General features: G+C 48.4%; 2 protein-coding genes across 4 annotated transcripts; both read left to right on the top strand.

Moving 5' to 3' along the window:
- Positions 1-39173: 39173 nt before the first annotated feature.
- GORAB (golgin, RAB6 interacting) lies at positions 39174-49398 on the top strand. 2 transcript variants are annotated; one of them, XM_062581250.1, is made up of 5 exons: positions 39174-39255; positions 40296-40644; positions 43121-43222; positions 44927-45067; positions 47670-49398. In XM_062581250.1, the coding sequence occupies exons 1-5, from the start codon at positions 39192-39194 to the stop codon at positions 48139-48141; spliced, it is 1128 nt and encodes a 375-aa protein (XP_062437234.1). In that variant the 5' UTR covers positions 39174-39191; the 3' UTR covers positions 48142-49398. The 2 variants fall into 2 exon arrangements, with proteins under 2 accessions (XP_062437234.1, XP_062437233.1); XM_062581249.1 differs by having other exon boundaries at positions 40296-40656.
- A 26466-nt stretch (positions 49399-75864) lies between these two features.
- On the top strand, positions 75865-118553 carry PRRX1 (paired related homeobox 1). 2 transcript variants are annotated; one of them, XM_062581286.1, is made up of 5 exons: positions 75865-76365; positions 109479-109654; positions 110275-110456; positions 112064-112132; positions 115659-115742. In XM_062581286.1, exons 1-4 carry the CDS (start codon positions 76125-76127, stop codon positions 112113-112115), a joined length of 651 nt encoding a protein of 216 aa, XP_062437270.1. In that variant the 5' UTR covers positions 75865-76124; the 3' UTR covers positions 112116-112132; positions 115659-115742. The 2 variants fall into 2 exon arrangements, with proteins under 2 accessions (XP_062437270.1, XP_062437269.1); XM_062581285.1 differs by lacking the exon at positions 112064-112132 and having other exon boundaries at positions 115659-118553.
- The last annotated feature ends 22961 nt before the right edge of the window (positions 118554-141514 follow it).

Raw genomic sequence — 141514 nt, 5'->3', positions numbered from 1 at the left:
CCCTTTTCTATTTGAGGTTAGTTTTGTAAGAGACCCAGCTGTTCCCCCACACTCTCCACCTCTGACAGGGCGCTGCAAGTACTTCTCATCCTTGCTGGGTGGTTTCCCAAAGGCCAGGCACCTAGGGAAACCAGGGATGAGGCAAAGCCCAAGTAGCCTCAGTACCACGACTGCACCACTTACCAGGGTGAAAACAAACCCTTCCAAAGGAGGCTTGGAGCAGGGATGCTGGCTGCAAGGGAGAAGTTTTCTCATGTGTTGCATACACCGTGCACATGAGAGGCCTGGCTCTGCAGAGCTGGGAAGCAGCAGGTAGTGCATGTTTCATGCCTCTCTGACAGCCCCATGAGCCTGTGACACTGCAAGGACCAATGAAGTTTTGCCAACACTAACGCCTCAGAGTGGAAAAGGCTAGAAGTTTCCAACCACCTGCAAACTGCCCTGGGGCTCACTGTTTTACAGCCCCTTCAGCACAAAATTTGCAGTGAGTGAGCCCGAGGAGGGGAGCAGGCTCTGAATGGAGCTGGTGGTAGCAGCCAAGAGAGCACACAGTAGCTCCTGGTCCCCATTCAAAGAAAGTAATTAAGACACAGAAAATAATCCCCTTTTCCTCTCAGGTGACGCTGCTGTATTTTTTCTACTTTTTCTACCACGAATGGGATCCAGGTGTGAGGTGGGCTAGCACGGGGAGAGAAGATGCTGCTGCAAGGGGGATCAAGTCTTTCACGGCTCAGCTGAGGCCTGGAAACCACGGACTGAGGCCAAGGCTCCACGTGGGGGAGTGTAACACTCTGCAGCAGACACACATGGAGGAGGGCATGCAGATCCGGGGCTGCTTGCAGGACCAGTGGGCTGGAGGGCTGAGACAGGGCTTCAGGGGACATTAGGCCATTTCTCTGGTTAAAAGTGGGTGCATTTTTCACTGCTTAGCTGAGGAAAGGTGCTAAAGGCATCCAAAGGGTATGGTCACTGGAGAGTGCAGCCATGACCCTGCAGTACCTCTGGGCTCTGCACGTCATCCTCAGCACTTCAGGAAGGGAGCTTGGGGCAGAATATTGAATAAGAGTGGTGGTGGAGTGGAGATACCTATTAAAGGCTGGAGAAAACGTATTTATATCCATACAGAGACCAAACTACTTTGCCTGCTGGGATCTTTGTCCAGACATGCAGCTTGAAATTCCCATGTCAAATGAGCGCAGAGGACTGTGAAATGTACTCTCCTCAGGCATGAAAGTGCACTGGCAGGAAAGTGCATGCGCCTGGAGCCAGCCTGGCAAGGTCCTGCTTTGTCCATATGGGAATCCACCAGGCCAGTGACTCAGATGGCCTCAGGAATGCATGTCTGAGTCGTTTCCCTTTGGCCATCTGGGGAACTTCCTCTCCCTGTAGTCATCCCTGCAAGCATCCAAAGCATGCCATTTCATCTGGTGAGCTGGGGGGAGCTAGAGACAGGGCCATGAAGCACAGTGGACCTGGACAGTTCTTCTTTAGGCATGCCTGTATGTGTCCTCCGCTTTTTGGGAAGTCTGTGTCTGGACCATGGCATTTCCCAGCTTGTCCTGCAGGATTGAAAGATCTAGTTGTGGCTGGGCAGATCCTTTGTCCTGCATGGCCTGATGGGGTCAGTTGTGCTGATCTGTCACTTGTGGGAAGAAGCCAGGCAAAAACTACAGGCTGCATTTGACCATGAGATACTGCAGACTTCAACGCTTACAGCGATGAAGCAACAGGACCCACAAACCTGTCAAGGCTTTGTTCTGTACCAGGCAAGATGGGGCAACAGAGCAGTAGTCACTTCTGTTGATGGATCCATAAATAGGTTAGAGGGGCAGCAGGGCATGTCCCAGGGATTTTACTGGGAAAACAGCTACCAGGTGTTGATAAGGAAGAGGCTGGGCTGAAAAGGGAGCAGCAATGACCATGTAGCTGCATGACTTCTGGGGAGGAAAATAGAAAAGTCTTCTCAGAGGACATCTTTTGCAATAGAAATACAGATTGGGTAATGCCAAGATCCACTGCAAATTTGTGTTACTTTTGTTGAAGAGCTGTGTTCGGCAAGGGAACGGATAGTCTGCTTTCTTGAATTCTGTTTTCTTTTCTGATTCAAGTAGATTCTCATATTGAAAGTTCATCCAAGTTTTTATGTGTACTTAAAAAATACAGAAAAGATCCTTAAAATTAGGGAAAAGATTTTCTTTCTTTATAGTGAAACAAAACATTTCAGCCTTTTTAACTTCTTGCTTCAAGTGCATCTACTTAAAAACATTATTTCAGCTTGAAAATAGTTCTGAATTTGGGGGAGAGAGTGTTTTGTTTTGTTTTGTTTTGTTTTCCCCTCTTTTAAGTACTAGGAAGCAAAAAATCAGATATTTACATCAATTTTGTAGAGTTCAGGCTTTATGTCCTACTGAATGGAGGAAGGCTGCAAGACTAAAAGATGGGAGCCTTGAACACCAAGGAGGAAAGAGGCTCTGAAAACTTCAGATAACCAACCAGCTGTTTACATCAAACTCCCATCTCTCAAATCCCCCCACCTTTCTTAAGGGGGATTATCAGATCTTGTCTTTCCAGAACGGTTTTCCTTGTGCCTATGTCCCAGAGAACATTTATTCCTCCCCTGATCAGCAAGGATGTGTGGGAAGTCCTCTGGAATATCTGTATGCAATCTTTGAATTATTGATGGAGCCTTTGGAGGTACACAAGAGATGGATGTACCTGAGGCCTTGTGGAAACCTTGAAGAAGACCTCTCTGTGGCCAAGGCCGGAAGACCTGTGCAAGTGGAGGGAAGGCTGCATTTCTGGCCCTCTGTTCCTGGAGTGGCTGAGGAGCAGAGGCAATGGCTTCAACAGATGTGTGTCTGTCAAGAGAACGTTTCCAAGGAAAAGCAGGTATCAAGAAAAACTCAACCACACGTTTTCTTGTTTACTTGCTTACTTGCTTGCTTTCTCTTTGTAGATGATGTCAGGTCTGGGACACCCACAGCCTCATGCCAACATAACTGCCATTGAAGTGTCATCAAAGGAGGGAAAAGCCAAAAAAAATTACTTCTCATTCCCTGAGCTTCACACTGCATCCTTTTAACCACCTCTGTGCATCCTTTTAACCACCTCTGTGGAGTTTGCTGTCTGTTGGAAGTGAATCTAATGCCAATGGTAGATGTCAAAATTGATAGCCCTGGAGAATGAATCCTTGATCTGCCTTGCTGTCAGTCCTGACCCAGAGGCTGAGAGCTGGGTGGGCTATGGAGACCAAATTCCTCCCCATTCCTGAGCAGCATCCATTTGGGCAGCAGGGAATCACACTGATGAGACAAACTGATTACACACACTGGCAGCAGGACAGGAGGTTTCTAAGCATGCTTCACTTCTGTCTTATAGGGTGGAAGGAGGAATGCCTGCCTTCCCAAAAGTGCAAAATTTACCACAGCGCTTCAGTGTTGTTTCCCCACCTGCTCTTGCAACAGCCTTTGGCAAGGTGGGACACTATCACCCCAATCAGATGGCTTAAAGCAGCCCTGCTCCTCATGTGGACCACAGAAAGGGAGAGGTGTTTTCCCAGGGCATTTGGTCCCTACCGTCCTGGCCCCTACACCAGGATGGAATGGAAAGTCCTCAAGAGCCTTTTGGAGGCTGTAGAGGGAGCAGGTGAGATGAATAGTTCAGCAAAGGTGCTTAACTTTCAGATGATCAAAGTTATCATGAGACAGTCTCACCCCAAAAGATTTAAATGCAAGAGAGATGTGAACATCTGCAGACTAAAGACATGTCCTGCTTCTGTAGGGTGCCAAAATGAACCCACCTGGGGTCTGTATAAAATATGGCCATTCCATATACCATTTGAGTTCATATAGCAAATGTAGCTTGCACTTGAATAAATATGTTTTGGAACCAGCACACTGTCATTTGAGCTACTGCAAATGCTGGGGCATGTGTACATGAAAATGAACTACCAGTCTCCTGCCTGTTCAGGCCCCGGGAAAATCAATCTTCTGACAAAAAAACAACCTCGCCTTTATTTAGATATGAAGGCCCAGGTTCACAAAGATATGTTAGAAGTCCGTCCTCCATGGGAGTTTTTATAGACTCTCTTGATCCAGGGAATGAACTCCTGGATCTGGTCATTTATTTAGGGCCCAACCACATCAAAGCATTTCAAAGAAAGCACTGGGGTCATGTTCTGGGAACTTTGTGTATACTGAAAGCCTACACAAAGACTCCTGAAAAATGTGTTTGGGAATCCTTCTCCAAGTCTGAATTACAGAGAACATGAATTTATCATAATACCCCGAAGGAGCACTTGGCCAACTTTCTCTCTTCCTCTCTTGAGAGTCCATTTCAGCCTCTGGATTTAGATGAAATGTGGGCAAGTATGAAAGCATGAACAGAAGATCTGGATGGGGAAGGGATTTTGTAGCCATCCCACATTGTAAAAGTACTATATGTCACACCAGTCACTGCTAACAGTTCCTCAGGAGACCTGTCCCAGCATCAGAGTTTTGGTGAAGAAGGTGTATTTTTAATCTATGGGCCTGAGAATGATTGTAGGAGTCTGAGACAAGCATCGATCTATAGGACCCCTAGTTCCTGCCTCTATGCTGTATGGAGTGTCTCCTAGCAAAAAAAAGCCCATCAAAAAGCAGAGACACTGGGAACACCGAGCTAGGAGAACTGAGTCCTTTCTTAGTCTTCTCTTTACAAAAATGTAATTTAATCTCAGGTGCTACCTGGATGCTGCTAACTGGCACTGAGACAGTGCAGTTTAACCACAGACAAACCACTAAACCTTCTCTTGTACCTAGCTTGAATGGAAAGAGAACAGACTGCCAGTTAGAGCGCCTGGAAGGACACGCTGCACTGCATGTGGTTGGAGTAGCCTTGATTTTTTGATGGCAATGGTATTAAATGTGTATAAAGCAGACAGACTGGTGCTAAAGTACTTACTGGGAACATTAATAAACCATGGACCACCCTTCCTCATCATATGATGTGGTTCTGTCTATAGGCAAGATATGTAAAAACAATTTAAAATTAATTTAACTTTTAAACCTTTTAAAAACATATAAAAAACCCAGCCTTTTGATATAGGATTAGGCTGTTTTTCCAAGTGGGAGAATGTTCACATCAGGATTGATTTAATTTTTTTTTCCCCTTTTAAATCATAAACAGTCCCAGTACAAGAAACAGTAGCTGTTATTGATTAAAAGTTCATTTGCCTTGTCTTTGCTGATGATTAATATTTGGGAAGGAGGGATGGAAGAGGGGAAGGGTGTTGTACATTGGAGAGAAAAAGAAAATGTGTCACCTGCATCTTAGAATAATGTTAGTGTTGGAAAGAATACAGGTTGTGAAAAATAATAATTGTTTTAAGGTTCAGTAGATTTTTTTTTTTGGGGGTGTGTGTGTGTGTTTTAATGTGTTAGATGACCCTCTTTAAATAGCAGCGTGATGCAGGAGGGGAGCAAGGCAATTGCATTTCCAAATGGGATTTTCATGGCCCGTTGAAGGAAAGCAGCTACCCACTGAATAATACCACGCAGTTTCCAGTGGCAGGCTTTAAACGCTTCCTTTCGCGAGCACGCGTGTGGCACAGCTTCACAGAGAGCGAGTAGCCCAAGGTGGAACAACACCAAAACTGGCCAGTAGCTTTCAGGTTGGCATGTCCAGGCCCCAGTACCTAGGTCCAACCCATGCACAAGGCAGCTGGTACCGCTGCTGGCCTCCGCGTGCCCGAAAGGGCTCTCTGCACCCATGTGCTTGGAGGGAGCAAATTACAAGGTCAAGACGTTGGGAGCTCAGGGGATATCTAGAGGGCTGTTCTGGCCTGACCTAGGCCAGAGGGGATGCGAACAGGAGACCAACCAAGGGGCTTTGGGGGGAGCAGTGTGACACTGGTGTGGTTTGTGAGACTGGAAGATTCTCTCCATTCGTTTAGGTGACAGTGGGTGCCATCACGTTTACCTTCTGAAAGGCTCCAGTTTCAGCTGACTTGCATGCAGACCACTCCAGGATGCTGGAGGTGGAGGTCCCATTTGTTTTAAGGCATTCACAAGAGTTAAACTCAATGTGGCATGAAAGATATTTCTCAGCGAAAGCATTTTCCAATGAAAAAGAACAGATTCAGAGACGGTGAAATTCTGTGAATTCATCTCCATTCCCAAATTGTTGAATCAGGGCACAGGGTGGGAAGGGGAAAATTTTGTTTAGATGTTTTTGAAGCAGAATGTTTCTGAGTTTTACTTGCATAGTCTTCAGTTTCAAGACCTCCTTCAGTTTCAAGAAAAAATAAAATTCTTAAAAAAAAATATTTAAAACATCTGTCAAAACAGAATCTTCTCAGCAGAACTGAAATCTGCATTTTCCAAGACTTCATAATTTGCTGAAAATATTTGTGGCAAAATTTCTTCCCAGCTCGTTCCTACTGCAAAATATTTGTGAACCGGCACTGAATGAGCATGCTGTGATTTGCAAAGCTCTCCTGTGCTTTTTCATGACACTTCTACGAAGATCCATCAATGTGTGAGGAAATTATGGTAAAAAATGAACCTATTTCCCAGGAAAAGGAGTGCAGAGGGTTGTGTCACATGTACTGTCAGACTGCTTTAATAAGAATTCATTGATTATAAAGGAACTCATGGTTTAATTTTCAGGTATGGCTCATCTCCATTAGCTTGATCTGCTTAAAAATTAAACACTTCCTACATTCCTAAACACTTCCTAACACAGCTAACACATCCTTTCAAAGATACCTTCTTTAGCACAGATTTACACTTACGTACAAGGAAAGTTGGCCTTCTCCTAATTACAAATAGCAAGGAGCCCAGAGAGACGCATGATGTTTTCACCTAAAAGGGCAGAGTTAAGGGTAGCTTAGCCTGCCGCCAGTAACTTCGACTTAAGCTCATTCATTATATGTTCTCTAAAAATGATTTTGTCCATAAGGCAGAGGCATCTGGCATTTTATTGCATTTTCCTATGTTTTGAATTGGTTTGAAAGAAGAAGAGAGGAAGGGAAAGGCATTCCTCTGTCTGACGTGTGGATGTTTTTCTGGCCTGCTACCTGTGCAAGGGTAGGCTTCTTTATAGCCTCCTGATTTTATTGCTGGCTTTCCCGTAAACAATGCTTTTCTGAAGCAGTTTACAGGCAGGAGAAGGAGAAATGTAATCTGAGTTACAGACCCAAAGCCCGAGTCCCCTCGGCGGTGCTGGGGGATATTTGGGTCACCAGCCACAGGCACAGGTCAGGGCTATCCCTGATCAAAACGATACCAGATAAGGGGTGAAATTTGGTTATTGACAGCAGTGCATCCATGCTCATTTGCAGAAACAGGAGCTTTGGCCCCATCTGTTCCTTCTTCCCTCCCTTTTTTTGGAATTCACAAACCTAAACTGCTTCAGTTAATGCAAGCGCCACCAGGGTCCTGTGGCTGGGATTTTTTGAAGTAGGACAAGAAGTTGTCCAGCTCTTCCTCATTTCCAGTGAAAATTTGCTGGTGAATTTTCTCTACGTTTGCTCCCATGAAATCCCAGCCCAAGCTTTCAAATCTGGGGAGTCTCAGCACTCTCCTCGTGGAGTCTGCTGAGGAGACAGGGGAGGGGACAGCAAGAAGAAGAAGTAACGGTCGCTTCCCAGCAGCGCATGCGCTGGGGAGTCAGAGAGGGCAGCAGCCCTCTCCCCCGCATTCGCCCTGCCGGTGCCAGTGCTGCTCATCCCTCTGTTCACAGGAGGGGAGAAGCCACATGGCAGTTCCCTGCTCCTGCAGGATCCCCTCACCTCACCTTTTCCTAGTAACCCAGGGCAGGGGAGTCTTTCATTGGATCAAAAGAGCTTAGAAAGACCATTCCCATCCACCTCATTAACGACTTGTGCTAATTACCATTAACACTTTGCTTGGCCTGGCATCGTCCTCTGTGACTTTCATGCCAAAATGTCTTGATATTTGCATCCATCCCCCTGTCACGGCCAAGGATGGAGCAAAGGAAGGATGAGACGTCCCCTTCAGCAGCTCAATCTTAGTCCTGCAGGCAGGCACAGGACCTCGGCAAAGAGTGACAGGAGACAAGTGACACAGACAGGCCACCCCAAGGCTTAAGCCGTGCCCTGCACCCAAAAGGCTTGCTCCAACCCCGGCCCCATGGGACTTTGCCCCCAAGCTCCCTCCTTCTCCCTTTCCGGCAGAGCTGGAGTTTCAGAGCTTTGCAGCACATGCGCCTGTGCCAAATCCCCTCTCCAAAGCAGGCGTTCCTAATCAGGCATAAATACGGCGGTGGATATAGCCGTCTGTGTTGCTCCAGAGAAAGCCTTTGATCCTGGATTGAGAGCTCATGTTTCAGGTGTTTGGGCAAATCAAAAGTACAAAATAGAAACTCCAAATTGCCTTGTAATTTTTAAGAGGCAGATCAGGAAGACACTGCTTGCTGGATGGGGAACAGATGTCTCTCCATCAACTTTACCGCTGTCCAGAGCTGAGAGGCAGTGTGGCTCTCCTTCCCATGGGGGCTCAGTGCCAGAGATGGCGATGGTTTGGGGAACGTGGCTCTGAGGTTTATGGATCCTGTTGCAGGGGGGAGGGCACAAGCCTGTCTGTCTGTCTGCTCAAACTCTAGATTTAGTTGAAAGCTGGCCCTGTCCCTCCTGCTCCTTTTCACCTTGGGGTTTTCAGGACTCATAAGCAGTCCTGGCCTGGACTCACACTAAAGGCCCTTGACCTAAGGGCTTTACTGGAGAATTAGTTTCCCCTCCAGGGGATAAATTAATTCCCTCCATGCAGGTGGGCGTAGTTGCTTGGTGGGAAGTCAGTTAGGGGCTGATGGACTCACCTGTGAGAGTATGAGAGCTACAAAAGTGGAGAGCAGAGGTGCTGCTTCTCCTTAAGGGAGAGGGAGACTCTGGCTAACCTGTCTGCACCCTGGCAGGGTGAGCTGGAGAGAGGAGTGCTGCCTTTAGAGGGTGTGTGGGTTATTTCCTATAATATATTTCCAAAAGGTGACAGTTTTGTGCTTTGCCCTTCTAGGAGAAGCTATGTGTTTAGAGACTCCCCACATGCTGGCTCATGTGTGTGCCCTCTCTGTGAGCCTGGACGATGGTAAACAAGGATAGAGGTAGGTGAGACGGGATGTGCCCTGGAGACATGCCCAGAACTTAAGGTCCTGGTTAAGGTCAGGTTAGAGATGGAAAGCACATGGGCTGGAGTGCCTCGATCGCTGTTACTGCTTGGCAGCTGTCAAGGAACTGGAGTGGGCCCTGGAGCTAAGCCTGCCTCCCGGGGTGAGCTGGAGGCTTGAGGCCAGAAGGGTGCTCTGGGGGCACAGTGCCCAGCTCCCTCTGGCTTAGTGCAAGGACCCAGACCCCATCTCCAAACAACCTGAAAGCAGCTGGTGCCCCAGTGGCAGTGGGGCTGATGCTCCTTGCTGCTGCAGTGACTCAGCTGCTGGAGGCAAGCAGGGAGCCTTGAGGTTAAGGCAAAGCCTCTGAGTCATGGCTGCTGGAGCCATTGGTGCAGCAGCCTGGTGCCAAGCTGTTTTTTGATGGAAAATAACAAAAACTGCACTTGGCATTGAGAGCAAATCTGAGCAATGCTAGGCCAAGAGCTTGCATAGAGGATGTGAGAGGGACAGTTGCATTCCCCTGCCTGGATGCCTATGGGAGGTCTCAGCATTTGGCCTGAGGTAGTGGTGGGGCTGGCAGGGCTTTCTCCTTGTCCTCTGTGCTTGAGGCACCTGCCCAGCTGTCTGGGGCAGGTGAATGGAGCAGGCATTTTCTTGCTGGCCTTGCCCCAGGCCTATGCACATTTCCACCAGGCCAGGACAAGGCCCTTGTGCTTCGCTTGTTCTGGGAGTTGCTGCAGAGGGGACACTGGATAGTTCCCCTGAACCAAACCAGCTGCCTCTGGGCAGTGCACTGAAGTCCATGGCCAGCTTATAGTGTAAGAACCTCATCAAAACCAGCTGAGGAGCAGCATCATTTCAGGCTGAACTGAAGCTTGCAGGGTGCAGGCAGCTCTTAGCAGAGCAGGTGTTGAGAGGGACAGCAATGCAGATTAATCTAACTTTTTGGAAAGAGATGGGGGGGGAAGAGGGCTTTTCTGAAAGTAGTGGTTGTCTTCTCTCCTTTGTCTGAAGTTCTTGAATCTGCAGAGGGAAGCCTGGATAAGACATGGATGTGGCACTGAGAGGAGGGTGAATGTGCCTGAAAGCAGGGACTAGCCTTGCTGGTGCCCATGCTAGTGCTGTGGAGGGACCCCAGAGGATCTCTGCAGAGGTGACTTGAAAAGCAGCATGTGCTGGCTGTGAGCCTGTAGGAGAAGGTGTTTTGCACTGAGGTTGAATGGCTGTTGTGCTGTGACTTGGGCAAGAGGCTCTCCTTGCTTAGGAGAGAAGCTAGCCCAGAGCATGGAGAGTCAGCCTTGTCCACCTAACATGGTACCTGCCATTTGACAGCGTGTGTCCAGCGCTGCACAGCTTTCTCCAGGGCACTGAGGAGCTCAGGCTGGTCCTACTGGACCACAGCATGGTCTCTCCTCTTCATCACCCTAGGAGACCCTCTCTGCCCACTGCTTTGCACCCCTCTGCCTGGGTGATATGTCATCTCATCTGCTGCCCCTGGGGCATGGGATGGATCTGCTCGTGCTTTGGCCTTTGGCTGTGATTTATACTCTGGGCAGGATGCCTGTCATGTAGAGCAGTTTGGCTGCAATCCCTTGGCTGGGAGCAGATTGAGCATCTCAGCTATGTTGAGCCTGACCTCAAGCTGACGAATGCCAACGTTGGTGCTGTGTTTGTGAGGCTACAGTGTTGTGTTCCCCAAAACTTCTCTGGCTGTGGAAAGGGGGTGTGGGATCTGATGGGACAGCTGCTGTGAATTAGAGCCCTCTCTGCTAAATTGCCTCTGCACCCTCCCCTTTTCCCCCCCAAAAGGCAAACTGCAAACCCCTCGGAGTTTATGATCTGTGAGTTCATGCAGCCTCCATTAATTTTATGACTAGATTTTCCTATATCTACTCTCATATATCAGCCATGGGAGCAGGAGGAGGTGGCGGTGGGTGAGGATGACGTAAGGCTGATCCAAAACTCACTGCCGCTGGCAGGGAGCGCCTGGCCTCGTCAGTAAGCATCCCTCCTTCCTCTACCTGTCCTCCTACCACCATGAAAATCCCTATGCAGAATGGGACATGTCTGAAGTTCCACAGGGACATGGCCTACAGGGCGGGAGACCACGCTTGGGACCTTGCTGCAGAACAGCCTCTGGTCTGCTCACAGAGTAAAAAGGTGGCTAAAAAGCTCCCCAGGGCTGGTGAGCTCCTTGGCTCCAGCTGGATGTCTCTGCTAGTGCCTGTGCTTGCTGGGAAGGAAGAGTTGAGCAGGCTGGTGCTGTGTGGGATGTCTTGGCCTGTGGCTGGGGACAATCTCGAGCATGCTGTCACTATTGTAACCAGCAAGGTGGAAGGAAATGAGGTTGCAGTTGAGAAAATGCATTTGATATGTTAAGGTTAAAGCTCCAAAGGGCAGAATAATATGAGAATGGGCACAAGGGGCTGATAAAAATGATCCTTTTCCACTTTAATTTGCCCAGCCTAGACAGCATAGGTGGCTCTTGCATGCAGGGAGCTCTAAGCATCCCCAGGGCCCATGGGGGCAATGGGCTGTATAGACAGAATGAAAGAGGGATGTAAACCCCGAGACTTTGCTATAAACCTGTGGGGTAATTGGCAGCACTGCACTTCCTATGAAACCCAAGAAGGAGCTAAGTCCCTGAATAGGGAGGGCTTTTTTGAGGAAGGTGCAAGGGAGCCTGTTAGAAACTCTGGGTTTACTTCAAGCTCTGGTTCCCTTTCCTGTTCCCCTTGGGACCAGCTGCTTGTGCAGCTCCAGGTTCAGGTGTGGCTGTTCCCCCTGCCAGGATGTCTGCCTGAGGGGCAGCAGCCAGGAGCACAGGTGTGGGGGAGCATTGCTGGGCCTCTTCCCTGGTGGGGATCATGTTCCCTGGCAGCCAGAAACTCTTTAAAAAGCCTTTTGTGGAGCCTTGACTCCTCAAACATGCTGCAAGGGGTGGCAGGGCTCTGCAAGGACTATGCCAAACCAGCCCATCCAGCTCATCTCTTCTTCTCCAACTTGGGTCTGGGGATGGAGAAATGCTGTCCCAGGGTGGTGTGCAGGGCAAGTTGCACCCAGCCAAGGCATGATGTGGGGAGCCGTGGGGCACATCCGTCCTCTGGCGCGCTGTCAGCAGCACGTGGGACCGTGTTGCGGGAGGGATTGCTGGGGGCCGAGCCGCTAAGCCGAGAGGCCAGGTTATGGGGCTGCCAGGACCCAGAGCCAGGCAGGCTGGGGCCTGAACACAGGCTGTTCTGGCAACATGTTATTTCCCCTGATCACCAGGGTCATTTTCAGCAATGTTTTTTGATGATCTGGTCATTCTTTTTGACTAAAACCTGACAGCTTTTGTTCTTTTTGCCAGTGCTTTGTATCCATTTCCCAACTGGCGATGCTTGGGAATTTTTTAGCAACTTTATGTTGAAAGACTTGGGGGATTTTTTTTTTCCAGGATCAATTTTGCTGTGGAAAAATCCCATTTTTCAGCTACCTCTGTGCATTGATTCTGACAGAAGAACATCCTCTCCCAAACCAACAGTAACCAAACCACAAAAATTGTTCTCAAAAAGAGAAAAAGAAACCAACCAGAATTTCTTTTTCTTGCTATATTCTGAGAAAGCATGTGAATTATCCTGCTTTCAATTCTGCCAGCCTTCCCAGAACTTCATAGTAATGTTACAAATTTAGTCATAAAACTGTGGTTGAATTATAGTTATCATTGTAAAACAATAATAACTATGCAGATCCTTATTATGGTGCATTAAGTTACAATGATAGTAAATCTGTCATAATAACCATGGCAACTCTCTTAGCTGCGCAGTAGGAATCCTGCTATGTTATTGATAAAATCTGCTGAACTCTGCTGTCTTACCCTCCACAGAGCCGCTGTACCGTTTTATTGTAAATGGTAATTAAATGATGCAAACCATATCTCCCCTGGCAGTCATTTGTGCTCTTAGTTTGCATGAAGCCCTGAATGCAACGTACTACATGGTCTGATTTAACGCACGAGGCCGGGGTCGCTGAGGACCCTTGCAGGGCTCAGGTCTAAATGAGGAGGCTGGTAGGTTTGGCCGATTGCTTCTTGGGACCCACTGGTGTCTGGCTGGATCTCCCCCCATGTTGGGCTCCTCTCCTTTTGCAGCATTGGGTGCTGCGTGAGCAGGTCGTGGGGCTGCTCTGTGTGGCTCTGCTCATGGTCTAGTAGCTGCCCCTGGAAACTAAGAACACCTTGAAAAAGGTACAGCTCCAAACAGCTGGTCAGGAAGATGCTGGAGATCTCCTTTATCAGGAGATGGTTAAGTGGTGCCGGACTGTGGGAGCCAGGAGTGGATACTTTGGAGGGCTGGCTCTCAGAGCCTCTCTCGGAGGCTGCCAACCCTTAGGAGCCTGCTGGAGGCAGATCGATGGTGATTTAGGCTGACTCAGGCTGTGGTTGGACTTGAGCACCCAGTGCAAAGATTTGCATCATGTGGCTAAAGCTCTGACATGTTTTATGACCCTGTGTTGTCTCACTCCTAGTTCTGTCCAGCCTTGCAAGTGCCAGAGTAACCCACAAGAAAGGTTCTTGTGAAGTTCCCTGACTTGTTTTGGGGCAAGAGAAGATCACACTTCTCTGGATGCCTCTGGGAGCCAAACCACAGCAGCTCCTTCCTAGTTTCCATCAGTCTCATGTATGTGCTGCCCTATGTACACGTGAGGAGCAACATCCACACAGGTACTGGTTTGTCCAGCGTGGGATGCCTACAGAGGCACAGCTTCTGGTGCATCCAAATTCCCCCTATACCGGCCAAGATGGCTTGTATAGACCCAGCTGCAGTGACTTTGCCCTCAGCACCATTATAAAATGGGGCCACTTTCTAGCACAGAACTGGCCTCAACTTTTATTTGCCTGTGCGATTGCTCTGCCTGCTTTGTCTTATTTCTGGTGACTGTGGCAGAGAGGTAGAGCTCTCAAAGGTGGGGAGAACCAGCAGATTTCCAGGCCAGCGGGGTGGGGTGGATTGGCAAGAAGGTGCCCTCAGTGCAGGGCAGGGGGATGCAGAGCCTGAAGCAGCTATATTAGATGGCAGAGAATTGACATGGCTGTGCTGAGCGCTGAGTTATGAGATACCCAGGGGATACAGGTGATGGGATAGTCCAGCTGCAAGGAAAGCCAGGTGCTGGTGTCTCTATGTTAGTAGAGACATCCTAACTGCAGCGTGGGGAAGAAGGCTTTGAAGGCTCTGCTGATCACAGAAAGATTTAACTTTTAAGCTGTGTTTTCACTGCGCTGCACTAGAAGACACAAGCATGGCTGAGATGTGGTTTGAGTTCCCATGCCCTGTAAGAAGTGGCTCCATCTTAGTCATCCGCTTGAGGAAAACCACATAGAAGCGATTGCTCCTCCAGGCTGGCATGACAGACGGGCCAGCTCCAAGCACATGCTGAGTGTGCCCACGTCACCGCGGGCCGCCCAAGCTGCGGAGCCGGGTAGCGAAGGTGCCCCAGGGCTGGGGGAGGGAAGGCAGGACGGGATGGGCTCCGTCCTGTCGTTCTGGGCTCGCTCCTGCTCCATCGTCCTCCCCGCAAGCGTTGCCAAAAATGGGTATGTTTCTCCTTTTGTCATTTTTCTATTGTAATGTTTCATGCTGGTTTAGGAGAAAAAGGCTAATCATTTATCACCATAATAAGGATTTTTTGGCTGAAGAAAAGGCCATTAACGTCTTGCTGAGTATAGGAACCGAAGTTCTGTTGTGAGTGTTTATATTTTCTAATTACTCACAGATGACTCCAGTCGTGTTAGGGTGCAGCTGCATATTAGATTTTAAGTTGCTTTATTCCCCATTTGTTTACTGGGCTACTCCGGTTGAGTCTGCCAAGACAGGGAAGACATTCAAAGAGTTGATTTCTGAAAGGGGAAAGGATGTCGCAGCATCAGTCTGCTCAGGATCAGCCCTAAAAAACTGTGCTGATCCTGCAGGATGTTTGGCATGTTTGTTCTTATTTCTATCGGGCCCCTTCTCCCCGGGAAGGGGCTGTCCAGGGGAAGCTGCAGTCTGAGTGTAACTGCAGTGGAAGTCAGAAGTTGCAATGAGTCAGTGAGGCAACCTCAGCTCCCAGCTCTGAGTAACGCTTACCCTTTAAAATACGTAAATTTGTTTTAATTTCAAAAATTTATGCATGTCTTTGAGGAAGATGACTATGCATTTTACTCATTTATGAGCAAAATACAGATATATGTTAAAGCATCCCATTAAACTCATGCCAAGCTTGCAAATGGTTCAGGTTGGGCTTTTTCAATGCCTACTTATTTAATAATGTTATTACTTATTTAAATAATAAATTGGGGAAAATGTGCCTGTGCCTACAGGTAAGGAAACCTTCTCTGCCGTTAGACTGGGGGAGTTTCCTAGCCCTAAGAGTTTCCTGGGTTTGACCCCTCTACACGTGACCGGAGCACAGGTTGGGCACTGCACGGAGGCTGGTTGGACCTGGGGCAGCCTCACCTGGTGCCGAGCCCCAAACAGCTGTGCTCCGAGAGGGCTCTGCTCTGTGTTAAGCATGGATTTTTTTTCCTTTTTCCTCTCTTCCACTGACCCAGTTTGACATTGCTCCGGCTGAGGGAGCCGGAGTCTTCAAAGTCGCTTTTGCTTCTTGGGAATTTTGTGAGCGCGTTGGCTGTGTCTCCAGCGTGCAGGAGGCAACGGCAAATTCAGTGCGCGGCGGCGAGCGGGAACGGCGGGGCGGGGGGAAGAGCCCGCTGGACGCCTCTGGGATGCTCTCCTCTATCCGAGCAGGCGCCCTTTTGGGCTCGTGAGCGCCGGGTGGAGAGGCTGCATAGCAGCTCTCCTGCAAAAGGCCTTCCCCAGGTTTCCTTGCATGGCTCTGCAGATGGAGCCCTCCCGGAGAGGAACGTGCGGCGGAGGCAAAGCACCGCGCGAATCCTCCTCGCGGCCGGCGACAGCGCTCCCTTCCGCGCCGTGCTGCTCTCCGTGCTCCCAAAGATGCTCTGCAAATTCTGCAGGCTTCAGCTGTGTATTGCTCGTGGTTTTAGTTCATGTAAAGATTTGCAGACTGATTTTATCTCTCTCCATTGCTGATTGGAAACTTATCAGTGTAATTACACAAATCTGTTTTACAGGTTACATATTAACACTATTAAATGGCAATCTGGTATTTACTGTAAGTTATATTAACTGTTACTGATTGCTATTATAACGAATGCTGACGTAATTATTGAATGAGTTCCATTTTAAATTACAAACTCCCTATATGTGCCACTGTGCAACACTTTCCTCTGTTCCTGAGCGGAGCAAAGGGGCTCCAACCATCCAGACGCCTTGCTACATTTACGTGGCTAGCATGATGGATTTCACATGCTGCAAAATCTGAGCTTTCTGCTAAAAATAATAACAACTTGGCTCTGCAGGTCACCAGCTCTGCTCAGTGCCTCCTTTCCTCCTACCTCCACCACCACCAGAAGCCCTGTAGCGAGCACCTTCCACAGGGCTTGAATTTGGCCAGTACTGTGGTTTCCCATGGTGGCACCTCCGCGCAGACCGCGGGCGCTGCCAAGGCCCCGAGGTGCCACTTGGCAGCAGGCCTGATGCAGGAGGGCAGCTCCTGCGTGCGGAAGGAGCCTGGGGAAGCTGCAAAGGTTTGGTAACGTCACGAGAGCAGATGTTTGGGAGCTTGTTAAGTCGGGGAAGGGGGGAAGAATATTGGTTTTGTGAAAAAATGAACCCTAAATGACTTAGGGATGCAGTAAAAGCTCTGTTTGCAGCTGCGTAGCCTCTCAGGAGCTTGGGAAAGCCACTTTGCCCTCTCCTGGCCCCTTTTTGTGGCCAAGGAAGAGCAGATGACCCTGGTGTAGCAGTCTCAAGGGTGACAATGAGGAAAGCATGGGCTATATGTATATTTGTACATGTAAAAATACATATGGTAGTGTTGGCCCTTGGAGGACCTGCTGTGTGCATCCTGTCCCGAGAAGTCCTGCAGCTTCTGCAGGCAACTTTCTGCCTGTTTTTGCCTTATTTCCGCCCCTTGGTTTGTCTCCAATTTTGACTGACTTGATAGCGAGGCGGAGACTTAAAGTTTCAACAAGCTTTGTGGGCAAATGGGTGACACAGTTAACAGACCTACAGATAGAGATAGCCGAGCTGTCTGGTGTGTGCGCTTGCCATGGAGGGGTGGTCCTGGCCCTCCTGCACTTTGCTCGGGCAGGAGGGATGCAAACGATGACTTGTTGAATTGAGGTGATTTTTACTACCTTTAAATAAATAAAAAGAAAAGAAAGTCCCACTGCTTCTCTGTCCGCCTCCCGGAGAAGCGGGAAGGTGCAGCGGTGGGAGCTGCTGGCCGGGCACGGCACGAGCTCCGTGCGGCGTTGCCCCCCTGGGCTCGCTACACGAACGTTTGCCCCTCTAAGGGGAGGAAAGGCTGGCAAACAGTTTGCAAGGAAGAGTCCCGCAGCATATACTATTGGAATAACAGATGGAAATATCGTATTTTTGAAACATTCTTGCCGTGGCGCAGCCTCTTTGAAGTGCGCTTGAGCAGACCGCGCCGCGCCAAGAACGGGGGGAAAAATTATTAGTGTCAGCAGAGCTCGGTGCTCGCTCTCTGCAGATGCTGCAGAGCCCCGCGGTGCTGCTGCCCCTCGCCAGGGAGAGGTGGAGGACACGAGGGTGCCTGCAGGACCCGCTCCTCCGCGGGCACGTCTGCCAGCCGTGCCAGGGAGAGCCGCGGAGCGGGGCCTTTCCACAGGTGTCTGCCCTGCAACTCTCTGCTAATGGCCAGGGCTGGCTAGCAGGGCCGGTTGATTGTATTTAGGCTGATCACAAACAGCTTTTGGGGCAGAAGGGGTTTTTGGGTTTTTTGGGTATTTGGGTTTTTTCTTTTTTTCTTTTTTTTTTCCCCCAAACAAAGGAAAACGTTGCTTTTCCTTCCTCCTGAGGCTCTTGCCCACAGAATTAAATATGCTCATTTAGTCAGTTCTGGGGAAAGGCGAGTGGGGCTGGAGCCCGCGGAGAGCCTTGCGTTTGGCTCCGGGGGTGATTCTGCCCTTCGGGGCTGAGCTTCGCCCAGCAATCCCACCCGTCACGCTTCTGCCCTGTTTTAAATCGGAAGCCGCTAGGTAAAAGCAAATGGGAAGGGAAGCAATGAGGGAGGCAGGTTGCAAACAGCAAACACCCCTGAGGAAAGAAGAGAGCCACCGGCAGACCTCGAGGGCTCAGCTCGGCATCCCCAGTTAGTGGGGAAAGGTCAGGGTTGGATGAAAATTCCCCCAAAACACGCAAAAGAAGGAATAAAAGGAGGTCAGGCGGAGCAGTGAGGCCCTCAGCCCTGTTTACGGGGTCCCTCTGGGGGAATAAATGCTGCTTTGCTCTGCAGACGCCGTTTCTGAGCCTCGCGGCCGTCGGAGGAGGACGGCGTGCAGCGCCGAGCCCCGCGGTTCAGGATTGCAGCCTGCCAGCAGACAGCACTGTCGCCCTGCTTGCGCTGGAGCACGTGGCCGGTGCCCGCTGGCGGGGCCAGGCAGGGCCGTTTGAACAGCAGCCATGCCCTGGCTTGGGCTGAGGGTCCAGAGTGACACGAGGTCCCTGCGTGGCAGACGGTGGCAGCAGGAAGATGAAAAGTTCCTCTTGGGCACTTGGTGGAGCTGACAAGCAGTCTCCAGCGCTGCTGGACATGAGTAACGCTGGAGCCCTGTGTGGGCTGTAAAAGCCCTGCCCTGTACTTGGCGCAATCCTGGTACACAGCTAATCCATGCTGAAACCAGAGGCATCTCCACTCCTGCTGGTTGGTACGAGAGTAGCTGGAATAAAGAGCGTGCTTCAGCTTGGCCACACTGATTCAGGGACAAGGAGATATTTGCACTCACAGGAATGCTTCTTTCCCTCTGGACAGCAAGATGGTGTAGGTAGGTGGAAGCCTGAAGGTCCTGAAGGATGTTGCACATTGGGAATGAGCAGCTTGCTCTGCAGGGTCCTGTAAGTTGAGCTGCCTATGCAACACCACCAGGAGCACGCTCGGGTCCTCTCCGCTGCACAGCCTGCAGCATGTTTTCTCTTCCCAGCGTGGAGCTGCAAGAGCTGCTGGGGGCCATCCTGTGACAGGAAGCTGTGATGCCATCCCATACCTGTTTGATCTCGTGGTGCAAAGACGTGTGTTACGAGCTTGTGATAAAGTTCCTGCGATAAAGCGGTGAAGATGTGACAGCTCCAGATAGGCCCCCAGCCCATCCTGTTCTCTGGGTTACAGATGTTAGCCGTGCCATTTAGCATGCCGTCGAAGGATGTTCCTGTCAGAGCTGCATGGAGAAGAGCATTTATGACTTGCAGAAGTTTGGGGTATTCTGAAATTTGGTTCTTGTCTGATGGGAAGTGAAATTTGTGACATTTCAAAGCTCTCTAGGAAGGAGATGGGGGCCAGAGAGCTGCTTGCTGAATTGCCCTGGCAGGGAGGACCATGTGGCTTGGTAGCCACGAGTTCTGGGTCCTCCTCGTCCCTCCAGCAGGTGGGTGGAGGAACTGGGAGGAGAGCAGGCAGGTGTCCTGCGGGGTCCATCCGGCAGGCAGGACTTGATTTCTGGCACGGGCTGTGGCGCCCACGTGCTGAGATGGCAGAGCCTTCGCTAAAGGCTCCGACTGGGATGAGCAGACAGAGCGTGCGTTCGCTCAGGGCTTTCCCTTACTCCTTGCAGGTTCTCCTTGAGAGACGGAGAAACTGAGGCACAGGGAGGTGGCCCAGTCCTGGCCTGCGTCCTGCCCCTCGGAGGAGCAGCCGGCCGTGGCCGTGCCCCGGCGGAGCCGGCCAGGCTCTGCGAGCGCCCTGACGGGCTCCCGCCGAGCCGCGGCGGTCCTCGCCTCCCCCCGGGCCCGGGGCAGTTCCGCTCCTAATAAGTTAATCTGATGGGTTTTGTCATGAGCAAAACAAGAAATCACGTTTTTAATAATAAAAAAGAGCCCTGCATCTTGTTAACATCTGGAGTTCAACCATTTCTGTGCTCAAAACTGTGGAATGCTTCAGCACAGCATAAATCTTGCCACTTGCTGTACGTGGGCTCCAGATGGGGCGGGCGAGCTCGCGCGCGCGTGCAGCCCGTCCGGGCGCCGGCGGCTCCGAGCGCGGCCGAGGGCCGAGCCCGCCGGATTTACAGACCGGCCGTAACCCCCCACCCCGGGCGCTCGGCGTCCTGCGCGGAAGCCTCGTAGCGCGGCGCGTCCTCCTGCCCGGCGAGGCCCCGGCGCCGCTTTGCCTGGCGCCGCCGCCGAAGGTTTCCCGGCTCCCCGTGCCACGCGGGGAAGCGGTGGCAGCGAAACGCTTCGGCCGGAGCGAAGTAGGAGTCCGATCGGACGGCTCCGCCGGGTGACTCTCCGTGGCTGCTCCGAGGTCGTCTCCCGAGGGCAAGCGGCGGGGTGGAGCCGGCCGAGCGTCGCCCCGCGGGCAAGGTGGAGGACGCCGCGCGCCCGTGAAGCTGATGCCTCTCCGGGGGCAGCAGGGCTCGCTCGCCGGCTCGGCCGCCCGGGACGCGCGTGGGTGCGGGAAGGAGGCGGCGGCGGCGGCGGCGGCAGGGACTGCGCGGCTGCTTCCCGGCGCCTCCAGCCCTGGTGGCACCCGCAGTCCCCGCGCGGGGTGCACGTGGCACCTCGAGGGGACTCGGGTCGGTGGGAACCCTGAGCCCAGCGGCTCGCGCCGCCACACGTGATCCAGCCCACGCTCCTTGCAAACCCCGAGGGGTCCGCGTTGTCCGCGAGCTTTACCACCTCGTTTTTCATCCTCCTCTCCAGATCCCTGATAAATATATTAAAGCCCAGAGCGGCACTGGGGGATGCCGAGCTGTTAACCTAACGTCACGCTGCAGATGAATCATTTATCTTTGCGCTGCTTCTTAGCCAGTTTTTAATCCACACCAGTTCTTTCCCTTTCGCGCAGTGACTATTTAATTTCCTTAATGGTCTCCTGAGGTGGACCCTTTCTGAAAATCTGAATGTAGCCATTGCCCCACGAACATTTTTAATGAAAGCAGGAGAATTTATTCTCTCAGAAAGTTTCCTTTAATAACTTCCACTAGGAAAAAAAAAAGAAGAAAATCATGTTTTTTGGTTAAAACCAAGATCTTTCAGCTTGAAGCCAAAACTCCATGGTTTCCAGGGTTTTGACATTCCAGACAAGCCAAGCAATTTTCCATGAAAACGGAGAGGGCTTTTTTCCTCCTTGTCTTAAAAAAAAAAAAAAAAAAAAAAAAAAAAAAAAGCCTTCAACTGAAAAACGAACTACTAAAAAACATCATTTAGACGGAAATTTTTCAACCGGTTGCAGTCAGGGCATTGAGGCGAGAAACCCGGTAGTAGATTCGCACGCAGGAATCGGAAACGTGTGTTAGGGGCTTGGGGAAGCTCCGTGTCGCTGGCGGTTTTGCTAGCGCTGGAGGTTTAGCGCGGTTGCTTTGCTATGCGGCGTTTTAGGTGCGTCTGCTCAAATATCTCCGGACAGATTTAAGACGAAGGGAAAGAGAGAGCAGAGAAGCAAACTTCTGCCCTCAGCACCCCAAGCCCTGAGCATCGTCCGAGGATCTGGGGCGTAACAGCCGGTGTCCAGGGCTTATCTGCACCTTGAGGCATTTAGCTACCTTCCAGCTGCCAGGCGGCTAAGCAGAGGCTCCGTTCCCGGTGCTTTCAGCGGGATCCAAGGCCGTGCCTGTGCGTCTTCCCAAACGGAGACGCCTTCCCGAGCAACGTTGCTGCGTGGCTTGGCCGGGCGACTTGCCGTTCCGACACCGCCCTCTCCCCCAGCCCGAGCGCTGAGAGAGGAGCACCGGGTTTTCCTTCCCGAGGGCTTTGCGAGGCAAGGGCTGCGGAGGAGCTTCGGGGGTCCCTCGCGTGGGACTAGCGCCGATTGCTGCTGGGAGGCCCCAGCGCAGGGAGGGCAAGGCAGGCGCCGCGGGCTGCGGGGAAGGGGCCGCGGGAGGCCAAAAAGAAAAGAACCAAACTGGAAATTAAAAGATTTGGTCCCATAAATAAAATTAAAAAAAAAATCAGCAAAAATTGTTTTATTTTCAGTTCCTGGGTTTTTTTTCCATGGGAAACAAACTGCCCCTCGTTCTGCAGAGGAAGAAGGCGACAGACAAAATAAATCCGCGGCGCTCTCTGCCAAACGGATCTGGGGGGAATATTCCTCCCCGACCCGAAGATCTGCAGATCCGTTTAACTCTGCATGTTAACAGGACGCTTCGCAGGACCCCCGGAGTCCAGTGGAGCCCTTTAACCTCCCAGCTAGGAGCCCTGGAAGGGAGGAGGGGGGAGACGGGCTGGAAATACTCTCTTCCCTACCGAAGCGCTCCGGCGCCCGCCCAGCGCACCCGTTTGAAGCGGTAGGTGCTGAGGTCCGTGCGCGGCTCTTGGTGCGCCCGTCGCTCGGTGAGGAGGAAGGCTCCCGGGCTCTTCCTCGGGCCTCGTAACCGAGAGGCGGCAGGTGACTCGGCTTGCTTTTCCTCCTGCCTACCGTTGAATATCTGTTGATATTGTTCACTAAACAAGAACGCCAGTGGCAGAGGAATTAGAAGAAATCCTTTCTTAATTGGAAACAGTGAGTTTGTGTATTTTTTCAGTTGTCTATTTTGGGCCTTGTAAAATTAAAGTTATTAACTGTAATGCAGTGGTTTCCAGATTCCCACAGCCCTTTACAATAGTGAGGAAATACATCCCAGGTCACTGGGAGCCTTTAATGAATACATTAAGGCTTATTATTAAAATAAAGTACTTGCAGCTTTATGGGAGACATCTGGCAAGGATGCTTGTCTCTCTGAAGGCAGCAAGGCTCCCAAAGTGTCCTCTCCCGGCAGGCACCGCTTCTCGGGGCAGCCCCGGCAGCGCCTTTCCGGAGCTGCGTTTGGATTCCCGCGTTTGGCTCTAAAACGCAGGAAGGATCTTCAGCGGACGCGGCAGAGCGCGCCGGCGCCGGGCCTGCCCTCGGCATCGCGGCGCTGCCGTTCCCAGAGCTGAGCAGGCCCCCAAGGCTGCGGCCCCCGCGCTGAGCCCGGCCCGGGGCCAGGGCCAGGGCGGCCTCGGGAGCGCGTGCCGGCACACGCGGGCACGCTTCGTCCTCGCGAAGCCACAGAGCCGTCGCACCGGGATATGGCTTCTTCGTTAACCGGCATTCTTCCCCAAAGCTTTTTATGCTTTGCAGGTCATTTCTGGTAGCAGCTACCCCTCACCAGTTGTTGCGTGTGCTTGTGAGCCAAAATTACCTGCTGTGGACCTCAGGCAAGCTCTGCTGACCGCAGAGGTGCTGCTGCTGCTGTTAGCATCCCAGTACGGGCTTAAGATGAGCAAACTCCCCCTGCATGTGCAGAGGAGAAGGAAAAAAAGCACATTTTCCTTGCTGAGCTAGTCGGTTAACCCCCAGACTAGCAGGAAAGGAGAGCGCGCAGAGGCAGCTGGCCTGGATGCAGGCAGGTCAGCTCCGACCCAGATGCCGACCAGCTGTGCCGGCCCGAAGTGCTCGAGCCAGCCGGGGTGGCACAGCCGATAAAGCCTGACCGGCTCCGTATCGCAGGCTGGCTGCCGGGGAGACACCGCAGCAGCGTGGCCGCGCTGCAGTCCATGTTGCACCGATGCACCCTGAAATGATTCCTCAGCGTCGCACAGAAAGAACTGAATCCCCAGGTTTTAGCACGATTAAAACTACGGGGCCGGCGCCCAAGGGCGCGGGTGACCTGCAGCCGGGGTGCCGCGCGCCCTCCGGGAAGAAGCCGGGCCGCCGGGCCCTCCCGCGGGCTGCAGCGCGCGAGATCTTATCGCTTCTTTATCTCTATCCAGGCTTGATCCCCGCAGAAAGCAGGGCCACGTGGCAGTAATTGGGTTAGCAAAACAAACTAATCTCCGGAGGGACAGCGCGCAGCTGTCGGGCTAGCGGCGGCGGCGGCGGCGTTATCGGCGGAAGCGCACGCAGGCCGCCGGCGCGCCGAGCGCAGCCGCTGCGGGGGCCGGGGAGGGGGCGGAGGATGCGCGGCGCGAATTAAAGATAAGTTTGGGCTGTCGAGCGGGACCGAACCGCGGCGGCGTGGCCTGCCCAGTGCTACCTGAGCCGCTCGCTTGCCAGAAGGTCCACGTGAGCCACGGCCCCAGCGCGGAGGAGGCGCAGGAGCAACGGAGAAACGCGGGGTTGCGGGGGCCGGGGCTGGCGGCGCGTGCCGGGGCGAGGAGAGGCGCCCGGGGCCGGTGCGGAGGCCGCGCCGCTGCAGCCGGAGCTCTCCCGAACCCATCCTGGGCGAAGCCACGGGCCTCGAGTCGGGAGAGAAACGCTCGGGCTGCCCAGCCGATACCGGCCACGAAGCCAATCGGTCGCGAAAAAGCCGATTCCGACAATCCCGCGACGCTCGCTCGGTGCCGCCGAGCCCGGCCCCGGGGCGGCGCGGGGCTGGATCGGGGGCGAGCGGCATCCGCCGCGCGGGAAAACGCCGCGGCGCGGTGGGCAGGCGCCCGAACGCGGCGTGCTGGAGCGGGCAGCGAAGCGGGGCGAACCGCGGCGCGAGGCCGGCTCGGCGGCCTGCAGCCCTCCCTCCGCAGCGAGGCGAACGGAGCCCCCGGCGCAGAACAACCCCGGCCCGCGCGGAGGTTAAAAATCCAGATCCGAAGCGTCTGGCTCGGCCCCAACGCAAACATTATTGTTGTTTCTGGATTATGTAGTTTAACAGAAAAGAAAATCCTATCATTAAGTAACGCCAGCAAGATACACACTCGTGTCTTGTATTTAGTCTGTCCTATGAACTTTATGAAGGCTCCCATAGAGACAGACTTAAGGAAAAAAAAAATAGAAAGAAATTATGCAGTTCCCAAAAGTTTTCATGAAAATAAATTTTTGCCATGTTTCTCCAGAGCAGTTAATTAAGAGTTCTATTAAACGCTGACAGGCGCTTGATAATGTTATGTATTGCAGCAGGCTCTGTTCGTGGTGTTATAATTATGGCAGTAAAACAGTTCCCATTATAACCCTTCTTTTCATAAGCTAATAATTTTGCAAACATTCACTTCTCAGGCTGAAATTTTTGCCTGCCTGGCCCTTACCCAGTGGTGATTTTTTTTTCTTTTTTTTTTTTTTGGGGGGGGGGGGGGGAATTTGGGTAGAATCCATCCAGTCCTCTTCATGACATGGAACAGCACAGGGAGAAAACCAAACACCCCTTTTAAAGCAGTGTATATATATGTATATGTATATATACACACACATTTCTTCCTAAATAGATGGATAACAAAAGCACCTGATATTGGACGCATGCTTCAGAAATTGATAGGACTGTTTTCAGGTAAGGGCTGAAAGCAGAAATGTTAGCAGAGTGCCTGGGGCATGTTCTGCCCAAGAAAATCGTATCTCTAGCTTAAAAGCAGTGATGGACCCAATAGCAGACTGTTCCGAGAATTCACGTGTCACTCATCAGAAGTGATGCTCAGTTATAGGTTTAAAAATAGAGGCTGGTAACTAATAGCTTTTTCGTTTTTGCCAGATTTTTTGAGGCACTGACAGTATTTCTCATCTCTCCTGAGGATGAACAGTCAGTCCTGAAAAATTTTGTGAACCAAAAAATTGAGGATAAGATCTCTCTAGGTCAATGAAAATATTTTTCTTTGATTATTTCAAACTTCCTGTTTTGATAGGTTTTTTTTCCTACGGGCAGCCTAATTCTGAAGAGAAAAGACCTTTTAAACTGCAACCCTGGGATGTGTCATGGAAGGAAATGTAAAAACCAAACATTTGGACAATTTGGAAATGCGTGTCAATTTTTTTCAGGTTGAAACAACTGCTGAAACTACCCTCACCTGTGAAAAGCCAAATGGGCATTTTCCCACCGGACTCCCCCTGCCCCAGCCCTTTGCACTGGGACTTTTTCAGCTGGCTCCCGTTAGCCAGCGGTTCGGAAACCGAGATGGGCCGATGCAAAGTAACCGCGTTGGCAGGAACAGTTCGAGCCACCCCCAAATCTCCCCAGATTCTTGATTAACGTTAACAGTCCCAGGAGGAGGCTTTGGGCAAACGCATGCCGTACAGGGAAGCGGGCAAGGAGCCGGAGTTCCCGTGCCAAGGCGACTGGTGCAGAGCCCAGTCTTGGCTTCCTTTGCAGACGCTGTAATCGGGGTCCTCACGGAGCGACTTCAAAGGCAGCCAGGTCACCCCAGGGTGTTGAAGACATCGATGAAGCTCTACAGCGGCTTTCACAAGCGGCAGCCGCGAGGACCAGTCTCACTCCTGATGGGGCCTTCAGCCGCGCTGGAGAACGGGACTTGGGCTCTGAGATGGTTTCTGGGCTTTGGAAACGGAAAACGGCTCCTTGTCATCCACAGAGCTGGTTCTTCTCCGTCAGCAGCGTTGGCCGAGAGAGGAAATAGGAGAGAGTCGGTGTGGAGCTCTGCAGCATCTCCGCGCTCGGTGGGCAGATCTGACAGAAGAGAGGGCATCCAGAGAAGGCTGGGGGAGATGACTGGAGGCATGGACAGACCGCCACAGACGGAGCAGAGGTTTGGCTCTTGCTCAGAGAGGTGGGAATAAGCTTTGGCAATGCTAACGAATGATAAAATCGGAGCAAAACAGCAGCTCTTAATTACCTTGTTCTTGCAAGCGGAACAAGGGGACATCGAGCACCGTTAACACACAGCAGCTACTCACACATCATTCCTTGCCTCTCTGTAAAACAGGGCATTGAGTGTTAAAGTAGGTGTTGCGTGCTTGTATGTGGCTTTACGTTCCCCAGTGATGGCTGCAAGGAGTTTCCAAACACTGCCTTGGTTTTGTTTAGTTCCTCACAGCTCGTCCCAGGAGAGGCGACCCCGCAGGACCATCTGCACGTGAACCGGGGGTTCACGCAGCCCGTACCGGCCTCCCCGAGCTGGCCTTCCTCCCTCCGCTTGCGCCCTCGTGCTAGGGAAGGCGCGGAGGGGCCAAGCGTTCGGTGCCCTTCCCGACGCTCTGGATTTCGGTGCACAAAAGCTGGCCAGGCTGGGTGCTTTCTTTGGCTGACCAGGGGCCTGCTTGGCACTGTCAAAAACCCATGTCCTGACACTGATGTAATCAAAATTAAAATATCCCTGAAGGAAGCTTATCTGCAAACATGCCCAATTCTGGAGTCCTGGAAAGAGGGAAACAGAAAAACGCTCGGCTAAGAGAAGAAATTTTGGAAATGCCCAAGTCTGTCACTTATGAATAAGTATTCAGGTGGGCAAAAATGGAATAAAGAAAAAGGATGGATCAGCACATAGCAAAGGACATCAGTACTTATGTCTCTGGGGGCCTTGGTTGAAATATTGAGATTTGGAGAAGACTTGTTAAGATGGGAAACACTGGATTAAGAAGTCCTGCAGGCATGAGAGTAGAAAGGAGGAGTTGGCAAAAGGAAGAACATCAGAAACGTCACAGGACGTTAGATCAAAGATGTCCTGTGCCCATCAGCAGGCAGCAGCAATTCCGCAGGGAAAAAGCACAAGGGATGGAGTATGTACGTAGCAATCTCTCTCCCGCATGCGCTCCCGCGACTCCCAGAGCCCGTGCTTGTATCTGGCCTGTAACCTTTAAATAGCCCCTGATGGACCAGCCTTCCTCGAGCTTGAATCCGCTTCTCCTTCACCCTTCCACGCCACCCCCCGGCTTTCAAACAGGCTTTGCGCCCCGTTTGCCGAGGCGCGCGCTCCCCGCGCGTTCCTGCACAGGCCCCTTTGGTTCGCTGCCCGCAGCCAACGCGCAGGCGGCAGCAGCAGCCCAGATGTTCCCTATCAAACGCGGAGCCATGCCAACAGACTTTGGCACGCATGAAAGTGGGCCGAGCAACGGGCCTCTGCAAAACACCGTTTTTTTTTTTTTTTTTTTTTTTCTTTTCTCTCCCATCCCCGCCGCTCCGATTCCCGCACGGATTTTTCAATGTTAACGGTTCCACGCCGCGACAGCCGGCACCGGCGGGGTCGCTCCGACACCCTGGGAACGTGTCACTGGCGCCGCTCGAGCGGCCCCTTGCCGCGAGCCCAGCCTTCGGTAGGTGCGTGGAAGAGCGACGTGGTTTCTGGCCCGTGCGTGACGCAGTTTTTCATCAGCTCTTTCACGACGTCTTCCCTCATGGGACCTCCTGGCCACCACCATGCAGCTGACGCACCTCGGGTCAGGCCGTCCTCCGGCATGGTGACCGCTGCTGCCGTCTCGCTCTGCCCTGGCTGCACGTGTCCCTCCTCTCCAACGGCCGAGTCACGTCCCACCTCTCCAGCTTTGCTGCCCAATCTCACGTGGGCCACAACCGGCCACCGGTGGAGCGACGGGTGCAGGCAAGCAATGCCAACCACCACCTCACAGCCAAAGTCACCTGCGCTGAAGCAGTCAGAGACACTTTGTGCTGGGAGAGCTCGTCTCCTCTAGTTTAAACAGCAGAATCCCATTTGTTTCGGCTCTTCAAAGGGAGCCTGAGCGGCTTTTTTTTCTTTTCTTTTTTTTTTTTATCCTCTTCACCGTAATGGCAGAAATGTATTTTTTCACTCCTCTCTCATGTTGTAAAGACTGAAGCACCTTTGTTCAAATTTTAAAAAAATAAAATCACATCCGGATGAAGACCAGACCTGGCAAGTCCCCACAGAGGGTGGTGAACCTCTCTCCCCAACAGCAGGCTTAGCTGAGATAATCTCCTGAAGGAACTGGCCAAGATTTCCATGCTGAAAAAAGACCCTTCTCACAGGGTTTCGCACAAGAAGGGGTGGCACGGATCATCCTGGGACAGGCAATGTCCCAGGGGAGACAGAACAGCTACGTTTCCAGCCCAGGGTTGAACTGAGATGAAGCAACAAACACGGAGAGGTTTGGAGAAATCCCCAGATGTGCCGGCGACTGCCAGGGCTGCAGCAGGAAAGGAGAAATTTGTTTTGACCAAGCCAAGCGCTGGAGTTGTCTCTGGCTGCAAACGCATGGTCCCAGGCTGGTGGCAATGACAGCAGCTGCTGAAAGGCCCTGTCGAGCATCCTGGGCAGCACACGGAGGGCAGGGAGTGCTGGTCAGAGACACCTCGCTGCAGAGAGGACAACCTTAAAAGGACAATATGTTAGCTGTACCCCCTATATCCTTGTCCTGACCACGCACCTCGAGAATAAATGCAACCTTGGAGGAAAGCTTGACGTGAAGAGATAGTGAAAGGAGAACGGTCTGAATTGCTGAGAGCCTGGTTTCTCTCTCTGGGCAAAGGGGACAGTGGGGTTATGGTTCAGTTTCACAAAAGGTTTTTAAGGGCTAGTAACTTGTTCTGAAAAGCAGAAGAAGTTGAGCACCAGTCCCTGGGTTTCTTCATTAAGGAGGGAAGGTAGTATATTGAATTTGCCATTAAAATTGTAATAACAACAATAATAATAAAACATAGCCCCCTAAAAATCAAGAAGTAGCTGCCATTTCACATGTGGTCTAGTTTAAATCCTGGGAGCAATGTGGTCCCTGAGATGTAACCTGCCAGAGCAGCACCCTGCTGGGTTCAAAGGCAATGGCAGACCCTTGATTTTGCTTTCGAACGCCGGCTGGGGCTGCAAAGCTTTTTGAAGCCTTGAGCAAGTTTTGGAAGATCTCTTTTCATGACTAAGCAATCTGTGGGGAAAATATATTGGTAGATTTGCATGAAGAGAATAGTTTGAGATATGATGCGAATCTCTCCAGAGGTCTGCTGGGTTGTCCTGTGGCTTATGCAAAAAATCGCAATCCTCAGGGCTCTGTATAAAAGTGGGAGGACAAAGATCCCCTCTGCAAGCTCAGGCACTGTCAGATTCCTCCAAATGAGGCTGACTCCAACAGTCAATCTTCATTTAACACTGCCAAACCAGATGAAAAATTGCAGACTGAATCTCACCATGTGTCCTTAAGAGGGTTTTCTAGTTGCTGGTGCACAGGTGTCGCTACACGGACGATACAGACATATCCTGCTGGCTAAATAATCCTGCTTTTCCAAACTGGTTCAGTCCATATTGGACTAAAAGGTAATGCCAGCTCGTTCTCAGCTGCAGAGTTCAGGATATCTGCTTGTCCTCTTTGGCTCATCTTCAGCTTCTCTGCTTGCGAGTGCATTACTACACGGAGCACGCGGACAGGAATTGCGGAGCCTTTTCTCCTGCTACGAGAGGAATCTGGAAACAATTACAGGCTGCTCACGCTTAGTCGCTCGGCTGAATCTTAAATGCCTGTCTTAATATTTTGCAGGACTGAAGATGGCATCTGAATTTTTGTAGTGCACGGGTTAAATGGCAGTGTATATGGACTTTGACAGTTTTACTCTATGCACGTTTCGGGGTGGAGGGGGGCACTGGTCCTAAGGACCCCACAGGTTCCCTGAAATTCAGGTAGAATTCCAAAGAAAACCTGAAATGTAAAGCAAAATGCAGCAAAAAAAAATCTGCCTGACATTTGTGCAACCTCTCAGCTCACCCATCCTCTTATGAACGTCACTGGGCTTGAACATTCGAGCCTCAGACTGAACTGAGATTATTTTCTTGTGACAGTATTGAATATGTTAAAAAAAAAAACAAAACAAGACAAAACAGGTCTTCTGCAAAAATGAAGGCAACCAATATGATTCAAAATCTGAGTTGAAGTAATTCAATGACAAGAAAAAACAAGTCCTTCTTTCCTCTCTCAAATATCAAAATGTTTCACTTAAGCATTTTCAGGTTGATGCAGTTTGCTTTAATGATGGTCATTTAGTTTGAAGCAGGATTTTTTTCATTTTCAAATGGACCTAAATTTAGAAGAAGAAAAAGAGCTGTGTTTTTTAGTGTGACTTTCAAGATTAAATAATCTCAAAGCAAACCAAAACATTTTGTCACTGCTCAAGCACTAAAATGAAATGTATTTTTCTTTTAATAACTGTATTAAAAATCCTTCCTCTTCAGCTCAGGACTAAAACCAGGGTTTTCCACCAACGCTTTTACTTTGGCCGCCAGAACAACCACCTCACTCTTGCTTTCACTTTTCACCTTGCTGTTGTAGCAGTAAAGAGTCTAACTTCAGTTGCCTCTATTTTAGTCAGAGCTTTCTTTATTAAGCCATTAATTTATTGCTAGCTGTTGAGATCTGTGTGATACCAGTGTTCCCATCAAGGGCTTGGTACAGTACAGACAGCTCTCCAAACTATCTCAGATACCTGATCACAGAAGCTGGCAGCTGCTAAACATCTTTGGCCATCAGGTAGCTTATTTAGAGGTTTAAGTGCAGATTTTGAGCCTAGGCTGTAGACACTCACATTTGGGAATCTGCACTAGATTGTGTGGCCCTGGTAAGCCTTGTATGTGCCAGCTAGGTATGCAGTCATTACAATAGTTAAAAACTAAATAAAACACTCCCAGAGAGTCTACTGAACAACAGCTTTAAAAAGAACATTTTAAAGGGAGCTACCGATTTACAAGGGTGATTTTCTAAGGTCACAAGAAGTTGCCTCTAAAGTCTCAGTAAGAGCCAAGCACTCTGCAACTCAGCAATCCTTGGAAAACCTTTTCCAAACCCAGTCTCAACGAATAAAAGGACACCCATAAACACATTGGGTTTAAATCTTCTTCATGCTTGCTGCAGAGAGAAAGCATCAACGTTTTGTGAACTTTATTGCAGGAAAGAAGCAACATTTTACCTTAATGACTTCCAAACCATAGCACACATTATCTGTGCCATGGCTAGTGGCCAAAGCCTCTGAGTGGAGGTGGAAGCACATCCTGCCAGGCTCAGGGCTTGCTTAGGAGCTGACCAGAGCCAGACACTCCTAATGTGGCGAGTGCAGGTAGCATCGTTCAAGGCAGATGTCCTCCCCACAGCTGATGCTGGGATGCTGCACACAAACTCAGCCACGCTTCCCCCGAGCACTAGCTAGGCTGCCGAGGATAACCCGGCTGCCCGAGTCTGCCCTAGGGCTCTCACCGTGGCTGCAAGGCAGTACCAAACAGCAGAAGAGATGGCAAGGCCGTAACTCTGCACGTGTTTGCAGCATCTATCTGTAGCTTAAATGTTTGCAGGATGACATGAAGTATGCTAGTGTATGCCTCAAAGAGTTTGCAATCTGCTGGTCTCCAAATGGGTTTCTCTGTCATAGAACTTTTGGTTGTTTTTCCCTAACATTTGTATTACAGGTACCTCCAGGGACCCTGAATGAGATACAAGCTGTGTTATGCCCTGGACTAGACTCCAGGGAAAAAATGCCCCATGTCACAAGGACTCAGGAAAGGTGAGGGAACCCTCACATTTCACAAACACATAGGGGTTGTCACTCGTTCTCCTTTGGCTTTGGACATACCAGCCAAGCTAGCATCCTCCATCCCTGTCTGCTGAGATATGAGGAGCCCACCCAAACCTACCAGCAGAGTTGCTCATGTGAGCCACCTGGGCCAAAAATGAGCCAAAACTGGAAAAAGATTCAGCATTAGGTCTTTGTCACACCAACTGCTGAGCCACGATTTCCCAGGGGGCAGCCACATCATCCCCTGCAGGTGGGAGAACTGCTGGTCAGGGAGGGTGGTGTGGGCAGGATGGGAGTGAGGTCCTAGGCCACCCGTTGAGGACCAACAGTATTTCACTTGCAGATGGGAGTTGTCCAATACCAACTTGCTGAATTGCTGCGGTGCAAAGCTGAGAGAGGTGAGGGGACAGCATCCTCCAGCATGTGGCTTGTGTAGCTGGAAGGAAATATGTGAACTGGCCTTATCACATGTTGGACTGGGCTGTCACAAGTGCACCCAGACAGCGCATTCAGAAGTTAAAGGCTACAGGAAGTCAATGTACAGTTGGGGATATTTGGCCCTTTATGATAATAAAGTGATTTTCACACCATATAATACTTTACCGCAAATACATATCATAAATGCTGCTGCTTCTTAGTGTTTGGCAACCATCTGTCCTTCTGTCATGCCACCGAAAGACGATTTCCTGTGATGACTTGCAGAGGTGGCAGGAGCTACGCAGCTGGCTGGCACCAAGAAGAGCACAGCAAGCAGGGTAGACAGGGCCATGACAGTGGCACATATGACAGCCGTGGGAAGTGTCACAGCCATGGACAGCAGGGCTGGGAGAGGTGTTGGAAGATCAGTCAGTGGCAGCCAGCACACCCAGAGAGGGACATGGGCTACCCCAGACAGGCCAACAAAAATGATGCAGCAGAGCAAGGTCATAAATGGTGTACAGCAACCTGCGCCTGTGGAGTGTCCCTGGAGTCTCCATCTCCCTAGGACCTCTGTGGGATCCACACAACCAAAACTGCAGAAAACTGTGTCCTGCTGTCCCAGGGCTGCACTAACCTTACCTCTATCTTGCCTGACAGATGTTTGCTCTTAAAAACATCTGGTGATGGAGACTCCATGCTCCTCCTAGGCCAATTCGCTCACTGTTTTGCTGCCTTAACTGCGAGGAAGCCCCTCCTAGCGTCTAGTCCAGGTCTCACTTGCTTTACCTATCCACTATGGACACTGAAAACAGATTATCTGTGTCTCTTTACTGCTGCATTTTATATATTTAAAACTATTATGTCTTCCCCCCCCCCCCCCCCGCAATTCTATCCTGTCCAGACTAAACAACCTCAGTTCATTCACTTGAGCATTTAACAACAATAAGTTTGTTTGATCAAATTCAATTTGTTTAGAGCAGTGGTTCTAATAATCCACTCCATGCCAAAAATAACAAGCATTTAGTAAATTTCTCTTCAAATCTCTAGTTTTATCAACTGTTTTGACAGTTAGATTGTAATTTTTAACCAAATGGTTACAATTAAAGCAATTGCTTTCTAATTTTTCTATATAAATGTTTGAATTACACCTTTTACATTGGCTGAGGAATACAATTAAAAGTATTAAACAATTGTCATGAGATACTTGTTTTTTAGGAAGTGCTCTTTTCAAGAAATTTTAAAAATATTTATAAAGTATCTTTTTAAAGTTGTTAGCTGCAAAAATATTTCTTTAGCTATTGAAAAATATATATCAGTATCTGATCAGCTCTAGTTTTGCCATTTAAAGCAGTAAATTTATAATCTTCAGGATATTTGTGCTTAGGATAAATTTTATTTCATTTTATCAGCTTCTTTTTTTCTGAAGATTTTTTTTAACAGTTTTTTTTTCCTGAAGATGATTTTATTTTACCAGCTTTTTATCCTATTTAGATAGAAATGGACAACCTTTTTCATACAAACATCTTAAGACAAGGAATTACCAGGGAATATATTTGTTCAGCAAATTTATCTTAAATACCCTCAGTGAGGAAAGAAAGAAAGATGCCAAAAATGTCTGCAAATTTTTTTCATTTTTTAAAAAATGAAAACGTTCATTTTGCATGCTGAGATTTTATCAGTTCAAATCTTATTTTTCGAAAGCTGAATTTTCCTTAAGGGGAAAGAAAAACAAAAAACAAAAAACAAGATTTAGGAAACTTGGGGGCTTTCAAATCTGAGATGTTGTAGGACTCGGTTTCAAAGCAAACAAATCAACGTAATGAGGAGTGTCCTGTGAAAACAAGCAGCGCTCCCACCCAGCGCTCACTGCCTGCCCGGCGCGGTGCGGCCCCGCGGAGCAGCGCGCTCAGCGCCAGCGCGGCGCAGAGCCCCAGGCCACCCAGCACCCTGTCTCTGGAAGCTACGACCCGGCTCCCCGGCTTCGGCTGCTGACAGCCTCGGGCACCCTCGCGAAGGAGTCGCAGCGAGCCTGGGGAATTTGCAGCTCGCAGCGTCCGTGGCAAAAACGCGTTCTGACTTCTACAGCCCGGCGCTGTGTTCTCCTATCCCACCCCACAGGCTGTACTCTGACTTTTTTTCCCTTGGTCCAGACCTCATCTCCCCGCAGCGCAATCCTGCCTCCGCAGACAGCCCCGAGGCACCCGGGAAGGAGGGGAGAGAGCTCTGCCGGCAGCTCTGCTAGGACGTACCCTTTCTTCGTGGGCATTTATGAAGCAAAACTGCCCCTTTAAAGAGAAGAGGCAAACCGCAGCCTCAGCCCAGGGATCAGATTATCCCCAAGACCTCCGTGAAAGGTAACGCAGAGAAGGAAAGTCTCAGCCTTAAACTCGCTGCATAGGAGCGTTTGCGTCTTTCTTTGCTAGAAAATGCATAAAGATCCACAAATCAAAACATGCTGAAAACTGTTGGTTTACATGGTTTAAGCAGCAGTTTTTCAATGTAGGTTTTTTCACCTGGTAGCTCTCTAGATAAGTGGATTTTTGTTTGCCTCTAACAAATTCTTACAAACCAAAAAAACCACCCTGCTTTGGGCCCAGAAATGACATCGCTGACTTGATCCCTCTGAGAACTTAGAAGAACAGAAACTGAAGAGGTAGAATAACGCTGTGTTTTGTAATTCAGCTTTCTCATCTTACTCTAGAACGAGAAGAATTCATTTTACACTGAAAACACTATTTCCATTAGATTTGCCTGAACACATAACATTTCAAGGCAGGGAGCAACAGTGAGCTTATTTGCCATGCAGATTGTAAAAATATATTTATTTTACTTGATAGAATCCCAAGTGAAAACCAGAAGAAATCATCTACTTTCAAGTGAGAAGGAATCTTCTCTAACGGTGATTTTTTCCTATGGTGAGCAATGGAAGACAGAGCCAGGTCTGGAGTCTTACTGATGTCAGTAAACAAGGGTCATATTTTGGTATCGGAAGGTGTTTTTTGCACAAATACTCAAGCCAGCCCACTGCAATATGGAAGGCCACTGTGAGATGATGTTAGGGCTGTGTTCTCATGCTGTTACAGAGTTTTGATTCACTGGCTATGATTTTATATCCAGAATAAAGCAGCCAAGAGGCAGAGTAAAACCCACAGCACCCACAATTAACCTACTCCAGAGCCGAGAGGTGTAACTCAGTTGTATTATCTTGCTGCACTCAGGTTTTCATCATGCCACAGGCTGAGCTCCGGCTTCCCAATGCAGTTACAGCCCCAAGACCTGATTACGAGCACACTGGTGCCCAAACCAGGCATCTTGGCACGTCCTTGGATTTGCCCAGTAAGGCCCAATTAAAGAACAGGGTGCTAGCACATGCCTAAGGTTAAACACATACTTGTGCACTGTTTTGGATCAGGGCTGGGGGCCCAGGCTCAGCTAGGCTAATTTCCACCTTGGTTTCTGTGTCTGGAGTTTCCTAATGGATAGCTCTCAGCCTGCAGGCATATTTAGCCAGTAAAGAAACACTCAACACAGAAAGCGGTATTGAAATTAGCCCCTAGGCAGAATCTAATCCACAGCCCACTGAACAACGGAAAAAGTCTGATTGCCTTAATGGGCTGTAGAAGAGTTGAAGTTCAGTACAGGAGTGTTTGCAGCCTCCAGGCCTGACACGCCATCTCACTTTCAGTGCCACGCTAAGGAACTGCATTACTCATCTCAGGTTTGGAAGTTTCCTGGACTGCTAAACAAGGAATCAGCAAAAGAAACTTTCACAATATGGATGTCAAAAGTATTCTTTAATGGACAAACTAAATCCACAAGCAATGTCATTTTTAAAAGGTAGGAGCAAGTCTCCTTGTTCACACAGCAACATGGCTTAGCTGGATACGATAGTTCTTCCTAAGCCACCCTGCATTATGCTCTGGTAAAAGGTGGGATAGTACTTACAAGGATAGTTTGAAATGTTTTTCAGTAGAAAAAATAATGTATTTAAGATGTTTTTGGTTTTCTTTCTTTCAGGATGGTTTTTCCAAGATCTCTTAAATTATATGTCACAGTCCTCAGGAACTCACAACAGGGCCTAAAATACAAGGAAAAAGGAAATTTTCTTTCCATGCATAAGTCTTTCCCTGTCTCACATTATGGTTTGGTCATTTATTGTGACCGTGCTGCTTTGAGTGTTACAGTGTGCAAAGTGGTAAGGAGAGTGGGGTTAAATATATATGTCTAGGTCAGGGAGCCCCTTGCAGGAAGAGCTTATTTGGCTCTTTGAAAAAGAAAAGTGTTCAGGAGTGATAAACTGACAGAAATTAAAGTTATGTCCTGATACAAATTGCTTTTGTCCTGGGTTGAAATGCTACCTGAGGTCTGACTTAGAGAGTCTGAATTTGCCAGTCTATAATGGCATTTCCACACTGATTTGAGACTTGCACAAAAAAAGTGCTGTTTTTGTGATCTAATGGCACTTGTTGCTTGTAAAATCCACACAGTTCAGGTCAAAAGAAAAAAATCAACAAAAAAATGGGTGCACCAGTCATGGAGGTCTCTGGGTACCCCACAAGATAGCAGCTCTTGAATTGTAACAAGATGTAGGAGTCAAATCCAGGCCCAGACTTAAAAGAAAGTTTTGAGTTGTTGCTTCCTCATCTTGATCTGTGTTACTCATCATCTCCCTTCTGAAGAGAAGATGGAAAAGAAGGTTTCTATTTTCTCTTCTTCTTGTCCTTGTCCAAAGCCTTGTTGTAGGCTAGGCTGCTGGGAGGATACTTCTTTCCTAGGTGGCAAATGTGCAGCACCTTGTTACGTGACAGGCCTTTAATCAGCCAGAGAGCACCAAGAGCCTCCATTCTCCAAATCTGCTGTTTGCCCCATGAAATGACTTCACTACATTACAATTGTTCCTGCAGAAAGCTGGCTGAACGGCTGGTAATTAAACCTTCGGCTCATGGAAACTGTTAAAACCGGAGAGCTGCTTTGCCTATAGCGTTATAGTTAACAACTCAAAAGTCTTTATACTTTTTCTATAAAACACATGGGAGTTTTATGCCTGGAATATCGGCTGTAATAAAGAGAATATGGTGCTTCACTTTTGTTTGTAGCATTAAAGCTTAGAAAAGAAGAAAGAACTAAAGTTCAAGAATGAGATCTGGAGTTTGTACTTCATGAAGTACAGTTGGTACCTGTGGGTTTGACATAGCGCATTAGCGATTCAGATAGCTGATTTCCATATAGGCATGTAAATGGGAATTGGGTATTTGCATCCTGTTGCAGATCTGGCCAAAACTGACTCGTTGTAAAACTCAAGTTGACACCTAGCTTTGCCTCCTGCACTTCCTGGAGTTGGAGGGCACTTGAGTCAAGGTTTGGTTGTGGTTCTAACTCAGATCCCTTCCGTGCTTGGGAAAGTTTCCCAGGGGAGGCTGCAACGCAGCTCCTGGGGCACTCGGCCCCCCTTAGGCCTAGGCTTGCCCCAGGAAGACCTCCCAGGCCCCGCTGATAGACTCGGGGTAACCACGCACTGCTACTCTGCTGCTGGACATCAGCAAAGTCTCCGTTTCGTATCAAGGCCTAGAACTGAGCCGATGGTGAAAAAAGGTGACACTTCTATTCCCCAAAGGCGCTCTGCCAACCCTCATCAGCAACACCGAACGCCTGCCAGAAGGCGGCAATTCCAGGCCCTCTCTCCTCTGACCGGTATTTATGGGATGTGTTAGTCACGCAGAAGCTGTTAGAAGTGCCTCGGTGATAAATTGCAAAGTCTTACATGGTCATCTAGTTATGAGTTTGCTCTGCGAGACAGCAACAGTTCAGAGCTTGACTAATCCCTTACAGATTGGAAACGGATGGGAAATGGGAGGGATATAGTTAGGCGCTGGAAACGTGTCCCCTTTTTATCGCCAGTGAGGTATTATTTAAGCCTCCAGCCAGCGGGACTAGCAGGAGGGCTCGTGCCTCTGCCTGCCACCTGACTTCCCCACCACCCCGGGGTGGGGGGCAAGCTTCTCTGCCCAGCTGATCCACACTTGGAGCAGCCACGAGAGCTCGGGCCGGACGGACGAAGCGCTTCCACGGCTGCTGCCAGCCGGTGAGGAAACGCTGCTGCTTGCTGCAGTTTTTTCAGTTTATTCGTAAGGAAGGCAGCGCTGCGTGTGCACCCCCGTGCTCAGAGCAGACTTCCCCCACCATCGCCACGGGAAAGCTGGGGCGGTGCCCGGACTTCAGCGACACCACCGACACCCACCGACGCACTCCACCTCCCACCCGCCACGCGCGCCCGCCATCTTCTCCCCGCCCCGCCCCGCCCCGCCGGCGTTGCCATGGTGACTCCAGGCCCCCTCCCTCCCCCCCCCCCCCCCCGCCCGCGGCGCTGCCGGCCGGGCTGGCCGCGGCGTTCGCCTGCGGCGAGCGGGCGGCGGTGGCGGGGCAGCCGCGGGCCCTGCGCGCCGCGGCCGCCCCGTCAGCGGAAGGGGGAAGCGCCATGGCCGGCGCCGGGGCCTGGGCCGGCTTCTCGCAGGAGGAGCTGCGGCGCCTGCGGCGCCCAGGTACGGACGCGGCCAGGCTCCTGCGGGGGCGCCGGCGCCGCGCTGCCTGCACCGCCCGCCCTGGGAGCGGCGGCGGCGGCGGCGGCGGCCGGGCGCGGCGCTGCGCTGCGCGGAGCCTCCGGGCCCGCTGCGCCCCCCGCGCGCCCCCCGGCTCCCCCCTCCGCCTCTCGGCCCCTGCCCTCACCCCGCAGATCCGGCCCTCCCCATCCATCCGCCTTGATCCCCTCAGCACCCCCTAGCCTTCCCTGCCCCCGCATTCTCCCCCCCAGCCTTCTCCTCCCCTCAGCCCCCTCCCCACCCCCCCAGCCTTCCCATCCCCTTGCCCCCCATCCATCCTCTTATTTCTCCCATCTCCTTGGACTCCCACCCCATCCGTCCCCCAGCCTTCCCATCTCTTTGCCCCCCCATCCATCCTTGCAGCTTTCTCATTCCCTCTGCTCCCCACATCCATCCTTTCAGGCTCCCTGGCCCCTCAGTCCTCTCCATTTCCTCCCCTTATCCATCCACCCTGGCTTTTTCATACAGCCCTTTGGCCCCCACAGTTGGCCAAAGGTCTCCATATCTCTCCCTTCTTCCCCAACAACCTTCCATCTCTAGCTCTGCTCTGCTAACCTCTCTCTGTAATCTTTCCATCCCCTCCAGCTCCCTGTCCTACCCCCACACCTGTCTATCCACCAGCTCACTTTATAAACTCCCAGTTTATAAAGGGCCCTTCTTTAGCCCTGTGTCTCCAGGATCCCCCCAGGGATTACCTCTGTTCCTCCTGAGGCTCCCCTTTTGGTCCCCTGCTCCAAGCCCCTCATCTCTCCCTTGCCTGGTTCTGATGCTCAGGTTGTCTAAACTTCCTTATTCTTAGACTAACAAAATGTTTCCAGGTACCTGGGTTTTCCACTACCTTACCTTTCCCCAGAACCTGGCATGTCTTTTCCTTAGGCTAGTTTTGCCCCAGTTTGTTTGATTTCCTGGAAAAGTTAATTTACAGAGTTTATCTTTGATCTTATGATTTTAGTTTAATTCTGTTTATTCGCATCTGCTGATAGAGTTGTCTGAATCCTCGGAGCAGCAGCGTCGCCCCCACACCGTGAGTAAGAGCCGGAAGCAGCTGCAACGAGAAAAAGCCCTCCAGCAGCAATGTCAGAAGCTGGGAGTGCAGGATGGAACAGCCTCTGTGCTTCCTGAGCAGTTGCTTTCTGTACCAGAACACAAGCCTTGTCATCCTCAGCAGCCTGTGGCACCACCTCATCCTCCTTCGAAGGAAGACCAGAGGCAACATGACAGCCAAGATCAACGGAAGGAACTGAGGCTGAAAGAGCCTTGTAATGGTAGTGAAAATGTCCAGAATTTCCCTGCAAAGCCAAACTTGAAAGTGGAGAAGAAGAAAGTGGAATTGTTAGTAAGTCGGTAAAATCAAGGGATTTATTTTATTCTGTATTGATTCGTTCTTTTGCTGTGCGGTAAAATGAATCTGAATATTGAATTCTCTTGTATCTCTTAGGAAGTTGGAGAGATCATGGTTGCTTGCTCTCTGTTGAACCTCTGTTTTTTCCTCTCTACTTGGATTAAACCTGATTGAGATAGTCTAATCCATGCAGATAAACACAATGCTATCTTCAAGTAATTTTCTGTGGCAGTGGGGCTGTAAATCATAAAGCATCCAAGATATGGGACTGTCTTAATGGTTTATGAAGACCTAATCTCACCGTTGTCATGCTATATAAATAAGCCACAATCTATAACAAAAGCCCTTTTGGATGTAGATCTACTGTGATCTCTGTAACTCTGTTTCCCTTCACAATATTGCAGGAAATTTGTTAATGCCAAAAGTGTTGTTAAGGAATTAAAATTTCAGGTTTAAGTAGTTCTCTAGCTTTTAAGATTCAAGACAAGACTGTCTCAAAGCTCACACCCCGTGCATCAGACCACAGTGGGTTGTCTATCTCCCTCAGAAGCATCAAAATGGTCCATGTGAGAGGAAGAGAGAAAATGCTGAATGTGTCAGTCTAGGAATTGACTGATCGAATATGGCAATTACTTTGTTCTTCATGCAGAATACAGATAGTAGCACATAAAAGGAAGCTGCTGTCTCTGCTAGGCAGGATTGTGTATCCCACATGAAATGGCTTGTTTTTACCTCTTGAAGTTTTTCTTTCTGTCTGTATCAGAGTGCTAATTTTATTTTTTTCCTCAGTAGACACACAGTTTTGTACAGTATTCTCATTATTCTTCTGTCTGCAAAACAAAGCGTGATGGGCTAAAGGGTGAATTCTCATTCTAAGGTGTATAATTATCAACACCGCTACTCCAGCCTTGATTTCGTCTGCAGATCCAAACTTTCCTGCCCAGTATAATCTGTTACAAGCAGCTGTTTGGCTAGTTGGCTGCCAAACTATCTTCCATGCATTGGTGATACTTCTCCAAAATATGGCTCAGCAGCTTTCCAAGTGTGATGTGCCAGGCTGTGTTTTTGTTACCTGGTTAACTCTGTAGGATCTCAGAAGGGGCTAGCGGTGCTGCCCACCAGAGAAGCAGAACTGTGGCAGCTGGCAGCGCACACCAGGTGAGGCGGCGCGTGATTCCTCCTGAATTCAGAATCCAAAGGGCTTCGGGAGCTCCTGTTTTGCACAGATATGTCTTCAGAGAATGCAGCTGCTGGCCATGCTGCCCGGGTGCTAGGTGAGATCACCCACATGCCGATAGCTGTCCCTTCACCAGAGTAGCAGCACTTCAAAGAACAGTGCCATATGCCTCATGGAGGCACAGCTCACCAGTAGTACTAGCTGTTCAGTTCCTTCCTCATGGTGAAAAATACAGGCATTACATGGCTGGGGAGAGGATACTTCAGAACTTTACAGAGATAAGTTTGGGAAGAAAATGACATTTGGTTGCCACAGCTGTCACCCAAAACTGCTGGATTCATCTCAGCCTATGCACTTGAATTTAAATCTTATCTAAAATATTTTTCTATGTAAGGTTTTAAAAATTAGGGTAATAAGGAAAAGTCTGAAGAGATATCTTATGTGGAAGTGATTGTTAAAATAAATGTAGGTGAGTTATTTTGTTGTTTTTAAGCTAAGCAAGACCTTGGAACAGAGATTGCTCAGGAGGGAGGATGAAGAAAACTACCAAGATGGAAAAGCAGCAAAACTTTAATCCTGCACAATTGTGTTCACTTAATACACAGGTTGTCCCCTCTCACCTAAAACCTTGCTTTGCATTACTTGGGACTGGTTGTATCTCTTAGTAGGTGTAGCCTAGGAAATAGAATCCATATTACACTTTCCCTGGTAGCACAAGTGAATTTTTGTTCTTCCTCCTTGCTATTTTCATTGTGTCTTACCTTAAGCTTTGTCAGTGTAATTATTTGGGGGCTGCCATTGTAAAGCAGACACATAAAGTAATCAGTCTTATAGAAAAATCCTTTTCAAAAAGGGGGGGGGGGGAGAAAAAGCTACATTGACAAACTGAGCAGATAGGTTATAGCACATAGTAAGAAACTTGGAACTGCTTATACCTAATGGGGAAACATCCTTTTAAGAAAAAGTCCCATATGTTCCCCCTTCTCATGAAGCTGAATTAACCACTTTTTTTTTTTTTTTTTTTTTTTTTTTTTTTTTTTTTTTTGCTTAGGAAGATCTTCATTCTGATCAGCAGATTTCTTCTAGAAATATTTTATTGGTCTAAATGACTTTTTTTCTTACAGATGATTCTTTTTTACCTCAGAACTGAAACATTGACCTGCTTGTTTCTTTGGCATTTTTAGAGGGTGGTCCAGGAATTGTGATGGTGGATATTTGTGTCATCTAGGGTTAAAAGACAAAGAGAGGAATGAACTATTAATTTTGATCATCTTGTTGTCAATGAACAGGCAGGAAAAATCACGATGGGAAATCCTCCAGCAGGAACAGCGGCTGATAGAAGAGAAGAATAAACGCAAGAAGGCACTCCTGGCCAAAGCTATAGCTGAAAGGTGAGGAGCTATGCTGCAACATAGGCTGAGGAAGGAGTTGCTTTTCATCTGCAATCAATTGCATTTTTTTTTGTCAAATCTCACTTTTTCCTCCTGTCCATGTGCTACATGTACTGCTTCACAAGTGAGTAGCTGTGATGAATATTCCTCTTTGATTACACATGCTCTCCAAGGAGTTCTGATTAGGCACTTCACACTTCCAAAGCCACAGCTTCACGTACAGATGGAAAAGGTGTTACAATATTAGAGCATCAGCTGAAGTCCTTTGCTTTTGCTGGATTTTAGGAAAGTTTATTTGATTCCTAGCTATGGAGAGAGATAATAGGTAGTTGCCTTTGGGCTTTTGAGTCTTACTAAAAGACTCAAAGGTGTTGAAGGAGAAGGCAATCAACTTCAAGGTGGTATTGTGTTACAACTGTCTGACTAAAATAAATACAGATTTACCCATTCTCATACTTGTTAGCTCTGGCTCTTCAGGAGACCATGCTTTAAGATAAATCAGTGTTGTCCACCAAGATAGTTTGAGACTTGTAAGTAAGGCAAGGCTTGTAGGGAAGGACATCAGAGCAGCTGATAACACTAGATCAAAGATTGAGATGTTAAGTGTTCAGGCTCACAGTTTTTTCCCAGACAAGTACTGTGTTCTGTCCATCAGAGCTCTTGGAGTAGCAAAAGTGAATTCAGCCAGCCAGTACTATCCAGAAGATTCTCTGTGAGGTTCTGAAGATTTTTGTTCCTCTGCCAGGTAGAGATAAAATGCAAGCATATTTGTCCAGGGTCACAGTAGGAAAGCAAATGTGAGTGTGACCACCAGCCTGGCTTTTTCTACCCGGAAGCGCAGAGCATAAGAACAGAAAGGAGATTTCGGAAGGTGACGGCTAGGAAGCTACATTTGTGCTTCAAGGCCTTCAGGCTCGGAGCAATACTACAGGATGTCTGTTTCTCTCCATCTGCATCACTTGGTCCACTGAGAAGTGATGTCACTTTCTACACATCTAGGTCTTGCTTTTCTAGTACATATTTTGGGGTATAACACAGTTGCTGAAGGCCAAGGCTTTGCTGGTGGTGATAAATGATAGCCAAGTGACCTGGTGTAAAAGCTTGTTGAATGTTCCTTAGCCTGCTTGGGAGTGAAATCCATCAAAGCTTGCTGCCCTTAGCAACATTTCGTTTTCAAAACTTGGAATGAATAGTCTGAGTTGAAAAAGGTTACACAGGGCCTGATTGAAATCCTTTGTGTTTGATGTAAAACTTTCCATTGACTTCATTGGGATTTAGCTAGGCCTATTGGGAATAATTTTACAAAATGGAAATCAAGTTTAGGTTAGGCGACTCTTTGGCCCTTACTAACTGGGCTCCTTTGAAAGGGGATATTTGCAGGACTAAATACTCCAAACCATTTCCTGTTTCCTTATACAGAGAACTATTTAGATACAGCAGTTTCTTGTGTGTTTCCACAGTGAAGAAACACAATCCAGTTGAGGCACTTTGATTATAGTCATTACATAATTTTGCCTTAGTCCTTTAATAACAGACATTTTAGATCCCTGTGGAAGTTAAAAAAGATCAAAAGTCTTAAACCATAGAGGAGAAACCTTTTGAGTAGCTCTTAAAGAAGGTTGCTGCTCTGCAAGTGAAGTGAGATAAATTATCTCAGGAAAAGATATTTGCAAAGAAAAATAAAAAAGCATCTTCCTTTTGCAGATCCAAAAGAACTCAAGCCGAAACAGTAAAACTAAAGAGGATTCAGAAGGAGTTACAAGCTCTGGATGACATGGTATCTGCTGACATTGGAATTCTGCGGAACCGAATTGATCAGGCCAGCTTAGACTACTCCTATGCCCGGTAAGCGACAAGCAGGGGAGGGAATAGCCCTGCATGAGTGGAGGGATAAAATGTAGTTTCCTGCCACTGAAGCAATAGTAGCATTGTGTCATTGTAATTATGTGTGGTTAAAGTGGACACAATCTGGGGGGCTCTCAACTCTTGAGGTTGAAGTATTCTTTTTATTTCCTTATTTTTCCCTTGGAATCAAGAAACTGAAGTAGGTTTCCTGACTACAGTCTGTGCTTTCCAGCTTTGTGCTGTCAGTAGATCTTTGCTGCTTTAACTGTGCAGTTGTTCAAAAGCCCTAATTTATTGTTTCAAGGTTGGTTATTTCTTCTCAAAGGGAAAGAGGGTTTTTTTTTGTTTGATTTTTAAGTCCTAAAATGAAAGTCAGTTTTAGGGAAACTTGCCTGTTGATGACAGCTCTGGTCCTGTTGGAATCAATGGGACCAATTAAGCTTGAAACATATATAATAGTGTTGAATTACCTTGGGAACTAGGGCCAAAAATTAAAGGAAAAAGTGAGCTTCTACTCTTCACAATGTGCCTTTAGTCACTCTGGTTCTGATGGTTCCTTAAATACAAGAAATTAATCGAAACACCCTGTTAGCTACGGGTAAACCACAACATCAGTAGATAAACATCAGCATGTTTATGTAGCCATTTAATAAAATGTTCGGTTGAGGTTTTTGGTTCATGATTCAATGTGTTAAACGTGTATTTATCCTTATAACTTCTGCTGTATGTTGACCACAGGCCAATAAAGAGGGTAATTAGTCTTTAGAGAAATACCAGCGGTAGCTAAAAGATAAGAATTTCTTTTGCCTAATTATCATTTGAGATATCTAATCTTAACTGGAGTTTCACTAGTTCAATACATTCACATACTGAACTTCATACCCTCAAGAGGAAAAGCATTTCAGTGTTTTTGTAGATTTAACTCTGGTTTCTAAAACCATTAAACGCTCCTGGAAATTTCTTTAGCAAAATTTTGTAACAGCATGTCTGGTTGAAATTCTTAACAGCAGAAGAGCATATAGCAAAAGCAGCTCTGGCTTTGAGCAAGCAGTTTTTTAATGAAAATTAAGAATTAAGACAAAAAGGGTTGCTGGAAGGGAGAATATACTAAACTTTTCAATATGCTTAATGACTTTGATGAATTCATTAAGTCCTTTTTTCTGAGAGGGGGATTTGGAAATGAGTTATATTCAGTGTTGTATTTTTTGAGTCAAGGTGATGTGCTTCCACACAGTGTCTTTTTAAGCATTTGTTGAGTCTTCGACATATGTTTGGGGGCTAAAGCTAAATTATTTCAACAGGTCAAGATGCAATATTAATAGCCCTGATCACACTGTTAGGGGCCTCTGACAATTGCTGTGAAATGGAGTTTTCATAAATAAGATGTGGAGAATATATGTGAGTTCAGCCCAAATGTTTAATTGTGCAGAAGTTTCCAACATAGTGTTGACTCTTCCCTTTCACATACACTGCTCAGGAAATCTTGTCTTTCTTTTTAGGGAAATGTAAGTGGGCATTTTCTGCCCACCGTAGACATAGCCTTGACAGTTGGGTAAAAGTTTTGTGATTGTTACATAGTGGAACATATTTGGGAAAGCTTTTCTGTGTCTTGCTTCTTTTTGTTTCCCTAAACAAAAGGCCTGTTATATCTTTCTGTTGCTTTGTTTAACCAGATATTTCAATAGTGATTTTATAGAACAGCTGTCCTGTTTATTCAAGTACCTTACTGACATTAGATTGTGAATGCTCCACTACATACAGCACATGCATATTCCCTTTCCTAGACAGCAAGATTGCATCCATCTTTTTTTTTTTTTACTTGAATCAGAATTAATATACAGATTCACTGAATGTAGCTGAAGCCGCATCAGTGATGTGGACACCAACTATTAAAGAGCTAGATAACCCAGATATTTTGACCTCAATAAATATTGGAATATTTCCCTTTTGCTGTATTTGTCATGACTGGAAGTACATATTGGCAGGAGGTGTGTGTTGGGGGGATGATGCTTACAATAAAATTCTACATCTGTTGCCACACAAAAGTTGTGATCACTGTTGATGGCATATGCTTTGTCAGTCTGTGCTGCTCATGACTCCATGTATTTTTGGGTGGCAGGAAAAGTACACTTCCAGATTACATTGAAGAGTAAATGTGTATAGCACTGTTGTAGCATCTCTATCTCTTGGGTGGATGTTGGATTAGAAAAATACAAAACTAATTTGTGATATTTTAGTTTTCAGTAGATAGGTGTTCATTGGAATATATGAAGCCGCTATAATTTTTGATAGTTTCTTTTGACTGCTAGAGGTGCATCCCCTAAAACAGGCAGTAAAACTGCTTGTATGTGATTCAGTTTGTAGACTTCAGAGAAGAGATTTAACTCTAGAAATGCAGCAGAAGTGGAGGCTGATGTACCAAGAGGAAGTTTGATCTATTCACGCTTTCTTCCCTTTGAATAATGTAGCAGGATGTCATGAAATAGCTGGCATAATGCATTGCAGAGGAGACTGCATTTCAGGAATGCTTAAAGTATCTGTCTGTATGCGAGACTGAAGTGCTTTGAGAACTAATTCACTAGAAACAATGACGGTTTTGCAGGAAACGGTATGATAAGGCCGAGTCAGAATATGTGGCAGCTAAGCTGGACCTCCAACACAAGACAGAGATTAAGGAGCACCTCACAGAGCACCTGTGCACAATCATACAGCAGAATGAACTCCGCAAGGCCAAGAAGCTGGAGGAGTTAATGCAGCAGCTGGAAGTGGAAGCAGACGAGGAAAGTCTGGAACTCGAGATAGAGGTGGAACAGATGCTGCAGCAGCAGGAGGCAGAAGCAGGGAGACAAGCTAGCCAGTCACAAAATCATGCTGGGACAGCAAAGAAAACCCCTGTTTCCAGTGCTATGGCAAGAGGAGGCGAGAGTGCTGACCGTGCTGTCACTTTTCCTGCTATTTCTGAACAGTTGGTGCCGTCGGAAAACTCACATTCCGAGTCCCTCTCCAATATGGACAGTCAAACTCAAGCAGTAACAGTGACTCCAGGCGACCGCCCAGCTTGCTCTGATACATGATTACTGTATTCAGATAAGTCAGCCTGTTATGGAAGATATACTTGCTATGGGCTTGTGTTCTGTATGTTATTTCTGGGCTCCTGCAGTGCCAGTAATGTGTGCTTCATTTCTCTCTCTTTAATTTTGCTGTTAATTTTTTTTTTAACAGGACACTTATTTGGGGTTCACCATTTGTCCTTATCTTCTGGTTTTAGGTTCACATTTTAATGCCAGTTTCTTCATGGTGCCTTGTACCTTGCTGAAAGGGGATATCCAGAAGCAAGCAGCACTTTTTTTTTCTGAAGGCTTTATGTGTACAGATATCACCTGTTCCAAGCGGTGTGCAAGAAGGGGTGGTACCTTTCTACAGGAGAAAAAGTGCAGCTAATTCTGGTTTTAGGCACTTTCTTTCCCCTACCAACTATGATAGGATGTTTATCTTCCTTTATATCCATTAGGGATTAGTTTTCAATGTTTTATTTTAATTCTGGGAAATCCAAGTAGGGCTTTTAATTATGTTTGTAGCTGCTGCTCTTTCCTGTACCTGATGTATAACAAATTCACATACAGAGAAAATTTGCAAAGTCAATTGAAATATTTCCTGTTTATCACTTTGCCTACTTTTTCAGATAATGCTAGATCCCACAAAGTTATATATTGATAACATTATTATCTATGAAATCATAGCAGCTATGGTTGAACAGAAATGGTGGGTAACGCTGTTTAAGACATAGCAGAATGTATGACAGAAGTAGAAACACACAATAGAGCATTTTACTGTTGTTCCATTGTGAATATTTTTCTCAAGCAGTCATAGTTGCCTCAGTTCCACTAATCAGCCAAGGATCTTGTAATGAATCATCCCCATCGTATGCTGGAATTAGGAATGTTCAATGCATTTTCTTGCCTGAAGATTGGGTTCATATCTCCAAAGAAGTTCAACTGTTTTGCTCTGTTGCTGCTGAAAAGCTTTATAAGGCTGTTCCAGGTGGAGGAAGTTTCAGGAAGTAAGCTGGAGGACGTAGGACGACCTCCCTTAGACTGATGCAGCTGTAGACCTTGGGGACTATATTCATGGCTATCCAGTTCGTAATGGAGGAGGACTTCTTTCATCATGGAAACGGTTTCTGTAATACCTGACCTTAACCTGTCAGTCATGGTTTGTGAATAGGTCACTGAGTGATGCCATCAGGTGTATAAATGGGCATCTCAATGGCTTTAATAATGAAAAAAACATGTCACTACATTTTTATTTTATTAATAAATTGGTGCATCTTTTATGCAGTGTGTTTATTTTCAGTTATGATATCTGATACTAATACATGTATCCAAGACTTATTTTTTCCACAGCAGGTGATAAAAGACCAAATCATATACTTCCTTTGGGAACTTTGCAGGAAATATGAAAATGAATGAAGCAAAGACATGGCAAGATACATCTGGGCGGGAATCCTTTCAACTAACTGTGGCCCAGGCAGCAGCGGAAAATCTCTCCTATTGTCTCCCATGCACCGGAGAAAGAGGGCTAAATCTGTTTCTTAGAGAAGCTACTTGTGGTCAGGGCTGATTGAAGTTAGAAAAGTCAGAAGCAGCCTTTGAGTTACTGCTGTGTTGTTGCTGATACATTCTGCATTCTCTCTTATTTTGATGGAAGACTTGAACTAAGAAACAAAGCTGCATTCTGAAAAAAATGGGACTGACTTTCTTTGCTCTGTCTGCAGTTGCAGAACAGCTTGTAAAACTTGATTATGGTTTTCAAAACTGGATACCAGTAAGTGCAGTACTAATTTAATTGTACCATTCTTGTTTCCATCCTCTGAAACTGTCCCCAGTTGCTCCTAGAGAGAATCTAAGTCCTAGTGAGTAGATCTGGTCCTCATTAGAGTTGTATTCATCTCATCAGGAAACATAAAGCATCTGACAGAAGAGTTGAATTGCAGTCCTATTTACAAGGAGCAAATGCATACAATTTGTGGGCCTTTCACTGGCTAAAATATGGTTGGAACAGCCCTACTGATCATACCTCTTTGGTGCTGATAAGGCTATTGTTTGAACTCTTCAAACCATAAAGGCGAGAAATCACAAGTTCAAAGATCTTTTTGACAACTACTTAGGAACATAAGTTCGTTGGAAGGAAATAATTATGTAGCCAACAAAATAGCTTAAAAAAAAATCTTTGCATGCCATCCTGATACAGGCGGTGCTGTTCCTGGCTTATAAGAGAGATGCTATTGTTAGAATCAGCAGTTTCTGTCCTCTTACTGGTCCATCACTGAAGTTCTGGCCACGTCTGGCCACATTTAACTTGCGAACTTGCAAAATAAAGTGAACTGGCTGGAAGCCATATGAAACAGCCATATGAAATAACTATAGGCAGGCTAGCATTTGGTTGCTCTCTCTAGATGGGAAGCTCAAGAGTTAAATTGTTTGATCTAAGAAGCCTTTCTCTGACGTGTGATATAAACCACTACCATGGTGTCAGTTCCACTTTGGAAGTTCTCAAATGTTTTGAAGGGTGCCAGTGTGCTGGTTTAACGTTCTCCCTATGCCGGAGCCGAGCAGTCCCATTGTAATTGTAACAACATGTGCTGGTCAGAAATGCCAGGAGATGATTTTGGTGTAACACAAGGGTTGGGAGTTTTGTTTTTCTGCGAAGGAAATAGAACGGTGGGAATTGAGGGCTCTTCAGGCAAATGCCATTTCTACCTCTGTAATATTTAGTGCATTTTGTAGCATTTGGCTCTACAGTCCCTGAATTGCATTGAAGGCAGATGTGCTGTTAGTATCCCTTCAGAAACATAGAAAGCCAAAAAGTCTGTAAGTCAGCAACAGATGGGCTGGTTTTTCGGAGAAGGCCTCTTGTAGGTACAGGTAGGAGTCTGAATTTGGATTGTGCTGGGGCTGAACACTCATGGCAGGCAGAGTGGAGCAGTGCATGGTGTTGGATAGTAGTGCAGCAGGGCTTATCCCAGAGGATTTGCATTCTCCTGTGGCAGTGTAATCATTTCTATGTTGAACCACAGCTTTACCATTGTGGGAAGAATTGGAAAACACCAGTCTAAACCAGTGTGAGAATATTGCGAAGCACAATATAATTGCCCATGTTGCAGTTTGGCCAGGATATTGGGATTAATGCTCCCTCCTCTGTCAAAAAATGTTTAAATGAGCACAGGTGGTCAAGGCTCAGACAAAAGAGCATAACTTCTGCGACCTGGGGTTCCCATGGATGTCTAGTGCATGGTTTAAAACACTTGGACAATCCCCAGTCTGATTGAATATCCAGCCCAGCTGAAGCTGGGCTCTCAAGAGGTTTCAGCTTAGGGGAGCTGTCTGGGGAGAGACTTAAGTTCTCCCTCAAAGAGAGAAATTCTTTCAAATTCTGGAATCACTAGTGGCCTAGTGATTGGGATACTGTGTTCCCTGACCAGCTGTATTAAGAGCATGCTAGAAAGGAGTGCTCCTAGGAAACTTACCCTGTTCTGCAGAGGTTTTGGAGATAAAGAAAGGAGTAAAGCAGTATCTATTTACCACCCGTGCTGGGATTCACTCTCTTCTGCACCTTCTGCTTTGGACAATAAGATCTAGAGTCTTTCTGTTTTCTACGTTTTTTTGTGAAGATTTAAACTTTAGTCAAAACCCCTGTGACCTCCTGATGGATGGTCCCCACCTGGGTCCTTGTACTTTACCAGGCTGCCATCATGTGAGGTGTTTAAGTAGCTAGTCAGTGGTGGACTGAATTTGGTACTTTTGTATAATATTGTATAGACATAAAGGCTTGGGTCAATGCTAGCTAAGGGATCTCTGTTTTGCTCTAGTGCATGCTATAGCTATGTATAAAGGTTCATACTGCTGCTGGGAGCTAGACAAAAATATTTCTGCAGACCTGTCTAGCCCAGAGGTCATATGGTCGTCACTTTGACATTGTATTGTGGTCCCTTTTTTAACTCTGTGCGCGTATGCAGGTTTAGTGAGCAAGGGACAAAGGGTTTTGCCCATGGCAATGCAAGTAGGGTGTAGGGATATGGGCTGGTATAACAGAAAACACATGCTTGTTAAGTGCCCTATTTAGGCTTGTCTGCATGGTCCTATTAAGGTGAATGTTGGCTCCTTTAATGGAGCACGAGACTGGTTTCCTTCATCATTTTCCTTGATTTATGTCCCAACAGCAAACTTGTACATCAGTGGGGAAAGACCAAGTAATGAGAGAAGTTAGCCAAGTCTCTCACCCCCTCGGCATGATAGGACATCAGATCCTTCAAATCTTTGCCTTTGGCAGCCTGTTAGTTACAGGGTTTAAATTATGCCTTTTAAGATGCAGGTAGAGACACTAGAAAGCTCTAGCCTTTCTGAATTAGTGCTTGGACTGTGTAGTTAAGAGTCGTTTTCTCAATTAACTAAATATAAATCAGTATAACAAGGCGCCTGGGAGTACTGGGCAGGTTTAGTACTTTGTCTCTCCTGCCTCTATCCATACCACTCCCACCTGCTTGTTTGGCAGATCTGCCAGTGATTTTATATTTCCACCCTGCTAGAGCTGAGCAGTGAGTTTTAACATCCAAACTGATTCTCACACCTGGCATGTGTGTACAAGAGGTAGGAACTAGAAGAAATTGCTCTTAGGCAGTAAGGAAAGTGGCTCTCATGCATGGCAGAGAGCTGGTAGTCTCAGCACCCCATGTCACACTGTTCTTCAGAGGATGTCCTGTGTCCTATTGAATGGGAAATGATGGTTGGTGGCATGAGTGCAGAAAGGATCTACTGGTAGCAGGGAGGCCATCTGATGTGATATCTGCGACTGAAAATGTGTATGTGGGCCAGGTGCTGAATTTGTACTCTAGGGCTAGGTAGCCAAGCTGTGATTCCCTTTTCAGGGCGACACCACATATGGGCTGTGCTGTTTTCCAGAAGCTGCTGGGTAATTGAAATGGGCCAGGTTGCCCTGCAAGTCAAGCTCAGGTTTGTCTTCTGGACAGGGAAAGGGAAAAAAAAGAAAAAAAAAAAAAAGTGCATCCTCAAGAGCTGGGAGACTCCATTTTGCGCCCTATGATCCCACTGGAGTAGATATAATTCAGGGTGAAAGCTGGAATGCTAGGGACACCTCTTCAACCTCTTGCATCTTACAGAATGGGGGAGGGTGTGGAAAGATGGCTGAATGAGAAGGAACAGAAAGAAACACTGTCCATCCAGACCATGGGCTCAGGCAGTGGCCTTCCCTTGAGGCTGGCTCTGAGACTTGAAGCTGAGTGAGACAAAAAGGCCTTAACCAACCTCAGTTGCTCTGTAGTAAAAATAAAGGTGAAACCTGGCTTGTAAATAAATCTGTAAATTATGGACCTCTTTAGCTTTCCCTATGCAGGGCTTCTTGCTTTCTTCTGAAGCGGTTGAGTGCTGGTGATGCATCTGAACAGACAATCATCTGCTGTGATCCTCTCATGTTATCAGTGCTGAATCTGACCCTTCAGATTTGGATGTCTCATTTCTTTTCTCTCTGTTAAGCAGTAATGGGGCTAACTCAAGCCTAGGATCTTAGTCTGTTCATTCTTTGGGAAGACATTGCTTCGAACCACTGTGGCTTGTGAACTTTCTAACAAGTATTTTGATGGGTTTATAATGGAACAGCAGCAGTCGAGGTCTCACTGACATGTGTCAGGAGCGACTCCAAGTAGTGTAATTCCTGACTTTGTATTGCTTCTGCATAGTACCCTGAACATCTCGAAGGAGATCCTGTCGAGTTGCTTCACATACCAAGCTTCCCCCTTCAGAGAGCCAGTAAATGAGACAGTGGAATAGAAGGCAAAGTCACTCCATGAACTTCATCAAACTTAGCAATGTTGTAAGGCATCTAGCCAGCAATTGGTATCAAGCAAGGTGGTGGCTGCACTACAGTTATAAGGTCCATCAGCAATAGAAGTAAACGTCCTTCAGCTACCTGCACTGTAGCTGATGGGCAGTTGACTTTCTTGACTATTATCTCCATGTGGCTGTGGACCATCATATCCCCAGGAGAGCTGAAGGGATGAGAGCCCTAGGAGTCGTTCCTAGCTAGCAGACAAGACCAGCTCACTGTTGGTGTGACTCCTTCATCGTGGGATGGAACTGGCTATCCTACAGATGCCACCTCAGCAAACCCTGCTGTCTTTGTTTCCTTCCTTTCACTGTGGGGAGGGGTAGATCCTTGCACTGGTACAGCCCTACAAGGTCCTAAACCATCAGCTCAGCCCAATACCACACTGCAAGTGTTTATTGGCTGTGTATGGTATGGCTGAGGAGTCACGAATTGGCTGTCCCTCAGATTGCTAGTTTGGGTAGCAAGCTCTATAAACTCACTGAGGACCCTTACTGTGAGACTGTGCTGAAATCTGTACTGAGCATTCTCACAGTCTTTGCAACATGAGATAACTAGAGTAAAACAGCTGTGTCTTTGCATGCTTAAGTCACTTTTCCCATTCATGTGTAGACAATCATCCCAAAGATGGGTTTTGCCAGTCTGCATCTGGATTATGTTTCTGAATATCACCAAAAACCCTGCATAATGTTTTGGGGAGTTTTGTTGCTGTTTAGGTGAAGACTGTAGTTGCTGATTATGCATATTCCATTGCCTGTTGTGCTGGTGGTGTCCTGGAGGTTATGTTTCTGGCTTCATTATTGAGTGAGCTGCAGCTGGTCCCATATTTTGGTGGTTAGCTTCATGGCCGAGAAGATGATACAATTTGGCATTGGGTTGTGCTCATAAAGAACTAGGTTTGTTCCAGCTTCTTTCTAACACGTTTTCTCTTATCCTTCAAGAAGAAAATCTTACAGCTGTTCAAAAAGACGGGCCTGGTTCTATGCAGGATTTTCTTCTTGCTTCCAGATTTTTTTTTCTTCTAAAATACCAGTTGTTTTCTTTTCTGCTTTCCTCAAAACAAAATATTTAGCCACAGACTTTTCTCCATGACATCCCACTGCCTCCCCTAATTACTGTGAAGTGTCCGTCACTAACACTAACCAGTCCTGAAGGAAACCAGCACTGCCAAGCAGGCAGGCTCCTGCTGTTGGACTTGTTCAGTATATCTGGTCTTGTTGGTGACAGTCACTCTGAGAGGGAGTCTCTGGGGGGTGATGTTGCAGCTGGCAGAACCTAGGAAGCTAACGAGGGGATAGTTCCCTTGGTCTGGCATTTGCAGGATGTCACTCTGGGCATTCATGATGCTACCTTCTGGCCTTGAAATCCACAAAGTTAAATCTGTTCCTTACAGAGAGAAACTGTGATTTGCTCTTCAAGACCTAGTCTCTCCTTTCTGCTGCCCCCACAATAGGAGTTTTCCATTACTCAAACCCTCCCAAGCCACCCAAAACAATTTTCTCCTGTCCTTCAACCAGTTCCCTTTCCTTCTTCCAGCAGCTGCCCAGAGACTTCCTGGATCAATCTGTCTTCTAGGCTAGACATTTAACCAGATCTTCTCTGTGCCATCAGGCTGAGCTGGAGATTGGTGAGCATGTGGTGGTACTGGAAGTGCTTTGATTTGTAGAATTAAAACTCAGTAGAATTAAAATCTCACCTAGTTTTGGAAGCTCAGGTCCCTGCTGTTCTTCCCATCTCTCGCAGGCTTTGTGCTATCCATATTCGGTGTGACAGGTAATGACACTCTGAAGGCTTGCGTTCAGAAATCCCTGTTCTCACCTGCCATAGCCCCTACCCCTGACCCAGTTGTTTTGAGTTGGTCACCTCTGGAGAGGTGACAGATGATAACCCATCTGGGCGTTCCTGGAGAGAGCCAGAGGGAGACTTCCTGATGGGGGCGAGGCCTGGAGAAGGCATTTGGGATGGCTGCTATCCACAAACACATCAAAGGTGCGAATGGCTTTTATCAAGAGGCAATAAAACTTTAATCCAAAGCCCACTTTAATGTATTTGCCACATATTTAAAGGGGAACTGATTTCAGAAATGCTTTTGAGAGTTTTAAAAATTCTCCTGGTCCTACGTCTTGCAACTCTCTCGGCTTTGGAAATCTGATGCTTTTGTTTCTGGGATCCCAGATGTTCAGAACTCACAACTGAGGGGGAGAAAGAACTGTTTCAATACCTCTTTTGAAACATGGGCACAAAAAGCTTTTTCTAGCTCTAAACCTCTGTTAAACTCTGGGTTTTTTTTTCATCACATCCCAAGATTACAGCAAATGCCACCTTCCCGGTCAGAAAGTGAGGCATCTTCCCATTCAGTTTTCAAAAATCCTCCAGTTTCCACTCAATAGGACTGCAAGATGCCAGCCTTTTGACCTGTTGGGGTGCTTGTCTCTACTTTGGGCCTTTAGGCCAATTCTATTTTGTGGGAGAAATCTACCTTTGGTAGGAAAAGCAGGAATAATACTCTTGACAAGAATGAGGAAACTGGAACTTTTCTTATTTTCTTTTTTTTTCCTCTCTTTTTCTGTGAGAGAGTTTAAACATCACTGCTTTCATTTGGAAAGGCCAAGTGACTTTCCCATGCCGTAATACCCAGAAAGTGTTGAGAGAATGTGGTTACCTAAAACCATATTTTTAATACAACTGACAGACTGTCTTGAGAGCTAAGTGTTTTTTGACAGTTTTTATGCACCTGTTAATTCAAAGCTCTTAACATGTGCCAGTTAAAAAGAGCCAGGCACTAAAACATTCACCCTACGGATTGGAGAGGTTCAGCTGCACACCAGAGCACAGGGAATCCACACAAGGTAGAAACTTGGCCTCTCTTACAGGACCAACTGGTATATGCCTAATTCAACTCAGACCTCGTTTCCCAACTCCTACTTGGCCTTGAAGATTCTTGCTTCTACTTTGGGCCTGAATAACAGCTGATGATCCATAAGGGCTGTTTACTTTTCCTAGCTATAGTAGTTATCAGAAAGAAAAAATACTGGTTCCATCCACACATCTTGCCTGGGCTGCATCCTTAAAAGAGGTGCGCTGACAATATCTCCAAGCTCCTTGTCTAAATTTGTGCCCCTTCATTTTGGGGAAAATGGGGTTGCTTCTTAAAATCACGCTTAAGGCAGATATTGGCAAAGTTCAGATGGAAACCTGCCAATCATTCCTCCAGCATGTCTGCTCAGATACCACCTCTGTGGTCTCTCAGTGTGCAGAGGAAGCAGGTGGTCTGTCTAGGGATAGTCCTGCTATAAGTAACATAAAGCAAGGTTGAGAAGTCCTCCTCCTCTTTAAAATCCTCCCCTCCTACCTCCAAGTAATACCAAAGCCTTGGTTTAGAGATTTTCTTTGGGGCCATTTCAAACCTCTCACACTCAGGTCTTCCCTCTTCCATGTATGGCTTTTTCCTTCCACACTATCTGTTTGCACCCCATCTCTGCAGAGTTCTGGCTGACAGTCCACACTGTGAGAGATTTGTTCCTCTGGAGAAAAACTTAGAAAACAGCACAAATGTAGCATGAAGGTTCAAAAAGCCAGAAGGCAGATACAACAAATACAAGAAACCTTGAGAATTTTAAATACTTGCAGGTGCTGGTAAAGGAGTTTCTGTGGCAGAAACGACCAGCTAGCCCTGAAATGAGAGGCTGCTCATTTTCATACAAGCCCGAGTCATTTAAGACTGTGCATTTGGGATGCATTGGTGAGTAAGATGGGATTAGCATGTTATTGTCACTTGCCCGCTATAGAGGCTTAGTCAAGTCCTCACCTAATTCTTGCACTGTCATCTGGAGGTGGGATGTGGCATCTCCACACCTTGCCTGGATCTCATCATCAGAAAAGATAGCAGTAGGTGCAAGGGTTTCAGATTGGGCTGTTCAAACCCATAGTGGATGCTGGGAGCTTGTCAAGAACCTGTCCCTATCCCACATCCGTGTCACACTTCACCATGTGGTTAAGGCAAGGTAAGCCAAATTAAAGCTAGTTAATCGGGGTAATGTAGTCGCATCTCTTGGTTGCAATGCCACTTCATCTCTCCATGCACCAGAGTCCTTTCCCACTCTTGTATCTTCAGACTGATAGTTCTCAGGGAACAACTCCTACTATCAAGATCTCTAGTCTCACTTAAAAGTCCTAGAAATTCCAGCAGGGCCAGGAGGTGTGGTGACAGCCTGTGGTGTTAAGCCTAAGGGTTGGGCCCTGAAGAATCAGAGCACAGCCCAGAGTTGCAGGAAGGCTACAGATGCCATCCTGTATCGTTGGAGACAGGGGCTGGAGAGGGAGGAGAATTGAGCCTGGCCTCATTTGCATGCCAGCCTTGTTTAGGTGTTTGAGGTAAGGTATTACAGCCATTCTAAAGCTGAAGTGATACCAATGCCGTTATCCTAACTGGGTTACAAATGGGCAATAGCTCGTGGCAACCATGAGATGGCCCTCACTTCAACTGAACTTTGTTTGCGAAGAGAAGGGAAGTTGCATTCAGGAGACACAAGAGCATATGTTTGAACAGGAAGGGTGTCCTGGTGTACCTTGCACGTTGTTGAGTCCTAGCTGAGAGCCACTGCGAAGTGGTCAGTGGGACTGACAGGACATGGAGGCTACATGTGACAGCTACAGCAGAAGGCGGGAAAATGCCCTGCTAGGGCCTAGTCTTGAATACAGGAGGTGTGCTAGATCTGTGTGCTATGAGATAAAACCTCAGGTTAGCAAGGACCTGCTTAAAATTAGAGCTCCACTAGCCCAGACAGCTGGCTGAGAGTGGGATCTATTACTGGGAGCAGAGCAAGGGCTGTTTGTGTCATCCACTGCTCAGAGCTGATGTCTGGGACTCTCGTGCTGGGTTGATTTTTGTAACTGCTGCCAAGCATCCACGGTGTTTCTTGCACCTCTACTAAACTTCATAAACCCCTTTCTGTAAAGGCTCCATTTGGTTTGAACATATGAACTCATTGATTGAGAGGTGGAAAAACTCCTGTGAACAAAACCTGTCGAGACTGTATTAGTCCTGACAATGCATGTGAATTGACATGCATCTGAATGCTGCATGTGAGCCTGTTTTTAAACAGGCGTGAGGAGTTTTTAAAGCAGGAAAGACTAGATGGGGGCTTGTCAGCCAAGCATCTGAAGGGGCAATAGATGGGGCTGTGATTCTGCATCATTAACATTCAGTCTGTGTATTGTGAAATCACCTGGCAGGACAAATATGATCCAGATCAGGTGTGTGCACACTGTTGCTTTGTGTTGAATTAGCTAGAACATGCTATATCGTGTTTATATTGGCTTCATGTTCGTATGCTGGCTGCAGGAGGACATATGATACCCCATCTGGCATGAGTTCTTCTGGACTAAAGTTACCCCTTAACAGCTCAGAGGATAATTTTGACTAGCCAGAGTGATATATACTGGATCAGAGTTTTGCTGTGTGGGGTCATAGCAGTTTTGATCCAGTTTTGGGGTACCCTCAAACTAGACTTTCTGTTTCCATACTGTGTAACTGTGCAGGTATGTGTGACGTTCATGGGGATGTTTCCCTGGAGAAATGTGAACTCCTGCTGAAAGGTTGCATTAGTGGTAAGGCTGTTTCTTAGATCACTTCAGTAGCTTCTGTATGTGGACTTGACCTGTAGATTGTGTCTTCTTGGGATGCATTTTCAATGCCATACAAGATAAAGGGACTGGTAGGGTGATTGCCTGCTTTGGAATCACAGTGTTGGAAAGGACTTTGAGATGTCCTCTGACTCGTATCTCTGCCCTACAATCAAGTCCACCATGTCTGTCCTGACAGATGTTTGTCTGATTGTTTTCACACTCTGTGGTAATGGAGAATCTGTCACTCAGCAGCAGAAATTTAGCCCAAGGCCTGATTTGAAACTCCACTGCTGCAGTTTAAAGCTGGATCTTCTTGTCCCATTCACTGCCTTTAAGGAGAACGGTTCTTTCTCTTCCTTTTGGCACATCCCTTTCTCTGAGTTATCCTTTAAAGCATTTCCACAGCCATCTCATTTCTATCTATGTCAGATAGAAAGTGCAGTATGTGTGGTGGGATGCATCCAAAACTTGCTAAGATTTGCACTAAACTTCTAACGCTAATCAAGCCATCTGTGGCTCATCTTCATGCCTATGCAGCAGCTCACATACACATCCTCAGAGCAAATAGAGCCCTGAATCGCTATGCTTGCATGTGCAACAGCACCAGATCTCCTGATAGTCGTCCACATGAGGACAGAGAGCTATGATGCAAAATAAGTCCATAACAAAAGTATGTTGATTTTAGTGCTTTACTTGAACTCTTAAACATGCACAGTTTGCAGCTGCATGAAAATGAAAAGATTCCTCATCCTTACTGAGAGCCTAACTACTTCTGAAAACAAGTTGTCTCTCTTTCCATCTGATTTAAATTTGAGAGAACCACTCCATGTCCCAAAGCTGAGTGATTTTATCACCTCTTCACCAGCCAGAGGATGTGATGACAGATTTCTTGATCAAGCTGAATAGCTTTGCTGAGAGAACTCCCGGTTTCCATCCATCCAAGAAGCCCTGATGTTTGCTTAGAATCCACTTGCTTGTTCACTGCAAAGGTGCTTGCTCTGAGCATAAAACTGCTCTCTAAGGGCTGGAGACCAAAGAGGGGCTGCAATATAGTCTCCAAATACAGCTGATGTGATAGAGGCTGACTTCAATAAACTCAGAAGATGATGTGATTTCAAGAGTTTGTATTGATACCATGTTAACTGTAACTGTTACAAGGATTCATTTTATAAGTGGTGTTCATGAGGTAAAATGTGTAAACTTCATTCAGGATACTAAAATATTGTATTAATGATATTGCTTAAAAATGTGCAGAGAGGAATAACATATTCCTTTTTTCCTGGCCTGCTCTCCTTTGGAGAGCTTCCTGAGAAGCCATTCCCTGGATCAGTGATCTTAGTCCATCTTACAAACAAAAAGTGTTTGGCAGAAAGGTAATGTGAACGTGACCTTGAACGTCAGAATGCAGCAGAGCACATGAGCGTTGAGGCACTTTTCCCAGCTACTGCTGGCAAGTAACTTCCAGGGCAGATGCAATAGCTGATCAATCTATCATGGACAAAGGTTTCCCTTTCCACAGTTATGTGTAATAAGGAAAACAGCAATTTGCAGTGAGTCTTTCTGGCCAGGAGGTGTTTTTGCTGGAGGTCACATCCTCTCTTTTAAAGTATCTCTGACTCCAAACCGATCAGCTGGGTTCCCTCAAAAATCAGATGTCATGTTCAGAGTATGTGTTGTCCTAAAGATTTTGGGCTGGAATTTCTCACCATCAGCTATATAGGGAGCCTTGATGATTAACTCAGATCTGGAACAAACTTCTCCACCGTAGGAATTCCCCAACTTGGAAGGAAATTGAATAGCCAGAGCTGCAGGAAAAGCTGTATTGATCTATTCCTTAGGGTCTCTGACCAGTTGTGTCCTGGGGTGAATGATTATGACTGGCATGAAAAAGGGATGTTTTGTACTGTGGTCAGATTCAGATACCTGGGGGAGAGGACCAGGGAATGAAGCAGTTCAGTTTGTTTTGAACCAAGAAAATCCTAAAAATGAAAAAAAAAAATAAAGATAAAATAATCCAGAAATCTTGAGTCAACCTAGGACATGGTATTTGATCTGAAACACAATGTTCCATTTTACAGTTCAATTTCTTTTTTTTTTTAAGTCAGGTTTTTCAATAAAGCCTCCAAAAGGTTCATTTCAGAAACACCTACATGAAGTCAACCTCTTTGCTTTGAAAACACTTTGGAATGAAATGTTTTGAAGTTTAAAAAAGAGCCTCCTTATTAGGGTTGTTGGTTTTGTTTGTTTTTTTGGCAAAATGTGCTTGTCAAATTCAACCCAACTTTGTGAATGGTTTATGTCCCTCCAAAATTAAACTCTAGTCAAAGTTACTGTTCATTGCACAAATTTACCCGCTGTCTCTCTGAATCTGCTGAAGGCAAAACGGAGTCAGTGATTCAAGCCGGAGCCGTTCCACCTCCTTGGAACCACGGATGGACGGGAACCCAGGGCAGTTTCACAAAGGAAGCAATTCAGCTCTCAGTAATCAAAAGCCAAGTCCAGCTTCCTTCCCAGGGATCTGGAGTCCCCTTGCTGCAAGTGGCCCAAATTCCCATTGTCTCCCATGGAGACCACGAGGAGTTAAAGCCCATCCCACCACCGAATCAAAGAAATAGAAGAGCAAGGGAAGAAATGCCCCAAACCACTTTTATTTATCTGCTTCCAGGAAAAAAAAAATGAGCACGAGACATGAGGTTTCCTTTCAGGCACTTTCTAATGACTCAGGATGAGCCAACGAAACAAATAAGAGCAGCCAGGAGAGCTCTCCACTCCGAAACGGCAGAGAAATATTTGCCAGTGCAGCAGCTCTGCAAATGTGTGAGGCTGTTAAGCTCCTAATCCCATGTCTTATTTTTATGAATTTTCACACTAGTGGGTTATAATGAACGCTGAGCCCAAAGACATTAATTACTTGGGCCCTTTTTTTGAGAGGAATTTCGATGGAGTGTAACGTTTTAAATTACAAGGTGTGAAATAAACTCTACAAAACTTACAGCTTTAGTGGAGGAACTCCAAAATCAAATAAAAATGCAAAACCGCTGATGAAGTCCAATTTACTGTAAAATGCCTTGGATCATGGTGTTCCAGTAATTTTTTTTTTCCTACATACTTTGGTTAAAATAATTTATATCCGCTGCAGTGTTTATGTACCTTAAGCTTTATTTATTAAAGGATATGTATATTTCAAGCCCGGTTTTAATGAGACATGCTGAAATCTGTAAGGTACAGTGCGACTTTTGTTCTAATCCGCACTAAATCTCTTCTCTTTACTTTTTCTGTGTTGAAAACATTCATGTTGGAAGGAAAGAGCCGTGTGTGTGCGCGCGCGCATGTATATAAATTTCAGAATACGTATAAATATACATGTAAAGTAATGAGGAAAATTTATTTCTCACTTTCTGTCATCAAGGCAAATACTCCGTCATTATTCAGTCTGAGCACTTAAAAATCACGGATGGATTTTATCTTCCTTCTTAGAATGGGGCAATTATTTCTTTTTTTAGGCAAATTATTTATTTCCCGACGACTGGCTTTAGGTCAGCTAAAATGTCTGTGATTTCACATCAGCTTGACGAACTGTTTTGGCAAAGGAAGAAAAAGAAATCCAAGCATTTTGGCTTTGTTTTGCAGTAAAATGTTTTGAGATTTCATTTTGAAACAACACTCAAGCTAACATTAACATCAACTAAAAGATACTCTGCAAGCTAAGAAACTTCTTACAACTGTGAATAAAATAAGGTTGTTTCTTGGGTCTTTTTCTTTTTTTTCTTTCTTTTCTTTTCTTTCTTTCTTTTTTTTTTTTGCTTTGAAACTTTCTTTGTGAGTTTTCATTCTTGCAAGCAAATCAAAAATGTTTTTGCTCAGATAGATGAGTTTAAAAACTGCAATGTTTATGGCCATTTCAGTTTAGTATTAGAAGTAAATTCTAAAATTCTGTTAGGATTTAGGAGTTTAATCTAATTTAAGCCCTATTTTCAAAGACCTTGTAGAAAGCCCGGCTTTCATTGACACCTAAGGACAAGATGAAAGGTATTTAACTGCTCAACTTTTACTGATATTGCTGGAACATAGACACTGAGCTGGCTCCACCAATGTCCTTTGTAGTGCCTAAAGTGCTTTTGAAAGTGGTACATAGGTTCCTAAATCCCTTTAGAAGTAATATGTAGCACCAGCGAGGTGGGCAGGAAATTGACTGTCTTTTTTTAGAAAACAGGTTTTGGTGAAAATGAAAGAAGTCTACTTCTGATTATTTTTATTTAGATTTTATGAACAAAGGAAATAATAGAAAGATCTTTAGTTTAAAGATGCTGGTCAGAAAGACAGCAGAATAAAATCTCTTTTCAGAGAAGTGAAAATGGAAAATTTCTGGTAAAAATCACCTTTGCTAGGCTTTTCCTCAGATATCTGCATTTCAAAGACTATCTGAAAGCAGAGAAGGTTTCAGGTCTGGTGAACTTGATTTCCTCCCCTCTCTCTGCACATAGAGCCACTTATTTTTCCCGTGAAGTTAAAGACACGAGTTCTCAGCAGAGTTTAATGAAGTCTGGCCATAGAAGGGGAAGACTTTCCTCTGTTTCAGTGAAAACGTTTGCTTTAGAAGTGAATACATTTCTAGGAAGGGAACCCCAAAGCCCAGAAATGGCTGACCAAGAAATTGAAAGGGAGAAGCTATAGGACTTGGGGAGCAGAGTAATAAACCACAGGTTTGTTCTGTAACAAATTCCAGCGCTTGCGAGACTTTTTTAGACATATGGAAGTCCATTTAGGAGGAAAATTGGTTGCAGCCGCTGATTCAGAACCTATTGGAATCAGTGGAAACATTTGCATTGTCTTCTGTCCTGAAGAAACGCTGTTTCTGTCCTTCCTTCCATCCCTAGCCTGTGCTCTCTCTCCAGGCCATATGGAATTCATCTCCTTCAAAGACATGTAAGAGAAGAGGGTTTGGCTTTTTAACGGCATGATGTAGCTATGTGGACAGGAATGGTTGATTTCTACTCGACTGGCTACAAATCAGGTAACCAACACCTCAGTCCTGAGCGGCTGGCTTCGGTGGAGCACTTTCAGTGGATCTGGGTGCAGCTGGCCCTCCTATTGCGGGGACGAACGTGGCTTTAATCACATCAGCACGCTAATTGTGCCCCTCAAGAAGAGCTTGGAGGAACAAGGGTCTGCATTTTGACAACCGTCAGATTTCTTTATTGCTGACCGTAATTGCTGGGCCGTCCCTGGGAAAGCGTGCTGGGTAACTGCTTGTCTGGCTAGTCCCCTACAAAAGGTATTTCAGCTCAGAGGCTTTTCTAGCATTAAACCCAGAGCCAGACCGCCTGGGGAGGGTGAGCAAATCAACCCCCCAAGAGCTGATTTGAAAGGGTTCCTCTTTCTGCGAGCCAGGCCCCCAAAAATGGGCATGGAAAGGGGCTGATACTGACAACTACTCCTCGGTCTCATAGGATATTCACCTCCACATACACCTTTGATCCCCACCACTGTCTGCCTCCTACTGTTAAAGCCAGGACAGATCCCAACGGAAGAGGTGACAGCCTGCAGAGCAAGAAATGTTGCAGCATTTCCGCCTCTAGACTGAAACATTGATATTTTCGGACTGAAACTAGGTTGGAAGGAGTGCAAGAGATCAGATGTGAGATGTAGGACAGAGGTGTTTTTCTGCCTTCAAACAACATCCATTTTACTGGAATTGGTCCGAAAGAGGCCCCTACCAGGCAAGCAGGACGTGTCAGCAAGCAGCTATGCTGCGTTCCTGGAGCGGGGCTGACATGCAGACACAACCGGCTCCGGGCTGGCAGCGGGGGGAGAAAGCTGAGGTTTGCATTTTCTAGGGGAAATAATCACAAATATGTGAGTACACACACCAGGCTGCGAACAGAGGGCTTGAGCTCCGTTGCCTTCACCATCTGTGACCTGCGGTGTGACCCAGACAAGTCGCTTCTTGTCACTGTGCCTCTTTTCTTTTTATTCACATCTGCCTGGTTCCTCCAAAGCCCTCAATACTTTGAGGTAAGAACTGTCTTACACAGATGTACAGCTCCTTGCGTGGTGTGGCTCACATGTCTCTACCTCTTGTTGGTAAACCCCAGTGCTACCATCATCTCCAGATGAAGCATATGCACCAACAAGAAAATCTTCCCTGAAAATGATTCTGGGTATCAGATGGCTCTGCTCCTCCCTTCTCTCTGATGAACTACAAGTTTCATGGCAATCTTCTCCGGGTATTCTGGACAATGAATATGTTTCTTGCCATGTAATTAAATTATCCACTTTAGAAAGAAAAAGTTGTGGTTTTGTTCCCATTACAAAAACAAACAAACAAGGACTGATATTTATTATAGGCCAAGGCTACTCAACAAGTGTTTTCTGGAACTCTAATAAATTGCTGAAGAAAGTTTACAGCTGAGCCCTAAAGATGGTTTAGTTTTCCAAGTGGCTGGGATGTATTTATTTCCCATTTTGTTAACCCGCAGCCTGGTGAACAGCTTAACATGCTCTTTCCAGGGTTCAGGTGGTGTCAATCCAAACCCATGCTCTTCGCCCCGAAACAGTTAACTGCTTTATAATGAAAACCATGCCAATTATTCATTTTCTAGTTTTGCATTTATTTCCCCTATTTGTACAGCCTGCTATTTACTTTTGCTTCCATTTCATTAAAACGGCTTCCAAAAAACAAACAAAAAAAAAATCCCAGTCCAAAAACCCTGGCCACAACACACTCAAAGCAAACAACACAACAAGTATCCACCAAGGAGTCTTTCAACTAAATTGTGTTTTGGGACCACATGTCAAGGGCATGTCTGTGAAGCGAAGGATAGGGCAGATTAATGACAATCTCTATTTTTTGGCATCTGGAGAAAGTCTTGTCCCTTGAGCAGTGGCCAAGAAGAAGAAGTGGGCCTGACTGTGTTATGAAGAAAGCAGTAACACAGGAGACCCTGAGGACATCAGTCTCAAGGCTCTCAAGACTGTAGAAGAAGAGGAAAGACCAGGGACCAGCAGTGAGCCTGTCAGGGCGCCTGTGTATAGCGGTTGTGGGGTCTGTGCCACGTTCTGGCCATGTAGTGCCCAAAATACATGGTTTAGCAGCTCAGGAATCGGGACCAGAGTGTCATCCTGCAACAGTTTAAACACACACTTAATTTTAAGCATAGCATTTGTGCGTGAAGATGAGTGTGGACAGATGTCCCCATGGGAGCAAGGCACTTAAGTACAAGTTGGTTGTTAAGCGCACGTTTAAATATTTGGCTGGATTAGCAGACTAGTATTGAAATATTTGCTTTTTGCAAGAACCCCGAAAACATTAGAAAGTTGACTTTTTTTCAGTTCATTACTGGGCCTGCCAATGACATCATTCGTTTGCAAGGTGAGAAAAAGTGTTTAAATGAGATTAAAAAAAAAATTAAACAAGACTCAATTTTAATGACCACTTACAAAGGAGATTTATGGACATGCATAAAGCTGCTTTCCATGGGAGAGGGGCTAAGCTTTTAACAGTTACCTTGCTTTGGATTTTTTTTTCCATCTTGCAATATAATACCCACAAATATTTGTAAGTTGTGACTGTGCTCCGAAGGGTTAGTCCTCTTCCAGAAAGGAGGGGGATGGAGAGAGAAAAGACAAAAACAGTGGTGCCAATTTGTCTGCCCAGACTCTGATTATGGGAGGTTTTTTTCTTTTTTTTTTTTTTTGTTTTTTTGTTTTCTTTTTTTTTTCCGGTAGGGGAGAGAACTTGGTGGGACGCTTTCTTTCTCCAGGGTTAGGGATATCTGATATCCAGCCCAAGAGCAGCCCAGCAGACTAAACTTTCATCTCTAGCAGTGAGAAATTTTAGGGGGGAAAAAAAAAGTTTGTGGATAAACATCTTAGCTAAATTTGCAGGAGAACCTGAAGTTTCTGCTGGGGCAATTAAGGCTGCTTGATTGTAAAGAGCACAGATCTCCATAATGTGCATGGAGGGGGAGAGAGAGAGATTATTTGGAGAAGCAGAGGTGGTTTCAATACATCTATTTATTTATTTGCGTGCCCTGGGCCTTGCCCTCATCTCCCGTCTAGGCCTGCTATCCAGTGACCCTTGGTGCTGATTAAAGTTCCCGGATGACCTCTGAGTGCTTTTGTTACCCTGCCTGGTAATAAAACTCTGGTTAAACGGCTGGTTTATCCAAACCTGCGGCTCCTTATGCAGCGAGCTCTGGAGCCAGCTCAGGTCTGAGCCCCTGGGAACACACAGCTTAGCCCTGATTTAGCTCAGCTAGCTCTATTTAACTGGCCCGGGGGGTACCTGGTGGATGGAAGGAGCAGTGGTGGATGAGTAGGCAGCATAAAAGAGCCAATCTATTTGTTTTATTACCAGGTAGAGTCATGGCTCCTGAGATAAGTAGTCCACTGAAATCCATGAGAGGCACCAGAGTGGGTTCAGTGTGGTGAAGGTGGGCTCCATCCACCTGCAGAACTGTGCTCCACCACCTCTCACTCACAAAGTCCCACACAGCTCACGCCACCACCATCAGCCCAGCTGCTCATAATCCAGCTGCTGGAATGAAGCGGCAGATGGAAAAGGTTTGTGTGATACTACTGCAGTTTCCTCTTGCACCAGGCATGGGTGGCACCCATGAAGCCTCATCTTATGTTGGCTTGAGAGGCTGTGATGCGTGCTGTCTGCTCCTCCACCTCTTCTGTGGCACTGATCCCTGGGTCCATCGTCTCAGAGTGGTGTTGACACACAGCTTCTCCAGAGCCAGCCTCCGGGGCCAGTGGCAGAGCAGGCAGCCACATGAGAAGGAAGTATGATTTGGTCACCCAAGCTTTTAGAAAAATAAAAGAGGAAACTAGCTCCTGCCATTCCCCGCTGGTGAATGTGCTTCCCATCTCTTTTGAAGGCTAAAGTGGCAGCTGCTGGAAATGCAGTTATCTTGGAATCTAAAAACTGGGACTTGTACAGACAAACTAGTGAACAACTTCTCTCTCTCTCAGCCCCCTCCTCCACTTGTGTTTTTTAAAAGGGGAAGGAAAGGAAAAGAGGAAGGGAAAAGAAGGGAAAAGGAAAAGGGAGGGGGAAGTGCTCTAGCCTTAATGGAGTGTGTTTGGGGGTGGTCTGAGCAGGGCAGATTTTAAAAAGTAAGGGCCCCGCTGATGAAAACTGCAGCCCAGATGCCTCACAGACAGCCCAGCTGCCCCTACCCTCTGAGGTAGGGGGGCACTCTGAAGGGCCAGCCGGATGGGGCTGTGCAGATGAAATCATTCAGGGGAGATTTCCCTGGTTGCGGGGGAAGATTGGCCCTGGATTCCCTCCTCAACCCTTAGCTGAGCGTGCCACCATCCCCACTGCGTGGTGGTTGTTGCCATGATGGCTCTGTTGCTGTGAAGCGAGTTTATCTTCCCTTGACTAGCACACACCTTCCTGACCCCCACCCACACAGCTGAGGTAGGGGGCAAATAGAGAACCCTCTGGCTGGTGTCCTGGGGCCACCTCCCTTACTACAACTAGTACCTAGGAAAAAATATAAGTGCATGGCCTTGTCCCCCAAGCCATGTGGTGCTCCAGCCCTATGCTTTACGCATGTGTGTAAGTGGTCTTCTGGCTCAAATTCTAGATTTTGTGCAGTGTTGATGTTGCAATTCTTAAATAACCATTCCCAAAGCCTAGTATTTATCACCCCCAGGAACCAGTAACAAGCTACCTCACTCTGACTGGAGATGTGATAGCACTTCCAGGAATGATTGTGTGTGATGTGAACTCAGCCCTTGGTTCAAAATATTATGCAGAGGAATAATAAATCTTGGTTTTAAATTGCTGCCCCATATAAGCTTTGATTAGACTGTGATGGTCTGTTCACCCTGGAGCTGCTGGTATTAATCTGTATGCTAACCCTAATTATAAACCGCTCATGGCATTTCCAGATGATATCAAGATGTTTGAGATTAAAAGAAACCCTGATGTTGAGTTTACAGGTTAAAATGACTGTAGACTACCTGATCCCCCCAGATCTAATAATGCACTTCTATGTGGGGGAGAGAAGAAGGAAAAAAGAGGGAGATCTGGCCCAAGGGTGTAGCAGGAGCTTGTGGCAGGGAGGGCTGGCTGGAAGTGTATGCATACATTCCCAAACGCTTGCACACATGTGTAAGGCGATACAGCTATAGCACACACATGTTCCTGCAGGTGCTCTTTGCCTTCAGCTCCATGTAGTTCTAATTCAGTCCTGAGTGAAGCAAGTGCAAAGTGGCTGGAGACCAGACATTTCAACGAATGCAGTGCAGCAGGGAGAAGGGAGGAAAACTTTTGAGGGCTAGTATGGGGAAGTGACAGGATGGGAAGAGATGAAATGGGATGGATGCAGCCTGAGAAGTTGTCAAAGGTGGAGAGATGCTCCAATTTGATGCCTCAGTAGCCTCTTCCTAAGGAGCCCATCTCAACTGTAGGCACCCGGCCAAGGTCCTCAGGAGAGCAGCACCGGAAGGCACGTCTCAGAATAGTGCTGAGTGCCTTGCGCGGTTAAGGCCAAGGAGTGCAGAGCGGTTTCCGAGGGATGCCGGCTTGTGCCATTGTATTGTCTGCTAGCTCTTCCCTCTCCCAGCTGCCCTCCTGCAGTACTGTTTTTGAATGGCTAGGTTGAACCAAACTTGATAGATTTAAAAAGGACTGTAAAACAATAAATGCTGACAAGTTTCACAAAAATAAGGTAGGGCAAAGAGATCCAAACTAGTTTCTGTTACTAAGCAAAGCACTTCATCTGAGCTCAATGATCTCTGAAAGCTGAAAATCCACACCTGTGTGTCACAGCCTTCACAAGTTCTCCCTGGTTTCTTACTCAGGTAGAAAAGAAGTTATTTAAGGCACCTGAAAACCTGAAACAAGTGGATAGTATGAAGAGGTGAAGTGGTGCATGGCTGGAAAGGGCATGTGATGTAGTGGTGAGTGCTGAAGAGCCAAGCACAAGGAACAGAGTGGGTTAAGCCTTGGCTTAGTCAGTGGCTTGGGTCTTTCTTGTGTTCTGGTAATGCTGACTACAAGAAACATGAGTTGCTATGGGAATATTACTGCTGCCCTGGTGGTTCATCTGCTGTGAGTGTTTCCTGTTGACTGCAAGGCCCTTGGGAAGACTCTCAGCTCCTGTTTGTTGTACCTGAAAATTGGCACATGATTATGGTTGTAGGTCCTAGGAAGCCCCTATTTGGATGTGACACAGAGGTGAGCAGGACATTTCTGAGGGCTTATAACATACTCAGGTAGACTGTATCAGTGCAGATGGGAACCACAAGAGCTGCTGAGTTTCACAGGAAATTGCAAGAATCAGAGCAAATACTCAAGATAGAGACTTTCTCACTGCAACTAAAGATGAGCTTTTAATTCACTATGGGAAAAGAAAGCGGAAGCAAATGCTTCAGAGCTGCTGATGATCATCATCTGCAGAAGCTAAGATTTTTTTTTCCCTCATCTTCTTGAAATATAACTGGAGAAGGGTGGGGGGTAGAGGAATGATAGAGTTTGTGTTTCTGTATATCTCACCTTCTCTGAGCATCAGAGGCGATCACAGGTAGGAGACAAGATTTGAGGCATGGCTCTAGCTGGTGCTTGGTTGGTGAGTCTTACTGATAAGCTGAAAATGATCACCATGTTTGGGACAGGAAGGGTCAAACTGAGGCTCTGGCTGCTCTCTGCAATGTGACTTTTAGTTGGTGGGCATTTCACGTAGTCAGTTCCTGGATATTTTAGGACCTTTTGTCTCAGAGGTCCCCTGCCTTGCCTATGGTGTGAGCTGAAGGCAGTCATTCTCCAGGCAGCCTGAGAAGCTGGAGGAATGGGGTGGTGAGCAGCTGCCAGGCACAAGCTGGGGAGGAAGGGCAGGAGGAGCTACCTGTTCAGGATACCAGTCTAGTAAGAAGGTGGGAAACATCAAACTAACTGCTTCATGGCCCTGTGGGGTGTTGATATGTGCATCCAGCATTTGCTGTCTTGAGCCCTTTGTAGCATGAGAGTACTTCCCAGCCCAAAGGTCGTAAAACTGGTGCATTTTGCCACCTTTGCTCTGTGCTTACTGCTGAGGACAACTTGCCTCCCTATCACTTTTTCCCTCTGAAACAGAGGGAAACCTGCTGAGATCTTTGTTACAGAGGACCATGCTTTAGCTCTTGCCAATCCTGTGGCTATTTATTCTGCAGAAATTCCTTGAAACCCTAAAGTGAGTGCTTGGGCTAGCCATTTGAACACTTCATGAGAAGAAAATGAAGCATCTGAGATGGGTGGCAAATATCCCCTTCTGCTTTACCTTCTTTGCTGGTGACTGGCAGAAAGGACAAGATGAACACCAGAAGGTAATGTCCTTGAGCATTCAGCAAACTTGATAAGGTTAGAATACAGACAAAGGTTAAGGTTTTCTAAAACTCCGAATTAGGCTAAAAAGAAATAGCTAAAGAATGGATGTTTCGTGCTTGTCCTGTAAAGATGGACTCACTCCTATTTTAACTGCAGTCTGAAATCTCCAACTATATAGGGCCCTTGGACCCCTTGACTTGCTCAGCTGGGAGCTCACAGTCTGTCCTTCACTCCTCTTTCTGATTCTTTCTTTCCCCTGTTGTTTGTCTTTTGTTCTTGATCTTTTTTGTTCTGCTTTGGTCCCTCACAGGATGAGGTTGCTTGAGAGCCAATTCCTGCCTACCTAGTCTTGTCTGGGTTGCAGGCTGTGCCAAACTCTGAGCATGCACAGAGAAAACTTACCTGGCCAAAGCTATAAAAGTTTAAATGCCTACTCTAATAATGCACATACAATAGGATACCCTGATTAAAAAAAAAAAAAAAAAAAGAAAAAAAAAGCACACAACAACAACAAAACCCACTTTCCACTGCCCCTCTTGGTGTTATTTCTTCTCCTTCCATCCCCGGCACAACCTCTGTCTCTGTCTTCCTCAAGCTCCCCATGGGCAAGACATGCTCTCTGAGAAGCAGAGCGTCATGGATGCTGCACTACATTTGGCCTGAACTAGCATATGCGGATTAGGACAGTATCACTCTTAAAACAACAGTTTGCTCTTGAAGGCACTACAGATAAGCTGGTGAGAGAGATAGTATTAATTAGCCCAGGTGGTAGCATGGGTAGCATCACTCTCAGAGCCTGCAGGACTCCTTGCCACACTCCTTTCCACGCTACAGACCAATCTCTGTCTAGAGCCTGTCTGGTCTTAGCAGGTTTGAAGAACAGCCACAAGTCCATGGTGCTTTATCTGTCTTGGAGGCCTCCTACTGCTCCCAGACCTCTGTCTTTTCAGACAAACAGGACTGGAAGAGTTTTCTGTGGGTTTATCTGCCCCTTTTGTCCTGGGGGGGGGGGGGCTGGTATGTGTGCAGGACCACCAAGATTAGTGACTCAGTAGCACTAAATGCCTGACTGACACACACCAAGGCCTGTAATGACACCCCACTGGCAGCATGACAGCAGCCAGAATGCATGAATATGTTCCTCCAAACCAGCACCAGCCTTTGGCTAGGTGGGGTGGGGTGTGAAGTCTTGTCCCTCGCAGAATTCCCCCACCCATCCACAGAACTTCAGTTGTGTTGCAGGAGATGTTTAGGAAGTGAGGTGTTAAATGCACATGCTTGAAATGGTCTATCATGTGTTGAAGGCCATATTACTGTTCTGCCATTGGATACCGTATTTATGGGGAGTGCTTGTGGGTTCATCTTAGGGTAATGCCAAGGTAGCCTGCTTCAGAGCTGGGCCCCTCTGCTGATCAGCAGGAGAAACTCTGCCTTTGTAGCAGATGCACGTGTGTTGATGTGGTGACCCATGGCACCAACATGCTAAATATGGCCCTCTGCTCTGTTCAACTCCTCATCTTTTTTTTAGAGCAGCTGCTGGTCTTGGGCTGATTTTGCAACCCCTGAGGCTAGGAGGGAGGGTTGTCTAATGGATGTCCTTAGATCTGTGGACATTTGGAGATTTAAGGGGAAATACTTCCTACCAGGAAGATTGATGAGGAAATTGGACAGTGAAAGTAGCAACGAGCTCTGCTGTGAATAAGGTTGGATTGGAGCGAGGGAGAAAGCGACACAAGTTTCCTCTGCCTGCTGCTGTTATAAATCCCCAGGCAAATACTTCAGCGATTTGGGAAGATGCCTGTGGGGCCTATTCAGGCTGGATGGAAGAGGAGAGATTTTTACCCTACAGGGGTTGGAAGAGGCTCTTCTCTCCCTTTTCAGTGACTCCGTTTGCGATCTCTCAGCCTTGGGGGGCAGGCTGCCTGCTGCTGGTTGTCTGGAAAGGGTTCACTGCAAGCCCTCTAGCTGGTCCTCTGAGGCCTGGACCTTGACCAAAATTCAGGGGAATGACTGCCCCGACATACTTTGAACTCATGGGGAGCTGGTGTTGGGAAAAGAAGCAGAGGTTTCTTCTTGGCATCCTTGTTCTGTATCCTGGGGTTTCTGCTGTCACTCCCGATGGCAGAGGCTTGTCTGGGACTATAAGAGGAGACTCCTCTCTTCTCTTCCCTGGTGGAAAGGAGATGTGTATGCCTGGTACTCCCTAGCTCCCAGTCATGAAAGCCGGGTCAGTTGTGGCATCCATTTGAAGGAGAGTAGAGAAGAGAAAGACTGGGTAAAACTAGGTTCATCAAGAAGGAAGGCAGCCAAATCCCAGGGAAAGGCAGAGCCTAAGGAAAAGGGCTGAGCAGCTCCCAGGAACGTGTGCAGATAACTATTCTTCAAAGCAAGGGAACATGTGCGTGCACACACCCTGCTGCACCTGAATCTGGAGACCCTTGCTCTCCTGGGCGTGCTGGGACCTGAGCAGAGGCACACCACAGCCAGCCAGATGCGGCCCAGCGTGCCCGCATGGAGAGACAGCTCCTTCACTATCCCCCACGCGGGCGCGTGCCGGAAGACATCACGCACGTGTGTTCCCTCAGACACAGGCGTACGGAGAAAGGGGCATACCAGTGTGCAGCGAGGCACGCGCGTGCTCTTGCACGCATAGATGCACACAGTGTTTTAGGTGTACATACACCCACACACTTCTGTACGCACACAGCCTCACCCTACAGCCTGCCCCTGCTGTTCCCACCTCAGCCCCAGACGGACTGGCTCGGTGTTGTTCCCCCCCCTCCCACACACACACACAGGGCAGCAGAGCCCCACAGCCCTGGCAAGCTCGTTTGGGTCTTTGAGACTGCAAAGGGTAAACCAGGACTGGGGCAGGGGGCTGAAAGCAAACTAATGATGAAAATGTCTCCTCCATGCCTGTGCCTTAATTAAATGCATGGAGAGGCTTGGGGAAGCACATCTGTTTTCAATCTGGAGCCCTTTGATGGCATCAAATGTTCTTTCCCCAGATCAGGGGGGATGGAAATTCTGGGCTGGCTGTGGCAGCTCGGAGCCCAGGCTCCAGCCACCGGGACGCACGGGCCTTTCCTGACCTGGCGGGACCGCACGCGGCGGGGCTGTGTCCAGGGTGCCCCATGCAGCCAGCGCGGGCCCTGGGGTGTCTCTGTGCACCCCTGCCTGTCCCTGGCCACATGTGCCAGCCAAGCCAGGCCAAGCTGCTGGGCCCTGGGATTGCCTTGCGTGCTGGCCTGGGGAGCTGAGTGTGTCCTCTGCCCCCTCCTCCGGCCTGTTTCTGTTCTCTGCTGTTTCTCTTTTTAGTCTTTCTTCTCTTTCCCTTCTGCTATTTTGCTTTTGCTCACACTCCTTTCACTGTCTTTTCTGTTGTAGTTCTCTGTTGCACTTCTTTTCTCCTTTCGTTATTTTTCCCCTCTTCACTTTCTCTCCCCTGTTCGCTTTTCCCTTCTGTTTCTCTTTGTCGCGTTTTCTTTTGTATTTCTCCTTTTTGCTATTTCCCCCTCTCTGGGGCCGTGTGAAGCCTGCTCCGGGCACGTGTACGGCCCGGGGGACGCAGCTTTCCTCGGCGCTGGGGAGCCGCCGCGCACCCCCGCTCCCTCCCCGGGGAGCTAACGAGCCCGGCGGGGCCGGGCGCTGCGGGCCGCCGGCCCGGGGCGGCCGGGGGACGGGGGGCGGGGGGGGGATCGCCGCGGCGCGCCGGTGCCACGTCCCGGCGGGGCCCCGCGGGCTCCCCCCCTCCCCCGGCCCGGCCCGGCCCGGCCCGCCCCGGGTGCCCGGCGCGGAGCCGCCCCCGCCGTTTGAAGTGCGGGGCGGAGGGGAGGGGAGGGCAGTGCAGGGGGGCGGAGGGAGGGGAGCCGCCGGCAGGGGAGGCGGAGGGACGGGGCGCACCCGCCCCGGCGGCCCCACAGCCACCGTGCGCCTCCCGGCCGGCGGCAGCTCCCCGTGCGCCCCGCGCCGCCGCCGCCGCCCCGAGCCGGCCGCGCCGCCTCTCCCCTCCGGCATGCTTTAAGCCCGGCCCTGCCCGCTCTCCTTTGGGTTTTCCTTCCTGCCGCCCCGCCGCCGTCGGGTCCCGTTCCCCCCCCACCCCCTCGGGCCTCACGCTTCCCCCTCGAAGGGCCGGCGGCTGGGGGGGGGAGCGGGGGGCGGTGGGCGCCGGGGGGGGGGGGCGAGGGCAGAAAAGCCCCGCTCGGCACCATGGCGTCCAGCTATGCCCACGCCATGGAGAGGCAGGCCCTGCTGCCCGCCCGCCTCGACGGCCCCGCCGGCCTGGACAATTTACAAGCCAAGAAGAACTTCTCCGTGAGTCACCTGCTGGACCTGGAGGAGGCGGGCGACATGGTGGCCGCGCAGGCGGACGAGGGCGGCGGCGAGCCCGGCCGGAGCTTGTTGGAGTCCCCCGGGCTGACCAGCGGCAGCGACACCCCGCAGCAAGACAGTAAGTGCGGGGACTTCCCCCCCACACACACAAAAAACAAAAGAAAAAAAGAAAAAAAAAAAAACACGCATCGCCGGGGGCGAGGGGCGGCTCCACGCGCGCCGCCGGGCACGGACGGGGCAGCGGGAGCCGGTGCCGGTGCCGGGGCCCGGGTCGCCCGCGCCGTCGGCAGTGCCGGCACCCGGCCCGGGCACGCGAAAACACCCGTTTGCCCGTAGCCGAGTGCCCGGGAAAGGTGGGGGAAGCGCCCCCGTCCCGTGCCCCGCGGGCGGCGGTTCCCGCACGGGGATGCTCCGCCGAAGGAGCCGGGATCGGGGGCGCCCGGAGGAGAGAAGCCGGGCAGGATCGGGCCCGCAGCCGGAGCGCCCTTTCCCCACCGCCTGCCGCGGGGGGCTGAGCAAGGCGGGCCGAGCCGCCGGCCCGTCGGAGCCGCGACCGGCGCGGGGAGCCGGGGAGCCGCTCGGGGGGCCCGGCTGGTGCCGAGGACCCCCCCCCGTCCGCCTCTAGCCCCCCAGCCTGGCGGGCCGAGGAGCCGCCCGGAGCGCCGCGGCTCGGCGCCCGCAGGCAGCCCGAGGGGGCGAGCGCGGCTGCAGGCCGGGGGGCGGGCAGGGCGCAGACCTGCCTCTGAACAGCTTGTGCTACGGGGCCGTGGACTGGGAGCCCGAGTACCTGTAGAAAGGCAGCCTGAGTCGATTAGCGCCGGGGCTGGAAGGCAGCGAGGAACAGCGCAGGCTTGCGCGGGATTTTGCAAGCGCCGCTTGTCCTTTCCCAAGCGCAGCGCTGTGGAAAGGGACGAGCCGCGAGGAGGAGGGTGAGGAGCCTCCCTCCCCCGTCTCGCACGCCGATTCCCCTCATCCCCCGTCTTCTTTCGGTAGAAACATCTTCGGCCGTAAGGACTGGGTGCGATTTCGTTGCGGGTGAGGGCTGGCTGCAGGCGCTACACAAACGCGCTCCCGCGGCAGCCGCAGGCCGCGGCTGAGAGCGCGGGTTTGCTTTGGAGGGGCTTCAGCGAGCCGCCTCCGGGCTGGGGGGCTGTCACGGGAGCGGCGTGGCTGCCAGCGGAAGGTGGAAAAACGAAAAGCAAACGAAAATCGCGATTTTTCGTTTGCTTTTTGTTTTCCGCCCTTCGCTGGCAGCCACGCCGCCGCTTCTGGGAGAGTCGCTGCAAATGTCAAGCGGGCCCGAAGGAGCCGGTGAATAAAAATTGGGAGCCCGGCGGAGGGGAGATTTCGCCCGATAGGGTCGGGTTTCCCTCCGGGCCGGCGGCGGCGGCGGCGAGAGCTCGCTCGCTTCTGGGCGGCGGCGGCAGCGGGTGCCCCGGGGTCGGGGGGCGCCGGCCGGGCCCCCCTCGGCGCCTCCTTCTCCGCGGTGGCTCCTCGCCGTTTCGGGCTCCCACACCTGGAAAGCGAAGCCCGGCTGGAAAGGGAGAGTCGCTCCAAAGAGGAGCTTCTCCTGCTCCGTCGGGGAAGGCGCAGCCCCGCGGCGCGGCTCCCGTGGGTGCCCGGCGCCGAGCGGGCCCCGGGCATCGGCCGCTCTTTGGAAACATTGGAAACAGCTTTTTATATATATATGTGTGTGCGTGTGTATAAATATATATAAATATATTTTAATATATAATATATATATATATTTAAAAAATTTCCCAGCACCCTGAGAAACTGCGATTTCTGCCCTTAAAACTGTATATTTTAGGCAAGAAGGCTGCGATCGCCGCGTGCCCGGGTTTTGCCTCTTGGCACTGTGGCAGAAGAGCCCCCGAGGTGCTACCAACAAGATATTTGAATGACTTTATTTTTCCCCCCCTTCCTTTCCAATTTCATTTATCATATATATACACCCACACACATATATGTATCTATATGTGTGTATATATATGTATATTTTATTTGGACCTGCTTTATTCCTGATACTGCCCCTTGCCAGTCGCTGAGCGTTCCAGTACTGGCCAAATCCACCTTGGTCAGCCTGGAAAAGAGGGAATGTATTTTCCTGATGCCCACCTTACTCTTTGAGCATGGAACGGACTGAAATCTTGGTTCACGAGTGTGTTTCTCAGCCGGTATCACTGAGCAGGGACCACACGACAGCTTAAAATGAATCAGATGTTCTCTGATTGCTGTAAAAGTTTTAATGCTGCTGCAGTGAATTAGAAAGTTTTAAAAGTATTCTAAAGTAAGCAAAAAATAAATGCTGGGGATAAATTCTCCCTGGTTTAATGGTATAGCTGTCATCTGGGCTTTCGGACTCTTTCAGTGATGTGTTTAGCAGATCTCGTTTGTCCTCAAGCCTCAGTTTCCCCACCTATTGCCTGTGTTTTGTAAGGTGTTTCGCGATCCATGCAGGAAAAGGCTGTGCTGGAGCTAAGCAGTGCTACATAAGTATGAGCTTTTTTCAGTGAGAAATGAGAGCTGATTCAGTGGAAAAAGCTAACACAGGGCTTGGTTATTCTCCATGTTACTGAGGGAGGGAAGGTAGGAGCCGTCTGGAGAAATTGTGGAATGCCTCAAGAATACTGAAAATGTTCCTCCAACCTGGAGGAAAGTCAGCTAGCCTGTCACCGATTTCTGCCCCCAAATTGAAGCAAAAAGCCAGAGTATTGGGAGCTATTTGTATAATGCAAAATTGCAGGAAAACTTTGACACAGAAATGACAAAACATTTTATAGGGGCATTTCACATTGAAAGAAATGTGTTACCATTAATTCATTTGAAAGAGGTTCAAGGGAAAATGTTCCTTCTATTAAAAAGAAAAACCAACAGCCCTGGGAGTAGCTACGATTGTAATATTTTCTGAGAGAACTGTCAGGGTGTTAAGGGACTGATTTTTCAGTGGTGCTGAGAACCTGTCACTCTCACTGAATTCAACTCAAATTGTAGCTCTGAAACCGTATTCTAAAAGCGGATACAATTTACAGCAGGCTTCCCAGCCTCTGCCACTTAGTCAGAAGGACTTTGCAAGCTGAGTTCCTCTTCAATGCAAAACCATCTGATAACATACAGCAAACATTTGCTTTGGTAGCAGGGTTTTCACTGGCTCGTGCTAAAGCCAGGGTGAAAATGCAGGTCTCCGCACAGCCGCAGGGACCCCCCGACCTTCCCACCAGAGGCAATCCTCTCCCGTTGCTCAAGTGCCTTTGGTGGTAGCAGAAACCTATCGGTGGCGTATCTGTTCCCAGAGCTCATGGTTCTGAGTGGGATTAATTCTCCAAATCTAGAGATGGAAAATTATTAGTCCTTTTTTTTTAAGTTGACATTTTTGACCTCTGTTTTTGTTGTTTCGTTTTTTTGAGGGTTACTGTGATGGCTCATAAAATGTTGCAGAGAAAGTGTGAGCGGCCAAAGAAAAATTACTATGGTTGGACTTCTGTTGTGAGGAATGAATAAACCCATTTGGATTTAGTATGCATATGAGTCGTGCTTATTGGAATTATTACCATCCTTTGGTACCTTTTCTGTATAAAAGAGGCAGCAGTTTGCAGGCTGCATTTCTCTCCTGGACAGGCAGGTTAGGTTGGGCTGTCAGGGCTGGTTCGTGGTTAAAGCTGGGGCCCAGGTGCTCTGGAGCTCCCTGGGACTTGTTCCATGTTGGTGGACACATCGTGACCTCTCGTCATTGCTGCTTATTCCCGGGGAAGCAGGGATTTGGGTCAGCCAGGAAAAAGAGAGTTTTTTTTCCCTCTGTTCAAGCTGGTTCAGGCAAAGCATCTGTTCTGGCTTCAACCCGCTCCTCTCGGGCAGCAAGCGAGAGCACGAGGAAGGGCTTTTCCTTATCCAGCGCATCATTTGGTGACGATCTTGTTGCCGCAGGACACTGCGGAGGCCAGAAATAGAAATGGTTTCAAAAGGGACAAGATAAATTCAGGAAGGACAGTGACCTGGAGATGGTTTTTTGCCACTGCTGCGTGGAGGCAACTTTCAGCTCAGGGAGCCACGAGTCTCACTGTGGGTTGTTCCTCCTGTTTTGCTGAGCACCTGAGGCTGCCTGCAGTGGTGCGATACCCCCCAGAAAAAAACCCAAACGTTTGGCTTCTTGAAAAGAGGTGAGGAAGCCTGGTGGGCTGCTCTGCCACCGCTCTGAAATAGCGAGAGCAGTTTAGAGACAGTCGCGTGGATGGTGAGCGCAAGAGGAAAACCTGAAAGGTTTCTCCAAGGTTTCTCTGATGTTGGGGACTGCTGGCGTCTCCTTTGCAAATGTTCACTTTATCTTGAATTACTAAATGGCTCTTTTGGTAGATTTGGAACGGCCAAAGAATGAAAGCAGGGGGGAAAAGCACTTTGGGAGTGTGGCTTAATTAAATCTAGAAGCATCTCGTATTTTATTCCCTTCTTGCGTGTGTAGCTGATGGGCAAGCAGAGAGTCTGCAGGAAGGTCTTGGCTGTTTATGCCCGTGGGTTACACACCGGGTAAGCAAGGCAAACCGACCGGTGCCTCGCGCCTGCAGGCAGCCGGGAGCATCCTTCCGAGGTGCTGCCAGGGCAGGCGTTTCGGAACCAAGTCCTTCTCCTCTCGCAACTGATGTGGAAAACCTGAGGGTCAGAGTAATGTATTTTTAAGGCACTTATTTCAGCTAGCTGGTTGATAAACACAGCAGCTTTCTTTTTCTTGCATGAGTAATCTTTACTCATCCTAGTACTACAACATATTCCTAGAGAATACCTGCAGGAATGGTGGGGTTTTTTTGTGAGAACAAATGTTGAATAAAAGGGACTAGATAACTAACAAGAAAAAGAAGTTGAAACTTCTTTCTGTTTATGTTGGTTAGGTATATCTTTTTAATCTGACTCCTAGGCTAGCTGCTACATGATTATTCTATCAAGTATCTTATCAAGTATCTTATGCCGTTTGTTTTTTTTTTCTCTCTGTTATGTCCCTGAATCCTATGTTTTGAAGTAGAAAATATTTGGGCTTTTCACATAAACTTCTGGATCTTCTGGATAAAGACAGATGATGGGAATGCGACTCGGGCACAAACTTTGAGTCTCAAGATGGCAAAACGCAGAAAGAAGGGCAACTTCCTATTATTGAAAAAGGAAAAAAAAAGTTGTGAATTTGAAGACGGGAGCTGACTCAATTTCTGAGTGCTGGCCATGCAGCCCTCCTTTCGACGGGCGAAACTAGACTTCTATTTGTTTGCGAGTTTCACTTTTTTGATCATAATCAGTTTTGCTTCCTGGTTCTCATGGTCTCATAATTTGCTGATGGTATTTGTGTTTTCAGTCTATCCGCACAGAACTTCCAACTTTTTAATTTGAAAAAGATTCTGCTGAAGACTTTTACTTTTTTTTTTTTGCCCTCCTCCTTAATATAATGAAAACATTTCTATGAAAATTAGATTTTGAAATCTCTCATAAAGCTTAAAGGTTTGGTCTAAACTGCTAGAACACTTTTAATGAACATCAGCTTTCTGTCATCTGCACCAGGTTTCCACTACTAGGAGTCTATTTTCCGTCTTTTTGATGATGGATAAAACAGTGATCGCATGGGAAAATATTATCTCAGGGCTAATTTGTGCAACCTTTGCTCACAAGAATCATTGCATGCAATTCAAGAGGCTGCCTATGTGTATGCCAATTGATGAGTATTAGCATTTAAAGACTTGACCAGCAGCCTTGAGTCATGCAAATACTTTTTTTTTTTTTTTTTTTTTTTTTTTTTTCTTCAAGCAGTGGAATATTTCTGTTAGAGGCGTGAAACAGTTTTGCTGCCTGTATTCAGGGCCATGATACTTTCACCTTTCGGCAAAGAAATATATGATGCCTGGAAAGAAAGAGCAGGGACAGAATATAACCAGGAGGGGCTAAAAGGAGGAGCTGAACTCTAAATTTGAATGCACTGACAAGACAGATGCAGAATTAGAGTCATAATTCCTTCAAGGATTTTCCCCGCTTTCCTGCCCCCACCAGCAACTTTGAGTTTGCTCCCGTAGCTCTTCGCATCGCCAGAATGGCTTGATCAGACTATAGGTGTTTACTCCTGATTGCAAGTTTTCTGATACGTTTAATCATTTTTGAAACCCATATTAAGTAGCCCTGAGGGAGCTGTGCTCCTGCTGGGCCCCTGTTGCATAATGAAGTACATCACGAGTATTTACCGAGTGTCACAATATTCCAGACTTGGGCCTCTCTTTCTGGGGAGGATGAATCACTGCGTTTCTGGTTCCCCACCCTTCTTGCCTTTCCTAAATGAGGCTTGGATCCTGGGATGGATTATGGAGATGCGAAATGAAGATCGTCACAGCTTGGCTAGAAGAACTGGTGTTGCCAGTGAAAACCATGACAACTGCAGCAAAAGGAGGTGATTGATTCACCGCTGCTCTCTGCCAGCACTCGAGGACAAACTGGGTGTTGAAAAGGATGGGAGCAGGGGAGGGGGAGGCTGAGCCTTCTTCCACGAACCAGCCTATGCTGCAGAGACGCTGCCTGCGGCAGCACATCTCTCTATCGTACGTGACCACAAAGGTACACGTGTAACTGTAGTTACCCAAGGCTCTGACCTGACTTTCTGTTTGGACTGTCATTGCAGCTCATGACACAAGAGGTTGCAAGCTGTGCTTGGGCAGTAGAGCACAGAGCGCAGGTTTTCAGTCTGGTTCCCCCAGGAAAAGCCTGTTGCATGGTTGCCATACATGGGAAGTAGTTTCTAAACCCACTGGCTGGGTCCAGCCTACTCTGGTGGGGAAGCAGATGTCTCAGCGATGTGAAATCCCGGCAGATTTTGTGGCAGGACTGTGGAGTGTGGAGATAGACGCTAGCAGTGTCTGCACCTGAGGGGAAGATGCAGCATAAATTCAGCCTCTTAGTAACCAATGGAGAGTCACCAAGGAGAAAAGCCCCTTTGAATATGTACATCTATAATGGGAATTGTGTCAGTAAAAAGTCACACATGCTTAGACACCAGTGCCAACCAGCTACATGGCTCAGTTCTGCAGGGATTTGTGCTTTGTCAGCCTATGGTGTAATTTGAGCGCTTTTACAGCCAGGGGTTTGAAGGTTCTCCAGTGCTGTCCTGTAGCTTTTAGACCTCTGTTTGCTGGTCCTGCTCACATTTGTCATTCATACGTCAATTTGCAAATGTATGCTATGTACGTAACCTACTGTTTCCTTGCCTGCGTTATTCCTGGAAGATGCTGTGAGCTGAGGAGAGGAGCTTGGCAGAGATGCACTATGGGTCTGCTGGGAGTACAACAGAGTCTTTTTCTAGAGAAAATTTTCTTGAAATTGATGTCCAAAGGATGCTAGCTGAGAAGAGAACTGAGCAGCAGTGCTGAAGTTTAGGGCTGAAGGCCACCTCTGGCAATGAAAAGCCTGGGATCTGCATCCTACCAAAGCTGGTGGGAGAGGCCTAATGAGCATGACAGTGAGCATCCATTTCAGCCTAGATGGCTTTCTGGGCTCCTCTGTCACCTCCAGAGGCCAAGGAAAGGTTAAACCAGTGATTAAAACACTGTTCCAGACAGTCTGGATTTGTCGTGCCCATATTAAGTGAACATTTACATTGGAGTGGCAGCCTGGGACCTCTTGGTGCCTTATGTTCCTGGAAGCCTGTCCAGGAAGGCTAGAAGAGAGATGAGGGGAGCCAGCTGTGCTGTTAAAAAGTCACTACGTCCTACTGCAACATCCAATTCCTATTTTCCCCATTTCTGGCTTGAGAAATTTTCCTACAGGAGAAACTCCAGCCAGTCAGTGAGACTGCTGGGCAGGGCAAACATCCAAAGAGTCGCTCGGTATCTGGCTAGGACCCTCCTTGGGTCTTGATGAGCTGTTTAGGCAGCAAAGCTGCCTTTGCACCAAGAGCTGGAATTCACTAGGAGCCTGGAGGCATTGCTTCCTGCTCTGAGTCCTCCAGCACATGAAGTTGTCCTTGACCAAAGTAACACCAAACTTCTCCCTGGCCAGGTGCATCTGGAGGCAGACAAAATTGCCAGCAGCAGATGCTGAATGTACAGATTTGGAGAGAAAAAATAGCATGAACATCTCAGGGGGAACAGCACTCCCTGGGAGCAACATGGGGAGATTAAAAAAAAAAATGCTTAGGTGCCTGGGAGCAGGGTGGGAGGATGAAGAAGGCTGTGTCCAAGTTGCTTCTAACCCTGTTTTGTAGCCAGTGTGAATGCTGGGCCTGTCTAGGTTGGGCACCCATGGTACCTAGGTTGGGTACTCTTGTTTTCATTGTGTTGGTGGTTGCTGCATTAATGGCTGGTGAGTTGAGCTGAGCCATAGCTGGTGTGCCAGCTAAGGCACGAAGACCTGCCCAACGCTCCTGGGAGTTTTCTGCTTTTTTGGAAGTATGGCTAATATGATCCCCGCTCGGAAAATCATGCTTGTAGTGATCAAAGAGCCATTCTAAGTGTCAGCTTAATGGAGTTGGGGCTATATAGGAACAGACTGGACTTAAATAGGGAAAGATGCCTAAGCCATAATGGTGAAAAGAAAATGTTAATGCTTGGGGGTGAGTATTACAGAAAGGGTTGCCCTTGCTTGGTGGTACTTCAGGGGATTCCTGTCACCATGAAATCTGGCATGGTTTCCCTCAGAGTTTTATAGCACTCTTACTCCTTGTGGCTGGAAACGCTGGTAACACTTTATACCTGTTATCATTCTGCATCCACACAGCCCATGGGGGAGTCTCATTTCTTTCTGAATGAAAGGCATAGACTGGGGGTTTATAAATCCGGTGCCAAGTTCCTGCTTGGGACAAACGATTCCCATGATGATGATGATAGGGAAAGTTGGTGAAAACTTTGTCTCTGTCCTGCTTGTATTTGCTCTGATTTGGCTTTGGGAAGGCTGTTTCCAAACATGAGCTGGAGGCACAGCCGTGTCCAGTCCATAGGCATTCTGAGTCTATAGCAACACAAATGTGTTGCTGATTTTGCAGCGAGCAAGAAAAAGCATTCAAAACAGAGCCAGAGCCAAAGTCCGTGTCCTGCTTCCTTCACCCCCAAAGCTGGCAGAAGTTGGCACCTCTCTGCGGATCAGGAGCGAGGAGCCAGAGCAGGGAGTGGAAACACAGATCCAGATTTCGTGTGCACGCAGAAGAGCTGCACGCTGGGGAGCGGATTTCTCTGCTCCATGTGTTTGCCAGGCTGTGTAGGGGGTATCACAGAGCTGAGGTTGTAGCATGTGGCCTCTGCCAGTGCGGGGAGCAGCCTGCTCAGGAAAGGCTGAACCTGAATTGAGAAAGTGGGCTTTTTCGTTGTTGTTTTCTTCTTCCTCTGAAAGTCAGCAGAGTTGGCCCAGCAGGATGACCCACCCGTCTTCTGTTGCCCTAAAAAGCCTCAGTGCCTTGGCCACAGAGCCCTGCGGTCTTTTCTGCTATACCACTGCCTTGCTGCGATTACCTGGCCAAGTCACGTCACTTCTCTGTGCCTCTGTTTCCCTACCCATATAATTGCGGTAATAATCCCGACTCATTAGTAAGAGGCTTAGGAATCTACTGGTGATATGGTGTGTAAGAGTTTGGCATTAATAACGATTCGGGAAGGTACTCTGCTGTCTCTGTTGCCCCCAGCTAATTGTTATTTCATCTGCCTCCATCTCTGGAATCGCCCACCTTCTGCGTTAATTAACTGATTAGCATTAAGGAGATCCCCTTCCATTAAGAAAAAGCAGAAGTAAATGAAGCAGTTCACAGCGAGTTTTTTCCTGTAGGGTACCTGCTGCTCAGGTATATCTAAGCTTGTCCCGTGCCCTGTGGGGGAATTGTGTTTGTTCCAACCCAAGGGTGATTCACACTGCGATTTTCAGTGGCAGCTTTCTGAATGCAGACTTGGGTCTTCTGAACATCTTGAGATGTTTGAGTTCTCTACAAATCCAAAGGATGCAAGAAGTAGCTTGTTCTGATCAGCTGGAAGTTCCCTGGGGTGTTCAGTGGCAGACTTGGTCTGATCATAGTCGTCGTCTTGGCTATTTTCCGGTCCTACAGGTTTGGCCAAAAAGATCTCTGCTTACAGTTTTTTTTCATTTGGACAACTGCTGATGTGTCTTGTGGAACCTAGGAAAATTGCTCAGGAATATGTGCTCACTACGCATTGCTCGTTTGTGATTTGGTTTTCATTGTTTCTCTTAAAAAAAAAAAAAATCAGTTAATCAGTGAAAAGAAACAATCACCTGTGATTTAGGAGAGGGATCTCTCATTGTAAATAATAAATTAGCGTCGGGAGACTGGGCAGACAGAATGGTTGATGAATATCCTGCAGGCTGAAAGTTGTTTATCAAGCCTGTTTGAAGACTTATGACTAACAAGCTCATTTACAGAATTTGGAGTCTGTTCATGAACCGTTCTCCAGCTGGGAGGATGTGGGAATCATCAGAAAATGTATTCACAAGTTACTTGATCATTTAAAAAAATGATCAAACAAACAAAGACTGTTTTTTGGAAGAGAACTGTAATTTTCTTTCCCTCCCCCCCACTGTGTTTTCTGCGGCATGCCCCTTAGGAAAATGAGGGGACTGGAGAAGAATGAAGAACCCCATGTGGCTTGCTAATGACCTGTTTTGGTGGTAACCCTTCCTCTGAATGGTGCTGTTCTGCTGTGTGTGTGACCGGTTATTGGCCAAGTAGTCCTGCCATTGGGGAGCCCGTCCTCCGTGGGATGTGCTGCATGAGGTCCAGCCACAGACGTCTGACGAGGCGGATCCATCTTGTTGACACCAGTGGTTCCCAGCCAGGGATCTGGACTCGCCATGGGAAGCGGTTGTTCTCGCTCCTCTGGCCCAACAGAGAAAACGTGTCTTTCCCCAACTCACAGCTCAAGCACCTCTGTGTTTCTACGTGATGCCCTGTAGGGAGGGAATTGCGGGAACCGCTGATGTCAACCTGCTGTCTGTATGAAGGGGGATGAACTTGGCATAAGGAGCCTACTCTGGAGCTCTGTGGCTCAGTGCCCTTTGCAAATCTGCTTCCCTGGCCTTGAACCAACTCTCCTGCTCCATGCAAAAAGCTGCAGCTTTATGAGTAGCGGCAGATGTTTTTCACCCCCTAGCATCTCCTGTAGTTTTGTGTCGTTTGTGAAGTGTCCTTCCACTGTACTCAGCTGCAGAGGGGGGCTCCAGGTGGGCTCCATTTGTGCACACTGCATGTCAGGAAAGAAATGAACCAAGTGGAAAAGAGTCCAGAGCAGAAAAAGAGCAGTAAGAGGAGCTTCAGGAGCCACAGTATAGGAAGAAAGAAGAATTGCTTAAGCTCAAGAAAAGATGATGGGAGAACAGTCTTAAAATATGTAGAAGGCTACTAAAAAGAGGAAAGTATGAACTGATCTCCAGGCCCATGTATTTCTGTTGCAGGAAGGGAGATTTTGATGAAACTGTGGGGGAATCCTCCCAGTTCTAGTGAGGACGGGGAAGGCCTGGAAGAGAGGTGGGAGGATGCTGTGGAGACCCCTAGCACGGATCTGATGGAGACAAACATCTGCAGGAGTAACAGCATAGAGCTGATCCTGCCTTGGGTCAGGTAGTTGGAGGGGCTCCCTGGATGTCCTTCCACCAAGTTACTGTGGCTGCATGACCAGCAGGAAACCACCTGTTTCCATGTGTCCTTAGCCCTGTGTTTTGTCTGCCCTGGCCAGCATCATGGTGCTGCCTCCTTTTTCCTTGCTTCCCAAGACGACTGTTGTGCCATGTTCAGCGGAGGTGCTTATGGGGCAAGCGGGATGCAACAGGATGAGGGAAGTGCATGGAAGTGGAAGGGACAAATTCACTGGGGGAGACCTGCTGCTGGGCAATGAGATAGCAAACAGATTCCCTAAATGTGTGTTTCTGGGTTGGGCGTTGTGGGCTGGAAATGACCGGTGTGTTTCAAAAGACAAAATTGTTGGCGATTAGCAAGAAAACGGCCCCTCGTCAGTCCGGGCAGGTTCCCTGTGGGGTTCGTGTCTGCCTTTGAGTGTTGCCCAGGGAGCTGGTCGTGGGTCAGAGCGTGTTGTGCAGAGCTGGGCACGCCAGCCGCGATGCCAGGCTCTTCTCTCCCCTTGTCCATTTGGAAGCTTCTTCCTAAAGGTTTTGCTCTCAGCTCCCTGCTCCGAGCGGGAGCGATTTTGTTCGTGTGACGTATTGCCATCCCGTTTGGGCTATGCAGCACTGGGGATCATTCCAGGCACTTGCAATGATGAATTTGAATCTCAGTTTCCATGACTCTCTAGGAAGAGTCCTTTCTCCCCCCCCCCCCCCCCCCCCCCCGCCCCTTTAATCCATCAGAGAAAGGTAGAACAAGAGCCAGTGGCTGGAAGCAAAAGCCAAACGTTCATTCAAAGGAGGTAGAAAACACGCATTTTTTAACTGTGAGATGCAGTGTAGTCACTAGAAATAACTGAGAGAGGAAAGCACTGGCGTCTCCATCCGTGAACGTCTGGAAGGTCTTCTGGAAGAGCTGCTTTTGTCAAACATGAGTTATTGGTCTTACCAGTGGGGTAACTGGGTGAAATGCTGTGGCTCGGTCTCGCGCAGCAACCAGCAAAGTGAGAAGCTGAGCTCTGGCCGCAGGACGGATGGATGTGCTGCCGCATTCCTGTGCAATTCGATGTCGGGGATTATTCCTGCCAGGAAATTGGATCACAAGACCAGATGTAGAAGGCAGATCCACTTGGTGCAAATGTGTTTACAGGTTTCAACCAAAACATAGCAAGAAGCAAAAAAGAAAAGCAATGTCCTCATCTCCGATCATAACTCAGGCCCTTACGTGAACCAGCTGCCACGGTCGTTTATAGGACGATCCCCTTTCCCCTTTCCAAAATCCCACTGTTAAGAGTAGCGGAGGTAGGAAGACCTCTACAGAGCTAGGGAGGGCGAACATCAGGCCCAGAAATGTCCTGACTTGGTCTGATATTTCAGGGCTCCTTTTGAGTTTACCGAGGCTCTGAAGGAAACGGGCCGTTTGCGTGAGATTTCTGCTGTTTCTGGCCCGGTTGGAGAGTCTGCGTGAACGGCGGGTCTCATACTCGCGCCGCTGTCGGTTTTGGGTAAAACGAGGGAAACAGGGAGAGCTGCAAATCTAATCAATGCCGGGGAGGGGAATAAGCACACGGGGCATCGCTCGGGACGGGGGGGGGGTCTCCGAACCGGTGGGGTGAAGTCCCCGCGGAGGTCAGAGGCAGTCCCTTCGCCTCGCTGCCGAGCCTTCGCTCCGCCAGGCTAGTAATTTGGGGTCACTGAAGCTCGGCGCTCGGAGCCGTGTGCTCGTGGACGGTGTAGGCCACGGGGGATGAAGGCACAGAGGTTTCCAAATGCGCTCCGTTTCCAGAAGAGGCTTTAAAAAAAAAAAAAGAGAGAGAGAGGAAAAAAAATCTGCTCAGAAAAGGTTTGGCGAATGATGATTTGTGTCTGGAGAAATTACGCTTTGTTTGTGTGTGATTATTTTGATCCTTTTTTTCCCCCCATCCCCGTTATTAATCAAACTCCTCTTCCCGCCTTGCTGAACTGAACCATGTTCAAAACTCAGTCCAGGTATCTCAGTCCAGGTATGCAAAGCCTGAAGGTCTCCAAATTTGTCCCCAGTTGACTCCACGCAAGATTGAAGCATCTGAAACAATCCTGGCGCCTCCGTGAGCACGTTAAGCCTCCGCCAGGCTCTGACACGGGCTGGGCAGAGCCGTGGTGGCTCCTAGCTGTTAGGTGCCGTTGTGCGGTGCGCGGGTGCTCCTTTTTGTGCTTCCCGGCCGTGCTGGGAATGGGGGAATCCTGCCTCTCCTGCGGACGGCACCCTGCAACTGGCCGTCACCTTAGCTCAGGTTGTCCTGCAAACTTGGCTACGCGGTGAAGGCACCGCAGCGATCAGTGGGTACCACGATGTGTCCGCCCAGGTAACGTGGACTTAAATTGGCCTTGATGTTTCTGGGTTCTGCTTCGGGCCGTTCCCTGGCTGTTAGTGCTGCTGCAGTGCTGCTTTAGGCTGTGTCTCGGCGGGCAAAACAGCTCAGAGCACCCTGGAGGCCAGAAAGAGCCAGGTACCTCCGTGGAGAAAATGCCCACCCTGGTGGGCACCACGCTGGTCCTGCGCTCGCTTTAAGCGAGCTGAGTGGGTGCTTTGCAGTCTTTAAAGCCCATGGCAGAGGTGGGCACCTGTCTGCCCAGAGAGCCGCCCGGCAAACTGTTTCACGACTTTATAGATTTAATACAGGGAAGCAAGAGCATCTCACGAGCTCACCCAGTGGCTCTGCTGAGCAGAGAGCTCCTAAACCAGCGGGGATTGGGCAATGTCGTCGTTAGCTAGCGGCAGAAGCTGTTCGGAAAGAAGTGCGGGACTTTCCTGTAACCATCTCAGCAGTTGCAGCTGCCAAAGAGAAGGGCACCGTCATGCCCAAAAGCGTAGCCAGGCACGGCACGGGTGAACTGCTTCTGCACTGAGAAATGCAGATTTGGTTCAGCTGTAGCAGGTAGCAAGTTTCTGGAGGGAGGAATTCCCCCAAATTAAAACAGTGTGAAGAAAGTAGATGCATTGGTTAAGTATTTTGATTCTGTTTTTCAAGTAAAAGCGGCATCTATGTTAAAAAAGATATATAAAAAAATTAACCTGCAGTTCAAACAAAACGTTTTATTTTTCTAAGACTCTTTTTTTTTTCTTTCTTTCTTTCTAATTTAGTTTGCAAAAACTTTTAGAAGTTATGTTTCGGCTTGGCTCCAAACAGCCTTTTAGTATAGAGAGCTAAAAAACATTGCTTGCTCCTAGGTCTCCGTTCCCCATGCAGCAGTCAGTGCAGAAGCTGATTTTTGCTCTGTATTTATTAAAAAAAAAAAAAAAAAAAAAAAAAGGCGAGTGGGTCTGCCACTGTGCTCACCGGCCTGTGAGCGTACTTTGTCTGGAACCAAGGGAGGAAAAAAAAAATCTCCTTTCTCAGTACCAGGGCCGGTGAAAGATGCCCGCTGGGAAAGCAGGGCCGTGGGAGGGGGCTTGGCGAAGGGACCAGGCTGCGGAAAAATATTTGGGGAAATCCGGAGGGCAGAACCGGAGGGACTTTTCTGTTATTCTGGTGCCATCTACTGGTTTCTGGCTGCGATAAGGAGGAAAAGGGAGGCGAAACCCCGGGGCAGCGCCGGGGTGGACGGGACTGCCTCGGGCGCCGTGCGCGGGCTGTGCCGGAGGTGCCGGCTGCCCCCCGTCCCCGTCGGTCCCGCGCGCCCGTCTGGGCTAGCGGTGCCGTAGCCACCTCCCAGGAGCGCTGAGCAGGTCTTCGTGCCTCGTAGCTCCTGAGCTGACGAGGAGACTGGAAGCGGCAGCACGCGTGAAACGGCGTCGGCCGCTGCGAGGCGGATGGGTCCGGCGGTGGCGGTTAAACCCCGGGGTCCGGCGTGAGCCTGTGCTGGCGGGCGAAGGTTTACTGGGCGCAAGCCGGGAGCTGCCGACCAGTTGGCCGCAGCGACCAGTTCCCTGTCTGCCGCGTGACGGGCAAGCGGGGAGCTGCTCGGCGAGTCCCTCCTGCCTGCAGCCGTCGGTGCTCGAGGAGGTTTGAGGCTAGCTGGTACGGGGGCTTGCGGGCTGGCTAGCCCGGGCAGCGCGGCACGAGCTGCATGAATGCCAAAATTTGGGGCGTTAGTGGCTCAGCCCGAGCTCCAGGCTGGCCAAGGAAGGCCAGGGAGTGTGACGGGAGGAAGACCACCGTAGATTGCGCCGCTCCTTTGGGTTGGGTCTTCCAGGGAGTAGTAAGGGTCGAGCTCTGTTGAAGCTTCCCTTCATTTCATGAGAGCAGTGGCACTCTCCCGTTTGGGTTCTTGGGTGTCTTGTATGGGTTTGGGCTCACCCTGCTGCCCAGTCTCCGGCTGGGGGCGTTAATAAGGTCTCTTTCCTTTTAGCGGTCCACGAGGTATGCATGAAAATGGTAGCAGCTGAGCTATCTTTGCAGTTCCTGTTCCTCTGTCAAATTCCTGTTGAAGTTGGCCAACAACTCCAAAACTGCCGGGGCGGGGGGGGGGGGGAGGGGTTGTGGATCGGAGGCAAAGTGTGTGTTGTGTGCTAAGCAATTTCAGCTCGGGAAACCCAGCTGAAAGTAGTGGGGGGGGGGGCTAGGCTGCCCCTCTGCAGGGCACCTCGGAGGGGCTTGGTGCCCGGAGCAGCCCATCTGACGACTCCGTCTCCTCCTTTCTGCGTGCGCCCAGCGCCCTCCCGGGAAGCTGGCGCGAGCTCTGGCCCGCGGGTGCTCTGCAGTCGCTGCTGCTTTTCTGCAACATGCTGCGCGCTGGCTTTGTTTCCACGGTGGTTGAGGCCGGTCCCGCGTGATGCGTCTCTGGGGAGAAGAGGTCCTCTCTACCGTGACCATTTCAAAAGGCCGAGGCCCATTTTCGGCTTGCTTTGCTCCAACGTGGCAAGCCGTTCCCTGAGCAAGATGCTGTCTGCCTTGAACTTGAAGCTGGAGCAGAGTGGGAGGAGGAGGGAGGGCTGGGAGAAGAGATTTTTGATGGAGTTTTCAGACTCTTTCCTGCCTTTTTTTTTGATGTTGTTTTTCTTTTCCGCCTCCAGTTTAAAGGCAAGTCCCAGAGCAGGAAACCTAATAGATAAAAAAGAAGCATCTCTCTAGAGAGACATAGTGCAAACTCAATTTTGGGCAGAAGTGCTGCTCTCTGCTCTAGGGAACGTGAGGAGATATTACACTTTTGCTAGGACAGGGGAAGACTTTGGAAGGGGAAGGGTGTCTTCTGCTTGACGTGGCCACCTGAAAGCGTGTCGTGGCCAAGCACTACGGTGTCCGTGCTCGGGTGAAGGACGGAGGAGCGGGTTTGGCCGAACCAGGAGCCCTTCCTTCGTGCCGTTGTTGGCAGGCAGGGAATTAACTGCCCGTTTCAGAAGCTACTAAACAGTATTAGCTGGAAAGAAGGCGGGTGGGAGAGGTTTCCCCCAAGTCGCTGGGGAAGCTGAAGGGATTCGACGTTATTTTGGGGCGGCGCAGCCCATTCCAGCCAGCGCTGCAGGAGAGCATCGCTCTTCCCCCGGGATAGGGCAATACCAGGTGGTTTGGTGGAGGCCCCCTGAGGCCCCTTCGCCTTCTGCATGCACCAGACGATGCCCTGAGAAATGGCTCCCTGCGCACACCGGGGCTGCTGCTCTGCTTAGAGGATTTTGGTCACAGGCTGATAGGTAACCAGGGAAAGATAGAGCCTTTGCCCAAGGCTGAGGAGTTTATTTAGTATTTTGTTACCTCTGTGCCCATGCCAAGGTGACAGATCCAATAAAAATGCCAGAATTTGTGTAAAACAAATGCCCAAGCAACAGAAGAGGTCTTGAGGAGAAGCCTGCGTGTTGTGTAGCAGCCCTGTCTCAGCACACCATGGGACTGGAAGTCATCTGTGCCTAAAAGGCAATCGCTGGGAGCACTTTTGCCTCCCCTGTTCATGTAACGCAAGATCAGAGTGTAAGCCAGAATGAAATGTAATACTTGTTTTAGTAACCCATGCATCCTTTGTCGGGGACGAGAAGATGAATTCTCCAGCTTAAGAGGAGCTTTTCATCTGCAGCTCCTCCAATCCTTTTAATGCTGGGAACAGATTTAGTCAAAATATTTCTTGGCTTTAATTTGTGTGAAGACTGTGGCTTGTTTTCCCTCTTGCTTTTGATTCAGGAGAGCGTCCCCGTTCAGTAGGGGCACTTCAGCTCTCTTGCAAAGCCAAACCGATGTCTAAGCTGGGAGCGCTACCCGGGTCGCGTGTGACTTCGCCAGGCCCTCGCTCAGCAGCAGCAGACGACGTGCGGTTTGATACACTTTGCATCAGTTGCTGGGAAATAAAACCTGATTCCGATAGGATTGTTTGAGGCTGACCCGAGCTCACTGTGAGTCTCTCTCCATCCGAGGAAGGGAGGGTAAATTTAAATGGCTTTATTTTATTTTTTATTTATTTATTTTTGCAACGAAAGGCTACGAGAGGACTGTGTCTGAGTTCTGGAGCAGGAAACGGCCAATATTTTCCAATGCGGTTGCCTCGACTTGGGCATTTCAGCCTGTAGTTAGGTGCCTAGCTATAAGTGGTGTGTGCATCAAAGGGCTTTACAGATGGCTTTAGCTATCACACTTCAGCTTTTAAAAATTGGCCAACTGGCTAAATATAGACCGTTATTAGCAGGATCCATCTTTTGCCTGGCTCACTAGCAGAGTGCCTGGAGCCCTTACGGGAAGGACTGCCGCTCACCACGTGAACTTGCTGTGCCCATAGAGCGACACCGAACTTCAGTGCCAGCATTGCTGTGACCCCTTGAGCTCTCCTGAGCCTTGAATTCCGTTCTTTTCTTTAAGTCCCATATCCTGGGGTCGTGTGAATGGAAGGGGGGAAAAAGTGCATTTCTGGCTGTATGTAAAAGTCAGAAGGAAGGCTTTGCCTGCACGATGGCATATCCAGAGCCCCGCGGACAGACGATCCCTCTCCCCCCGATCAGGTGAAGAAACGCACGTCCTTAATTTCAAGCCAAGTGACAATTCCTGGGCTTGAAGTTAAGCCTGCAAGGAAAGTCTGCAGGAACAGAGGTTAATTCAAAGGCTGCTGATGTCATGCAAAATCCAGAATTTTGTAAATGTCTGGATTTTTCAAACACTGGAGCGGTACGTGTTAATGTGGGCCAGGCTCCCTGCAGCAGATTGCATGTGTATCGGTCTCCTTTCCCACCTTGCCCTTTTGTTGTTGCTGCAAAACTCCTGTGAATGGTTAAATATCTTGCCACGGCAAAATAACTCAGAGGTCTTTGCCCAGTAAGACCCCGTCGTTGCAGGTTTGCTGTAGCTGCGTGGCTGTGACTCAGGCTGGGGGAAGGAAACAGTAAAGTTCTGCAGAGCGAGCGGATGGGAGCGTTTTACAGCACGGTAAACGGGCGCTGGGCTTGCGGCAAGAGAGCTTAGCTCAGAGCGACCTCTCCGGGGCCTGCTCCGAGAGTCGGTGCGGAGCAGTTATTTTCGGTCCGAGGATCTTCGTGGCTTTTTCTAGATTTTAATGAAGCTGCTGATACTCAGGCCTGGTGCAGGCGGCTTGGTGATGGTCCTGCTTCCCCGCGTGTATGCGCTCCCCCAGGAGCCCACCTACATGTGCTCCGGCACGGCCGCGGCATTTGTCCTGAGCAAACACCAGCAAAGTTTCCTGACTCTGAGGTTTCCCTTTCTGGAGCACTTGGCAACCAGGAGTGAGGAGAGGTTTGAGGGCCTGGGGAGTTTGCTGGCAGAGCTTTCCTCTTCTCTAGGAGGTGGCAATGACCCCACAGTGCAGGAGCCTCGTGGGCATCTCCCTTTGGTGCAGGTGGAGGAGATGGAGCTTCGGGGCTTTGCCACGTCCTCCCCAGATGTCCACGTAGGAACACGGGGTGCCGTAACAAGGCACCGTGCCAGATAACCCCTCCTGCTCTAGCGCCGTAAGCCCTGCCGGGGGGCGAACGGCTCCGTGCGTCTGCCCTTTCGTTCCCCTCCGAGGCCGAGCCCGGAGAAAAAGCCACGTGCGCCGAGCAGAGGACTCCGCCGCGGTGACCCGTCCGCGCCGTCGCGTCCGGTGCGTACCCGCCGAGCCCCCGGCCCCGCGGAGCTTTGGCAGGGAACGCGGCCGCCCGGCCCCCGCCGCGGCCGAGCGCGCTCGCGGCGCCGGTGGGGACGGTGTCGCCGAAGCCGATGGCAAATTCCGTACTCTCTGCAGCCGACGATAAATAGATCTTTTGAAGGTTGTAATTTCTCGTTTAACCGATGCCAGTTGCAAATACTTTGTGCTGAGGAATAAGCCCCGAGTGCCAAATAAAATACAGTGGAAGTCTGTGGCATGTTTTTCAGCGTATTGTTAGTTACAGCCCTCCTGACAGAGCACATTCTATGCCGAAGATAAATGCGCGCGCGCCTCTTGCCAACTTATGTCCAAAAGGGCTTTTCTTGGATGTCCTCTTCTCTCTGGAAAATGCTTTTCTGTTTTTCCAGCAAACATTTAACGAGCTGTGCTTAAAAGGGGACCTATTTCAGGACCTGGGCGGCCCTGTTACGGCGAGGGGCCGTAGCCGCCGGCAGAGGGGGGTTTCCACCTGCGTGCCCTGCTGGTGCTCGGTGGAGGGGGCTCGCCGGAGATTTCCCCGGGGAAGTCGAAGCCCCCAAGGTTTTTGTGAGCGGGTGGGAGCAGCTGAGCTGCAAAAAATCTCAGCAGCATGACTGTAACGTGAAGGCGTCCCACTCGGGATTTGTTTCAAAGTCGTTTGGCCTTTGGTAGTGCCCTGGTAGGCTTGGGGTGACCAGGTGTGTTGGAAACGAACAGACTGGCACAGTCTCCCAAATTTTGGCTGTCTCCTGAAGCTTTTCTGACAAATACAGCTTCACTGAGAGCTGGGAGACCAAATTTGCTCATGCTCTTCAACCTATGCCGTTCCTAACAGATGTTCCTCTAGCTCATTTTAAGGACCTCTAGTGATGGAGAAATCTTCTGCATGAATGTGATTGAATGACCCCCATGAGCCTGAATCTTGTAGAAGGTCGCTTATGGATTTCAGGGGGCCTGCAGCTCCTCAGGAGTCATTAGAGCTTTTGGGGAGGGACTGGAGTGGGATGGTTTTTAAATATTGCGTTGAATGTGGCCCTGAGGCTGGGCATGGTCAGGGTAACATCTTAGCATTTATCTGGAAATATCATTGTTTTCCCGGTGAACATGACCTGGATCCTAGTGGTTTTGTTCCATTGTTCCTTATTATTTGGGAAACAGTTTTCCAAGATTCCATTGCAACTCATATTCAAACATCAATGGTTTTTGGCTTAAAAATACTTCTTACTAGACTTATTTCATTCACTTTAATTGGTGGTAAAAATAGACATAATGAAATAACCAGGAAATGCTGATTTTGCCAGAGAGTCAATCAAAAAATTGTAAGATGTTTTCTTGGGGGGAAAAAAATCTTAAAAACTTCTCATTAAAAGTAATTGCCATTTCTGGACACGACTGACACAAGAAAGACTGCAAAAATAAATGCCTATCCTAACAGGCCGAGGGACAGGAGTTTGCTTTAACAGGCATTATACGAGAAGGATGCAGCGCTGCAAACTCGGCAGCGCTGCTCTGCCAATGTGTCTAGACAGCCCATCTCCATTGGGGGGGGGAGAGGCTTATTTCTTGGACCCGCTCCACCTTTGGCTGCTCTGATGAGAGGAGACCACTTTGTGGCCTCCTTTATCGATGGAGGCTTTGCATGCAAGCTTAGGGTTTGCGCTGAGCTTGCCCAGCCGTTACTGCGTGGCGACCGATCGTCTGCGTGAAATGACTTGTGCTCCTGCAGCTGGTAGGATGCAGGGGTTGGAGCGAGGAGACAGAGCACAGCACGGGTGGGTAGTTGTGTTTCTCTGCCTGTGTCACCCTGGGGGAGCCACCAAATCATTCATTGGTTCAACATACTCCTGTGCTAGATGAGGATGTGGCTAGCCCCAGTATATGTGAAAGCACTGGATGTGTTTCATTTTTAGAGCCTTTAAGGAAGCTTAAGTTCAGTAAAGTTGTGCTAGAAAGGCAACATTCATCTGCTAGCCCTGCCCCAGACTGGAAGCAGTGCTTTATGGCTGAGATATCCTGTGTCTCCTTTCAGATCCCCTAAATCATCTTGTCCTCCAGGTAGAGAATCTGACATTTCAGCCTGATTAAGGGCAGCAATAGGCAAATTTCTGATAATATATTCATCACCTGGAGGCAAAGATTATTATTCAGTATTAGGGAGTGTCAATTCCAACGTATCACTCATTTGCCCCAATCCGCAGGAGCTCTGACAATAATTATTCTGCCTCTTCTACTGGGAATTGTTCTTTTCAAACTGCAGTGAACTTTGTGGAAATACAGAGGTTTCCATTTTTCATCCTTTTGATTCAAAATCTCTAGATGATTGTTCGACTTTGGCAGGGAACCATTCAAAATACATTCCAAAATATTCATCATTCCAGAAGGCTAAGAAACATAAGATGTAGCAATTTATTAGCTAATGTGAAATGCATCCGCCGTACAGAAGGGGCTAAGGATGGAGGTGGGTCAGAGCCCGGTTTCTCTCTGCATCGCTAGAAGGCCAGAGGACTGCGCTGAAGCCCGCGGAGCTGCCCGGTCACCGTGCCCGCGCGCACAAACCCTCTATTTCTCTTACTCATCATCTCGTTTTGCCGAATGCTGCTACGTTGCACGAAAGGCAGAACGTGGCACCCGCTTTCTCCCTCCTCCTTGTCCCCTTGCCTTTGGGCGCTGACCTGAGAAAAGTCTCTTGTCCCAGACCAGGGGAGGAGACACAGTCCTGTTTCGAAATGGCTCTAAGCGCTCTAATCCCTTCGGCTCTTGGAGCCGTGCGGGATATAAAGGCCCTTTATCCTACACCCTGGAATGTGTTCCCTGTCTGGATGCTCGGCTCTTGGAAGAGACAGGTGGCCTGGATGCTAACAGCCAGGCTCAAGTTCTGTTATTTCTGGATCTCGTATGCCATCATTTTTCCAGTTGTGATCGAGAGGGACCCATAAAATGCATTAGTGGTTAAGATCTGGATTTCTAAGCGAAGCTCTGCGAGCGCCTCCCGTCTGATTTGTGCGTTACTTGGTAGGGGTGGTGGCAGCGGTGGTTCGATTTGGTCAAAATACATTTGTTCTTGGATGCTAATGAAAGGGCAAGCTAGCTTCAATATTCCTGCTTTAGTCTGCGTTTTCCCTTCTCCCATAGCAAGCGGTTGAGACCCTACTTTTCTAGCACAGTCAATCTAGACCTCAGGAGCAACCGTAGCAAGTGCTGTCGTGTGAGGTGAGCGGGAGTCTGCTGGGCCAGGAATCTTCACGGCCTCCCTATTTCAACGACAAACAGATGAAATATCTATTGGGAGTCATGTTTCTGTTTACCAGCGGGGCCAGCTGGCGTGTGCATCACGCAGGTCATTGTCTGTGTGTTCGCACAGGTCCCGCGTACAAAAAAACACGTCAAAGTGAATTTCCAGATCCAGCTGGGAAAGGGCTGTTCGGTAATGACACTTCTCAGCAGCACAGTGGGCCTCTGCAGGGACCTAAACAAGCAAAGACATTCATGAGTCAGGTCAGCTTGAGTCAATCTTTCCCGGTGCGGGCGGGAGGTTTCTGGGTAGCATTCGCAGACTCTTGCGGCTGCCACAGCATTTGGAAATGAGCCATTTGAAAAGGCTGAAATGCCAAGTGATTCGTTTGCAACATATATATGGACTGAAAAAATCTCCCCCTCACCACCACCAAAGCAGCCCTTTCCTCCCTTGGCAAGACCATCTTTTTACATGCATCTGCTTTGTGCAAAAACATCTCTAATCTTCCCCGTTATTCCCAGCTGAAGTTTGTGTGGAGTTTTTCAGGTTTTTTTAATCACTAGAGAAACTTTTTCAAAAGGAGCATTGCACAGAGTTTAGGTGTGCTTTCAATGGTTAGAAAGGGGGACTGTGATCTCCCAGCTTCATGCCAACTAGCCAATGCATCCTTGTAAGCAAACATTAGCAAGGGGACTCAGCAGTGCTGAATGCATGGCCTTCAGGAGAATGAAGTTTAAAGGGGTTTCAATCTACTTTGGCATCAGGGTCCTCTCTGAGGGCTGGAGAGACATTGGAAGAACTGAGATGTACTTCCCCTCTGGGTTGGAGTAACTAGAGCACTGTCAGTGCTGTGATCCTGCCTCCGCCATACCCCATCAACCCATGGCCTAAACACACCATACTGTGCTAGCTCTCTCCCAAAGACTTCTTCCTATGGAAGAAATCCTCCCCACACTTTGTCCCTGCAGTGAGCAAATGTCTCTAATATATTCCATATTTTGTTGTTAAGGTATTTTTCCAGCATCTTGGCATCAAGGGGCATGTTGTCCCCGAAACCTGGGACATAGATGCCAAATGCTTGTAATTCATCTCCAGCTATAGCTCTGTACGTTGCCTTTACAGAGAAACAGAAAGGGGACGCTAGGTAAATCCAACAGGGAAGAAGGTGGAAATAATACTGGGTGCCTTTTGCATAATATATAAACCTAGAGAACTCGCAGGATATGAAAGAAGAAAATATACCTGCCCTTACCTAATTGTCGTTACAACTCATTGCCACTCTCTCTAAGGCAGCAGTAATATCCAGATGGACAAGGGAGACTGGCCTGGCTGGTGCACCAGTCTGCTCCCGTATGGGAAGTCCTCGATGCCTAGTCAAGCTAAGAGCGTTTTGGACTCTCCTAAGAAGTGAGAATACCCTCAAACAGTTCTGCAGGTTTGGGTATACAGTGTATGCATAGCAGGGTTAAAAGGAGCTGTGATACACAGCTTTGGCTTTTCAAGCCTTTGCAGAAAGGACAAGAAAGGGTGCCTTAGATGAGAGAAGAAAGAAGTTAGCTGGAAAGAGTGAGAGCAGGGAAGGGCCAAGAGAGTAGAGAGGCAGCTTCAGAAACAAGAAAATACTGATGGAACAGGGTGGAGGTTAGCAAGTTTGATCTCAGCTGTATGAATACCGTTCCTAAGATGAAACACCAGGGAACATGGCATGGGAAGGGGAACTGATGGGAAGAAGATGTGGGCGTTAGAAATCATACCACAGATCTTGCAAAGGCGTGACTTTACAGAACTTCGGCTGTGCCTAGCACACAAATCCCAGCTCCTACTGAGGAACGAGTAAGGGGCTCTGAAGCCTGAGGTTCTCCAACTCCCCGAAGGGAGGTCTGGGCTTCCTCAGTACCTTTGCTGCACCCCCTGTTCTTGCAGTCGCTCTAGCCCCAACGACCTGCCTTTGGCAGGGAGACGTGCTGGGCTAGGAGCCCCAGACCCATTCTGGATATGATAGTTTTGGGTCCTGGGAGAGGAATTCCAGAGAGATCATTAGCTAGAGGAGCTCTGTGATAACATCACTGGTCCTTTGTCACGTGTCCAGTGCCTTTGCACTGTTGGGCTACCCTAACGAGGGAATTGCAGGAGGTTGCAGTGCCCTTGGCTCCTGTCTGCTCCCTAGCCGGGTAAGTCCACCCTGCTGGATCGCAGCCATGGGGTGGTGGTTTGGTCTCTCTGTCAGTTACAAAGTGCAGTCTCACAGAACATGATTTGCCGCTGGCAGACTTTTAAAATATGTGTTTGCTTTTGATTATGTTTTTTTAAAAATTAATTTTCCAAGGATCAATGTGGTAATGCATATAAAAATTACAATATGTAAAACAAAGTATAAAAGCATACAAGGAATTCCAAACACATAACATACTGTGCCTTGGAGCTTATGAGATCCATACAGCACTTACTGTATTATGGGAACGCTCTGACCCCAAGACCCGGCAGAAAGGCTTGTTAGAAAAGCAGGACTAAGCCATGTGCCTTATGAGCCGTAGGATGCCCAGAAGAAAAACCGTAGTGAATATAAAAGCAGTGTTGTTACAGCAGAACTCCGATTTGTCTGTGGGATCTGGGGAGACTTTCTGTGGCTTTCTACCAACTTCTGGAGAAGGATGTATACTTTTGCCCCCACAGATATTGTTTTCCCAGTAATTAACACTTAATGTCATGTATTTCCAGGGGGAATCTCTGGCTTTTCATTGAATTGGGATTACTTTTTTGGTCCAACATCATGACTCCTGTCGGCTCTGGCACGTGGGAGAGTTAACATGGTTAAGGAAGACACGTCTTGGCCATTACAACTTCCCATGTACACTGCTAGTTCCCACCAGAGGAGAGTTACGGCACCGTAGCTGAAACCACATGGAGAAAGAGTTGTCTGTTATCTGCCTAGGGATGTGTCTCGCAGCGGCTAGGGAGGAGCTTGCGCAGGGCTGCCTGCCTGTGGGTCGCTCAGCGCTGCTGGGAGCGGAGCAGGATCTGGCCCCAGCCCTCTGTCGGGTCCCTGCAGTGAGGGACCCCCAACAACGTAGAGCGCTGGGATGCCTTTGCACTGGGGGCCCTGCAGCACCCGGTGTCGGCATGGCTAAAAACTTACCCTTAAGGGCTCAGGAGCGTCTGAACGCTCTCCCCCACGAAGGCAACGACCGCCAGGCTGCAGACGGTGGCTTGAAAGCCACCTGGAAATGCCCTCTGGGGTCCCCTCGCTTGCACCGTGCGCGTCTGCATGAGCACCGGGCTCGAGGGTTTCGCAGCGAGGTTTCACGGTTAGCTCCGGGGAAGCCGAGGTTGTAACGGGCTTCGGTGAATTCGTCCGGTCTGGCAGGCAGAGCGGCGTTCGATAGGAGCTCCTAGACACGCCGTCCATGCAAAACCTTTTCGGTAATGATGTGTAATTGTTTGTATGCGGTCAGCTAAAAATTATCCTGATAGGTTCCACATTGCAGACACTTTGGAGAGGAGCTGCAGTAATCCCCTGGGTGAATCTGGAAAGACACACGCTTTTCTATTTAATATTAAAACTCAGACTTTGTATGAAAAAATCAGTATCTCCTTTCTGAAGTCCCACACTCCATACGTGAAATGATGTCTTTTGAGTGTCTGGAAAAAGTAAAGGTAAACCTGGTTAATTTATGAGATAACTAAAAATGAAGGTATTTATGAAAAAAAAACCTTTTTTTCTTTTTCCTCTATGTTCCTAGTGATCTTAACAATAACGGAACTTCAGGTATATACTTAGTTTGCCATATAATTGAAATAAATTGAAGTCTTGTGTCCAGATGGTGCAGAAAACACCAAAAGAAGAAGCTAGAAGATAGCTCAGCCAGTGTTATGTGATGGAAGAAACACGATAGTTCCAAAATGTATTTAATCTGGCCTGTAATCGTAAACACAAACTGCTGCTATTGCAACCGTACAACTTAATTGGCATTTCATACCTTAATGTGTTTGGATTTCTATTAAGTATAATCTTTGCTCCGTATTTCCTGCATTGGTGATGCTTTAGGGTAATTACAACATCGCTGCGTAGTGTTTTTGCACCCTGAAGCTGAACATTATTTCCACTTGAAAATACTTTCATGCATGTAAATATGCTTAAAATGGAGTTTGTCCTCTGCGGGGAGCGTTGGGGAAGACACTTGAGGGAGGTCTGAGCGCAGAACCTCTCCTGCTTGGGTCGTCCTGCTGCTCTTGCTCCCGCGCTGAAGGCCTTGCCGGCGGCCGCTGTCGCTGGCGGAGGGGCTCGTGCTGGCCGAGGGGGAGGGCGTCCTCCCAGGCGGCCCTCAGGAAGGGACGCTGCTTCTCGCCGGGGTGCAGCGGTGCCGCTGCAGGAGGCTGCTGTCGCCGCCGGCTTCGCGGGGCGAGCGATGGCGCGGGAGGAGAGAGCCTGGCGCTCCGGCACGACCGCCTCGTCTCCCGCCTCCGGCGTGGAAGGAAAATCCCTTGGGGGGGCCCGTTCAAAACCGGCGCTTTGGTTAAAGGTTTCATTTTTTGACGGTTTAAGTCGGCCATGCTGCACTTACACCTGAAGAGCTGCAGCGTTTCGGAGGGATGTAGCAAATCGCGAGCAAAGCAAAGCGCGAGTGAAACTGTGGACCGGGAGCCCGCGAAGAGCTGTAACTGTTCAGGCGGCTGCTAGGGAGAGGAGACTGGGCAATATTTCCATTTAAACTTCTTCAAGTTTAGCTTTAAGCTAAAGAAAAGAATTTTCTTCTCCTCTCTCTTCTTCCTTTTCTCTTCTTTGAATAAAGAGGAGACTCTGAATAAAAGATTTCTGAAGGGCGCGTTGGGCTTTTTTTCCTGGTTTGCAAGGTTTTTTAATTTAAAAGCTTTTAGCTGCTAGATTTTCTTTTTTTTTTTCTGTGAGACAGATTTGTTTTGTTTTTCTTTCTGCCTTGCGATTCAAACTTTAGCAGTAACTTCTTATTTTTAAGGCTGTGATTAGAATGCGATTCCTTATTTTCCTCCTGGACTTTTTTTTCAATTTACAGCTTATATAACTGATGTGACAAATCTTTCCTGCCTTAACTGTGTGTAATATTGTGGTTGAATGACTCTTACCCTCACTTAATTAAATTCAATTGCTTGCTTTCAATTCAGATCTGATTAATGTGCTATAATAGCTGGTTTTGGACTCGTGTTTAATAGAACTGGTCAAAACTTTTCAGAACTGCCCACACAATGTAAATTCCATCTGGAAATTTGTTTTTGTTCTGATTTGGAATGAGAGCAAGTATGCACAAACATTCCTGCAAACTGGAAATCCAAAATATGTTGTGGTTGCAGATTCTGGTGGAAAAAATATTGATCTTGTAACTTATACGCAGGAATTTAAAACTTTTAAGCTCTGAACTCTGTTTTGTTTTATAACGCATTGTATTTGCAATGTGGCATTGCAGTGGGAGCCGTCGATGAGATCCCAGTAGTAGGCACAGACGCTAGGACAGCTAGGACACTAGGGACACTGGTTCCTAATAAGGAACCTGGATCAGCTTGTCCACAAGTGCTAATCTGCCCCATTGCAAGAGGAGACATGATGAGCAAGAAAATAAAAGGGCAGGACACTTCAAACTCTCTCATCCAGGAACAACAGAAAATGCTCTGGTGTGTCCTCAAAGTGCACTTGGGTGTGATACTAGAACTTGCATGTCGTGAGTGAATGTAGAAATAACACAGGAAATGCGCATATGTGGAAACAGGAAACAAAATCCCCAAATTGAGCATGCAATGTTGAGATTTTGAAATGAAATTCCCAGATTTTCCAGCACAGGATTCCTGGAAGGAGAACGTGCGTTAAGATCTCTCTCGGGGGAAAGTATTTGCAAGCAGCGCAGCTTTTAAGAATACTGTTTGTAATAAAATATTTCTGATTAAAAACAATGTCAGTGAAAGACTTCTGAACCATCTAAAAAGTTTTAGAGATATTTTCCTTTTCTCTCGATTTCTGCTGACTCCAGTCACTAGTGCTGTCAACATTATTTAGAAATACCATTTTTCAGTGTTCAGTGCTGTTTCCTGATAAAGAAATAATGGCAGAAAAAATATCACACTGACATACTGAAGGCTGCCCGTGCCTGCTGTGGCCAAGGTGACATTTGCAGACGCGTGGGATTTACGTGGCTACATTTTCTTGTTAGCAGTTAATTTTAATCAACTTATGGCACATATCCATGGCAAAACGCGAGTCTTTTGGTAGGGCTGATCAACCCAGTTGCGCTCTGGGCTAATACGGCTATTTTGCTTCTGCTACCCAAGTAACTCCTGTAGACATTTGGAACTGGCTGTGTTGTGCTGTTCCCAATGTGCCGTGAAAGGAGATCTCAAAACCCCGGCCCCCCTTTCTCAGGCCGTGCTGAGCTGTCTCCAGCCAGATACGTCCTGTAAGGAGGTGACTCACCTCCTTGCTCCATGCCAGCCGGTGGCGGAGGTGAATTAGCCAACGGTGACCTGAACATGAGTCACTGGAGCACAGCGATTGCCTGCAACTTTCCGTTTCTTGGCCCTTCTATTTTTGGGTCCGGTAATTACGAGGTGAGCTGTGAATCACTGGTGTCTCACTTTACTCTGGGAGGAAACCAAGCAAATTCTCTTAACGTGTTTGGCAAGAAGGACTCTTGTTCTCTAGCGTTTTACAGGTCTTGGCCTTTCTTCTTGCTCCCCAGAGCTCTGTGTTTGCAGTTCCTCATGTGTAACCATCGCACAGGAACAGAGCAGCTACGGCCAGACGGCCTCAGGCTCGTGCTCCTTCCAGCCCTGTGTCTTGTTGCCGACAGGAACTGATGCTTCAAAGGCCTGGAGGGGAATCCCAAGAGATCCCAAAGGCTTTTACTTGTTTGTCCTTGAGAAGAGCTTGGCCCACGTGGCAGGATTTAGATCAGAAAATAGCATCAAATGGAGAACTCAAAGTAGGACAACGACCCATGTTGACATGGACATTTATGGGAGCTTGCGACATTGCTGCTATTCAAAGGAGTGATTGTGCCCTGAGGCTTATTCCTTACTGTTTGCCTTGTCCTGTGGCGCACAACTACATCAAAATTCTCCAGTAGAGCTAGGGGGGATCATTGGCTCATGTTGTAGAGGTCTTCATGATGAGTCAAGAGTGGCACGTAGAAGAGTTTTACACTTTTTAATGTGCGATGGACCCTGTCATTGCACTAAACTCCCCAGCAAGTGGAAAAGTAAACCTGACGTTCTGTGCAAATAGCAGTTAAATCCCAGAAGCTGTTTACAGCTTCTCTTTGTACAACCTGAGCCAGATGACTTGATAGATTCACCTGCAGCCTTATTTTAATGCTTCAGAATTCCTAAGTGCATTTGTTTTTCTTGCACATCCTGCCTCTGCAAGTCCCTTCCCATTTCAGCTTTACGATTCAAAGTGCCTATTTAAAACTAATCTCCAAACACTTCCTCTCATACACAAGAAAACTGAGGGCGTATTTTTTGTGTCCAGGAATTCCCAGGCTGGAAAGAAATCTGTTGGGGATTGTCAGGCTGTTTGAGAAGGAGAGGGGATGGAGGAACTGTAAACTGCAGGAATTTGAAAAACCTACTTTAATTTAAGAGGAATGTCCTTTTGTTCCCAAACGGGTGGGCCTAGATCCAAAGGCGTTCAGGTGCAGTAACCGTTACCAGATGGGCTGTGAAAAGCAGCACAAACAGGTGGTCAGAACAACAACTGTAGACTTTAATTTCCTTGTCAGCCTCTCCGTGGCTTACGCTGCCTCTCGAGAGCATGAGGATAACGGGAACCTTCATATTTCTGTACGACCAAAGTAATGACTGTCGAGGGGTCATTCTTGAGCTGTATATAGTGGGTGAAGCCGTAAGACTCTCAGTGGTGAGACTGTCATCGGGTCTAATATGCATATTAATTAGCACGAATACAGTATCACATATAATACACTAGCATGTATATTTTAGAGCTATAAATAATATATAGACAGGTGTGATATATTTTAATGTGTACTGATCTGTATATTGGTTCAGATCCTCCCAGGCGTAACTACTGTTCCTGCACGTAAGGCAGTGGGACCGCACCGACCCCCCAGCCTGGGGCTCTGCTGGGTGTACTTAGGAGCCTTGAAGGCTGCGGTTCACGAGGGCGTTAAAAGCCTGGCTGGATTTGCAGGCTGTTGTAGGTGTGTTGTCAGGCACTTGTGAATGGTCCCGATGTTGGGGCTTGCTTTGCTCAAGCCCATTCCTGTTCCCAGGGGAACAGCAGGAGACGGGAGGCTCCCGAGCAGGCTGCGAGGGACTATGTCCCAGGTTGGCTCGCGGACACCTGGGAACCTCTTTCCACCCCCAGCTTCTTCTGCACAGGGGACTTCCTTCTCACTGCTTTAAAGAGTTGGTTTGTGTTTAGTCTGTTCAGGCAGAAAGTGCCCTGAAGGGACAGACGATGGAACCAACTTTTTTTCCATTTCAATGTTGTGCTGGAAAATTTCCCACTCCTTCCCATGTGTAAAGATGGGTGATTTTTCCTAAAATCTAGGGACTGGAACACATAAAAAGGGATGAATTCAAGCCAATGGCATACCAGTCCTACAGCCTAAACAGGGCTGTTTTACTAAGGCAGCTACGGCATTGCAAAGGCTCTTACAGGATTGTGCCTTGCTCTCTGCTTTCTTTGAACGTGGTCATACACTGTAATCTAAGTATTTGCTGTGCTGATCTGTGCAGATGATCAAACTCCTAGAGCCATCACTCCCTGCTTGCCAGCATCTGCTGATGCCCATGCATTAATAGCTCCGTAACTGCTGCTATACCGGAATGGGCAACAGCAATGAAAAAAAAGGAGAGAGAGTGCAGAACAGGCATTTGCCACGGCCAGGAAAGCCATTTCATAGTTATCTCAACACTGATGTTAATCCAGTGACTTTAGGCTCAAGCAGTAATGATGACTACCAGCATATGGGTATAGTGATTTATTCCCAGACTAAACACAGGCCAGGCACAAAACAAGACACACTCTTACGCGATGCACGGCTTGTTGTTCACCACCTTGCTGGCAGACAAGGCAAGGGGTTCCTGAGGTGTACATGATGGTTCTTCAGGGTGCAATTCCCACCAGGTTCATGCTCAGCCTCTGTCTTACTGGGCTTTTTCTTCCCAATGGCAATGCTATTTGTATGCAGCTGACTGTATTTCAGTGTCTTTAGCTTGGGAGCATACAAGTGAAATTGGCTTTTGTGCTAGCCTCTTGTTTGCCCCAGTATCACTCACACTTCATTTCCACTGTCCAACTCCTCTTTGTTCGTGGCTCCTCATCTCTGCCTGAACTGATGTCTTTTGGCGAGGATGTGGGGAGGATGCAGTTCTCATCTAAGCCAAATGGAGTTACGTACAGAGAAAGGCAGTACCTTGGCTGTAATCAAGCCTAGTGTAATAGCCACCTGCGCTGACTATCTACAGATATCAAGGCGTACCTAGATGCAGTCAGGAAAAGCTGACGCAGGAGTTGTGGTCACCCCTGAAAGCCGTATTGTGTTCCTGTAAGAGCAGCCCTTGGAAGTGTAAAGCCCAAAGAACAAGAGTTCTTGATTCTTTGTGGTCAGGAAAGATTTTGAGCGTTGTAGGAAATGGGAGATATGTTTTGGAGTTTCTTGTTTGTTTTTAGAGATAAAGGAAATGAGGCATGGGGTAGCTTGAGACAGTTGTCTCAAGTCTTACGCAATTGAGCTGGGAAGTGAATGCTTGGATCAACACACTTGCTCCCTCCTTGTTACATGGAGACTAATATTATGCAGTTAAAGGGCAAACCAGTTCATCCAGTCCATATTTCCTGATGAAGACCAGAGAGAGCATGATACCTGGGAGTAGAAAGTACTGAGATCTCCAAGGTCAGCCAGGCCTGAGACTCTTGGAGGATGAATGAGCAAAAGTGAGGAGACACCAGGGAGCTGTATCAGGAATCTTCTAGAGATGGGAAAACGGAGAGGACAGTGGTATATTGGAAACTTCGCTTATCTGCCCCAGTACTTCTTGATGACCATTTTTTTCTGCAGGCCCGTTTGACCATGAACTCTGCAGAGCACAGAGGATGGGGGAGGGAATAAAGTTGGATTTAAAGTCTTGCTCCGGGATTTTGTTTTGTATCTCATCCATAGGATAAAGACCTGCAGAGATGATCGGGGCTAAAAGATATGTGCTAGTGCTCATCTATAGCACTGGCAGTGCCCTTGCTGGCCCTTGTGTCCAGTTCCTGACTAAAAGCATGAGGGATTTTGTGGTTAAAGTGTGGTGTTGACATTGTGCAAGCCCTTTCCTATTCTCAATGAACTCCATCGTAAATCCATTGAGGTCATTCACCCTCTTACCATGGGCTCTTTAATTTTCCAGCCTTTCACCTCTCCAATTGTCTCTTCTAGATGATCAGCTGAACTCAGAAGAGAAGAAGAAAAGAAAGCAGAGAAGGAACAGGACTACCTTCAACAGCAGCCAGCTCCAAGCGTTAGAGAGGGTTTTTGAGAGGACACATTACCCCGATGCCTTTGTACGAGAAGACCTTGCACGCAGAGTCAACCTCACTGAAGCAAGGGTTCAGGTAATTCCCCATAGCTTATTGTCGAGGCACACCTCACCTTAGTGTTGTTATCAGGCCATTCCAGTATGCCAGGAGAGGTCTTGACGGACAGCATGGTATAATGGAGTGGCCAAGCTTCTGGGCTACGCCATACTGCAGTCCTGAGCATGCCATGCCTTGAGAAGGAGGGCTGCCTGGCCTGGTCTGCCACCATACATCACATCTGCCCTTTCAGATGTGCCCTTTGGAGGCCGAGATGTTGTCTGTGGCCTGGATGTCCTGTGCTGAGGCTGTGTACGTTATCTTGAGCTTCACAGCTCTTAGTTTGCAGGCCTACACTTCCCAGTGTGGCACAGCATAAAAGCAGATTGGGGAACATGCTGAGTTGTACAGCACTCCCAGACCTTGCTACCAATAGCAAGCACTAGCTTAGTCTTGCAGTAGTCTATTCCTTGTATGAGGGCTCTGTCAGGGCGGAGATATGTATTGTCTTGTCATTATGATTTTTAATGACAGACGTGCCATAGCAACCTGCTTTTGCAGAGTCCCATCTTGCCAAGTGGGGCTGAAGTGAAGTGAAGGGCAAATGTCACAGCAGAGCTGTTGTGATGGCTGGTGGGTCTGTGTACTCCCCATCCCAGGTGTGGTTCCAGAACCGGAGAGCAAAGTTTCGCCGGAACGAGAGGGCCATGCTGGCCAGCAAGAATGCCTCTCTGCTCAAATCCTACTCAGGGGATGTGACCGCTGTGGAGCAGCCCATAGTACCTCGCCCAGCTCCGAGACCCACCGACTATCTCTCCTGGGGTACTGCCTCGCCTTACAGGTGAGTGAATAACCCTTCTTCTGCTGGCCAGCTTCCCCAGGCCTCGTCTGGCTGCTGCTTTCAGGATGACTTGACGGTCCCCTTTATGGGAATGCATCCAACAGTCTAAATTACCTGTAGTTCCTCTCCTGTGCCCAAGCTTTCAGACATGTCTGTACCTTCCTCATTTTGGCTTGAGGCAGGGGAAACTTTCTGGCATAAGATATAGCAGCCTGTGAATGGCCCTGAGATGCATTTGCTTGTAACTACTCTAATGGGCTGCTTATATTCGCATGAGACAGCTGGAGGGTACAGTGGTCTGGTTGCCCACTGGTCTTTGCTTATGTTATTTCCATCCTACCCACCAGATCTCACTACCAAGCTTGCAAGGTGAGGTTGGTACAGCATCATTATGGCTCCCCCAGACTTGCATCCATAGGAGGTTGTGGCTGTTTTTGTGGTGGTCTCTCTCTGCAGTTCAGAAAGTATTGAAAGAGAACTAGGTAGAAGTACATGAAAGCAGAAGGAGTTGCACTTTCTTCCCTAATGAATCCAATTTAAAGCAAGAAATAAACATTTTCATAGATACAAATCTGGATGTGGGGGGGGAGTGGGGTTGATGGCAGAGTGTCTTGAGAGACTTGGCCACCAAGCAGTGACTGGAAGAGGACCTGGAGAGGGAGCTCTGTGCTATTTGCTAGAGCACAGGTGTATGTGTGACTGAGCTGTGCCACTGTGCTGTGCTTTGCCAGCAGTGAGGACTGGGTGTGCCTGGGTGGCAGACTGGGGTTCAACATCCATCTTCTGTGGCCAGCATTGCTGGAGGGGTGATGGTAGAGGTGCTTGGTAAGATATGCAGATATTGCAACCTCAGTCCACACAAAGGAGCTGGAATGTCCCTAAAATTCACAAGTCTCCCTGCCCTTCTCTGTCTCATCCACAACCTGGTGGGCACTGGGTGTGGATGCAGATCCACAGGATGTCTTGGTTTGTGGGGAGCCAGCTAACTTGTGGGCAGTTAAAAGTGAGGTTGGTGGGTATTTTTTAGCACAGTGGCCTCATTGTTGGTCAGGACATCAGAGACCCTGGCTGGATTTCTTCCTGTTCAGCTGTCTTGATCACAGCCAGCTTCCCCCTGTCTGCCGGGAACTGCACCAGGCCAGGGGCCTCTCTCCCTCCGTTGCTTTGGCCCCCTTCTCTCACTCCAAACTTTTTCTGCGCAGTGAGGTGTGCAAACATGTGGCCTCCCTCACAGATGGTTGCTTTAGCAACATGAGGTCATCCTCTTTGACACACAACTCCAGAAGAAAGAGAGTCTTAAGTTCACCCACTCCATATACTGCAAAGGATGCTTTTGATGACCACCTATTTGGTCTTGGAGATGGCTGCTTTCCTCTGAATTGAGGGCTGTTGTCTAGCAAAGCCCCCCTTTTAGGGCTAAGGCTTTCTCCCTGTGAAGTGTTCCTTGGTGTTGTGTCCTAGGCAGGAGCTGGGGTGATGAGGAGCTCAGGGGAGACAAGTGCAGCTACTAACTCCTTCCCTTCCCCGCTAAGACTGCTCTGGTCACAGTACCTGATCCCTGCTGAACGCTTGTGCCTTATTTCTACCTCTCACACTTTTAAAAATAGATCGTCCCTCCCAAGATGTTGTTTACACGAGGGGCTTCATAACGGCTTCTAGGAGAAGACCCTGCAAAGGTAACTTCCAGGGGCACACTGGGAAGGGCTGTCTGGGGCTGCTCTGGGCAACAAGAAGCCCAAGGCGGCTGGGACGTGCGAATGAGGAAAGAAGGAGAGAAGGGAAAACCTTAGGGACATTTTTTTTTTCCCTGGAGGTGGGGGGCCCAGGCCTGGCTCTGTCTGTCTGCTGGGGTGGAGAGGCTCCCCTGTCCTGGCGTGCTGTTCGGAGCAGTGCAGCTGGCAGCAACAGGCAGCACAGGGGCACACGTAGCCTTGGCTCCCACGGGCGAACGCACTCCTTGGGCCAAGCCTGTCCAGTGCCCCAGGGCTCAGCACATGCGCACAAATGTGCTTTAGTGGAAATGGGTTTAAGCCAAGACCTTTCAGCAAAGACATTTGCAGCTTAAAGCCATTCCCACTGGCTAATATGCCAGGATGGGCCATCTTCTTCCCGCTGCCCCTGCGGTAGGGTTGAGAGGCAGTGGCGGAGGAGCAGAACAGCCGGATTCAGCAACATGGGGTGGTTAGGACCCTGGGACAAGTTATGCCTCTCCAGGCTTCAGTCCAAGCTGCAGAAATGGTGATCTAGTCTCGTATAACTGCTCTAGCCAGGAGGTTAAAAACACAGGTAAACTGAGGCAGGTGGTTAAGTGACTTGATCATGGCTGCAGATAAGCTCAGTAGCAAAGTCAGAAGTAAAACTAGAATCTTTGTTTCTAATCCCACCAGGCATCTAGTGATCCTATATATATTAACGGGTCCTCAGGCCAGGTTCTCACTGACTCATTTAATTTAGGCTTTGAATTGAGTAGGGTTATTGGACGCTTGATGATAAATAACTCTGCAGATGGTTTGCAGAGGCCCCTGCTCCCTCCCCATCTCCTCAGACCTGCCTCACAACCCTCTAATTAACAGTTGGTCTGTGATAGGGCTGAGAGCACGTCTGAGATCTGCGTGGCTATTGCTGTTTTTGTTAGATCGAGGGGGGGAAAGTTTTCAATCAGTGTGTTTATTCTCCAAATACATTCAGCCGCAGGTCAACCAAAGCTATTTGTAGATCTCTGCCACATAGATAGCCAAGTAGATACTATTATTTTTTAGAAGTTGAAATGTTTTGGTTAGGCATTTTTTTAGTAAAGGTTCCTAAGAAAACAAAGCTCACAGTCGTGCTGTCAGCCTGCACTTCCCACTCGAACAACCTCTGACTCCATGGGCCATTGAAAACCATATTTGAAAGAAGGATTTTAGGTCTCGGAAACATGATGTTCCTCTGTGTTTCATGAAAACAGGCAGCTGAGTAGAAGAAAGAGACTCTTTTTGTGTTTGAACTGAGTGAAGAGGGCTGCAGGGCAATCTCAACCCTTATTAGACACCAGAGAGTCTCTGGGCCAGCCCCTCAAGCCATAACAATGCTTGGAGACAGCCTGCATGGGCACTGCTCCGTGTGGAGTAACTTGCCAAAACACAGCATTTCTGTAGATTTTTGGTTTAGTAGGGTTTTCATTGTCCAACAGTAATTTTCCCCACAACTTCTGCTGGCTAAGAGAAGCAGGCTCCCTCGAGTTTTATACCAGACTTGGGCAGTGGTAATGCATTGGTTTTGAAGAAATTATTAAAAAAAAAAAAAAAGAAGAAAAGAAAAGAAACTTGTGGGAAGCGGAGAATGGGGAGGAAACCTGAACCTTAAATCAGGGAGGTATCAGAGTGGTCGTAAGTATAGCCAACGCTTACGAACATTAGCAAAGGGATGGGGACAATGTACACTCATGGCCAAAAGTTCCTATTTCATCTGGACCGGAACATCCTTCAGGCTCTTCTCCCTTCTTTCTCCCCAAAACATGGGGGAGATGCACCCTATGGAAGCAGGTAGGAAGGGGCACGTGGTAGCCACCAGCGATACACGTAGTGAAACGTGTTGCTGAACACTTTGCAACACTTTCCAGGCAGCGGTGTCCACTCAGGGGCTGATGTAGCTGCGTGCTGCCTTCTGCTTTCTGGGAGAAAGAAATTTCTTGGGTTCTTCTGAAGCAATAAAGAAAAAAAAGCGTAAATATGTATTTTAAAGGATATATCTGTATCTTAATGTGTGTATTTTAATGGCTGTCCTCCATGCCTTGCTAATACTCGTCCAAGACCCTTGTCTCTAAGAGTCCTGGGGGGAGCTCCTGGTGCTGGGGTGTAAGCCATCATTTCCATCAGCATAGGCAGTCATGTTGCCAGTGATGCCGATGGAGACATGACAGCTTCTGCCTCAAGAAATTCTTTTCCATGATTTTAAGATGAGAAATAGGCGTCCTATGGCCTAGGTCAGGGGCTAGCAATATTACTGGCCTTTGGATCTCCTGAAAGACTGAGGATTCAGGCAGCGCCAAGCTGCGTTTGAAATTTTGGCAGGGCAGCTCAGCCCTGTGAAGTCAGCGGTATCACTAGCATGAGTGAACACACCCACTGCCTGGAGCTTTGCGTGCAGCAAACGCCCACATCCCTCAAGGAAGATTTGCTGCTGCAAAGACTCTTCCAGGCATAGAGGTCAGCACTGGAGGAGGGGAAAAAAAAAAAAGGAAAAAGAAGAGAAAGAAAGAAAAGCAAGCTATCTCATTTCTTGTGCTGTGGGTGGAGGAGAGCTCTCGAGAGCCTTTCCCAAAGTCTCAGACATGAGCCACCCGGAAAGGCGGTTTGAAAAGTTTAGCACCACACCTGAGCTTTCATCCAGGCCCTTTGTGGTTTCCTCTGAAACATACTGGGTTGATGTCTTTAGTTCACTCAGTGTTTTTCAATCGTTTTTGATCTGTGGACCCACATATAAGAAAGTCAACACAGCAGAGAGTGTGCTTTTTTTGGTGGGCAAGGGGGTTATTTGTCACGGAAGCCTGGGACACACAGGTTAAACAAGTGTTCTAGCTGGCTGGAAAGCAGATTTGCAAATTTTTGTTAGGATAAGAAAGGATTCTGACATCTTTGCTCATCCTCCACTGCCAAAAGCAATGTTTTTCACAAATAAAGACATGTTTTGAAGGGAGCAAAAAATGTTTTGGTTTTTTCCCTCAGCCTTTAAGGCATGTTCTACGTGATCAGCTGAAGTTTTGAGGGAAGAATGTGGAACTTTTCATTCCAAAATGCTGAAACAACGAAGCCTCACTATTGTTAAAATAGGTTTTTCCCAGGGTGTTTCTTTGAAGTAACATGTGTTTCAGAAGTGACATGATTTCACGAACAATAAAAACAAGAACTGGCCTCATCAAAAAGACATTTCTTCCAATGGAAATACTTATAAGGACAATGCTGTAGTTGGCAGGCTGGGCACCGGGACCTCATTGTAAACCGTTTGGATTAGGAAATCGGAAATGGAAATTTTCCTTTTGATTTAACCCAATTTAGAGATTGGCTATACCCGGGTAAGTGAGCTGAAGCTGTGAGATTTACTGGGGTGTTAAGTAAAGAGTTGTGGCAATGCTCTGCTTGTGCAAGGAGCACACGGCGTGTGCTCTGTGGAGTAAGGACCGCCCTCTGATGTGATGTTTCTCTCTTTTTCTCCATCCTGCAGCGCCATGGCCACCTACTCCGCCACGTGTACCAACGCCAGCCCTGCGCAGGGTATGAACATGGCCAACAGTATTGCCAACCTGAGACTGAAGGCAAAGGAATATAGTTTACAGAGGAATCAAGTGCCCACAGTCAATTAATGACTGGAGGCAGCTGCCTTGCAGAAGGAGAAAATACAACGGCGCCCGTCCTGCTTTGCAACTTGTTTGTGCTGAAAGAGAGGAAAAAAAAAAAAAAAAAAAAAAAAGAAGAAGAAAAAAGCCAACCCCCAACCCAGAACTGAACATTGGGACCAAAGTGGGAGCAGACTGAACCGCTCATGAGTGACAAGGTTCCTCCTTCCTTTTGGGATAATGCCACCATTTTTTTTTCTTGTTATTGTCAGGTTTATTGCTTCTGCTCAATATACTACGAGCTTCTCCAGTTAAGGACAGTCTCACCCTTGTTGTTTTCTGGTTTTGTATGGGACTGCAAATAGAAAATGCTGCCAATTTCAGCCTGCGGTCACCTCCCACTGTACATCGTGCTGAGAAGCAAAGCTTCTCCTCCCCTTTCCCCAGCTCACCCGTGAAGAAGAAACTCTTCCATCACTACTTTCTGATGTATCTACATGACCCATCATCCCCCGAGTCCCTTGTGCCACAGAGGCAGAGTTGTTATTGTCAGACTCTGATTAAGCCCATCAGGGCAACGTGAAGGGATTGTCCTTCCCAGGTTGCCTGGAGCAGTCTGATATGTGAGGAACACCTCCATGGGCTTCACAGTGCTTCATTGCTTTCTTGAGTATTCCTGGCCTTGCCACCTTGAAAAGCCAAAGAGGAGAGAAAAGCTAACGTGCGTGTGTGAGTGTGTGTGGGGGGGATGTAGTGGGGAGGTTGCTCTGTAGTGCCAAGAATAGGACTGTTAGGACACTCCTTTCTATGCCTTACAGTTTGTGTCACAGGGAAAGGCGTTGTCCAGATGCATTTGTTTTATATATACTGTATATATTTATATATATAAGATATACATGCAAGCTTGGTTGGTGTTTTTTATTAAACAAAATAAAATCCATTGAAAATGCTTGGGATGTTTGTGCTGCATCCAGATTTCTGGAGCCATGCATTAAAATGCCACCTGCAGGCCCTCTTACTCTTATCAGAGCTGTTCCCAGTAGCCTTGGACAGTACTTGAAATGGCCGGCTCTTGTCTTCCCATGGGAAAACCCAAAAGTGGAGGTGGAGGGAGCCACAGTTCTTTGCAGATTTTTCCCCTGGGTATTTGCATCTTCATGGAATAAGGAAAGGGTCTCAGCTGCCAGCCAGGTAGATCCATGTGCTTCTTGGGAACACTCTAGGATGTCCCCATGGAAAGTCTCTGCTACCCTCTCTGAGAAAAGATATTTTCTCAGTACAGCGCCTCCCATGCAAGAACTGTTTCTCCTGCCTGACTCCCATTGTACTGCCTAGAGAGACTTGTCCTGTTGCCTTAACTTCCCTCCTTTGCTCTCCCTAGTTGCTTCCCAGTCTCCCTCTGGGGTTGAAGAACTGGACCCTATGAACCTAGTTTCCTTCTCTCTATGAAAAGTAGGGGAGATGCAACCCAAAAGAGTTTCTTCCATGCAACCCAAAAGAGAGGAAATTATGACTTCTCATAGCGCTGGTGGTGCCTGACTCTTTTGGTTTGGGGGCATATTTATGCCAAGTGGTGCTTGAACAAGAGATCTGCCCAAATATAGCGAGACTTTGACCTGGAATAGTCCCACTGAAGATAATACTGCTACTCCATGGTCCAGGCTGGGTAATAAGGGAAGAGGAATGAAGCTTAGTCATTAGGAATATTTCTGCACAGTGTCTGACAGGTCTCGGTCTTGGCGTTTGTCGCAGACACGTTGAGCATATGTAGAAGTCTGACAGTGGGCTTTGATAGTCTAAAATAACATGTTGCAGGAAATGAGAAGTAAATCTCTTTAAAGTGAAGGCGAAAATTAAACTTGCAAAAGATGACTGGAAATCAGCCAAAGAATTTATGCTAACACTTGAAAAAAAGCCTCAAATCCCAAACTGGTGTAAATCGTGCTAGTGCTGGTGATTGCGCCTGCTGCTGATGGCTTCTCTTTCTTCTGTGCCATGAATATTTTTGAGGGAAAAAAAGAATTGTAATTAGGACAAAAAGCTGAAAGTTGCAAATTACATTTGCAAACAAACAAACAAAAAAAAGAAACAGCTGGGAGTGAACAAGAATTTCATTTTGAGAAATCTGTGATGTTCTGACACTCTCCCTTTTATTGGTCTTTTCTTCCATAGTCCAAAGAACTGTTAGGATTTCTAAACCAAAATGTTTCTGTCTTTATTAGTGTGTCTCCAGCTCCTGAAGCTAAGTGATGACATTGGAAATTTCAGCCTTCACTTAGAAATTCACCCTTGGTTTCTGTGCCTACACAAACAGAGAAACTGTTGAAAAATATGTCCTGCAAGATCAGAAAGAAAAAGAATCTGGTGCAAAGCAATGTTTAGTCAACTGCATGATTTCTGCAGGATGCCTAACCTGTGTTTTATCAAATGCACAAGACTGAATTTTCAGTGCAGAGAAATGTAGGGGAAAGGGCCAGTACAGACACTGTCAGTGTGGGCACGTATTTTATTGGGCTGGTGAGTGGAGCGTTGGATGTTGGGACTCAGAAGTTGTCTTGCCTCTGGCTCATTCAGTGCCTTGGTCTGTTGCTCTCCTCTCTCTGTGCCTTGCTACCCATTTCTGTGATTTGCTAACCTCAAGCCGGAACAGCAGCCTGAATGTGCTGCCCTGTGCCAGGCTGCACTGCCCTGGCTGCTGGGCACAGAGGACTAGTGGCACAGCTTGGGGGTCTTGGCCTTCTGGCCCAGGGGATGGCATCTCTGTAGACCACCCTCTTGTACAAGTGGGTTTTTTTGGGGGGGGGGGCACGGGGGTCACTTGGGTGAGTTGGGATGGTCTTGGGGCAGGGGATGGCTCAGACAACTTCCCAAAGATCCTGCACGTTTCCATACTTTGGCCCTTTCACGGAAAGGCTGGGGCCCATTGTGGAAGTGGGAGTATTGATGGCCTGATGCTACATGAATGTCCACCTCTGAAGTTTCAGCTGACTCTTTCAGCATTTTGGTGGCTTGTGGCATTTCCCTAGTCTTTTCTCACTTTTTCTGCAGACAGAAAAATCACCTTTAGCAGCCTTCTTGGATGTCTGTGTAAGGGCACCCCTTTCTAAAGTTAGCAAGGAGACTGTCTGGAGAGCATGAAATTAGAAACTCTTGGTATCCCCTTACCATCTGTGGATGGGCATATCCATCTCTCGCCCCGTGCTATGATGTTTACATGGAGGGGCTCACATGAATGTCAGTGCAAAACACTTGTTCACCTGCCTCAGTTTGCTTGTGTGAGGAACTACACTGACTTGCATGGAGCAGCCCCCATGGGAAGGCAGTGTAAGCTTTTGCACTTGCAGTTTTGGTCAGGACTTGCATGGTCCCTGGGTTGGTCTGCTTGATATTGGGGATACTGTCACAGCTGATCGGGCTTTCGCCAGTGCAGAAGACCTTTCCATCACCTTTGAGGTGGCTAACCCAATGACATCTAAATGTAAACCAGAGCATCCAAGTCAATATGGCCTTGTTTACATGTATTTGCTCAACAGAGTCCAGATCAATCAATGGATGGGTTTTGTTGTTTGTTTCTTAATTGCTGATGACCTCAGCCAACAGGCAATGTCTAGTTGTCTATCAAGCCAAAGCAAAATATTATGATCATGTATGTTTAATCTGTATTTTATTGAACTGTGTAAATATATGTGGGAGTTAAGGGCCTTATCCTGAAAGCATGGAGTTCTCCAGGATTTTAACAGACTTTCAGTCGCAGCTCCTGGGAAGTTGCCATGGTAACCCTAGTTATCAGAAAGTTTGGGTACCGTTCAGAGGAGAAAATGGTCTTGAGGCATATTTCTTTCGCCTGCTCTGTATGAACAGTGATTTGTCAGCCCCCCTCTTTCTTGACACAGAAAGAAGGTGACTGAGTCACTCTAAGTGGAATTTTTGAAGATGACAAAAATGGATGATTGATGAGGCTGGCAGAGCTTGACGTGTGAAGCCATGGGAGGGATTTCCAGATGGAAGTGTATCCTGTAAATTATCTCTTGCTTTGTGATGTAAAATGTACAGTGTTTGCACTAGAATAGAGTTGATCATTTTCAATAAAAGGGGGAAAAGTCTCCCCAATCCTTTCTGTAAGCTGCCACATATGTGTCATGTGTTGCTGCCCTGACATTGCCCCTACAACACTGGCTGGGGCTGGGAGGATCCCAGAGCACTGGGTGGCACGTGGGAGCCAGGGCTGGCAAGGACGGGTTGAAGGCTACCGGAAGCAGGCTCAAAAACAGTGTAAGGCAGGAAGTATCAACAAACATTTCTCCTAAAAGAGGTGTTTTTCAGGAAGAGGCAAGACCTGCCTGTGGCTTTTTGTCTAGTTCCCTCCACTACATAGGGCTAGTGAGACTCCATGGGGCAGAAGAAGTGTGAGGACTTTTTCTGCAGAGAGAAGAGGGAGAAATAGAGTTGGAGATCCTGACATGGGCTATGGGGAGGGGTGAGAGAGAGAGGTGAACAGCAGGCGATTGCCAGAGGGAGGGAAAGCCACAAACCGTGAACAAAAAGTGTTGGGTCTCACCACCTAGGTGGGGGCAAAAGACATGGGCTCAGGAGGGAAGATTCTCCACAGCAAAGTGAGGGAGATCATCAGAGATCACCAGAAGTGGCAAAGAGGCTAACGATGACCAATCAGTGCAACCGACTATAAAAGTGGGGGGGGAAGGTGGAGCTGGGCTTTCCTTGGGAGGGGTGGAGCTAAACTGGAGCAGGCTGGATTGGAGATGGTGAGTTATCCTTCATAGAGACCAGGTGTCTGATATGGGTTATTGTCCAGCGGAGAAATTTAGGGGGTCTTATCTCCCTGGTGTTTTGAAGCTTTACCAGCTCTGCTCACTGAACCAGAGGAGGGCTGAGGCTGGTGGGGTGCCTTGTTACGTGGGTGAGTGGATGTATGATGGGCCTGATCTGGACAGGAGTGAATGGTGTGGGTGAGTGAGAGGCAGTGCTGGGGCTCTGTTGCGTGGCTCTGGTGCTGGATGGCTTTGGTGATTTTTCCTTAGTGGCCTCTAGTGATTCTTTCAGGCTTGAACCCAATGTTGAGAATCCTTTCTCTGCTAGCTTTTGGTTTTCTGTAGGTAGTATTTGTTAGGATTAATGGGACTGGCTGCAAGGGGCTGTTAAATTTCAGCTGCCTGACCTCTGGAGACACCTGTTAAGCCATGATAGGTATCTCGGCAAAGCCCTCAGTGGGCTTCTGCTGTGAGCCAAGCCTACATTCCTTGTGAAAGCTGGTTATCCACTCCTCTGAAGCTGAAATAATAACAGTCAGCTCTTGCTTATTACTTCCTGGTTGCCAAAAGAAGTAGAATTGCAAATCCTACAATTTTCAAGTTGATGTTGACACCAGAGTGGTTTGGACTGAGTTGAAACAAGTCTCAGAAATACACCCAAAGTTTCATCTTGCTTACCTGAGCGAAGGAAGCCTCCAGGCAGGCATCTGTCACCATGGTAAGAATCCACCAGTCATGGAAACACTAAAAAAAAGTGACGTGCTGTTAGGGCAATGGTCCTTGACACTGTCCCAGGCCTGGTTTCCTTTTCTTTCTGTGTGTGGACCCTAACTGCTGGGATGATGCTGAAGGAGAAGGGCAGTCAGCTGGCCCTGAAAGGTGCTGTGCCAGGTGCATCCTGGCAGCCTCCCAGCTCCAGAGCCTGGCTGGATCCCTCACAGGGTCTACCTCTGACCAGCACCTATTGCCAGGACTACAACCTGTGCTCATCTAGACAGGTTTTCCTGGAAAGCGGGGAGCTGAACTCATGCTACACTGTGTTAACGATGCCCAGCACAGAGCCTGTCTCAGCAACACATGTGCCTGGATCTCATTTTTCCTGATGCTTTGGCATGGCTTGGAGCTTGCACTTTGCAGCCTGCTGCAGGGGCCCGTGGCTCTCAGGGCCCACCAGATGTACCATGAGGAGCCTTTCACCCTCTCGAGTTTCTCTGCTGCACTGCCTGCTGCTTCCAAGAACATTTCAAAGTGGTGCAGCTAATCCCTGCAGCTGTCTGCCAGACACCCTGTCCTGGAGAGACTTTCTGGCTGCTCCTGGGGAGATATTTCTTTGCCCTGGTAGGGAAGGTGAGGTGGAGAGGAGAGGTTGCTCCTGGCTGAGAGATGAGGCCAAGGCTTGCAAAAGCAGATGAGACTGTGCCTAATTCTCTAGGTGTTTACAAAAATCCCCCACCAAACCCCATCTGAGGTGCGGATGTTCCTCAGTGTGGAGAGGTGCTGGGAGTCACCTTTATTTTATGTGGGGAGAAACGTCTGCCCCAAGACACCCCCAAACTCAAGGTGAGGGCTTCCTGACCCACTGGAAAATCTGCACTGCCCAAACCCCTGCTTGCATGTGCCAGGTGGGCAGTGGGCCTGACTGAAGGTGGATCTGGGTGCACAGGATGGGCACAGCATTTTGGCACATGTGCAGTGTGGCCTGGAGCATGAAATAAGGAGCACTGGCACTGCAGCTCTTGGCCCCAGCTGGGAGCTGGAAGTGGGGAGAGGCAGAAAAAACTGCGAGAAGTGGGAACGCAACCTTTCCAGGCCCAGCAGAAGGTTGGAGCTGGCACTGAGGCTGTGGTTTTATTGAACCTGGAGGCTGGCCTGAAGCCCTGGCCTCTCTGCTCCATGCTGGTGGGAAAGTTAAAAAGACGTTTAAAACATCGGAGATGAAGGAAAGCCACGTAGCTGCAGAGCTCTCCCGTTGTCGGAAAACACTTGCTGAGCGTGCCAGTCAACCATGCTGTCCAGGAGGCTGCTCAGCCCTCGTGTGGTTGAGGGAGCACAGCTCTGGCGAGGAAGAGGAGAAATTAAGAGCCAGTGGCCATATCAGCCAGATCACACCTGGGGTACGCTGGCACTGCAGGCAGCATGCTTTTGCTTCCTTGGATTTTTGCTTTCTCTGGCTTGCTGGCAGTTTTTTCACAAAAAGTGCATGTATTATCCTCAATAATCCCAAATGAACCTTATTTTGCAGATTCTGTAGATCTTGGGCTTTTGGGCAATGATTTTTCAAAGGGGCTTGAGTGACTTACCCCCTGCAGTCCAGCAATCATCTGCAGTTGTATCTACATTGCTCTTAAGTCATAGCTTTGGTCTGAAGCCATCGCAGAGCATCAGTGAAGTGTTGCCACTTGTCCATGTCACTGTGCTTGCAGAAAGCCCCTTTCCTTGCCCCTGTCGCCTTAACGAGAGTGCCAGTGAGCAGAGGGCTGGCACCCAGGGCCTTGGTTATGTCTCCGTGCAGCCTGGATCTTGCAGCAGTTGGCTTTTTGGGTCCTGCCAGTTTCTTTTCAGAAAGCAAATCTCCATAAAAGAGGGACGTTTTGGATGCAAGGGGTCCGAATGGCAGACGCCAGGTGTTCCCTGTAGAAACTGAGGTCAAGAACTTCCCCGTGCCACATGCAAGGGCAACGCTGAAATGAAGCATGGTATACACATGAATCCCAACACACACAACTTGAAGCCAGAGGTCTAGTGTTAGGGATGCAAGAGATGCTGACCAGGAACCCCAGTGCAGCGAGCCCCTGGGCATCCCGCAGCATGTGGGGTCCCCTCCTTTGCAGCCTGCAGCAAGCACCAAACCCTTTCTCCCCTCTTTCAGCACCCAGCAGGAAGCCACTTGCTGGTGGCCTGTTGGGACTGCTCACCAGATTCCCCTCTCCTGGTCCCATCGAGGTGCTCTGAGGCTTGCGTTAGCCGTGCACTGACCCCGGTGGGAGAATCCCTTTGGTTCACTGTGATCCTTTCTTCATTACAGACCATCTTTTTCTGCCCTCTGGCATGTATTAACCCCTCAGTGGCTGAGTACACCTCACTTTTGCTTTTTTTTTCCTACCCTTCAGCTAGGTGGGACTGAACTGGTTTATTCTGCGGGATTTTCTTTTTCTTTTTTCTGTCTTTTTTTTTTTTTTTTGAGCAAATATGATTACAATTGCATGAAACACCAAATTCTAGAAAGGAAAGGGGGGGGCAGAAGTCCCAGCTCATCTCCCAGGTCTGGGACATCTGTGTTCATGCAGCCAGGCAGGGAAGGCTTGCAGCATGCACCTGAGGCTGTTCAGAAGCTGTCAGGTCTATAAGCGAAGTCTCTGGGATGAGGGGAGGTCAGCAGGCACGTTTTAGGGCTGGCCAGGGCTGTAGGCTGCGCCCATCCCTCTGCTGCATTGCTAGGGCTGCTTGGGGCACCGACGTCCCCGCGTCCTGGTAGGACAAGGCATGGGGGGAGTTAACAGCAGGCTGGAGGATGACAAATGGCAACCAGCATCTTATGTCTCATCCTTCTTTTTTAAATATTTTTTTTAAGATTAGAGTTACTCTTTCCAGTGCCTTGGCCAAATTCTGCTCTCTGTCTAGCTCAAGTCCCTCAGCAGCTTCGAACAGACACTGTTTTCCTCCGCTTCCTGCCTTTGCTGTCCGAGCGATGCCAGATGTTGTCTCACAGCTGCTGTTTTCCAGCCCAGAGGTGGTTTCGGCACGGGGCCGGGTGGAGCCGGCCCTGCGAATGGGAGGTGCTAAAATTAGGCACGCTATAAACACATGTCGGGATGCCACAAAGCGCCACGCTCCTGCGTCGCAGCGCGGGCGGGCGGCCAGCCCGGTCCGGCCAGCCCGGAGCCGCCGCGTGCGGAGGAGAGCAGCTTTTTTCCCCGGCCAACCCTAATTAGCGGCGGAGACGGCAAGCTTTCCTGGAGACGAGCATGGGAAGCCAGAGTTTCCCATGGTTTTGTCTTCCCGGGACTGTGGTGGGACTGGGAAGATGGGTGCTCCCAGTAAAGCCCAGGGCAGAAACGGCTGCAAGCAAGTCCCCTGGGACCTAAAACTGGAGCTGGGCTAACACTGGGGCTTTCCCTCCGCAGGGCTGGGGCTGGGGCTGCGTGGGGGGGACGCAGCCGCCCAACATCTCCTTGCTCAAGGCCGCCTGTGCCTCTGCACCGGGGCTGAGGCTGCAGGGAATGAATGCACAGGCTGCAAACATTGTACTACCATCAAGCCTGATACCTCCAAAACGAGGATTAAAAAAAAAAAAAAAAAAAAAAAAAAAAAAAAAAAAAAAAAGACTAATTCCCTTGTGCTGTTGTGTTGACATTATTACCTCTTCGGAGCTGCTCCTCTGGCACTTCATAGCAGAGTCTTGGTACATGTGTACGCCGTGGTAAAGCTAAAGTGTTTAAGTGGATTAACATGGTGTAATGTAGCTATATGGAAGCCTCTCTATAGTCAATGGAGAAAGTCACTTTGGAGTGTGCTTCCTCCCATCCTGGCAGAGGTGTGATGAGGCTTGCAGGCAAGAGAGGTCCCAGCCAGGAAGCACTGCTCAGCACAGACCAGAAAGGCATGTGGTCACATACGTGTGTTCAATCACATGTTGAAACCATATAAGCAAATATAGATTTGTTGTCTGATAATTCTTCCTCCACAACTACTCAAACACTGAGCACCAAGTTCCTACCACTGATATTTTGCTGTGTGCATTAACTGTTGCTTTCCTCAGCCTGTTACAAGCCTGAGGCTCTGGCAGTTGCCTGGAATTTTTGATAGTGATCTGTAAAGGTTGCAACTTAAGATTATAGCTGCAGTTACCTTGTGCTGAGCTGTGGCAAGTGCATGAGGCAGAACCTGTAGGGGAGAGCACAGGTCTACACCACAGCAAAATGAGCTGCACAGAGGCACCGAGGAGGGGACCCCAACCCCAGGTGCTTGAACAGCAGGACTGCACCCCATGCAAAACAGCACCAGCGACTGCACGTAGAAGCAGTTTCTGGACGAGGTGTCTTCCAGAGTCTTCAGCTGATGCGAGTTAGCGTGGCGAAGCTGAGGCTGCTCTTTCTCTATGTGTTAGAAACTGAGCTTCTTCCAAGACAGCCACATCATTTCCTCCCCTTGCCTTAGCAATGCAGTGCAAGGCTGGGCAGATACGGGCCCCTTGGGGAGCACAGCTATCTTGGAGGACAGCTGCTGAGGCAAAGGGAAATAACCAAGCTTGCCCTTCCTCCAGCTCTGCAGGGCTTGATGGAGAAGGAATGAGGAGCCAGAGGGCTTTGCCATGTCCCTTGCTTGCTGTTGCCTCCGGTTACCTTCCCTGTTACTCCCAAAGCAGCCACCCATTAAAAGCTTTGGCCCATCCTTGGGGAGATGGCGCTCCACTATCTCCCTGGGCAGGATGGAGGAGGAAGATGTTATGGGCCATGTTAGGACCTTATCTGGAACACAAGGATGCAGCTCTTCTGGTTGGCAGAAGCCTTATTGCCGTGGCCAAAGACCATATCTAAGACTGGTTGAAAAATAGAGCATCTTTTCCTGCAGTAGTTTCCAAGATTTCACATTTTTGATTTCATCCCAAATCAGGCTGAGGAGTGGAAATCTCTAAAAAATACTGTAATGAAAATGCAAAGGCATGACAGGACCGCTGACACAGTAGATTTTCCAGCCTTATTGGAAGGGAATATGTAGAGCTTTTGAAAAACAAAATCCCAAGAGAACTGTTGCGTTTTTACATGGGCCAGAGAGACAGGCATTGTAGAATGCCTGAGCAGGACACTCCGTAGCCTGACCTTGGCAGGGTGTAGGCTACTTTCTCTAGCATATTGCTCGCAGGCTAGTTCTAGGTGTCTCCTTCAGCTGTGCAGTCAGGCCAGGCAGCTGGATCTTGCCCTTCCTCTGCGCAATAAATGCGTGTACAGACAAAATTGCATTGCAGATTCAGAGGACAACCTGTGTGCCTGCTCGCAGCCCATCACCCGGCTTGTATAAGGCTTGGAGGCATGGCACAGGAGAGCGAGAGATTTGTGAGAACAGGCCACTCAGCACTGCAGGGAGCGGGGATGGGAGTTAAGGCTATGCACTTACTGGTTATTTTGGCAATTTTTGGTATCTGAAACTTCCACTTTGCAAGCTGTCTGTTCAGGGTTCCCCTGATGTAATATAAACATTTAAGAAGGTTTTGAGGAGAAAATAGTGAGAATCCTTCCAGTGCAATGATTTGCTTGTCTCACAAGACTGGTTTTGTGCTCGTTTTGACCCTATTTGGTGAAATGAGGATTTTTACAGGTACTGGCTTCCCGCATAGTGGCATTTGCAGTATTTCATGTTAACAGTTCATGGAGATGAAGTTATCCTCTTTGTGTCCTCCCAGCCCTTCCAACAAAGCTAAAAGCAAAATGATGGAGAACCAGGCACAACTGGTGATCTCCTCCCAGGACACCAATAAACCAGTGTGCTTACAGATGATCCTCACATTCATTGCCTGCTCTTTCTCACCACCTTTCACGCTGCCTTTATAAGCTATGGTTAGTGAATCCCTTCTGTATGTACTATGGATGAGAGCTTTGGAGTTTCTGAAGAATACTATGCGTTTAATTTCTGGAAGATTAGGGTAAAAATTCCTGGTCTACTTTGACAACCACCAGCTACCATTTCAACAGCTTCTTTGTCTGAAACTAGAAGTATTCAGCCCAGGCTTTGAGTCTTGCTCTGAAGCCAGGCAGAAAGGGTCTGATGCTGGGAGCCATTTCTGATAGGTCCTTTGAAGGTCTCACCCTGCTCCTGGAGGAAGATGGGGGGGCTGGCCGCATGACACCAAGACCATGACAGACCCAGGTGGTATTTCCCTGGCAAGGCCACGGAGAAGTTCAGAGCAGCCCTGTCTGAGTGAAGTATTCCTTCATACTGACATAGGAGCAGTGGTCCTGGAGGCACCCAGCTTACATCTGGTGGTTACGCACCATTCAGTCACAGGTTGGTTTCTCCCTCCTCAGCCAACATCTGCAAGCAGGCAGCTGGCACTGTTACCGCTGCCTTGCTTTACCCAGGAGCGTTCCCTCTCCAAATATGGTGACCTCAAATAGTAATAAATAAATTTGTCTTCAATTTTCCGTCCCTCTTCTTGGTGACGAGTTGCTGCCATGGTGGTGAGCAGAGGAGAAGCAGCTGTTGACGGGGAGCAGGGTGGCCTCTCCAGGGGTTATTGCTTTAATCATGGCCTCAGCGAAAGTGACAGCTTGGAGATGAAATATCTGCTGAAAGGAAAGCATAACTCTGGGTGACTCCGCTTAACTCTATGTGTATTAAGAAAGTGTTTTTGTTGGACATGGAGGAACGTGATTTCAGCTGCCTGGTCACTTGGGTACCACTGTTGCCTGTGCTCATGCTGTTGGGTTTGTAATGTAGCCAGGGGTGGCCTAGGGTTCCTCTGGGTGCTCCCAGACCTGCCTGGGGCCTCATGTAGGACCCACTGCAGCCTCAGTGGATCTGGTTTTTGTTTGTTTGTTTGTTTGTTTGTTTGTTTTTGTGTGTGTGACTCTGCCCTAAAACCAGGGAAGGAAGCTGCATTTTGGACTGAGCATTGGTGCGTGGTGCTCCATATTGCATCCCAGTGGTGGCTGTCATGATATTGGCCTCCATAACACCATAGACAGGTGGACAACAAGAAAACCAGCGCTTCTGCCTCTCTGCACCCATCTACAATGTGTGCAGCCAGCCAATTGCCCTACCAACAAGTTAGGGCTTTTGCACCCTACCCTCCCCAGCACCAATGGAGTTAAACAGTGCATATTGCTGCAATGTGTTTAAATTGGCGCATCTTTTCTCCAAGCACCACAAATATGGGGGGGGGGGAACAGTTAAAAATAGCGTCTTCTATGTTCCTGAAAAAATGTTCTCATGTGCTCTGCTGGCTACAGTCACTGTTATGAAACAAAATATTTCCCATCAGCGGTTGTTAGCATTTGAGACTGGGCTACGATGCTGTTTATTACAATAAGAGCTGTTACTGAGAGTAGACCAGGATTAGAATGGAGAAGTCAGCAAAACTGTTTGTTATTTTCCTAATTAAAAAAACATATCACGGACCACTCACGGTGCCAGGATGTTCACTTTCCTTCCGCTGGAGCGGAGCCCTGGCAGGGCCATCCCACCATGCACAGCCCTACGGAGGCTGAGCAACATGGCAAGAGGGGTGTGCTCACAGATGTGTCCACCAAGCACCAGGCATAAATCTGCATGTAGACGTACACATACACACACAAGCTGTACGTTGGGCCCTGAGTCAGTAGTGTTACTTTAAGGAGATAGCATCGCTGCACATGTGTAACCTCAAGCTGATTTTGTTGCAAGGTTATTGAAACCAACAGGGAGAAGCATGTGCTGCACAGTAGCAGGAAGGCATTCATGTCCAAACACACATGTTGGAGAAACATGTGCTGCCTGAACTAATGCACAGATTCAGAGATTTTTCTTGAGTCAAATTCAGATATTTTCAGCTGTAGGTATGAGAGCCAGGACTACAGGAAAGATACTCATTTTTTTTTCATGTCTTTTTTCCTACCTGTTCTCTCCACCCAGAGGAGTGGCTGAGCTGCTGGGGGCTGAGGCTGTCAGTGGTGTCAGTGTCCTTCAACAGCACACTTGCAGCAGAGCACAGGTGTATGTCTTCACAGTATGGCCCGAGATTCACATTGTAACTTGGAACAGCATCCTGCTGGGATGGTCAGAAACGAGCAGGGTGACAAAGTGTGGAGAGAAAGAAAAGGCTGGAGAGCAGGTAGGTTCTGGCTAAGGGATCAGGTGAGCATGAGCAGAACAGGCAGTCACTGCATGTGAGGAGCAGCACAGGGCCCGAGCCAAGAAGGGATGGGAGAGCCCCTCGGAAAGAGCTAGTACAAGCCCTTTGGTCAATGGGGACACCTTGGTGGTGCAAGGAGGGCTTTTGTCCCAAACATTCATGTCCTGCAAAAGAGGAGGTGGGAGTTGTGATAGCATGATTAAAAAGGCACCTTCTCTCCATTGGTTTTTCATTCACCTGTTCTTTGCTTTCCAGGGAGGAGGTTGGAAGAAATTGTCTTAAAGTAAAAACAAACCTTCACTGTCTTCCCAGTTACAAAAAAAAAAAAAAAAAAAAAAAAGAAAGTGAAATCTTTCAGAAGAAGGCTGGAAATCAGAAGCTCCTCTCCCACCTCCCCAGTTTTATGTAATTTTAAGTAATTAAAAATTACCATTCTAATGAATTCTAATAGTCACAGTTCATTTAATACAGAGCAACTCTGCTTGCGCTTGTTTCTTCTGGGGTATCTTCAAGGTACGTGTCATTAAACAAACACTGCTTGAAGATGCCGGCATGCTGACTGGGGCGTCAGCGCAGCGCTCCGTGTCTCGTTATGAACGAAGGAGAACGGGGAAATGTGCACTTTGTGATTAACAGCAATTCCCACATTAGCAACAAAAGCAGTGATCTGGAAAGAGCTCCGTTTTCCAGAGACGGAGTGGAGGCTTGGTGACCGCGTAGGATGTGCTTGTTTTAACACCAGAGCCTCTCTGAGCAGACAATCAAAATCTGCCTCAACTCTGTAGCCTGTGAGCAAGATGTTATCGTCTCAATACCTTCCTTGTTTCATGCTTTTTTTCGTTCCTAGATGATGCAAATTGCTTTTCTCTGCTTTTGAGTATCTCAAAGTTGGATGTACCCCTTTTTTGTCCTCCCAGCCAAGGTGTGGCTGCTCAGGATAGGATCTGGTTGAAGGAAGTCTGATATTTGAATGCTTCGGTGATAAGTATTACCCTCCAACGAAAGGGCTGCTGAATGGAGCAGCCAAACCTTGTCCCAGGCCGCCTCTTGCTAGGCTGATAAATCAGTTTGTTGTCAAATACACTTTTATTGTAAGAAAACTAGTGCAGTGCTGTAGTCTGCAGAGGTAAAGACTGAACTTGTCCTATCAGCTGCCATAAGTGAGACAATGTCTAAAGCTTGTCCTAATTCCTGGAACAATTCTTATCAAATCTGAATTGGTTTCTTGTGGATTAGAAAGCAAAGGTGTGCAGATCTCAGCTTCACCGTCCTTGAATTCAGCAAGTCCAGTGCCTGATTCCTCCTTCCAGTACCTGCTTCTCACAAAATTCATTGCTTTATACCTGTTATTTTAATTGTATGACTATTGCTGCTGATTTATCTCTAGGCTGAGACCCTGCAGGGAACAATTTCAACCCAAAGGAAATTTGTCTTCGGAAGCAGAGAAGCTGTTGGTACTTCCCCGAAGAGCAGTGCTCCAGAGAAAGTGTTCTGGGCTGCAACTCAGTCTCTTGCAGGTTTATTAAGCTGTGAGAAGCCTATACGGCCTCTTGCCAGCCTGCCAAACAAAGGAGAACACTTTTCTTTTCTTTTTTTTTTTTTTTTCTTTTTTTTCCCTCCTCCTTTGCACTTTAGAGAATTTCTTTGGATTGATTTCTGGCAGGAAACCTCTCCTGGAAAAATTGCAAAGACACCAGTCTTGCAGTTAAAAACCAGCAAAGGAGGCAGTCCCAGCAGACAGAAGGATCTCCTGAACTCATTGGAGAGGAGAATTTGTTTCATAGCAGTGTCCCCAGGGAAAACCCAAGTACAGGATCTCCGTTGTACTGGGACTGCTTCAGAAAGCCACCTGCAGAACTGAATTTATGACTATTTGTAATGATGTGGCTTGTCCCTAAATCATATGGTTTGCAGTTTTACTGCAGCATTGCAAAATGTTAGCTTGGGAGCACGAATGGGAGACGTGGTCCTTCTCCATCTACAGGAAGAGGATATCTGCTCACACCGTCACTGCAGGGCTGCATTTGCCTCCTGGGCTTCGGCCAGGCTCTGGGAGTCTTGCTGTTGCTTCCAGCTCTCACTGACAGTCAAGATCCTCCGTACTGCAGCCCAGGTGCCTGCGAAGCTGGAGAGGAGCCCTTCCACCTTGCCTGCAGCCACCAGTCCCGTGGCCAATGGGAAGCACCAGGAGGAGCGACAGTGACGTGATTCACAAGGGTGACGTGGCAGCGGTGCAGTCACAACTGGCTGCCTCCGCGAGTCAACACGAGCTAGGTGAGCTACCTCCTAGTGGGTCTGGGTTGCTGTGGCTTCCCCAAATCCCTTCCTTGTGCATCAAAGAAAAGGCCGGTGGGAGCTGGAGGAATGGAAACACATTATAAAATATTTTCTATCACCAGGCAGCTCCCTTAGCCCTGATGCTTAGTTTTATTAATGAAAAGCATTAGCAGTGCAGTATGTCAGCAGGCTGCAATGCTCCAGGACTCGGTCTCTCTGAGGGATAGCCCTCAAGCAGTGAGACACAGCTCTCAGCGTCTCTCAGACAGTGCCTTGTGTAACCCTACCTCTGTCGGGCTGTATAAATCCCTCTTAGATTGCTGACTGGACATAAATCTCTCTGAAACTATGATGCTTACCAAACATTATTGCAGTATTGAGGCATAAATCCCATGTCAGCTCAATGAAATATCTGTGGCTATTGAGTTAAACAAGTCAAGACAGCTACTTAACTATTCCCAAACATTGACTTATTAAAATGCAGACAAGGAGCACATGAGGAGCAACACATATGAGATGTTTTCTGAGCAGCCGTTTATCACATTTGCACAACAAGTCATAAAAGGTCTACAGCTTCTGGCTCTGCCTTGAATTTCCAGGAATGGAGATACAACTGGGAAGAGCAGATACTGGAGGGTTTGTTCAGACCTTTACCCAGGAGTTTGGATGTCTGCCTAACTGCTGGGGGCGGGGGGGGGGGGTATGTGGAAGAAAAGTAACACTCCTTCTGGAAGCTACCACTTCCCAGGAAAGAGACATCTTCACTCCAGGACAGGAATAAAGATATATGTGCTTTGGGGCACTTAGGAGAACTGGACAGCTCCAAAAACCCGAGGTGAGATAGAAGATGAGACGCTATGTGGTGTTATGACTAAGTAACAAATAATGTTGGGTTTTGACTGCTTGAGGAGGAAAAGCAAAAATGAAAAAAAAAAAAAAAAAAAAACTTTCGGTGCTGTATTTTAGCATCCTAGATTGCAAGCAAATCCATTTCCAGCTCAGGCTGGAAGTCGTGAATCAGCCCACGGAGCTGCATTGGGCGTCTCCACAATGAAGAGGAATTACTTATCTTGTTCACGCTCCAGCTTCGTTAACCTCTCCTCGAACAGCCACAGCGCAGTTGCCGTTGTCTCATCTTAGGAATCTCTCTTGCTTCTCACTCCGCCTTTTCTTACAGTGGATGACTTTTCCCCCCCCCCCCCCCCTCCTCCTAGAAGTGCACACAAAATCTTTATTCTGCCTCAGCCTTTGGACCTGCCACCTCCTTGGCCCATGCCAGTGTTACTGCTCCAGCAGTGCCTGGTGTATGCTCATGGGCTGTGGCTGTGCCTCCGGGACTCTGTTCTTCTAAAGATGATGGAAATCGAGCCTGAACCCAGGAGCTGCTCTGTGCGACTGGCCAGGGAGATGAGTCCCCGCAGGAAAATGAATCACACCCGTGGCCAACTGGAACAACCGCATTACGTCTGTTTGCCTGAGGTCAGGGGTTGGGGAGGAGGAGATGTAAAACCCCTTTCCTCTAGGGTAAGAAATTGCATGATTTGGCCATTCCAGAGGCTGTTGCAGTCCCTCACAGCGTGAAATGTCAGTTCGGCCGCCCTGCGAAGCCCATTCAAATTGGTGACGCGGGCTCTTCGCAGGGGCGGGAGCCTGAGTCAGCACCCGGGCTTGGACGTCACCCAGCATTTATGTAAACTCTGAACCGTGTATGGCTGCGGAGCTGAGCTATAAATCTCCCCAAGAGCTTGCTCTCACAAGGATGCTGATCTTTCCAGAGTAAGCTGAAGCTGAAAGTACAAGGAGAATAAACTCGCCTGTGTATCAGCGATGCACGTGCCCAGATGGAGTGTCCTCCTGGGCAATGTGCCGAGAAGATGCGGGCTTTGGAGTGTCTCCCTGGCAGGATCATGAATGATCCAAACTCTCCTCTGGTACCCAGTGGGAAGCTTGGCCAGTAGTTCTGCTCTGCACTTGCTAAACTTCACCAGCTCCTAATTCTTCTGCAATTGTTTTCTAGAGCCTTGGGCTCCCCACATGGATGCTAGGTCTTCGTGTCCCCTCTTTTCCACAGTCTTTGTCTTAGGACCCTACCAAAACCCTACTTGTGACTGCAAAGTGCAACCACAGTGAAGATCAGGATGGTAGTGGGTGTCTGAATAGGTGGTGCGGAGTGGAGAGGAAGAGCGCACACAAAAAAACACCCCTGTTCTTTTCCAGCTGGGTAATTTTGCTGCTGGAAGGACCATTTGGCTTGACTTCCACTGTGGCATAGATCAGATGTTTTGACCCACTGAGGGATAAGTCAGCCTCTGCCTGGCTGACACCAGAGTACCTCTTTGAGGATGACCTCATCTCAATAGAAAAATCAGCCACTTGCTGCAAAGTTGGATTAGCCTTACTGTTCATGGATGTGTGGTCACCTTGCCCTAATAGAGGTTGTGGTGTTATTCATCTGGATGAGAGTTTTCTGCAGCCTCAAGGATCCCCTAACTATGCTGGATCAGAAGTGTTTCCAGGTAAAAAGTGACCTGCAATTTGGAGTGAACCTGTCCCACCCCCAAAAGGCCATAATTTCATAGCAAACTTTTCTGCATATGCAAGCTATCAAAATCAAGGAATACATCACTTTCTTTTCCAGTGACACTGTGCTTTTTTCAGAAACTTTTCAAATGCAGTTGAAATATCTCAGGAGGTCAATTCATCGGTTAATTATCTCGGAAGCATATCCAAAAAAAGACAGGAGCTGGTAATCAAAACATTTTGCAGGCTCTGTTGGTGCATTCAACCACCCTGAACACCTGGAAATGAAAAGAGACATTTTTCTGCCAACAAAACAAACAAAACAAAAACAAGATTAACTGAGTTCACATGGTCCCAGCCATTGCCTCACATTGGCATCCCAAGCTCCTCAGCTGGTACCTGCACTGCTCAGCTGTGACCAAGCTGGTGGGGAGGTTTCGCTCCACTTTGCCTCTCTGAGCTCATGGCTAATGCAACATCACAAACTCGGTGTTTTCTCTGCAGACTGGAGTTCAGCTGAATCTCCAAGCTCGAATCTTCAACCTCACCAGTATCCCTTACAATTGGTTTCATAATTGCTGTATAGGGATGGAGAGTTCAGCTTTCTCCTTATAGAAAGCAAATAGAAAATTGCCTAATCACTAATTTTCCACCAAAATTTCAGACGGCTGAGTAGATGTACTTTAAAAATTGTAATATAAAAGCTAAGAATCTTGCAAGTCCCCTAAGTGATTTAGGGCACTGTTTTCATAAGGAAATTACTCTTGGGAGACCAAGTCCCTTTAAGTCAGTGTTCTCAAAAGCCCATTGCTTTTGAAATTAGGAGTCTGACTTCTTAGAAAGGCCTGTCTGTTGTCTTGTGCAAGGCAGCGGCATAGGTGCATGACTGATGACTAAAACATTTACCAATAAATGTGTGGAAGTAAATGGAAAGACAAATCACTGTCAACAGTGTATCTGAATCAATGTAGTCTTGCAGGTTGCCTTTTTAATGTCAATGCTCATATCAATTTGAGATAGACATGTGTTTACATGGTTTTAGAGGAGGTTTCCATTCTGGAAACCATTAAACGATCCTCAAAACATCCATTTCAGACATCATATTACCACTTGCCTACACCAGACTTGTGCAATCTGTGGTCATGGTCACCTGGGCTGGACTATGTCACTCGTGCACAACATGTTTGTGTCCTGCAGGCAGGGCTGTGCCTGTGCTCTATCTAGGAACATCATCACCCAACAGTGTTGCGTGGCTGGATGGCTCGTGCCAACATTTGAACTTGGTAGATGAGGATGAGTCCTACTGTGGTATTAGCATGAGAGGTGCTGCTGTCTCCAGTGAGTAGGGGGGAGGGGCTTCATGGTGTGGGTCCATAAAATCCAACCTAGGCAATGCTAACAAAACAAATCAGAGTTTCTCCAGAGCTCCACTGGCTTCTTCCCATGCAGCTGTGCTTTACCCCACAGGCTTGACCCCTTTCCTCAGGGCTGGAGTTCAAATGACCTACGTCTAATTTCTCTCTGCCTTCTGATGAGTGTTTTCATAACACTTTTCCCTCCCAGCTTTGGGGACCTGCCAGAGCTGAACCAAAGCTGAAATTCTTCTGCTCTTTGACATCTAATTTCATTCTCCATGGGATATTTCCTGAAGGGCTTACAAGAGTCTGGCGAGAGGCACTGCAGCAGGAGGTGGTGGGCAGGCAATGCGGAAAGCGGTGTGGGAGGCTCTCCCAGCCGGGAGAGATCACGGTGACGCTTTCTAGCCTTATAAAAGGTTGGAAAGCACTGAGACCAGCTCAGCCCTGTGCCAGGGAAATTACAGAGCACATCCACTGAGGGATCAATGCCTGATGCGAGACTCTAGCAGACAGTTTGTCCCTTCAGCCTGGGAGGCCATAGGGGGCCAAAAAGCTTACATCAAGGGGGGCATAAGAGGGAAGGAAGGAAGGCATAGAGTAGTAGGGGGCTAAGGTATCTCCTGCCAGGTTGCATGCTCCATGCCCTCTGCTGGCACGTGTCCCCTTTGGGATTTAATGTCTGATCTTGGTGCAGTATGTGTGCACCAACCATGTTGGTTCCAGCCTTGCTGCAGGCTCCCCCAAAAAGGTGGTGAAAGGCTGGACTGGGATAGTGGGAATGGCTGGAGGCACTCTGGAAAGCAGAGAGGAAGCTGCCTGAGCACTTCTTTTCCTCTTGAGAGCATCTCAGTGGAAAGCTGTGGACAGAAGCAGGGATTTTTTTTGGGGGGGGGGGTGTGCAAAAAGAGCAAGAGCAAATGTCTTTAAAAGCCAATAAAGCCATGTCTGAGGACAATCTGGGCCAGAGATAAACACTGGCTTGGGCCAAGCCAAGAACCCAGTCTGAGACAGGGAGTTTGGAGTCCCATGTCCTCTGAGCATAGGGTGAAGGACAGAACAGGACCTTTTGATGCAGTGCCAGAGGCAAAACTTGATGCCTGCAAGAGAGGAACACGAGCTGCTGGAGGCAAGTGGCAGAAAGCAGCAAGGAGTGGAAACCTCTTCTGCTAGCAGGAGGAAGTTTTGTCTCTAACTGGCATACTACAGGGCTCTGTATTACAGGAACTCTGCATTTTTTTCTCATTTGTGTCTCTAATCTCAGCGTCAAAGGCAGGATTTCCAAGCTCATGCATGACATTAGGTTAGGATCAGAGGTGCAGGGCTGTTCTCCGCAAGGAAGCTGGGATTATTTCCACAAAAGGCAATGGGAGAGTTTTTTCAATGTGATTACAGTATCGCATGAGCATGGCGAGATCTGTAAGCCAGAGACAGTAAAAGGATTGAAATCCACTATAATGCAAGGTTCAGAGGCATCTGCGGTGTCTTGTCTGCCTCTCGCTGTCTGCTGCCCAACTCCCCTCTGACACTGGGGGAGCATCTGTGCAGCTCTGCAGCAGATGCTGTATCTGGAGGACAGGGCACGGGACAGTGACGGTACAGCAGTCCAGGATAAGTCTCTCAACCTGATGCCTGAGAGCACTTACAAAATCAATTTGGTTTCCATGGCATGCACTTAAGTGGGTGAGATTTTAAGGGTCAGCAAATGGGAGATCAGTTCCCAAAAGGCACCCATGGGCTGCTAGGAGATGCCCCGCTTTGGGGAATCATCTTCCGAGGTGATGGGCAGAGCTGGGGGAGAAGGACACATTGCTCATTAGTTGCATCATGGGAGGGTAAAGCGATCATGTTTGGCTTGGGCTCAGCTGGTGCAGACTTGGAGACTGCTCCTGCCCTTCCAGAGGACACAGCATGAGTCTTTCGATGCCTCTGCTTGTTAGACATCTCTGCAGCCTGCTGACTGTCATCTCACATACAAAAGTCTGAGCTGATGCCAATAGTGCTGCACTCTGACACGGAAGTTTGTGTCAGAGTTTGGTGTCCTTGGCTTTCTTTGATGTGTTGTCTTGCTGCTCCAAGCTTACACACCCTAACCCATGCTATTCTCCTAGGCAGACCCCCTCTTTCTCAACAACCCTGAGAAACATCCTCCTTGTGATGTTTCCCAAAGGAAAATATGTCCTTACTTGCTGTAAATAGTGCAGAAAAACGATTTCTCATGGTCCTGCTAGAACCATGCCTGAGCCTCCTGAGTTCACTGAGTAAATCTCAGTGGCGAGCCCTTCTGATTGCTCCATGGGCTGGTCCCTTCCCATGCTATTAGCTTCGCCCAGGTCTTTGGGGGCCCTGTGTGAGGCTGGAGCCCCATCATTCCAGGCGCTGTGAGAAACAGCCCTTCTGGGGCATCCTTCCCTCTGGGAATTGTAGCCCCACAAAGGAAAGATGGATGTGTCCACTTTGCAGATGGTGAAAAAGTCTGGAGAGACTCACTGAACTTGACTTGCCTCATAACTACTAACTGTTAATGTTGAACTCTCAGGTATTAGTTTGGGATCCTTTCATATGGAGAAAAAGCATGTCCTCACTAAACAGTAACTATCCATGCCACAACAGATATCTCTAAAGGCATTTGACAAATCCTGGCACCTCGATGTCTGTGGCTGGGTGATTGGACCCTGCCCTACTTGGCAATTTCACAGTGCTTGCAGTGTGATGGCTGTTTGCTTCTGCCCCACATGATCATGGCTTTCTCACACCCCAGGCAAGTGCCCTGGCCACACAGTGGGAAAAGTGGAGAGGGAGAGGAGAGCAAACCTCTCTTGACTTCTCTAGCTCCCTTTCTAGTCTTCTCCAGAAGCTCTACACTCAGAAACGCACAGTGTTTCCCAAAATTGCTACTGATTCCGGGGGCTCGGTGTGACTAACCCTGAGATTTTGACTCTTCAGAGCATGAGCATTCATCTCCCGGGAATAAGGCTCTTCTCTGTTGGCTTAAGGTTTGAACCCAATCTCCTTTAGTGAATTCAATGAACATGTGCTTACTGGTTTTTCTGTTTGCATATTAGACCTTCTATGAAAAGCCCTAGAAATTTCTGCAGAAAATCCTCATCCTCTATATGTTCTTGTAACACATGCCTTTAAATTTCAAAGGGGGAAATGTGTCCTTGCTACAGATCTGTATTGGACATGCAGATCACCTCGGGGACTCCAGATCGTTGGCGTCCCCCAGCTCTGTGGAGGATGGAGCTTCCCCATGAGATCAGGACCAAAGAGGCTCCTCAGCTACAGCATGAAGGAGTTTCCTACCCTGTCCCATCTCTGAAGGTAGGGCCTGAGCAGGAGCAGCAGAGATGCAGGGGCAGAGGCTAGAAGCAGTAGGAGGGAAGAGGTAGAGGGGGCTGATCTCTCTGATTGCCAGGTGACACTAACGGTCAGACAAAATATTAGTGAAAAAATGAAGGGGAGAGAGGTAGCAGTGGCTCCATGCCTGCATGCTTATAACGACATGCATCTGGACAATTAAGAGATCAGCTCCTAAATAACATCTCTACTCAGTAATCTCCAAGGGCTTTGCAAAGGAAACCAGTGCTGTCGTTATACCCTTTGGGTGACAACCGCAAAGCGGCATCTTCCAGGCCACCCATCCAGCCACTGGCAGAACAGGCCAAACAAATTAATACTCATTAACTCACACTGTACAGATATACAGCAGGGAATAGCAACTGAAAACTCAAAGCATTTTGCTTCCTTGGTGAACCATTGCTCACGCACACTGAGGGAGCACCACCGCCATCCGCATGGACCCCTCTCCACCCCTACAGAAGGGATGCCGACCTGGCCAAGGAAGGTGCAGCCCAGATCTCTGCAGGAGGGCATTGCCATCCAAGGCAGTGGCAGTGCATGACCCCAGGGCGCGCAGGGTGCAGTTTCATAACCAAACAAGTCCCCTGCGGTGCATTCCTCATGGCTGAGACAGCCCCATGATTCAGTTCCAGGCTGACATGGAGAGAAACCTGGCCAGGGAAAAAAGGAGGGTAATTCCCATATGAAAATAGGCCCTTATATAGGAAGATCTGCTCCAAGCTACCATGCTGCAGTGAATCACCCTCTTCCCAGCCAATGGGGAAAGGGCTGGGAGAAGCAGACCTGGCATATGGAAATTTCAGCCCTAAAGTCAAATATTATTTCAAAGTTAATGACAAACAAAATCTATTTTTGCAGTGGTCTTGTTTAAAATATTTCCCCTTAATACTCTTGAAACAGCAGTAATTGAAAACGGTTCTTTGAAATGCCAGTGCATACTTCTTTAATTATATCCTGTGCTGTCTGTTTCCAATGAAAGGGCCCTATCTGTTTGCAGTTACCGATCTTATGAAAAACAGGCTTGGGACCAAGTCAAATGGAACTGGAATAAGAAACATTTCCCTTCAGAGGCATCATTTGAGCTAATTAACTTTAATCATTCCAGAAACATCTTTTTGTGATTCCTTCCCCCGCATCCGAGCTGGTGAGCATCCAAGGCAGCCCGGTGAGAGAGGGCTGGCTGGGGGCTGTGCTGCCCCGTCCCCTCCAGGGGACAGCCACCAGTTCAGGCCTTGCGTGTCCACCTGAGCATCCTCCAGAAGAGCACGAGGCTGATGAGAGAAACATGGCCACATTCAAACCTGTTAGTGGCCAGCTGATCAGACCTGCAAAATCACAGCCTGGTACAAGGGAAAAAGAGACCTTTTCTGAACCAAAAGTCCAGGACTTTATAGACTATTTGAGCTGGTTGTGAGGTTGTTTTTTCTTGGGGTCGAATGGAGCTAGAGTACAAGGACCTGGGGTTGGAAAGAGTGTTTTTACCTCCTAGGAAAACAAGACATTCACCAGAGCCATCACCTTCTGCAGGTAGGCAATCAACCTTTAAGTAAGGGATTTTTTCCAGGTAGGAAGTTTAGGGGAGCTGTTAACCTGCAGCACAGCAGCTGAGACACTGTATGCATGAGCCGGAGCAGTGCCAGCAAGAGCAGGTCAGTGCATGGAGCCCGGGGCTGCAAAACATGAGCCAGGAGGAGCGGAGCTTCGACTGCAGAGTTGAAGCAGAGCCCAGCAGCCACAGCATCCGTAGCCTCAGGAGTTTTGTCCCTTTCTTTCTGGGAAGACGAGGAGTAGGCCATGAGCTGCTGTTGCCCCACAGGTACGGGGTTGGTCCCCATGTCACTGGGTGATGGTTTCAGTTACAAATGTCCAGTTTGCAGGGACGCTAGCAGCATGGGAGGGGTGTGCCAGCTGCATGCACAGCCTAACCCTGACCCCTCCACACAAGCTCAAGGGGTCTCAGGTCAGAGCTTAGCTGTGAGCAAGCGATTAAAAAAAAAAAAAAAAAAAAAAAAAAAGCAAGAAGTGCAGACCTTGCTGGGAAGCAGCCGCTCAGGCCCTGGGGCCAGTCCATCCCATGCCCTTCTGCCTACCCACACCCCGCTCACACCCAGGCATCGCAACCCAGGGACCAGCAGGGTCCAGATGCAGGCAACAGCTGCTCTTCACCTCTCCAGGTTGCAAAAACATGACTAATCTTGGGTATGGGAATGGAAATATGTCTGGGGAAGGGGACTTTCCAGCAGCACTTGACAATAGCTGGGGTGCATCGGGGAAGCCAGAGGACACAGAAAGTTTCAGGGAAGCTGGAGGATGTAGAGGATTTCCTTTGAGAGCCCGAAGCCCACCAGAGGGAGCTGAAAGCCTGTTAGATGATGAGCTGCATCCGCAGGTCTCCTGCATCTGCAGCCTCCGGGCAGTGTGAGGACCAGACATTGCCCTGTGCCACCTGGGCTCCGGGCCAGGGCACTACTGGAGCACGCCTGGCATGGCAAGAGCAGCCAGAGCCACTGGCATTTGGAGATGATGAAGAAGAGAGACATGGGGGTGATGCGTGCCTCTGTTTTTTGTAGTTGTTACATGCCCAGGAAAGCATTTCCCCACATTTGCCCCTTCCCTGCTTTCCAGATCTTCCT

The sequence above is a fragment of the Rhea pennata genome, chromosome 8, assembly GCF_028389875.1.
Source record: "Rhea pennata isolate bPtePen1 chromosome 8, bPtePen1.pri, whole genome shotgun sequence".
NCBI lineage: Eukaryota > Metazoa > Chordata > Aves > Rheiformes > Rheidae > Rhea > Rhea pennata.
The sequence above is the reverse complement of the archived record's forward strand: the minus strand, read 5'-3'. Positions and strand labels throughout refer to the sequence as shown.

Bases quoted from the DNA above. Each gene is read 5' to 3' on its own strand.
- PRRX1 (XM_062581285.1), top strand. From the start codon at position 76,125: ATGGCGTCCAGCTATGCCCACGCCATGGAGAGGCAGGCCCTGCTGCCC. The intron at 76,366-109,478 runs GTAAGTGCGGGG...TGTCTCTTCTAG, and splicing joins CGACACCCCGCAGCAAGACA to ATGATCAGCTGAACTCAGAA. The intron at 110,457-115,658 runs GTGAGTGAATAA...TCCATCCTGCAG, and splicing joins GGTACTGCCTCGCCTTACAG to CGCCATGGCCACCTACTCCG.
- GORAB (XM_062581249.1), top strand. From the start codon at position 39,192: ATGGCCGGCGCCGGGGCCTGGGCCGGCTTCTCGCAGGAGGAGCTGCGG. The intron at 40,657-43,120 runs GTAAAATCAAGG...GTCAATGAACAG, and splicing joins GTGGAATTGTTAGTAAGTCG to GCAGGAAAAATCACGATGGG. The intron at 43,223-44,926 runs GTGAGGAGCTAT...TTCCTTTTGCAG, and splicing joins GCCAAAGCTATAGCTGAAAG to ATCCAAAAGAACTCAAGCCG.